We start from the raw sequence: 129010 nt of genomic DNA, 5'->3' as shown, positions 1-129010 counted from the left end.
TAGAGTGGGGGCTGAGCATAGAGAAAAAGAAGGGGCTGTAGCCAGTAGTCTCATGGCGCGCGGTATTGAACGCGTACGTGCTGAACGGCAGGACGCTGTCCCAATTCTTGTGCGTTGAATCAACATTGACAGCATGTTGGTGATCGTGCGTTTCGTGCGCTCAGTGAGTCCATTCGTCTGGGGATGGTAAGGCGAGGAATGGCGAAAATGCGATGCGTAGGAACGGAGAATTTGCTCCACGAGGTCAGCGTTGAACTGCCGACCACGGTAACTGATGATAACATTTGGAGGTCCATGACGTAGAACTATGAATCGTAGCAGAAGAGAGGACACATGATACGCTGTAGCCGAGGGTAGGGCTGCCGTTTAACGAGTAAGGTAATCGACACAAACCACTATCCAGCGGTTCCCATGATAGGATTTCGGAAACGGGCCAAGGAGATCTATGCCCACTTGCTCAAACGGTGTTGCAGACGGTGTCACAGGGTGCAGCTGCCCAGATGCAAGGCTAGTAGGTCGCTTGTATCGTTGACACTGAGTGCAGCTGGCGACGTAGCGCTCAGTCGTGGCCCGCATTTTCAGCCAATAGAAGCGTGCCTGAGTACGGTGCAGGGTCCGTGCTGAACCAGGATGTCCAGATGTAGGGTATATATATAAGCATAACAGTTTCAGCGCATCGATGTAACACAATCATTTCATCATAGCTGCATTTCATTGGAATAGCACCTTTCTGGACATTATCGCATGCCAGCGCGCACATGCATATGCATTGCCTTTTTGCGTAATAATTTTTTTTAAGTACCTCTACCTCTGCTACAAGCCCGTCTTTTCATTGCTTACTTCCATCACGTGCAACGAAGAACGTTCGCATACTGAAAAAAAAAAAATCTGCGCCAATTTATACTTCCTTTATTTTGTAATAACAGTAGTACTATCTGGGATTTAACGTGTGGAAGCGACATGGGGGGCTATCAGGCACGCCGTATTGGAGGACTCAAGATCAATATAGACCAGCTGCGGTTCTCCAACGTGCGCTCACATCGCACGGTACGTGCGTGTTCTTGCATTTCGCCGCCATCGAAACGCGGCCTCCACTACCGAGATCGAACCCGCGACCTTGGCATTAGCAGTCGGTCGCCCGAGACATCATGAGGAGTCTTATTTAGTATCTGCTGTTTGAGATAACGAATGCCTCCGAATGTAAATGTTGCACAACGTGGTTAGGTCGTTGCGCCTGTGTTTCACATATTTATGCCACATGACACAAAGAAAGGGAGGCTATTCTCACTAGGTTGTTTATGAGTTAGAGCAGTGCTAACAATTTTATTTTATTCGCAGAGATGCAAAATGGGATACAGTAAAAAACCGAAGATTTCACTTCAATCTGGAGTACAATTCTTTAGAATTGCCGAAAGCGCATTGCAGAAGCGCCAAAAGATCCATTCCTGGACACCTGACTTCCTTGTGTTTTGTTGCCGCATAGACTGGATGCCATTTTCGCTGTGGGTAACGGGAACAGATTTCGATGGCTAAATCTACGCGCGAGTACACCTCATTTTGTCTAAAAAAAAAAGAAATAAAAGCATGCCGAGTTGCAAAAAAAGTGGTGCTGAACCGGGTCCTGAACCGGTTCGGAATGGTTCCTTTGAATCGTTCCGGTTCGGGTTCAGTTCCAAGATGGCGAAAAAAATATGGGTTCGGTTCGGTTCCGGTTCCGGGTGAAAATTTTGGTTCGGTTCCGGTTTCGGGTTCAGGTTCGGTTCCGGTTCGACACCCTGGTATTGACAGAGGACGTCACGTGACACGTGCAGCATGAAATTGCGCTCATTAATCGGACTATCTGGCGCGCATAGGAGGCATGCGATTTCCTAATTGCAAGGGAAATGCTGAAAGTTCGCTCATTCACAGCGAAAAACGTATTCGCGCTTTCAAAATTTTAAAACCGAATATGGCTATTACTAACGGCCGTGCCGTTCTTTCTTTTTTCTTTTTCACCCTTTTCTTTCATCCTCATCTGGAGTAGCATGCCAGGCCTATAACCAGGCAGACCTCTCCATTATCCATTAAAGTATCTTTCCTCCTCCGCTCTCATCCCAAAGAGACGCCTCTCTGCGGCGATCAAGAAGTTAACTACAAGAATATATTTAACCAGCTCGTTCGAACAAGATTCACGTGCTTGCAGGCGTCCACCAGCAGTGGCATCACTGCGCCGTAAATTTATACTTTCTAACCCGGAAAGCGTATTTTGCATAAAATTAATTGCGCAATTCTTGACACGGCTGGTATGCATTCGCAGGTCAAATTTCTTAAGCAGGTGATATTACCGCAATGTGCTAGCGGGTTAACTGGACTTCTCTGCACTATTTAGTTCATTCTGCAATTTAGTTAATTTGCTAGGAGTGACTTGCTATGTTTCTGAGCATTGGCGTCAGGAAAATGTGTAAATTCAAAGGCGCTGATCATTTTAAATAACAGGCCACTTAAATCTTTGCGACAAGGTACCGTTTAGGTTGCTTCATTTCATCAGCCCTAAAATAAAGTGCGCGTCAATGCACAATAGATCCGGTAATGAGCATTGTGACGCGTGGAGCACGACCGAAGCCGTGGCAATGTCATCATTGCAGTATTTTTTTTTATATACAACGGGAATTTGATACAGTCTTCGGCGTTCAGGTACTCCTCAGAATCCTAGGCATCGGTGTGAGTGGAAGGCCTTGCGATACATCTTCAACTCTCTGAGGGCTAGAAAAAATTTCATGCAGACAACTGAACGGAAAAATGCACCCACACCCAGATGCAGAGACTGTCGCAGGGCAGTGTACGGACCCCTCTTCTTTTCAGCTGCATCATGGCGGATTTAACTCGAAGGCTCCTACCTGGTTTACAGTGTTCTTTCTACGCTGAGGTCTGCATTTGGACTCTGGCCCAGCTGGCAGTTTCATCCAACTACTCATAAAAAAGTGCTTAGACGGAATAGACACTTTCTGTTTATGAAAAAAAGAAGGGTGACGTTTTTGAATGCGAAAATTGCAGTGCTGACTTTCACTCGAAAACAGGTGTAAAGAGTTTCCGTCTCTGAGTGGAGGGACCACCATCCATTGCTCTTAAGGAGCACCGTTTTCTAGTAGTGGTGCTCGACCGACAGCTGTCTTCAGCCGCAATGCTCAAACTCTTGATCAAGTGAGCTCAGCGGTAAAGGTGCTTCGGAGACTTGGTGCTTCCTCTTGCGCACTGTAGGCTGAGAGCTAAACAGAAGTCGAAATGGAATAATAAATAAAGTAATAAAGTACACCTACTGAAGCCCATCATAGAAAAATGGAAGCCATGGTCTCATCAAAGTCACATTATGTCACCTCAAACTGCGTGGTCTTTATTTTTTAGAGCGACAAAGCAAAAACGCAAGTCTGCAATGATACCAAAAAGCAGGCAGCTCGAAATCTGTACTACAGTCATTGCTACACTTCGTCAAGAGACGTTGCATTTGCACACAACTTCTGCAGCACCCCGTGCTGCGGAAGCAGCACGGGGGAAGCAGCAGCGGGGGAAGCAGCAGCGGGAAGCAGCGCCGGATTTCTTTGTGTTGAAGAGCTTTACAGAGCTGCTTTTATGGCGTTTTGAAAACTGTTATGGCATCACCTCATACATGGCTTGGAGCTGCCCATCGCTACCATCCATCAGACTGTGCTAATTAAAAGGCTAACTAGTAACTTTGGCTTATTAGCTACATATTTAGAATTTTTCCAGCAACTCACAGCCGGTGCCGCTAACACGATCGCTAATAACATTTTCTTTCTGCTTGGAACTTCCTGTTTTCAGTGTAATGAGGCGACTCGCACAATTAATGTGGACGGCCACAGTCTTTGTACGAGCGGTTCTGCTCAACAAACCATCGTTCGTGAGCGCAAACCCGAACTTCGTCAGCCTCGTCTTCCTTCCTCTTTCTCTCCTTCGTCGGCGCTAGTCGCTGCGGCATCAAACCCCCACTTTCTTTCTTACAATACCCCCGCGGTGAAAAGGCGCCATCCTGGCGGCCTAAGGGCACGAGACGACAGCTGGGTCGTAGTAGGGCTTCAGGCGGTCTAAGTGCACAATTTCACGGCCGCGGCGGCGATGATCAGACGAAGGTGTGATGGGCTCGACGAGATAATTAACTGGGGATGTCTGCTGAACAACGCGATAGGGGCCTTGGTATTTGCTCAGCAGTTTTGTAGACTGCCCTGAGCTGGAGGAGGGCACCCAAAGCCAAACCAAGGATTGAGGATCATAAGACGGCGGCCGACCGGTAGAAGCGGCGCGGGCGCTTTTCTGACGGTGCTGGTCGTCAGAAGTAAAGGAACGGGCGATTTGACGGCATTGAGAGACGGTTGTAAATTCTGACATATCGGGGCAGTAAGGGAGTATGCTATCTATTATGGAGGAAGGCTCACGGCCGTAGAGAAGAAAATGCGGGGACAGACCAGTAGTGGCTTGCGTTGCAGAGTTGCAAGCGTAGGTAACGAAAAGTAGAACGCCATCCCAGTCGGAGTGATCGGTAGAAATGTACATGACCATCATGCCTCCGAGGGTCCGGTTAAAGCACTCGGTCATGCCGTTCGTCTGCGGATGGTACGAAGACGTTGTGCGGTGAACGATATGACACTGCCGAAAAAGGGCTTCCACGACGCCGGAACAGAAGACGCGACCCCTATCGCTGAGCAATTCCTGAGATGCACCGTGCTGAAGAATGATGTTCTGAAGTCAGAGGCCGTCGCAGCTGGTAACGGGGAAGTTTTCGCATAGCGCGTGAGGATCAATGGCGACAATGATCCAGTGGTGCCCTGCGGAAGTGCTGAGAAGAGGGCAATAAAGGTAGCGATGCAAAACTATCGATAGTGCTATCGATACTATCGATAGCTGAGTCACTATCGAACTATCGATAATAAAAAAGACTATCGATAGTACTATCGATGGTACTATCGATAGTTCTATTGATAGTACCGTCGATAGCCGTGTAGATACTACTTGTTATATTTAGTACTATCGATACTATAACATCAACCACGCATACCCACTGCATCCTAAACTTGGTTTTCCGGGTGTGTGGTATGGAGGTGATGGTATGAGCAACTTACAGGACTCGCCCATTTTCGCAGCCTACGCGTCACCGAGCTCTGCAGACCTTCCCTACGTAAAGTTGCTAGACAAAATGTTAGCTTGCGAATAACCTAGTTGCGAAGCATGTGTGCGAGAACCATTTCTGCAGCGGTTGCGGCAGCAAACCAGCACAACTTGTGCTATTTGTTCTTTCATCGGCCGCAGTCCCAGGTATTTTTCCTAACTGTCCCACTGCACGTTAAGAACCCCAGCTGGTCGAAATTTACCCGGAGACCTCCAATCACGTATCGTAAATGTTTTGATTATATCGCTGGCCAAAAAATGCGTAATATCAATATTGGTGCTATCAATAGTCTTACCATCGACAGTGTCACTATCGATAGCCTTGCGATTGATAGCGGTTCTATCGGTAGTAGTACTATCGATAGCAACACTATTGATAGTAATACTATCGATAGTAGAATTGATAGCATTACTATCGATAGTAGACTATCGATAATACTATAGATAGTCTATCGATAGTAGCACTATCGATAGTTTTTTACACTATCGAGAGTTTAAAAAAACTATCGATACTATCGATAGTCAATTTTCCGATAGTTTTTCAGCAATACATAAAGATCTATTCCAACACGCTTTAATGGCCGGGCTGGACACGGTAAAGGTTGCAGAGGAGCAGGCGAGTGCGGCGGTGGTTTCTTACGACAATGACATTCCAGGCAAGAGCGTATGTACTGGCGGACAAAACTGTACATGACCCGCCAATAATACCGAAGGCACAGGCGGGTAAAAGTTTCCAGCGACTGGCATGTGCGCTTTGCTGGTCCTCGTGATAACTGGCACAAATGGTGGAGCGCAGATGCCTTGGAATCACCAGCACCCATTTGCGACCATCGGGGAGGTAGTTCCGACGGTAAAGCAGCTGGTCACGCACAACAAAATGATGAGCTTGACGACGGAGCACTCTAGAAGGGAGGTGCGCTGAGCGGTTGGCTGAGAAATCCAGAAGATAAGTAATCCAAGGATCCTTGCGCTGCTCAGAAGCCATATCAGTGGTGTCAAGAGAAGGTGTGAGGCCCGAAATACATGGTTGGTCAGGATCAGAGGTTACAGGGAAGCGCGAGAGGGTGTCGGCATCGGAGTGTTTACGACCGGAACGATGAATGACCCGAATGTCGTAATCTTGTAAACTGAGAGCCCAATGAGCGAGGCGGCCAGACGGATCTTTGAGTGAAGACAGATCTGTTATGACATCGAACGCGCGCCCATATAAGTGATTACGACATTTTGTGATCGCTCAAATAATTGCCAAGCCTTCTTCTTCCGTAACTGAATAATTAGACTCTGCTTTTGTGAGTGCACGGCTGGTGTAAGCAACGACGCACTCATTGAAACCAGGTTTCTTCTGAGCAAGAATGGCACCGAGACCGATGCCGCGGGCGTCCGTGTGGATTTCTGTAGACGCGGAAGGGACGAAATGGCGCAAGATCGGAGGAGAGGTGAGCAGCTGGCGCAGCGTTGCAGTTGTGTCAGCGGTGCGATAATGGCAGTAATATTCTTGACGAACCGGCGAAAGTAGGATAAAAGTCCAAGAAAGCTACTGGGTTCTTTCAGGGATGGGGGCTTCAGAAAATCAGCAACTGCGCGGAGCTTGGCAGGGTCCGGGAGTACACCATCCTTGGACACGACGTGGCCTAAGATAGCTGTCGGGCGCCAATGCGGCACTTCTTGAAGTTCAGCGGCAGACCAGCGTCAGTGAGACAGCGAAGAACACTCTCGAGGCGGCGAAGATGAGACGGAAAATACTGCGAGAAGATGACAACATCGTCCAAGTAGCAGAGGCGTCTGCCATTTAAGCCCGCGGAGGATGCTGTCCATCATACGCTCAAAAGTGGCAGGCGCGTTGCAGAGACCGAATGGCGTCACATTAAATTCATACAGCCCATCAGGCGTGATGAAAGCTGTTTTCTGGCGATCGACGTCGGCCATCGGCACCTGCCAGTACCCAGAGCGCACATCCAATGAAGAGAAGTACTTCGCTCCCTGCAGGCAGTCAAGCCCGCTATCTATACGAGGCAGAGAGTAGACGTCCTTCGGAGTAATTTTGTTTAGACGGCGGTAGTCTACGCCGACTCTAATGGAGCTGTCCTTTTTTCTTGACGAGCACGACCAGAGAAGCCCACGGGCTGAGAGAGGGCTGGATCACTCCCCGGCGTAGCACGTCGTTCACCTGTTCATCAATGATGTGGCGCTCAGCGGAGGAGACGCGGTAGGGGCATTGGCGCAAGGGTCCATGGGTGCCAGTCTAGATATGGTGGCGAACAGCTGTTACATGACCCAACGGTGCTTGGTGAGAGTCGAAGGATGCGCGGAAGCGCTGCAGCAAAGGAATGAGCTGGACGCGTTGGTGAGGTGGTAAAGCGGCATCGACAGAATGGGAAAACATATCGGGGTAGGACGGGTCGGTGAAGTCGACGGGAGGAGTGAGGGCGTTGATGTCATGGGCGTCAGGGCCATCAAGGACAGAAGCGTCGTCGAAATCGATGACATCAACCGTGCCAAGCGATTCGCCCAGAAGTAAAGTGGTGGCGAAGGGCAACGGGTTCGCGACATACATGGATCCGCAACCACCACAAATTGTGAGCACGGCATGCGAGAGCGTGGCAGATTTGAGGTCCGCACAAAAGGGGGAGGGTGAATAAACGACAGTAGCGTCAGAGAGGGCAGCACAAGGCAGCGGCACAAGGACAGAAGAGAAAGCTGGCACGTCGATGTCGTCAGCGGCGAGAATAAGCGAGGTGCTAACAGGGGAAGCGTCCAGAAGAGCATCACTAGGGCCCGGAAATTTAGGCATTTGCCTAAACATGCCTATAAATGCCTAAACGGGGGATTTTTCCACTTGCCTGCCTTTTTGTAATTTTTTAGGAAATACTACCTATTTAACCGCACTTTTGGCCTATGAATGCCTAAATGCCTAAATCAGGCACTTCTGTCTTCGGTGCCGTTTCTCAATTTTGAGACATCTGTCTATGCATGGTGAAAGGCGCGCGCCGATGCACGCACAAAAGGCGCGGATCTCGCCGAACGTTTTTCATTGTAACTTGAACGCAGTGTAACGAAGTGTTTATCTCTAAGTGTAGCAAGAGGCGAGTTTGGAAAGAGACCTGCAGACTTTAGTGCAAACTTCTCAACATTGACGGAAAGGATGACAAAGTTGGAAATGGCTGGACTCTCAATAGATGAATCATTGAAGGCAGTGGCAGAAGTACCAGCAGCACTTCGAGGACTGGAAGGAAAGGGCGCTAATGCTTTTCCGAAGATGCAACAATTGGTAGAAAAAAATATATGCCTAGAAACAATTTCCCAAATCGGAGACTTTCTACGCGGAGACGATACGGCCACATCACCTCAAGGCTTAAGCCTTTATCAACCCTCATGTTTTAGGTTCGCGCTACTAAGTTCATGTGATGTCAAAGAAGCCTTTCAAAGTACAAAGCTATGCTTAGCGAACAGCGAAGGCGCTTCAAGTTCGAAAACCTTAGAATGCGCTTTATTGCTTCAGTTGAGGAGTGCGTACGCTCCGGGCTTGACTTACAAATCTTGTTCTTATGAATAAAGAGTATTATTCAAAGCGCCTATTTTTGCCTTATAGCGCCTATTTCAATATTTTTTTAGAGCCTAGATGCCTGCCTATTTCGGGGTTCTTTAGTGCCTAAATTTCCGGGCCCTAAGCATCACACAGCGGCGACAAATCAATTTGAGCGCGTGCACAGCCAATTATGGCTTGATGCTATGACAGAAAGTCCCACCCGAGGATGATGTCGTGAAAGGAGCGGGTGAGAATCAAGAACTCAATCGTGTCGGAGAGGCCTTGGATGACGAGGCGGCCAGTGCACGCTGCCAGATGGCGAACGGCGTCAGCGCTGGCGGTGCAAAGCGAAAGGTCAGAAAGCGGCATCTCCATTTTTTTTTAGTTTGCGGCGCAAGTTTCGACTAATGATGGACACGGCCGCACCAGTGTCAGTGTCAGTGCCTGTAGTCTTTGCAAGAGCGTCCTGTGCTCAACGCTATCCTAAGCCATAGCCACATATAAAGTAACAAGCGCTGCATATTGGTTTTGGCGACGAGCTAATTGCATGCGGCTCTCCAGATCGGTATGGGCACACCAGATAGAGCATCTCGGCCTGAAACGTATCTGGCAAGGGTTCAACAACCCAGTGTCTGAAATGACGGACATTATTCGACTATGCAACACCCTCTCAATTAACTTTATGAGGTTCGAAGTTAAAGAAATTGGCCTTACATTGTCTAACACATAACCATCACCCTCCTTTTTAAGCAAAGCGATAATCTTTGCTAGACGCCACTCATCTGGAATCCATGGCCCCTTAAGAGAGCGTTCGTGAGCGCAAACCCGAACTTCGACAGCGTTTCCTTCCTCTTTCTCTCCTTCGTCGGCGCTAGCCGCTGGGGCATCAAACCCCAACTCTCTTTCTTACAGCAGGATCATTTGGAAGGAGTCGCTAAGAGAGAAGGTGTGAAAAAAGCAGGTTACATGACACCGCCAACAGTATTACTTTGTTGACCGCCGCGGTGGCACAGTGGTTACGGCACTCGGCTACTGATCCGAAAGACGCGGGTTCGATCCCTCGCTGAGGTCGAATCTCCATGGAGGCGAAATTCTCGAGGCCCGTGTGCTGTGTGATGTCCGTGCACGTTAAATAACCCCAAGTGCTCCAGATTTCCGAAGCCCTTTGCTACGGCATTCCTCATAGCCTGAGTTGCTTTTGGGCGTTCAACCCCCATAAACCATAGACCAAGGTATTACTTTTCAGGAGGACACAGGGGCGCAATAAAAGACACGGACAGAAGTAGACAGGGACCAGCGCTCGTCCCTGTCTACTTCTGTCCGTGTCTTTTATTGCGCCCCTGTGTCCTCCTGAAAAGTTATGAACCAACACGCCCAAATACAAGTACTTCTGACCATAGTATTACTTTGTTCTTCAGCCGAAGAGTCAATAATTTCTGAAATTGCGATTCCTTCCAACAACAATGTGGTATCAATTGATCGCATTACTGTATTCGGACAACTGCACAAGCTGCCGTAATGCTGGAACAGTGATATAGGCTGCAACTTTAAGGAATCCATTCATGACACTTGAAACAGTTTCATGGGCAAATGTAAACACGACACCACCTCGTGCGCCACACCCACTCCCAAAGCAACGATCACATGAAGGGAAAAAACTAAGCATCTGATACGCCCAGATCGACTAAAGCCTAAGTGCTAAAACAATTTCAGTTTTATAGAATAAAGAAAAAAGAAACTTAGAACTTTTATTCTTACAGCTGCAACACTTCAATATCAGAATCTGAAGCGACGGTGGCATAGCCAACGCATCTCGCAGTCATTCGTGTCACCACACCAGCAGTGCTGTCCCGCTTCGATCGCTTGTCACCATTGGTGAACGCGGCAAACAGTACAAGTTTTGTTCACTTGAACGGGATTTCTTTTGCCGTAAACGCAAACTTATGCCATTTTTTCTCAGAGTAGGTGTGTTGTCCTCAGATATGCAAATAATTATTCCCTTTATGTACAGACATAATGAAAAAAAAAACGTCAAATGACTGTTGAGCATAAAAAAAGAAAGAATAGGATTTCAGTTTTGCCAGCGAATTCTCTGTGCTGCAGTGCCTGCAAGCGTAAATGCTATGAGTTGCTTGGTGGTACTCATTACTTGGCGGATAAGGCTGCTGCCGAAGACATCGAGGCATTAATGATCAGCAAGAGCGGGTCCGACATGAGCGTTAGGACGGCATCTGTGGACCTCGTCTAGAACGAGTAGAGTTTGCTCAGTACTTGATAGTACTTTCTCTTCTTGCAAGCCTCGGTTGCCTTTTACCTTCACTTATATCTTTTACCATTTTACTTCTGCTTTTAACCTTTGTATATGGCGCAGTTTCTCAGTGGTATAGGCAACTGAATCCAGTGTCTCTGCCGTACACGGCAGGCGCTACACGGCAAAAAAACCCTGCAACCTACTATCTAGCATCTAGATACCACTAGTATTTAGGAATCAGGCTCGAAGTGCAGATAGCACTTTTTACCGTTAGTCCTGAACTATTCTGCAGTGTCATGAAGGCCAACAAATACAAACCCGAAAGACTAACCCAAATCGCTCGACGTGTGAAATTGCAAACCGTACATGGTTGCATGGCCAGTTATTTTGTTTGGCTCAAAGTGACGTATTATTCACTGCCCATTTTCTATGACTCCATGCTGGATGTCCTTTGCTGGATGTCCTTCATTTTACAAATGTTCGCAATCTTCTGTTTGCCACTTTTCATTTTTTTATTAAACGGTAATGCAATAAATACTTATGCTTAAGTGGGCCGCTTCTTTCAGAGCGTCTGAGTGCATTTTCGAGTACAAAAGAGGCACTGCTAGCCAGACCTCGACGTTCAATTTGAACACTCGAGTGAATTTATCCTCTTCAAGGTCTGGCAGCTGCAACACATTTCAGGTTATCGCCGATTTTCGTGTAGCTTCTTTTGATGAATTCGTTGATCTTCTGGAGCCCTTGGAGTCTTGAATAGCCTCCTCTCACGCCTATGCCACGGCAGCCTCCCGGGAACCAGTCGCGGTCGATGTCATACGCTGCGAGGCTGAACTCCAGGGAGATGGCGCTCTTTTTGGTGACACATGTCTGCGAGTAGAACAGCAGTAAAACGGCAAGGTCAGACAGCCTTGCATAACGACGCCCTCTGGAGGCAGAGCACTTTCCTTCCTCTTTCTTTTTCTCGCCCTTTCTAATAAATCTCTCTGACGATTGGCGAGGAAATTTTTGTTTCCTTAACACCTCATCACTTTTCTTTATCTCTGAGAGGCTTCTTGGTGGTTTGAGGTTGAGGTATATAAAAGCGATAGAGAATGATATGTCTCCTTTTCATTAATTTTAGGCACCGTGCTTAAGCAAACACGGTAAGGGTATGCACATAGCGAGATAATATAGCGCAGAGTAGGACAGAACACAAGAAGACACGAACAACACGAGCGCCTGTCCTGTCCTACTCTGCGCTATATTATCTCGCTATGATCATCTACCAACAAGCCCAAAATGCTACGCTTTTGAAGGGTATGGAGTCAACCTGATGAAGTTTGATCCTTTTTGCATAAAGTAAGAAACGAAGGCAAACAAGATTGTACGATACAGACTCTCCCCAAGATGCATCCAATTTACTAGGCCTGCAGGGAAAGTTAACGCCTTCGAATAGGTGTTTGCTCAAAAGCGGAGTGTGGAGTGGAGTGGAGTGTGCGCCCGGGATGATGAAGGCTTTGTTCATTAAAGTGCACTGAAGGCAGTGTAAATCTAATGCTAAAGGCCTGCCCCCATGCATGCGACACAGGGGGAGAAAGCTCGGGAAAAGAGCTTCCGGCGTTAACCTTGAAGCTTAGTCCTATCGTGTTAAATCGTGTTTCATTTCCATGTTGCCACATTTTTGAAACTTATCTAATTATTGTGTATTATATATCTTTAATTGTATTCTACTCAGTGCCTCTTGTTAACTATTGTATTACGTTTCTCTTGAGTCGTTTTTGCGCTGTTCTCTAACATCTTGTACTGCCCCAGTCACACAATGCTCCCATGTAAAGGAGCCTGTGAGTAACTTGAATAACTAAATAAATAACAAATAAATAAAAAGTTAACGCATAGCGTCACTCCCCCGTGATCACAGCACGTGACAGAGTGCGGTGATATCACCGCGGCACGCGCGCATGCGCAAATCAACGCGGCAAACTGACTGTAGAGGCCCGCGCAGACGCGCGCACCAAAACGTACCAACACTGAAACATTAAAGAATTACTCGGAGAGCGAAAAACGGCCGAGGGAAGCGACTTCTTGAGCACCTGGCTTGGTAAGGCTGGTCGCATGGTGTCACGCTCCCTACTGAGTTTTTTTTTAGTGCGGAAGCACTACTTCGCTTCACAAGGTGGAACCCACTCAAAGAGCTTGTTTGAAGTTTGACCTTCACAGCGGCTAGCGGATCATGTAAGCCTCCACCTCACCGAAGGGAAGGTGCTCTCCGCTGCAACGCGTGCGGTTTTATCTCGTGGCAACGCACGCGTACGGTAGAAATAGGCTCCATAGATGTGAAAGGGACTACGTGAAGTTACTGAGGGTAGCCACAGACTGCAGTACTAAGTGCTGGTCACAGTCACACACCTATACATTGGCGGCGATGACGCGAGCGTGTGCCCAGTGGTGCATTTTCGTCTGCCAGCAGCCGCGCTCTAACGCATTCTATTCAAAACGACATCTGATTGAAAAATTGCATGTGTATTGGCCATAAAAGGGCGCCCTCTAACGGCCAATGTCGCGTGTTTGTAGAAGAACAAAGTATAAATTATGATCGCAGATGACACTGTTGATTGACTCTTGGTGCAGCGGTTGCGATTTATACGCGCATGAAATGTTTCTTGAGGGTTGTAAGCGGAAATGAAACAAGGTACGTTCCGCCAGATTGCAGTGTGCCGCCTCCATGCTATAGGTGTCGTCAGGGCATGAACACATAATTTTGGCGAACACACATCAGTTGGTTGAACATTTACGGCGGAAGCGTGTGTAGCGTTATACCAACTTAGCTGCGCATTGCACGTGCATGTTACAACTTCTCCGTGGAGAACAAGAACTCGAATGAACAGTAATAAATCTTGTTGGGCTAGTTGTGGTGTGTAATTTGGGTGGGAAACAGCGCACATATAACGAAGACGGGAAGAAGGTGACACAGCGCGACTCCGTGTCGCCTTCTTCACTTCCTCTATATTTATGTGCTGTTTCCACGCGAACTCGAATGAAAGGCGCTCAAACCCCGCCTGGCGTGCTGGCGCCTCACGTACTGCATGCATGATGACCCGGGCTTAGAAAACTTTTACCGCGAAAGCGTCACTTCACTAGCAAAGCAGAAGATCCTGCGGTATGTATGAAGCCTCAACTTTTGTTTGAGCGCCAGGGGCGGAGCCCTTACTCAATACACCCCCCCCCTCTCCCATGGGGCCGATGTTAGCGGCTGACGATAAGATCTTGCATGCGGTTGCCTTTGAGGCGGGGTTGCCTTAAAGGTGCACTGAAGAGGAATCTGAACTCTTCTTTTTGCCGCGGGAACTCGATCTGCACGTTCCGAGCATTCTTAGAAACTGCGACTTATTGCCCTGTGTGGCCAATTTCCCTAATTAACTCGAATTAATGTCTGGCTCCCGGCTTTTTTTTTTTTTAATTCTCCCACGTACGGTGGGCGGAGTCGACCAACGCGTGGAATGCCTTGCAGCCAGCTCCGTGGAGGCTTTGCCTTCGCTTCATTTTGTTGTTTAGGTTTCCGCGAATAAATAGTTTTATTTGCAGATAATATAACCGCAAAATAAGCCCGCAGAAATAAAAATACGCGCGGACTATTTGCTTCTACGGACTACTACGTATTACTCCGCCGATGGCAGAGCGGCAAGCCGCCAGGGGACTTGGTGAAAGGCACTCCCCGCGTTTGTCGACTCCGCCCATCGTACGAGGAAGAATTCAAAAATAAAGGCGGGAGCCGGACGTTAATTCGATTTAATTAGGGAAATCGGCCACACAGGGCATTAAGTCGACGTTTCTAAGAATGCTCGGAACGTGTAGATCGAGTTCCCGCGGCAAAAAGGCGAGTTCAGATTCCTCTTCAGTACACCTTTAACCGCTTTCGCGCGTCCTACTCTGTTTTAACTACGTTCAAACTCTACTATCTTTTTTTTTGTAATCATTCAGATGAGAGGTGACGGTGCATGCATGTGTTACTTCTCAGCACCATGCTTTGGGCTAGTTGATGCATATTGAATCTAAGAAAAATAGCAGCGCAAAGCATCCAGCCACAGAAGAAAGAACAGGACACAGGCGCTGACTGTCAACTTAACTTTGCGATGGAAGGCATCCACCTTAAATAAGGCGAGGAACAGAGGTGAAAAGGAGGAGGGTGAACAATCGGGAATGAGAAAAGGAACAGAAAAACCAGCAAAACAGGACGCTCTCACACGGCGAAGAAATACACATGGACAATGCTGCAACTGAAACTCTCTAGATGAACATTTTACCGAAGTGTCGCTGACGCAATCTGAGCCTAACTTCTTAATCTTAAATGCTTGCAAACTCTCCCGTTCTGTCTGCGTTTTCCGCGGCCGATGACTTTCACCTTATTCAACTAGGGAGTGCAGTTCTGACACTTGTTACAATGCTTTGGTAGATTAGCTGTGTTATCTGGCTGCAGTGACGTACGGTGCTGTCTTAACCGGTGATTAATGCCTTGGCCCGTCTGGCCGATATAAGCTTTTCCACATGACAGGGGGAGAGAGTACACAACAATACTAGTGCATATGGTGAACACATTTTGGTGTTTCGTATTACATAGCTTTCTTGTGCACTCCTTAGCAGAGGTTCGTTGCAAAAGAGGCAAAACAGTTCGCACCTGTCTGTGAACTCCTTTCTTGAACTTTTAAGGTGTTACCTGTCACCTACTCTGGTGGAGCATGATCACCGTAGGTATATACAGAAGCAAGGTTTCCCTACTGGCTCGAGTGTAGCTCCTGTTTTGTGCCACATATTTTTATCCGGTTTTGACAATTTGTTGTATGACAGGCTTATTGCTGCTCGGGTTAAGATTTTCCGGTATGTAGACGATTTTCTAATGCTTTTCAAACTAACCTCACATAACGCCGTCGACTTGGCCGCTAGTGACATTTTATCGTTCTTTAATGAGACTTCAACTCACTAGAGCTTCACTCATGAGCTGCCACAAGATAACAGCATCAGGTTTTTAGATTTGTTACTCAGCTTTTCTGACGACGGCCACGTTATCTGGAAATGAGAATAGCACGCGCAAGAACTCAACAAGACGTACAGAGAGTGAGACGTTAGCTGCTTCTAAAGAGTCGACCTCTGCTGCAAAGAGTGATAATGACGGAGTGTTGATGCCGCTGCTGCCATATCTGTTAACATAGTATGCTTCCAGGCTCACACAAGCAGTTTGTCGGCACTCTTACCTAGAATCCTGGCCTCACCCAACCGAGCCACGCATCCCCTGCACTTACGTGCGCAACCAGATGTGCATACTTTTCCTTTAACTGACTTAAATTTTGGGTATGTTCCACAAATTGTACACTGATGCAACGACAGATCAGGGGAATGGCATAACTCCTCTTGAACACTTCACGAATGGAGTGTCATGTAGTAATTAACATCTTCGTTTTTGGAGCCTCATATGGTGCGCATAACTTTCCCAGCTTGTTGGGCGCCGAAAAAACAACGGACGCACCATGCCTGTTGGCCACTTTCTTGATGTTGTGTGACGTATTGCGCTAGTATGGCACATCAAGAAGCATATCGGCCTTCGACGATCACCATCCATTCTTCGTGTGCGATTTTTCAGTTTCTGAAGCAGGGTTTCATCGACTGTCATCAAGACCGAAGGGGGTAACCCGCCGCCAAATGTCGGCTGATTTGATCCTGAAAGCTCCTATTCATCTGATGCGGGCACGCGTTTTTGATACAAGATTCCGTACAGTGCGACGCAGCTGCTCTCTTGACAGTGTTCGAGTGCACGGAATCATAAGGCAACAAATCGTTTTTTGCACGAAGGTAATAACCTCAGGCAACGCGTCTTTCTGAGAAGGTTAGTTTGCAGTCTAAAAACTGTAAAACAGCTGCGTCAGGTAGTTCATGGGTAATATTCAGTAATATATAAAGGCGTCTAAAACTTCACCTACTGTGACGGGTAGGTGAAGGTCTTCTACGTTTTTGAAAGCACTAAAAAACCGTCAGCATATCGAAATAATTTACCCCCTCCCCCTCAATTCGGAAACCTGCCTAACTGTCTATCTACATTTGCTAAAAAATATCACACAGAATTAGAACCCCGCAGGACTTAATACAAATACCACAACGCTGCAAAAAAGGCAAGTTGTCAGAGATGATAAAAGTATATCTCAAGCAAAGCTGCAGTGAAGAGACGGAATTATCGAATGACAAGTCTGATGAATAAAAAAGGTCGCCGCTAGCTTCAATGCATTATTTCAGGGAAGAAAAGCTCTTCTTGAGGGACCGAATAAAACAAGTCTTGTACATCTACAGAGTACACAAATCCAATATGGTCGGTGCTGACAGGAAAATGCATGACGTTCCCACATTTTTTTGTCACGAAAGGGCCATGCATAGTGAGCGCTTTAAGAAGCTTCTGCAGAAAGTGGCTAACGTTTCTCTGCCGCGATCCTTCTTCGCTAGCAACAGTGCGGATAGGGATTTCTGGCTTGTGGCTCTTCGCTTTATAATAAGCATTAGGCTATTACCCCTGCTAGTCTATGAATGCTGTTTGCTTTGCTACGCTGGCCACCCCGAATGTCTGGTTGCTCAGAAGCTAGCGTCACTGAGAAACACAGCAGCTCTCCTCACGGAGTAGCACTGGAGATGCATGTTGAACCTGCCTGTTACTGTTGTGTTTAGGCAGCAAGTAAGTTACACAATACAGGTCGAGAAGTGTAATCATCCTCGGAAATATTTTCTTGCCTGAAAAAAATGCAATCCGCCTCGTGATAAAAGGCCCAAAAGTTGGCGTCGAGCCTGGTGTTTCAGCACACAAGCTCATTGCGTAGAACAGGAAAACGGCTTTGAAAGCAAGAAATGAAGAGGACCAGAACCGTTGTCTTCTAGAAGGTTTGGACTGCTGCGGAAGTACCCTCCTAAAGATGCAGCCGCGCAGGACAATAAAAGATTCCTAAATGGTGCGGTAACTTTGTTAAAGAAAAATACCCTTATGCTTGTTAAATCAGACAACGAGATTTGTTTCGTTGTTCTGCCTAATGGAATGTGCAATGCAAAAGCGCAGTCGGCAAGCCAAAAGAATTCTGTTCCTTTCAAAAAAATTGCCTTTAGAGTAAAGACCAAGTTCATCAACTTTTTTAAAGATTTTAAGATCAGCTCACTTGCCACGGATATACTGAATGGCAGAGGTAATAGCCTAAATGCTTTCTTTAGAGCAAAAGACCCACAAGCCAGGAATCCCTCTCCGTACTTTTGTTAGCGAAGAGGGTTTGTGGCAAATAAACGCTAGCAAATTTTTTCAAAAGCACCTTAAACCGCTCACTTTGGATAACCCTTTCCTCATAAAAAAATCTGGTGATGTCGCACATTTCCTTCTCAGCACTGATGATATTAGATATGGGTTCTCTGTATATGCACAAGGCTTGTTTTATTCGATCCGTCAAGATCAGCTTTTCTTGGCAGTAAAGGAATGCACTGAAGCTAACGGCGACGTCTTTTCAGAGCTCATCAGGCTTGTCAGTAGATAATTTCATCTGTTTATTGCAGTTTTGCTTTAGATTCACTTCTATTACCTTTGACAACCTGGCTTTTTTCCAGTGCAATGGTATTTTTTCACATCGACTATAAAATGTTTGCAAGAAGGCCGGATGGTATACTACTTTTTTCCGCTCTAAACACACTCCCAAACCTTTACAGACTGCAAATCTCGAGGCCTTTCACTAGTTTTGACGCAAGAATAACAGGAATAAGTTCCTGAAATGTGCGAATCAGTCCTCTGTGGTGCATAGATTGTGGTAAGACGTATATAGATCACAGGGGAGGTATGTGAATGATCGCCTGAGTGAACGGTGCAGAAATGTGAGGGAGAGCTCCTGGTGGCACCTGTATGTGCACTGTACGAAACATGAATCTCGTGAAGTTTCAAGTGCACTGCCCAGTTCTTGCCCAGCGAATCCGCCGTGGGTAGCTCAGTCGTTATGGAGCTCGTCTGCTGACCCGAAATTCACGGGTTGGATCCCTGCCGCGGCGCTCGAATTTCGGTGGAGGCTAAATTCTACAGACCGGTGTACTGTGTGATGTCACTGCACGTTAAAGAATCCCAGGTGGTCGAAATTTCTACACAGCCTTTCACTATGGCTCCTTTCATAGCCTGAGCCGCTTTGGGATGTTGAACCGTCACAAACCAAACCAAAACAAGTGCTGGAAGAAGCTAATAACCCAGTGCGACATCGAACTGTTCACCAATTTATCAGGGTTGCAACATCATCCCGGAAGGCAACGGCCAACTGACGCATAACCGTAAAGGCAGAGTTGATGGAACGCGTTAGGAATAGCTGTTTGTCCAAGCCGTCTGTCGCGCTGTCTTCGAAGGAATTGCAATAGTTGTGTTCTTACTAATTATTTTCCTTGCCGCGCATCCCTGATGTCAGCCCACGGCTTGCCTATGTATTCCGCTCTGCGGTACATAATTAACAAGTGCAAATTAGCGCTCGTGTGCTCCTCCTCTCCTTTACTGTCTTCGCCTGGTTGTCCGCTATGTCACGCACATTTCTTAGCTCAAATAAAAGCATGCCAATGATACCGAGGGTTCCTCTTGCACATTGCAAAAGGGCCTGTTTCTTCACCTGGAGATAGCACCGCAGCTGTCATAGCAAGCGTCTAGCTGTATGTATGATACGAACAGAGTAAGTGAAGTATAAACGTGGTACTTAACCCTATTTACATCAATCGTAATTCTCTGAAATGGTAGCTAGTACATGAATGTACGTTCACAGATCCAGAGGCTCTTACGCAGCTACACTTTAGTAAACAAGGTTTTCTCTGTAAAACTAGGAAATTCGCTACTGCAACCTTTTTCAATTGGTTCTATTTCAAGGAATGAAAATAAATAAGTTCGTGAAGCACTGACACAGCAACATACTACATTTTCACAAGTGCGTTCCATTTCACATGCACGATACTATCTGTCTAGTCCAATGCATGCAGCGTGCCTCGAGCTATAGTGTGCAGATGCAGTTGGTGATGAATGCTGCACAGTGTTCCTTTCTGTACACTTGTCACATGCAGCGTTTGCCCTGATTCAAAAGCGAAGGACCGACACCATGTCTATCCCTATACCGGACACATTCCTCGAGTTTGTCGACGCTGTTACAGTACGCCAAGCCATTGCTTTGCTTTAGTCCTCTAGCCGCACATGTCTGAGGATTGAAAATGCTAAACAGTAGTGTAGCACTGACTAAGAAGTATGCTGTGCTAGTGAATAATATGTTATACAGTTCATCTTTCCTAACCGAGAAGCAGCAACCTAGCTTTCCTTTCAGGTACCAAAAACGGATTCTACACCTGGCGCCTAACGTCTAGTACCTCTCAAGCAGCAACATGCTGATAAAATAAATGCGATATTGCCATTTCCTTAGCCTTTAGTGCACACGTATCACGCCTGAGGTTTGACTATGCAGCGCATTATAAACATTCACATCGTTTATTAATTTCAGCGCATATGGGTTCCTTCCAGACGAAGCGCATACAAGAATTGTCAAAGGGATTGTCAGTATGCGCACTCTTTCGAATCTAGGAAATTAAATTTAGCGGCACTATGCTCCCCACACCTATAATTAACAAATGAAGTGCAATAAATCTGCAAACAAACCTTTTCAGCCAAAGTGTCATCATTGTCGAAAGTGGCCGTTTTCCTTGCGTTCTTGTCGTACGATTGCACAGAAAGGAGGCCGCTGTCATAGGAGAGCCTCGCTCCCAGACCATACGGGGAGAATCCGCCACAGAGCTGCAAGAAGTGGTGGAAGGGGCATGTGATATTCAGGACTGCTAAAAATGAATTCAAGCGCCTAGAGACACCGCACATCGCCCGTGGTGCTTTGATAGGTCATGCGACACTACTGACAGTTTAAAACCTCTACCCTGGCAGAACTAGAACAGTGATTCTCAAACGACATCCGATGGCCCAACGGTCTTATGCTCGGCTGTCCGAACATACGTTGAGGCTCGCTTAAAAACCAGTAATAAAACCAATCACTCGTATTCACTATGTCCTTGCATCTGTCTTGACCTTGTGTTCCGTCTATTCCCTACTTTTTGCGCTATGGAACCTCATGTACCAGCTAGCCCGAACAATCACCGCGCTAAATCATGCTAACACCATCCGTCATGTCCTCCTGTTTCCATCGGCTTGCCGTCATTTAATGATATTGACATCCCAGCTATCAATGGGATTAGTTGACGTATCACAAAAGAACTGCGCATGTATTACAGGGTTGGTACCACAAAGCGTTTGCAGTGAAACGACATTCGGGTGTCGGAGCTAGCCTTAGTGTTGTTGCGTTAAAAAGCGTTGATTATACGATATTTGCTGAGGAAACTCATACCCTGTTTTTTTTTCTCATTGCGCAAATCCTAGAGGTTGCACTTTCTAAGAAGTCAGCTATACCGGTCTTCGACTGAGTTACCTCACCTATAACATGCATATCAATTGACATTGATTTTTTTTAATATTCCAGCTTTTATAACAGTGTCAGTGCAGTTTCAGACACAGATGCGAACTAAAGATGTGAGCTCGGAAGTGAATGAACAAATCGATAAAGATACTGAGGATTACTGAATAAATGTGTCACCCTTCGAACAAAATCACATATGTATAGAGAAGTCGGTCGTAAAGAGAAGGCAGGAAGACAGGTTTCTTCACAACACAAAGTGAACAAGGGAGATGGAAGGCTCATGCTTCTTATCACCGTTTCGAGAACAGGACTTCTAATTCTTGGCGAAGTGTTCAGCAATGCCAGGGGTTAAATATGTTTTTCCCTACAAGGAGGACGTTCTGATGGGAGTGGATGGTGTGACTGAGAAGGCTGGTGGAATAAAAAGTTTGAATTTTAGATTCAAACAGACGCACACCCAGAGGCTGTTCCTCTGCACCTTTCTAGTTTACACTGTTTTCTGTATGTACAATCACCAACTCACCCAAGCTTCTCCACATGCAAACGGACTATGCGTAACGGGCCTACGCCGGCATGCTTTCTGGTAATGAGCTCTATGAGTTCTGCATTTGGTGCCCGTCTTTAAACAGTGAGCCTTCGTTTATCTGCGAAACAGATATCTGGCACCTTCCACATGAATACCTACTCTTTTGTCCTCGAAGGACTGCGATGTATAAACCCTATGCTAAAAAACAGGTGAAAAGGTAAACTGCCTGCTTTTCCAATGTAAACTTTACACCTGGTGTTATGCTGCCATTTATAGATCACTTGACAATAACAACACATATCATTTTAAAAACTATCAAAAATCTCCGAGTCAGAAACTTTCACAACCGTCGAAGCATACAAAAAAGCTGAATTTGATATTTAGCACGCTTAAGATGCAGAAAGCGAAACGAACGGCCAGGTTTTTCTTACGAATGAGACAGGCACTATCCTTGTCCTGTTGCACTGGTTGAAAAACCTGAATGTGCCGATGTTTTGGTTTCCGTCGTCCGGGCGTCTTGCCACGTATTCGCGGGCGTGTAGGCTCACGGAGAGCACAAGCGCCGGGTGGCGCGGCATGCGGCTCATGTAAAACAGCAGTTCGATGGCATTTGCCTGCAAGACAGCAGCGCAGATTAGATGCACCCCAACAGGGCAAGCCGCCGCCTTTCTAAGAGCTGCGTACTGTTTTGGGTAGTGAGGATGGGTTAGTTCGAGAAACTGCCAAAGGCATAACACCATTGAGCATGCTGTAGACTGCACAGAACTTCCTGGGTGCGTTAAGCATCATGTAGCCATTGTTTCAGCGGTAACTTCCAGGCAAGCACTTCGTTACGGTGTTTGCGCCCCACTACACAGTGAGAGATATGTAGCTGCGCTCTGCCCAGGTGGTTTGTACAGCAAGCCGGGCATTATGTACGTGAGAACTTAACTAAAATCATATAATGAACGTTTTATTTGTTAGTTTAGTAAAATTATGCTGTGTATTTCAAGGCCGGTAAAACAGAAGGTGAGCCCAGTTTCTAGATTCTAGATCGAACTCCCAAATACCCTCCCCTCGCAAGACAAACAGCTGTACGTCGCCCGCTAGCGCAGTTTCATCTGCCATACACACAAACACTACTCGTACTCAATTCATGTCCCCACAGATGAAGGCTGTCAAGTTGTCACCTCTGAAGTAGGCAGTAAAAGCTGTCATGCTAACCTATGGCCTCTGCACGAAAATTGCATGTGCATCCGGTCAAAGGACATTGAAATTCACGGCGCACCAGCGCTCTTTATAGTACTCCTAACAAAGAATATTTGAAAAAGCGGAGCTTTAGTGCAAAGCTGACGATGCGAACTTGAACGGATATAGTAGTAGCAATCGGGCCCCTTATTAATAAAACCAGCTCCATCTGCACAAATGTAGTGCTTCAGTGAGGCCGAAGGAGAGACTAGTGAGCTAGGCGCCATAACGTCTACCTTCGAATAAAATCTGTACTTCAGTGACGCGCGAAACAAAGCGAAAATCGGAAGTGATGGAGAAAAGGGGCAGAACCGAGAGCAAGAAGTATTCGTGAAGCATTATATTGCGGACGGAAGGGCTTAAAGAGAGCAGGTTGACTTTACTGGTACGATGTGAAGTTCTCGGGCATTGGTCGTCCGAACGACCGCCAAGATTGTCACCGGTTTATTTTATAATTTACGTCACACAGGTGGCGCAGCTCTTTACATGGGCAGAAATGAGGACAGAAAAGATTTTCGGAGCGAATTTAGGGCGCGGATTAAGCTCTGCACAGATCTGATCATCACTGCCGTGAATCACCACTTAATCTTGAAGACTGCTAACGCTTGATTCGATGGCGAGAAATCTTCTGGCCAGCCTCCTCATGGCGAATACTTTAATGGTATGCGGGATGGAGATATGGCATACCAAATGCAGCTTTGGAGTTTGTTCATATCAATGGGACGATGTTGACATTGGAGGCCAATTGAAAGGGTTGACAATAAACTGAAAATGCAGTCTTTTGGTTTAGTTCACAGCATCTACAGTTGCTTCTATACAATGATATCGCTCAGCCCACGGGCCTTTGGCATTTGAGGCCCATTGTAGCGCAACCGCAGGAACTACAAATTGTTGCTGCGAATTTAGTGCAGCATCCAAATGTTTAAGCGCTTCTTCAATGTACTGAGTTACTTACTCCAAGTATGCACTGACTACACGTACAGCTCCAGCGTTTTCTATTTCACTGCTCCCTTACTTCTTTGTGAGTGCTGCATGCTGCCCTCTCTGTCGTACTTAAAGGCGACAGTAGTCCTCGCTCGTCCTATGCATAAGGTCTTCCGAGAAGCCCGAGTACGGAGATAATTGCTGTTAGCCACGCGTCATAACACAAGGTGTACAAAAGTACGTTTTCAAAACCGAGACTGACATCATTATAGCTTTGATACTCAACTGAATACAAATAGCATGGCTGACATCCGAATCGAGTGCGAATCGAAGTGATAGAATGAAGTAAAATAGAAATCGTAAATTTCTAACAATATTCGGTACTTGTGCGATTATTTGTACAAAACACAGAATCGTGCAACACCGCTAAGCGCAGGCGGCGGCACCATTATACGGGACTAGAAATTGTGCAGTTTTATCGATAGCTGTCAATATAAGAACACATTGATTTCCACTAGAGTGTACTCAAAAACAGTCAGTATATTTAGTGTTGGCCGTTGTGTTATATTAATGAGAAAGTTGCTTTTTGCCCCTGGTGACGATAGCGAATAGTCGTGTGCCACACCTTATGTTGTGGAAAACCCGTTTCCCCCTTAGTCTCGACGCGATCCACCACCCTCACCACCATACGTCGAAGGAACGCAGGCTAGGCAAGGAGGAAAGCTCCCTCATAGGGGATGCGGAAGCAGCCACGGGAGTAATGTAATATCTTAACAGCGAACTATGTCCGCCCGGTTTTCTCTGGAAGAAGCTCTCATCTTAGGAACAGCAGTACAGTGCTTTCGGCCGTAAGCTGATCGTGGCGCACTTCGCCGTGAAACACTTCAGTTTCTTACTGGAAGGCCGAAATTTCGTGATCTTCAAGGACCACAGACCACCACAACCATAGCACACCATAACTGACCGTTTTACGCGACGGCCGGAAGCCACCTCCATGCCGAAAATCACTGCGTAATCGATTGCATCCGCGCTCATTTCCACGTCGATCGCCCGTTTCGGCGTGTCAGCGGAGTCATCATCGACATAGGCTGCCATTTCGAGTCCGCAATCTTCGCCCGTTTGATCCAGCTCCTCGGTATCACCCACCTCAAGACTACAGCTAACCATCCGCAAGCCAACGGCTTGGTCGAAAGGTTACACCGCCAGGTGAATGCGTCGCTCATGGCTGACGACGTTCTGAAGCACTTGGTCACTCCCTTGCGAGTCTTCCTTTTAGGCCTTCATACGGGCCATCAAGGAATACCTCAGATATGCCCCTTCTCATCTCGTCTAGTGAACATCGTTGCGTCTACCGAGTGATTTCGGTGCCGGCCTGCCAAAAGCGTCGTTTGTCCTTTTTGAACGTCTAAACACTCTCCTGTCCTGTATCTCCACCCCTCCGACACGCGCTCGCCAGTGCAAGCCGATCTTTGTCCACCACGATTTGAGAGACAGCACTTTAATTTTATTCTGTGTGCATTGTGCCCGCAGTCCGCTTCAGGCACCCTATACTGGACTCTGTCTCGTCGTAGCGCGGGACGACAAAACACACGTTCCGCGTCAACGGTCGCTACACTTTCGTCTCTCTGGACCGCCCAAAGCCTGCCCACGTCGACAACACTGCACTTCCTTCATCACCTGCCCTCTCACTTTTCTTTCCACTTTTTCCCAACAATGCACCTCGTTGCCATGTTACACCTCGCCGGAAGATTGTTCTCTGGGATGACTCCGTCTCCTGAGGGGGAGGCCCTGTGGTGACGCATTATCGCCGCGCGCTGTGAGGTGTAGAAGCGAAGAAAGAGACGCGCAGCAGCTGGAATAAACCAATTTGCAACTTCTTCGTCTACAGTACATTTGATTCTTTAAGCGAATCTCACAGGAGGATACTCGTAAGTCGTAAATTGTCACCACATCCCTAGCCATAGCGCTACTTCCCTACCACATTAGGATCAAGGACGTAGCCTTCCGAGATTATTTGTGCACTTTTTCATAATTCCGGCAGATTTAGTAAGTACAAGCTCTCACGCCATTTGTTTTCAAGCAGGAAAAACTAGTCTCTCTCCTCTCCCAAACAGATGTCTTTGAATAGGGGTAATTACTTCCGGCTTTAAACTGGCACTTAAAATACTCGATGCATTACGCTTGGCGCCCTGCCTCTTTTATTTGATTTTGATACCGTACTGTGATAATTTTGATTTCCAACAGTCGTTCGAAAACCGACAGGTCTCTTTCTTACAAGGGATTGTGAACTACCACAAAGTGGAACTGCGTTCAGAACAAACTGTGAACGCTGCTGTGATTACAGAAGTCATTGCTTTAAGGTGTAGTCGTTGACGTCGCTTCGTGATGCCCATCTCATACTTTGAGAGGTGCGTAGTGGCAAGCGGCTTTGCGTGACAAGTGGTGCAGTTCATTATGCGGCCAGTGAGGTTGGCCTCTGCGCCTTTCTTTAAAGCCACGTGAACACAATAACCACTTAAAACTACTTCAAACCACAGGGTATCAGTAAAGGAGAAACTTACCAAGGTGTGCCCATATGTGAAATTGAACCTGCTAGGGAATGCGTACACATTCGGGGGGGTGATGACGCAGTCTGGCCTGAGGTCATCAGAGTAGGAGATATGCCCAATTGCGATGAAGATCTGCGGCGAGAATACTTGCCTGAAATCCAGGATGAGTGGACAGTGAAAAAAGTGAAATGACTCGAATAGGTGATATAAGAATACGTAAGGAGTGTTACACGGCTTCGAGGAGCAACGTTTTATGTTTCGATTTTGTTTATGTATTCTGCGTCTTCCAGTGCATGATCAGTATCACTTCACTAGCGGTGTAGTTTTCATTTGATTATTTTGGCAATAACTATTGTTCCAGTCTGCTTAGTTGCCTTTTAAAACATTTAACCTCTCAGCGTATACAGGGTGTTCCGTATTTATCTGTCTGGGTTGTAAAAATTTATCCTGCGCAAACTACTGGCCTTTTTGGGTTCAAGCACAGACCGTAGGGTAGGTTATGGTAGTCTGCGTTTTTCGGTAAATAATTTAAAGCTCGGAACTTTCCTCAATTGTCTGGAAACTGCAGTCGTCTGCGCAGAGAATTTTCGTCTAGGCGAGCGGAAGAGCAGATTTGACAGGCTGCGGCATCTGGGGTGTTCGAGACGTAACCCAGCTCAGAGCAGGGATATTGGTTGTCTCGCTGTGCGCAAGATGGGGCGATCTCTCCATTCGGCTATCATAGTCACCTCGGTGAAAAATTCTAACCTCCTGCGGAGGCAAACTAGAGGAGGCTAACCAAATACACCGAAGAGAATGATGCGTGGCCGCCTGAATTGGTCTGATTCAAGCCTGGCCTCTGTACGGAAGATACCATGCTCAGAGTAAATAACGATGTTGTTAGAGACTTCAGCAAAAAAATAAGAAAGCCATTCTAGCCTTAGATCTCAAGAAATCTATCGATATAACGTCAGCCACGGCGCCATTCTCGACGGGCTCGCTGAGCTAAGAGTAGGCGAAAAACCTACAACTACATTAGATCATTCCTGCGAGACAGGACGGCGAACATCAGCTTTCAGGGCTTAACATCGGAGGAGTTCCCGCTGGGTAACAGAGGCACTCCAGAGGGGGCTGTGCTCTCACCCTTCTTTTTTAACATCGTAATGAGGAAGCTCCCCCGTAAGCTTGGGCATCTCGGTGACTTAAAGCTAAGCATCTACGCGGACGATATGACCGTTTCGATCTGCGAAGGGAACGACTGGTACATCGCATCCAGGCTCCAAGAGGCAGCAGATATAATCAGCAAACGCGCAGAGGACGTAGGTTTATGCTGTTCGCCAGAAAAATCGGAGCTCCAGGTAATGACCAGCAGTAGCAGGAAGATAACTCCAGATATCAAAATTAAAATCAACGGGAACGAAGTCCCAAACGTAGATGACATTAGAATATTAGGTATGAATATCAACCGCATGGGTAGTAACAAAAGCCTGATTAAGAAATTAAAAGACCAGGCGGAGCTCGTAGTCACAGTACTTAAGAAGACCTCCAACAGAAGGAGTGGCCTCACGGAGGCTACTAGACTGAGATTCGTACAAGCTTTTGTCACGAGCAGAATCTGCTACGCGACTCCATTCCTAAATATCGACAAGACCAAAGAACGGGAAATAAACACCATAATTAAGAGATGCACGAAGTGCGCTCTAAGACTCCCCATTACTACTTCCAACGGCATTCTAGAGAAAATGGGGTTGCATAATGAGTGGAAAGAGCCAGCTGCGGCGGTCAGGATATCCCAGAGAGAGCGACTCACAGGAACGGCGGAGACTAGACAAACCCTCGACTGGGTAAACCTACTAGCGCCCGGGGAAGGCGAAAGTGACAAAGAAAGCATAGATCGAGAAATCAGAAAGCATCTATAATACCGAAGAACATGCACCCCGTACACAACGAGGGGAGGAGGAAAAGCAGAGCTAAGCACCTAGCTAACAAATTGGACAAACTCCCGCCGGGATCGGCCACCTACACCGATGTAGCGATCGGGAAAGAAGGCGACAGAACCTCGGTCGCCCTATTAGACACCGGGACCGCCATAGGATGCGAAAGAAATCGAGATCTACCGCCGGTAGAGGCGGAGGAGATTGCAATTGTCATTGCCATTCCACGACCAGGCGTGAAACACGTCGTCAGCGATAGCAAAGCGGCGGTTAGGCATTTTAGCAAGGGTAGAGTGAGTAATCGTGCTGCCAAAATTCTGAACGAGTCGTCTCTCGCCGAAAGCGTGACTATAATCCGGACCTCAGAACACGCCGGTCTCGCCGGCAACGAGGCTGCCCACATGCTGGCCCGCTGCTCGCTATTTCGGGGTGCTGCGGACGCCTCCACAACAACACCTAATAGCAAAGAAACTATTGGTACGTTTAGGGATGTAACCGAAAATCTGAAAGAAAGACCGGAGGATATATGCGCTACCGGATAGATTCCTGAGTAAAAAGTAATCGTGCGACTGACAAAGACTAAGCTCGAAATTTCTTCTCGCCCATGTGGAGGAGTTGGACGGGTGTCAGAGGGCGGAAGAGGGACGGTGCAGAAACCGAAATTTGTAGTTTCTGCGGCCACGTGGCAACATTAGATCACATAATATAGAGATGAGTTCGTGCCCCAAGGTGCAACGCGATTAAAACTAACGATGAATGGGAGACTAAGCTATGAAGCTCTGACGAAAAAACTCAGCGCTTCGCCGTCCGCCTGGCGACCGAGGCTGATGACCTCTTCTCCTAGGCGGGGTCGGATGTCCCCCGGCCGCGGTGCGACAGGCTTCCTCCCTGGACGCCTGCATGCGGTCCCGGAGGTGCCTGCCGCGCCATATTCGGCGGAAATAAATGTTCTTCCTCCTCCTCTGCGCGCAGACCACTCCAGTTTTTCACCGCTTCCGGGCAGTCCCGGCAAGTTCCGACGTTGAATTATTACCGAAAAACTCTCACAAGCTACTCGGTGGTCTGTGTTTGAGCAGAAATAGACCATTTGTTTGCGCACGAGAATTTTTTACAACCCACACAGATAAATACAGAACACCCTGTACATGAAAGACCACGCAACATAATAGCATTTGATGTGGAAGGCTGAAATCGGCCCCCTTTGCTGAGTTGGTTGAGCACTGCGTGCCACATGCGTACGTTGTCGGTTCGGACGCCACCAGTGGCTTGTGGCGGTTGTGTCTTCTACTTTTGATGATATCTTTCTGTTAAAGAGTTAATGCAGTGTTAATTTTCTGCTGATCAACACCAAAACGAAAAGAACATTCTCGTATGCTTTCCTGGACAAGACTGTTGACTTCTTTCATATTGCCACATTCCTGAACATTCTCGTGGCGCCGTCTCCTGACCGAATTGCCTTAACCGCTATCCTGGCTAGCTTAGCCATGGTGGCGGGCAGTGTTCCTTCGTCGTCTCTTCTTCGGGTTCCGCTCGAAAGTTCGCTGCTGCCTTGTGCTGCTCTGTAAAACGTGACCTGGCTGTCCCGACTGTATAGCCGTGACATATTTGGTGGAGCCGGCTGGGTAACGTCCCATGTACACTGACTCTGAGGACACCTTTGAAGCCAGCTCTCAGTGCGTGGACACAACCCCCGTCCACAAAGCGAGCCGCCGCCTGCGAGGCCTAGAGCCAGAGTTCAGCGGCCTGACAAAACCGGCAAGAGATATGACATCAACCACTGGTAGCCAGACAACTCAACGTTTTGGAGCTGCCACTTCGTTCGTACTCCACGTGCCCCGGTCACCGCCGACGTTCCACGGACACAGGTTTGAAGACGTTGAAGATTGGTTGGCCAGTTTCGACCGTGTGGCAGCCTTCAACCAGTGGGACGGTGAGCGCAAGTTGAGGAACGTTTACTTCGCACTAGAGGACTCGGCAAAGATTTGGTTCGAGAACCACGAGACCTCTTTTGCCACCTGGGAGGTTTTTCGTCGCGAGCTGCTGGCGACATTCGGCACCAGTGAACGAAAAGAGAAGGCGGAAGTCGCTCTGCACTCGAGGTCGCAGCAGCCAAATGAGAGCGTCACCATGTTCGTTGAGGACATGATGCGCCTCTTCAGTCGAGCCGACCCTGCTATGGCCGAGGCAAAGAAAGTGCGGCACTGATGCGGGGCGTTAAGGAGCAGCTGTTTGCTGGATTTGTCCGCGACCCTCCAAGGACAGTGGTCGATTTTACGAAGGAGGCAGTGAGCATGGAACGCTCCTTGCAGGAACGCGGTAGGGCCGGCAGGCTAGTATGGCAGCCGCTCAAATCTGCACGCCTACGACGGTGCCTCCTGAAGATCTTCGAGAGCTTGTACGGAGCATCGTTCGCGAAGAACTCGGGAAACTCCGCTTCGAAGCTCCACAGGCCAGCGTCGCCGCCCTGTCGGACGTGGTACGGGATGAAATCCGTCGAGTGGTGCAGCCAGCACCAGTTGTTCCGGAGCCGCAACCCTACATCATGACTTACAGCGAGGCACTTCGATAGCCTGCGGCAGTGGCACAAGCTTTTTCACCTGTGCCGACTGTGCAGTACTCACGTCCAACTGTGCCCACCACCGTGCCGCAAGAATTCCGGCCCGCCATGCGTAAAGCGGACATGTGGCGAACGCCGAGGAACCGGCCACTCTGCTACCACTGCGGTGAGCCCGGCCACATCCTGCGCCACTGCCCCTACCGTCGGATGGGTTTAAGGGGTTTTGCTTCAGACGCTCCTCGACCACGCTACGGCGAGCGACCCCAGGAGATTGAACAGTACCTGACGTCCAACCTGCAGGCTCAGACCGTGCCGCGACGCCAGTCTCGATCCCCATCGCCAAGGAGATTCTCTTCTCCTAACCACCCGTCGACCTCTGGCGAATTCAGAGGCAGGTCCCCACGGCGGGAAAACTGAAGACGGCGTCCTCTGGGGGTAGGGCCGCCGCAGCTAGGAAGAGACAAGAGCCTCCACTCGACGATTTACAGCGACGACGAGACCAACGACCACCTGACCCGACGAGCCCACCGACGAAGAGCCAGCAGTTGGCTTCTACGGAAATACCAGTAACCGCCGATAACTGTGAAGTAACCCCACTGGTAGACACCGGCGCTGATTTCTCTGTGATAAGCAGCCGGCTAGCCACGACCCTGAGAACGGTTTTGACACCTTGGACTGGGCCGCAGATCCGCACAGCTGGCGGCCATGTTGTGACGCCGACCGGCATTTGCACCTTGCGAATTCAGATCCGCGGCGTCACTTTCCCCGGCTGCTTTGCTGTGCTTCCTGAGAGCTCTAAAGACCTGATTCTCGGTCTGGATTTCCTACAGGAATATGGGGCTGTCATAGACTTTAAGGAGCGGATCGTCTCGTTTGCCGCACACCGTACTGTTGGCGACGAACCCCAGCAACGCAGGACTAAGTTGCGAGTCTGCAATGATGACGTGGTGATTCCGTCGAGAACCACCATGTTAGTAACTGTGGAGTGCGATGACAGCGCCGGCGCTCGTGGCACCGCTGAAGCCAACATGTCACTGCTCCTGGGTCGGCAAGTGTGTGTAGCTAGCGGGCTTATAGAACTGAACAATAAGCGAGCCGAACTACTGATAACAAATTTCGGTTGCGAACCCCAACGTTTAGCGGCCAACACAACGATTGCTTATTTTGAAGAACTCAGGGAATGCGCCGGAGAGTACGCGTTGACGGGGACTACGAAGTCAGTAGAATCAATGAATGCTCCGGTTAAACTCGACGTGAACCCGAATCTTCTGCCTAGTCAAAAACTCAACCTGCAGAGTGGCATTGACTCTTTCCGGGACTGTTTTGCTGACGCCTCCAGAGTTAGACAAACGCCGATAACAAAACATCGAATTATAGTTGATGAAAGCCACAGAGGAAGAGAGAGAGAAAACTTTTATTTAAAATGAGGAAGGTTGCTCCAGCAACTTAGGTGGCACCCCTAGTCCAAGGCGCCACTGGCTTTAGCTGACTGACGGACTTGCTGAACCAACTTAAGTTGCTGATCTAGGGTCGCGCTGGTCAGGGCCACCTCCCACTGCTCATGAAAGCCAGAGACCATTACGCCAGTCGCCTTACCGGGTTTCTTCAAAGGAACGCGATGCAATTCGAAGGAAAGTTCAAGAAATGCTCCAGGACGACGTGATGCAGCCATAGAAGAGCCCGTGGGCGTCGCCTGTGGTCCTAGTTGCAAAGAAAGATGGGACCCTACGGTTTTGTGTTGATTACCGACGTCTGAACAAAGTAACTAAGACGTTTATCCTTTCCCGCGCATTGATGACTCCCTAGACCGTCTGCGCCACGCCAAATACTTTTCATCACTCGATTTACGCAGCGGCTACTGGCAAATAGAGGTGGACGAACGTGACCGGGAGAAGACCGCATTTATTACCCCGGACGGTTTGTACGAATTTAGGGTGCTCCCCTTCGGTCTATGCTCAGCTCCAGCAACTTTCCAACGGATGGTGGACACTGTGCTTTCTGACCTCAAATGGCAGTCCTGTCTCGTGTACCTGGATGATGTCATCTTCTCCGACACTTTCGAAGAACACCTCAGCCGCTTACGCGCTGTTTTCGGAGCTATCCGTTCAGCTGGTCTCTCCCGTAAGCCCGAAAAATGTCACTTCGCTTTACAGGACCTGAAGTTTTCGGGCCACATTGTGAGCGCCAAGGGCGTTAGCCAAGATCCCGACAAGACTGCCGCCGTCGCTTCTTTTTCCCGATTCCTGATGACAAGCGAAGTGTGCGCCGTTTTCTGGGTCTCTGCGCCTACTATCGACGCTTTGTGAAGAAGTTCTCCCGAATAGCTGAGCCCCTTACCCGCCTCACCAAAGATAACGAACCGTTCTTCTGGGGTCGGGAGCAGCAACATGTCTTCGAAGAGCTATGCACGCGTCTTCAAAGTACACCCATACTTGGGCACTTCGATGAGGCAGCTGACATAGAACTGCACACAGACGCGAGTAACGTTGGCCTTGGTGCGGTACCTGTACAGTGGCAGGATGGTATCGAACGCGTAATCGCTTACGCAAGCCGCACGTTATCACGGTCTGAGGTGAACTATTCCACCACCGAAAAAGAATGTCTAGCTATTGTGTGGGCGGTAACGAAATTTCGACCCCATATGTATGACCGCCCTTTCCGAATGGTGAGCGACCACCACTCGCTCCGTTGGTTGGCAAATCTCAAGGATCCCTCAGGGCGACTCGCACGCTGGAACCTCCGACTGCAAGAATTTGATGTCACCATCGTGTTAAATCAGGGCAAAAGCACAGTGATGCAGATTGTTTGTCCCGTGCCCCACTTCCAGCCAGCACCGCGGACCTCGACGACGATTCCCTTTTCCTTGGGGTCATCTCTGCGTCCGCCCTGGCTCACCGCCAACGAGACGACATTGAATTACGGTCCCTGATTGAATATCTCGAAGGAATCGCTCAGACTCCGCCCCGCATCTTTTCACGTGGCCTGTCATCATTCTGTTTACGGGAGGGCATCCTGTACAAAAAGAGCTATAGGTCGACGGAGGCTCCCTATCTGCTCGTTATCCCTAATGCCTTTCGCGATGAAGTCTTGCAGGCGTGCCACGATGATCCTTCCTCTGGTCACCTTGGTTTCTCCCGAAAGTTGGCACGCATACGGCAAAAGTATTACTGGCCCAAGCTCGCGGAGGTTGTGAAACGCTACGTCCGAACTTGCCGCGAGTGTCAACGTCGCAAGAAGTCGTCGACTAAGCCGGCCGGACTATTGCAGCCTATTGATCCACCACAAGTTCCTTTCTACCAAGTCGGCATGGATTTACTCGGCCCCTTTCCGGGGTCTTCGCTGGGTAACCGGTACATAGTGGTCGCCACCGACTACCTCAGTCGATACTGTGAGACGAAAGCTCTGCCCCGTAGAACCGCTGCGGAAATTGCCGCCTTCTTCATGCACAACATCGTGCTTCGTCATGGCGCAGCCACGGTCGTTATAACTGACAGAGGAACGGCCTTTACCTCGGCGCTGACACAGGAAGTTATGCGACTCAGCGGCACGAGTCAACGACGAACAACAGCTTATCACCCCCCAAAATAATGGACTCACTGAGCGCCTAAATAAGACGATCGCCGACATGATTTCCATGTATGTCGACGACGACCACCGCAACTGGGATGCAGTACTCCCTTACGTTACATTCGCATATAACACCGCGCTGCAAGAGACTACTCACTTCACACCGTTTCGCTTAGTCCATGGTCGCGAGGCCATGACAATGCTCGACGCAATGCTACTTCCTGGTAGTGAAACCTCCACTGTCGTGGGGGCCGACCGCTTTGTTCACGAAGCCGAGGCCGCCCGCCAACTTGCTCGGCAGCATATCCGGCATCAACAAGAAAAAGACGCTCGCCGTTACAACCATCGCCACAGAGGTGTCACTTACCAGCCCGGAGAACATGTTTGAGTGTGGAGCCCAGTCCGTCAACGAGGGCGCTCTGAAAAGCTACTTCGGCGGTACTTTGGCCCCTATAAAATGTTACGCCAACTCGGCGAAGTAAACTATGAAGTTCTGCCTCAAGGAACTGTTCGTTCCTCTAGACGACCAACGTCCGAAGTTATGCATCTCGCCCGAATGAAGCCTTACCACGCCCGCTAGACGCTCTCTCTCTCCACTAAGCTCTTCACCGTGCGCACCCGTCGAGATGGTAAATCGGCCAGCCCGCCTCATGGAATTCGGCAACGTCAACGTACATCCCACACTTGCCGTGCTGTTCAACCACAACAAGCTGCAGCTTGAATATTTCGTCGGACAGAGTACCCACGCTTCAGTGTCGGGAAGGCTGAACGACCGCGTGCTGCTCCCACTGGAAGTAGCCAATGTCCAGATGACTGAGAGCGCAAAGGTCATGGCATTCTCCATCCTGACCGCCCATATGCTCCAGCTATCCGCATCTATGATTGTCTTAGTGCCTCTCCCTCCTCGCGTACGAGATCAAGACGGCCGAGAAAGCGGATTCCGCACCCGTCGCCGATAACTACTATATGCACCAGGACCACTACGCCTCTGCATGGGCACTCCATGATCAGCGGATGTTCGTGCCTCAAAAGCCTGTGCCCGGGGAAGCGGCTGCCGGTCCACACGCCCTGCTGCGCCGAGGGCGGCGCTTTCCAGAGGGGGGGGAGCAATGCCACATTCCTGAATATTCTCGTGGCGCCGTCTCCTGGCCGAACTGCCTTAACCGCTATCCTGGCTAGCCTAAGCCATGGTGGCGGACAGTGCTTCTTCGTCGTCTCTTCTTCGGGTTCCGCTCGGGAGTTCGCTGCTGCCTGGCGCTGCTCTGTAAAACGTGACCTGGCTGTCTCGACTGTATAGCCGTGACAATATTATGTTCTAATGAGTAACTCAGTTGCATTCCTTTGCTTCCTGAGAGCTTAACGACCGCCTCGGTTCTGGCAGTCTTGATTCCATACGTAGGATAAGATCTTCTCACACAGCTGCACCCCTAGCTGTGTAATGAAGCTGCAGGTGGCACTTGCGGTATCAGGATGTGCCGCGTCAGACGCTATGGTCGCAGGCGGCGCTGGTAAAGGATACTCAAGCATAGATTACACGAAACATGAACCAAATTCTGGGCTGAAGGGCGGAAAGGTGCCGTCGTAGCTTATTTGGTGGAGCAACAACCACAAGATGAAGTGGCCGTGAATTCGGAATCCACAAGCGGCGTGTGGTTGCTTTTCTTGCACTCTGTAATCGACTAGCTTTCAGTTTATTCTAGCCGATAAAAAAATATTCCTCTATGATTTCCTTGTCTTCAGTGGCTGTTGACGTGTTCCTTATGTACCCTCTGACGCGCACCTCATTTATTTCGCTACCCTTGTTTACTAAGCCTCTCAACGAATGCTTATTTTTGGGGCTGTATGCCTAAATACGGCACCCCTACGCTGCACTCAGCGTCTACAGTTAGCGCTCGTCGCTTATGATACTACCTTGGACAACTATTTTGTAGACAGCGTTGAGTTTCTGACACGAGCATTGATAAAGAGTACTGTAGCTAAAATGCTTCTGCAAAAAGGTTGAACTGATTTTTTGAGTTCGGATCCACTGCGGTCCTCCTCATACAAATGTTGCACTTCACGCAGTTGAGGAGCTGCCGATCGAACCATTCTTTTTCTCTGACAGTTTACACTGGCGTGTATTTTTTTATAAGAAATGCACAATTTAAAGCTTCCTCTTAGATTTTCCTTACAGATAACATAAAAATTGGACCTGCGTCTCTAAATATACACCTCCTTCTTGTTAAGCCACACCATAGCCCGCTTTTAACATGACTTCCAATTTCACTTTAGAATTTCATAAGCAGGATTGCTTGTGATTGCTTCTAAGCAGAAAGCAATAAGCAGGATTGGTCTCCGATGGCTCGACTGTAGAGAAATCGGGGTGTTGGCCGCTATCAGTCGGTAGTGGTGCCGCTACGAGCCGCAGGCCTTCCCGACAGGAGTTTTGGTGGCACTATGACTCATCTCTGCAGCGCATATAAAAAACCGAACAGAGGGAGAGTAGACTCCACTGACGCTGGACTCCAACTGGATTTACTCCACAAAAATAGGCATTTATGCACAACATGTGCTGCTGGTCTCCCTTGTGCCCAAACTCCTTTCAGAAGCAGGTTGTTTTAACAGAGTAAAAACAATCAAAGTTTACGTTTCTGACAACTTACGGTCATTCATCGACATCTGCGTATATTTAATCCATTTTACGAGGCTGACGTGACGGACAAGTTTGCCTGCAGGTAAACTATATCTTTTCTCCCGAGTGCAACACAAGGGTCACCGATTTATACATACCACCTGTCGACCTTCACAAGTCGGCATGGTATACAACATGTCTATCGTCGGTGGCAAACGTTACTTCAGCCAGAATGGGCGGTGCATCAATGAATGTCTGCAAAAGCATCGCTGGCAGTTGGTTCGCTATTTAGTGGAGGTCAATTAGTGAACCACATTTGCCGTCGCTCCCGCAAGCCAGTATGTAAAGTGTTTTTGAAGCGAACATGCATGTTCGGATAGTTCGGCAGGTTGAAAAGCCGGGAAATTTTTGAAGCCCTCTTTATCCACCGAGTAAAAGATATATCTATCAGTGACCCTTCTGCTGCACTCGTTATCAAAGAAATAGGTTGTCTGAAGGCAAACTTATCCACCGGCTCAGCCACGTAAAAAGAAGGAAAAATGCGCACATGTGAAATTACTAACCTGAGATGTCGGAAACGCAACGTTGATTGTTTTTGTCCTTTGATACTATCCTCTTCCTGAAAACTATTCGCACGTTAGGGGTCACCAGCGCCTCATATTGTCTATAAATGCCTACTTTTTGTGGAATGAAATCGAGTTAAGCCTGTGGTGTCTACACTCCCCGTGTGTTTTATGGGCGCTTGTGAGATTAATCATAATGTTAAAAATCACCAACTAGCGCAGCTGTCTACCCTTAACGCTGCTTTGCTAGTAGATGTCTGTAGTAAAGCGGACACTTGGTAACTTGGTATTGATTCATCATGAGCGAAACAGCGCACAATTTGACGAAACACCACCAGCGCTGGTGGTGATGTCTTACATCCTGGTGTTCGTGTTTCGTTAAATTGTGCGCTCATTTTGTCATTATCAGTCGATAACAGCTTGCCCAAACATCTGCTCAACTACAATCAGCCCTGGTGGTGTCTTATTTCTTGTTCTTTGTGTTTCGTCAAACTGTGCGTGTTTTTTTCTTCGTGATAAATCAATACTAACATTCCCAAACCTCTGCTCAATTGCAGTCCGCGCCGGCAGTACCTTACTTCTTGTTCTCTGTGCCTCGTCAAATTGTGCGCTGTTGTTGTTATCATAGTAGATATCTCCCACGCTTACCGCTGACTGCGGCAGTGCTGATGAATGGGGCGGACAGTCAGTGAGACGTATGAAGAGGAATATTGTCTTTTAACCGAACGGAACATATTAACACGATTGATAAAGTCAGACACAAACAAAGGGATGATATGGCAGCCCAGCGCTTGAAACTAAACTTTGCTTCTTGGGAGGAACTGGGAGATATACTGAAAGAGACAGAGCCAGATTTTGATCACAAGTTTAACAAAAGAGCTTGTGTTTGCTACAAAAAAAAAAGACTCGGCATGCTTACTCCATGAGGTCGAAGAAGGTGCTGTACTGCATGGGATTAAGTGGAGCCACACCCAGGGCCATGTAGGTCTGGCGTGTGCTGATCTGCCTCGACCAAAAGTTGCTGTCGATTATCTGAAGAGCGAAAACGGAAAATAAGACAGGAGGTGAAGTGCAAACGTGTATAAGTTCTGCAATCACTATTCACAGCAGGAATCGCAACAGTTCCTTAGGCTTCGTCATAAGGTGCGTTGCTTCGCGCACCTCCGGTCTACCTGATCCGCAACCTTCAATGTGTCCGTCTTGCGCTAGTTCCGAAGCAGCAAGCGTCTACCCTTGCAACCACCTTGACGGGAACGGAAGCAGTTATTTTACAGAAAGTGGCAACACTACCTCGTATGGGCAGCTGTCTAAAACCATCTGCTTTTCAAAAACATCGTGCCCACTGCCTTACGTTCTTCATTCCAAATATATTCAGATTGAAAGGTTCTACTGAAAGTGTGCTCACTTGTTTAGGGTGCATGCGAACAGAAAACTGGATATATTCTTGTCGGCTATTCATGCAAGCCGCCAAACATATAGCTTTTCTACGGTTGCAGGCATGAGGAAAAAAAAAAACCTCTGCCAACCACTGCTACCGCGGGAAGAGCAGTTGCAACGCAGTACAGTAACAAAAACTGACTTCTTGAAAGGGGAAAAAAAAATTAACGCGCTCCCCAATGCCTCCTTTAGAGTGCGCGCAATGGCTAAGATTACAGCTGCTGAAAAGAGCGTAGTTGCATAAAGTATTCCGAAGGCCGGAGCCAGGCTTTTTATAAGAGATCGAACAGGCTCCAGCCGAAATAGCGATAATAAACGTCACTTGATTGCTTAAAATTATAAATTTAAGGTTTATGAGGGCTCTAGCAAAGCGTTCAGTTGGGCGAGTTGGTAAATATTTATGATGTAAACAGCGCGAACTACAAGGGACAAGAAAAGAAGGGACACAGGTCGAGCACTGACTCGCAACTAAAAGGTTTATTCACTGAAACCTTCTAATATGAAGAAACAATCAAAGGGAAGAAACAACACAAAAATTAAAAATTAAAAACCATGAAACGGTTCTCGGGAGCACCTGACGAATGTGCGTTTCATGGTTTTTAATTTTTAATTTTGTGTTGTTTCTTCCCTTTGATTGTTTCTTCATTAAGAAGGTTTCAGTCAATAAACATTTTAGTTGCGAGTCAGCGCTCGTCCTGTGTCCCTTCTTTTCTTGTCCCTTGTAGTTCGCGCTGTTTACATCATGATTATGAGGGCTCAACGTCCTAAATCAACTCAGGCTCTGAGGGATGCCGCTGTGAAGGGCTCTCGAAATTTCGACCACCTACGTTCACGGATATTGCCCAGTACACGGGCATCTTGTATTTCGCCTCTTTCGAAATGCGACCGCCGCGTACGGTATCGAACCCGCGTCTATCGGGTTAGCAGCCGAGCGCCATAACCATTCAGCAACCGCGGCGGCAAAGTGTGTCACGTAGTGGTGACGGCAGTTCGGGCAGTGAGTGCAGCGAAAAGTTCCTCTAAAAGGAAACAATTTATTGGGGCTTCCCTGCGCGCACAACGGAGTGAATTACTCGGCGGAGAACGCAACACGCGTGCTCGGAGGTCGTCGAACGGAGTTCCTACAGTTTTTGCAGAGCTCAATTTCAAGCGTGCAATAAGCCTTCGAATTAAGGGAACCAAAGGGAACTACAACAACCTTGAAAAATGTGAAGCAGGTGCTCGTCGCCGCCATCACTCGAGATAAGTCTGGTCACATCTCGCGTCAGAAACAAAATGACAAAGACGCCTGCCGGCGGGTTTGAGCGTGAACTAACAAATTACAAAAATCAGCTGTGTGTGTGCGCGTGCGCGCGCTTGTGTGTGTGTGGGGGGGGGGGGCGGAAAGCAGACAGGGGAGGGGGCATGAGGGGCTCGTTATACACATGAGAGAAGCCAATAGCCACAGAAACCAAGGAACACAGGGAATTTTTTTTTAATACATGTATTTATTTTGTGGTGTTGATCAAAGGAGAATATTACTGATTAAGTTATCGCTTAAAGGTAATTTATTAGAAAAGCAGAAGAAAAAGCAACCACATGCCGCCGATGGGAACGAAACCACGACCACCGAATTACGCGCCCGGTGCTCTACCGACTGAGCTACGGCGACGGCTGTTAATCTTCTGCTTTCGGGGGTACTTATGTTTGCATGTGACCTAACCTTGAGAGTGTTCATCAGCGCCACCCACGTTCATAAGCGGCGGACGTAGAACGTCCTGAGTTACCGCAGGTGTGACGTAGCACGTCATCGAACGGAAAGGGTGGAAGCTGCGTGAGAACCCTCTTATGCTTCCTATGGCGTCAAGGCTGCCAGAACCGAGGCCCTCGCTAAGCAATTAAGCAAACAAGGGAAGGGGAATGAGGGGCTCGTTATAAATATGAAAGAAGCCAACAGCCACAGAAACCAAGGGGCACAGGGGATTTTTTTTTTAATTAATTTATTTATTTTGTGGTGTTGATCAATTTAGAATATTACTGGATATGTTATCGCTTAAAGCTAATTGATTAGAAAAGCAGAAGAAAAAACAACCACTGCCGCCGGTGGGATCCGAACCCACGACCTCCGAATTACGCGTCCGGTGCTCTACCTCTGAGCTACGGCGACGGCTGTCAAATCTTCTGCTTTCGGGGGTATTTATGTTTACAGGTAACCTAACCTTGAGAGTGTTCATCAGCGCCACCCACGTTCATAAGCGGCGGACGTAGTACGTCCTGAGTTACCGCTGGAGTGATGTGGAACGTCATCGAACGGCGAGAGTGGACGCTGTGTGAGAACCCTCTTATGCTTCCTATGGCATCAAGGCCACCAGAACCGAGGCCATCTTTAAGCAATCAAGCAGACAAGGGAAGAGAATGAGGGGCTCGTTATACATATGAGAGAAGCCAACAGCCAAGGTACACAGGGATTTTTTTTTTAATGCATTTATTTATTTTGTGGTGTTGATCACTAGAGAATATTACTGAATAAGTTGTAGCTTAAATATAATTGATTAGAAAAGCAGAAGAAAAAACAACTACATGCCGGCGGTGGGAACCGATCCCTTGACCTCCGAATTACGCATCCACCATTTATATTCGATATAATCAAGCGATTATATCAAGAGCGCTACTAAATTGCGATCAGTTGAATAAAATTCGAAACCGCTTTACTTTTTTAATCTCAGACGCAACGTTAATTTCGAAATTGAAGCCGCCAGCATGAAGGCGAACCCAGTTTTGGAATTTCTGAATCAGCATTGTGGTTCTAAATATCCCCGTCAAAATACGGTTTTGTAAGCTCGTTCAGTTGGCTTTCCCGCTTAGTACATTCGTCAAATTCCGCCTCTGGCTTTTTTATTACAGTAAACAGGCACAAGTAGACGATGAAACGTTATTTCGACGATATTAAAAGTAGCGACTCAGTTTTTAAACGTGCAAGGCGGGAAAGCAAATTCAGAGAGCTTCTTAAAGCGCAGTTTCGGAATCGATATTTGTATCTGTAATGCCAGTGTACAACATTATAAAAATACGATTTCCATCGATGTTTAAGTACGACAATTCAGCTGTATAATCTTGGGCATATATGCACAAATATGAAAACTTGGAAACATTTCTTTATTTAATTAATCACCTTCTATTGAAGCTCTGTCAGGTAGATAATGTTTGCCTTGCTGTTACTATCCAACTATTCGTAAAATGAAAATCTTTAAACGCCAAAAAATATCTCCCGGTATAACCTACTACTGACGTGCTTATTGCTATTGGACCACATACTTCCGGAATATAAATAAAAACCCCTGCAATAATTTTGCTGTGATACGTCGTCATTCTTTGCCAACACAACAGCAGGAGTTTTCTTGGCTAGGAAAACAGCTGATGCATTCCGCTGGCACTCAGGCATTTTGCGTGTACCTTCATCACGTTCAGCGCTTTCCTCATGTGCGTGGTCGTGGCGTACTGGAGGTACGCGTTGAGGAACCCGAAGTGCGTTATTCCCTGCACCCAGAGGGAGTCCAGGCCCGCGATGAAAGCCGGCGTCGAGGACTCCTGCTCGATGGTGTCGTGCCTGTAGAGAATGAGGAATTTATATGCATCACTTTAATGGCAACGATGCACTTTTGATATCAGAGCTACTTGACATTTGGTCGTTTCCACTGAGTATCCATGACTATGGCGTTTTTTTTTCTAAAGATTGGCGGCGACGAAGGCGAGAAATCGTCCTTCCAGTTTGATCTCATTGCTCCGTGGAAGCACAAGTGCGGTTTTATAAATTGTTCTATTTTCGTTTCCGTGGGGTACATAGTTCTGTAAGCGGGCTGAGTGGCGCTATGGAATTCTGTGTTTCTTATGACGGTGCGTTACATCACACCCACCGTTCTTACTTGACAAATGTATCTCAGGCGAGAGGGTGTTGTAATCAGAGGGATATATACACCGCAGAAAGGGTTTTGCAAATTGGGCTTCCATATATAACGAACGCGGAGAAATATTTTTTCCACCATACGCATATCGCAGCATGTTATACAGAGCAAACCGCTATGCAGCATGTTCAGGTTTCGTGGACATTCAGCAACATGCGCCATTTGTTTGCAAGCAGTAGAGAAATTGCGTAAATTTGCAAGATTTAAAAACAGAGCGACCCGACAGATTTTGCACGATGATACTTAGGACCGGTCCTTCCTCCTCGCTGGGAAATCTTAAAAAATTCTTCCTGCGCTCACACAAGCTGTTTCCGACGGCCATAGAAAATATATTGGATTTGTCAAAAATTGGAAATTCCCGCGGCGATTTTAAGTGTTTAGCGTCACGTTGCGCTAGCCAAAGAAATTGAAACGTTTGTCTCGATTTTATCGGCTTGGCCGTCCTTGAGACAGTGGTTCCCATGAAAGCCGGACTGATATGCCTTCATACAAATTTCTTCACTTCAACGCTGTTATTATTTTAATTCTGTTACTTTGCCCTATAAGCACAGTTTTAGCTTCACTTCCTATTCCACCCTGCGCAGTGTATTAGAGTATTAGAGGACACTGTCTTGCGCACATTCACACTTGCTTCGCTTAACATTTAAATAGGCTACATCAACAGAAGGAAAAAATTCGGGGCGCCTAGTAATGCCGACTGAAGTGCTGATATACAAATGATTTGTTCAAACTGAAAGTGCTTTTCGGCTCGGTATGAATAAACAGAAGGATCTATATTTTGTACCGATTGTCTTCGCGATCCACCGTTTTATCCGCTTGAGATTGGCAGCTAGGTGTCGTCCCTCCAACGACTGCCATTGCTTGATATGTTCCAGCACTGATTTCCATGCTGCACGCTGCCAGAGATAAAGAAATCTCGCTCTTTCATTACTAATGTTGAGTCGCTTCTTGGCATCACCTTATACTTGAAATGGAGTCGCCCACCCTTAGGGAACGAAGTTTTATTCTTCGTCGAATTTTATTTGTTTTAACGTGTTAGCTTCAAAGCTAACGTGTTAGCGTTAAGGCCACTGCTCAGCGCGGAACCCGGCAGTGCCGCTGGCGCGCGAGAAAATGCAGATTGGTCCTACAGATAGCGATGTCACACGTGGAGAGGTGGATCGTATTGTGAGTGTAAGACCGGGACATGATTTACGCGAAGAAACTTGCGGCCAGATAGGAATCGAACCTGTACCCCTTTGATCCAGATTAACACACGCTGCCCGTATAGGCTCCGTGGTACTTCGTTCGAACTGGTTGAAGGGAGACCATGTTTGCATGGCCGGCAGTTTTTATTTTAGCGAGGTGATATACGAAGATGACGATAGGCCGCTGAAGGCAGCTCTTAACACTCTCTCTGCGCCACACCCTTGAGGCGGTGCTTAAGTATCCTGGAATATTTGTTTTATTCAGAGATTGATTAGTGTACTTGAATTGTAATATGTGCAGAAGATTATGGCTGCTTTATTGTTTAAGAAGCTTAACGTCCCAAAGGGACTCCAGCTGCGAGAGGCCTCGCAGTGGAAGGCTCCCACCAAAACAATGGAGATGGAAATACGTTTCGGCTCTGTTACGGGACCCATGTTCACCAAAACTTCCTTCTATCTCCAATCTTTTGGTCGGTATCGTCCAATTTTGTCCCGCACCATCCCGACCAGCCAAGATTCCACCAGACCTTTGAGGTCAAGTGGAAGGCTCTTCGTAATTTTCACCACCTGCGGCTAATTAACGTGCAATGACATCGCACAGCAGATGGGTCTCTATCATATAGCCTCTACCGGGATCACACCCGCGGCTTTCGAGTCAGCAGCCGAGCACCGTAAGCACTGATCCACCACGGCGGCCAAGCTGACGGTATTTGAAGAATACATACAGTTGTGTTCCTGTAGGTTCCTTTATCTTACTGGTTTATTTTAGGCCGAAATGTTTCTTTTATCCTTGTGATTATTAACATTTTCCGAGATGCATTAAAACTGAGGGCATTAAAATCGTCTCTTACTCACCTCTTGGACGCGAACGAACAGGCGACGGTCTCGAAAGAAAACATCCCTAATATGTTATGTCGTGCAAGTTACTCATACATTGTCGTCAGCACGGCCTTCTCGAAAGGCTTACACGCCGTTTGTTACTTTGGTAGTGTTACACATCTCTTCGTGCTGGCTTCTTCTGCGCCGGAAATTCAGTAAAGCTCATATACCGGGACTGGAAACGTCCTCCACTTCGTTTTCCGTGTTACTACGTCGTTATCCTGTCACGCACCCCCGAGACCTTTAAGAATGCGATATGGGATGAGTGGCATGCGGTGCAGTGGTACACGGTCCACACGCCTATTCGCTTTTACTATATTGCGCGAAAGTAGTTCGTCATCAGTGGCAATAAAAACCAGATGATTCAATAACTTAGCACCCGCCGGCCTTGTCCCTTATTTACAATGCCAAGTATGCTATGTGTACCCATCGGTATTTTAGAGATAATCTTCGAGAAGTACGAGTGATTCGCGGCGGAGCGGTATCATTTTGCTGGACCAATACTTGCGTAGCTTCCATAAAGTTACATGCTAATTGTGAAACGGGGTACAGAAAGGCACTATCGGCATTAAATGAAATGCGAACAACGGTGCGCGTGGCCAAGAGTACAGTTTGCGCCGTCTACCCATCGCCATCAAAGATAGGAGCGCTCATCCGATTTGCGATGGTCTGGCTTCTGTCTTAGCGGACGTTCGCATTCTATCTTTGCCACTGGAGCGCCACATGCATTCTTTCCACCGATCGCAAATTCCACAGCGCGGTATCGCAGCCGACTGCAGATGTGTCCCTTGTGAGTGAAGCAAGCGCTCTTAACCACGGTGTAAGAATACTCTTAACTTATCCTTGGCCTACGACCAGCGCTACCACAACCTACCAGCGCTCACACAACCACTTCGTCTCTCTCCACCTTTCTGGCTCTCCCATTCCTGTCGTCACACAGTGCACAGTTCTTGGCTTCCCTTTGCATGCGGCTAAGAATGTGCAATCCCTTCACCGCGCTGTCACCACCTGCCACTCTGTAACTCACCTCCTGCGGCGCGTGGTCACTCGACGCTCAGGTCTCCACGAGGCTCACGCGTGCCGAGTTGCCCACGCGCTGGCCCTCAACAAGGTCTTGTACTTTGCACCCTACGCTTCCTTCACTCAGACTCAACTTAACGCTCTCGAGACTGCTCTTGTGGGCCTCTACAAGGCAGCTCTCAACCTTCCTATCACTACCTCTACTACTAAGCTCTTTGCCACAGGCCTCTTCCATCCTCTTCGTTCTCTTCTCAGTCTCCATCGTGACTCGCAGCTTGCCCGGCTTTCCCTTACCCGTCAGGGTCAGTGGTTATTGACTCAAGCGGGTATCTCGCCCATTCCAATCTCCCCGTTTACCTCTCCTATTCCCACCCCCGCCCCCAATCTTCGTATCCTTCCCCTCCCGACCAACATGTCCCCCGTCCTGCACGCCGGACGTCGCCATGCGGCCGCACAGCACCATTCCCCTCTCTTTGATACCCAGGGTGTAGCTTACACGGATGCCTCCTTCGTGGCTCCTCGAGGTTCCTGCGGCTACGCCCTGTACCATCCACACCTCCCTGCTCCTGAAACCCACACCAGCAGGCCGTATCTACACCCTCCAGACGCATTGTCCCTCGAGGTCCTCGCCATTGCGCATGCCCTCCAGTCATTTTCCCTCCTTCCCTCTCTCCAAGAGTACACAGTCTATTCGGACTCACAAGCCGCTATACACCACATACAGAAACGCACCCTGACCCCTTCTCTCCAACAGGAGGTCGAACGAGCGGTCTCCGCACTGCAGCCTTCCATCGTTTTCCTCCGCTGGGTCCCTGGGCATTCAGGGATTGACGGCAATGAGCTGGCCCATCAGCTCGCCCGCGACACACTTTTCCGGGCACCGTTGATCCCCTGGCCCAAGCCCTCGGAGGACGGTGGGAGACTCACCCTTCGCCGCACCATAAAAGAGGTCTACCTTGAGCTCCGCCTCGACAAACGCCTTTACCCTCCCCCTCATCCATCACTCACGGTGCCGGAGTCTCGCCTTCTTCGGCACATTCAGATGAATGCAGTTATCACCCCGTCCCGCCTCTTCCTCTATCGCTATCGATCGGACCCTTCCTGTCCCAACTGCCCCTGTATCTATGCGGACCTGGCCCATTGCCTATTCTATTGCCCGGCTGCTCAGCAGTCGGGTTCCTTCCCCCCACCCTCTCTATCCATCACCACCTGGCTCGACTGGCTTGGCGCTGAAGGGGAAGAAGAACAGCGGCTTCTGGTCGCCCAGGCGGTCGAAATGCTCGGCCTGTAAATTATGGTTGATTAAAAGTCTTTTACTACTACTATTTTGCTAAGACGATTGCCGTGTTATCAGCGTCTTGTTGTGATGTGAAGAGAAAGACTAATCGTATTGCGGTCCTTGTCTAATGTGGCCTTTCCTGAAACGCTTGTTTCTGGCAGCGGCAGTTCTCAGTGCACGGGCCGAAAGAGAGCACGCCTTTTTTTTTCATTACCGCCACGCTGCTGCCCATCCTGGCGATCATGAGGCAATGAGGATGCGGGAAGGCTTAGAAACTTAACCACGGGCACATGCAGCGGCTGACAGGCATGGATCAAGACCTACCTATCATGGCAGCTGCAGCAGACACAGCCAGCATTGAACGGCTCGTGAAGGAAAGGACACTTTTCAGCTGTAGGGAAGGACGTCTATATTAGACGTCGTCTGCAGGAGCATACTCTGCGTAGCTGGGTGCGCTGTCGCTGAAGCAGGCTGACGCAGAAGCAGGTAGGAACGAAAGACCAGCGTTTGCGCGACACCCCGCATCATGGACTAGGGAGGACTGCCTCTGCGCGATGTTTTCTGCCTATGGCCCAGAAACGTGGATGCTAACAAAGAGAGCTCAGCTTATGTTAAGGACAACGCAGCGAGCTATGGAAAAACGATAGGTTTAACGTTAAAGGTGCACTGAAGAGGAAGTTGGACTCATATTTTTACCTCTGGAACACGATCTACACGTTCCGAGCGCTCTTAGAAACGTCGAAGCATTGCCCTGTACGGCCGATTTAACCAATTTAAATGGGATTAACGTCCGGCTCCAGGCCTTTCTATTTTTTTTTTTTGATTTTCCCGCATGCGATGGGAGGAGTCGACCAGCCTCTCAGCCAGTCCCGTGGCGGCTTACCTGTCTGGCATCGGCGGAGTGATGCGTAGTGATCGGCGAAAGCAAATTCCACGTGTATTTTTATTCCTGTGGGCGCAATTTGCAGCTATGTAGTCTCTGACCGGATCTATTTATTCACGGAAACCTAAAAAAAACAACTAAAAGCAAAAGCAAAGCCGCCACGCGACTGTCTGAAAGGCACTCCATGTGTTGGTCGACTCCTCCCACCGTATGTGGGGAATTAAAAAAAAAAGCGGGAGCCGGACGTTAATTCGATTTAATTAGGGAAATCGGCCGCACAGGGAAATAAATTGCACCTTCTAAGAATGCTCGGAACATGCAGATCGAGTTCCCGCGGCAAAAAGCCGAGTTCAGATTCCTCTTCAGTGCACCTTTAAGAGATCGGAAGCGGGCGGATTGGGTGAGGGAACTAACGCGGGTTAATGACATGATAGCTGAAATTAAGAGGAAGAAATGGGCTTGGGCAGGACATGTAATGCGAAGGCAAAATAACCGGTAGTCCTTAAGGGTAACGGAGTGGATTCTAAGAGAAGGCAAACGTAGCAGGGGGCGGCAAAAAGTTAGGTGGGGGGATGAGATTACGAAGTTTGCGAGGATACGGTGGCCACAACTGGTAAATGACAGGGTTAATTGGAGAAACATGGGAGAGACCTTTTCACGCAGTGGGAGTAGTCAGGCTAATGATGATGATGTTTTCCAAGGAGTCAACGTTTTGATTTGTTGGGAACGGCGTCAGCGGATTTGTAGAGCCGAGAACATAAGCTGCGTCTTCCCTGCCATGTGCCCATCTCGACCCTGCTACATTGAAGGCAGGGCTTTGAGGGCCGCTATACAATCAGGGTAGGAACGCCTACGCGGTTGTTTCGCTTTACGACCGAATTCTTCGACCAGTGGCAGCTGTTGTGGCCCCTGCAGTCGATTTCACCACGTACTGAAGACTCAAGCAAGACGCCGAGCTGTACGTCTGGTGGGTGTCTGGATTGCCCTTTCCTTCTGAGATCACGTACTGATGCTTTGTCAGGCAGCTGCACATTTCGGCCCCATCGACGCCTCGGCAGTGCCTCCCAGAGTGTGGATCGGAAGTCCGGTGCTGAGGTTTCGCAATTTCTTGCCGTTACCCTTTGTAGTGTTTCTTTTTAATTTCCCCTCACGGAGAAAGTACGGTCTTCGGCGCACTTTTGCTTTCAAGTACAAATTATGCGCACGGCAACGCCATAACGCGGTCGCTAGCCTCCTAACTTATGCAGTCAGGTTCAGCTTTCTTTGTTCACATTGCAACCAGACGCTGGTAACAGGGCGATGATAGAACCAAAAACAAAGCGGTACAGGCCAGCTAGCTGCGAGCGCTCGCTTGGTCCACGGGGGCCACAGCTGATGCGCCAATTGCGATCGGTCTAATGGATGCATGTGGCCCTCCAGTGGCAAAGCGAGAAACGCAACGCCAAAGTAAACAAAAGCAAGACTATCGTAAAACGGCTGAGCGCCCCAATCTCTGATCACGATTGGTAGATGACGCAAACTGTACTTTTGGCCGCGTGCACCACTGTTCGCATTTTATTTGACGCCGATAGTACTCGCAGCAAGCAACGATATTAAACGCGTGTAGCGTTTGTTATAGATTTTCCTTTAAATATGAGGACTTAGTCGCAACACTCAAACACAGCGTATAATTTCTTGCCGCATAACAAGAGCGCGAATCCCTGTTGCGCTTCAGCTAATTTGAGATATTTTTACATTGATCAGCTGACGCTTACAGATGATGGAGCAGGCAATTAAACCGGAACAAGAGACTTGCTGGTGAACACCATCATCGCACCTTTTTTGTTCCTTAAGCCTACATCGGAACTAAAGCCGGTTAAGCAGGGAAGTATTCTATGATATGTTATCAATCTACCAAGAAATAAAAGTTTTATTGTACAAAGACAGCCTGTTCATCCACTGCTATGAACTGTTTTAAGCTTAATATATGAGACGTGCCAAAGATGTACCCTTTTCCGTTATCATACTCCTTTTACAGCTGGCTGCTTATGGAGTTTTTCTACCTTTACTCTGCACTCCAAAACAGAAAGAAAATTAACCACTTTTTGTAGCGACGTCTCACCTTTTGTGCTATAAAATACTGCGACAGCCTGCACATTTCAGAATACCGTTAACCTATCTTCAGCTCAACACCTCAGGAGCATCACTTTCTTAGCGTGGAATGTGTGCTCGAGAAGGTGGAATCGGAAGGACTACTTGTTTGCGTGCTTTGAATGCGAAAGCATTGTCTCATCTGTCGCGAGGTTCATTAAAGATTCCTTCCTTTCTACTGACAAACCTGCTCATCACCTTTCCGTCGCAAGGAACCGAATATACTAGGTTCACCTTTATTTCCAAACAGGAAATGTGGTTTTGTGGCCTATGGGTTGCGCGTTCGCCTCCCAATCTCATGGTCCTTGATTCAATTTCCCGCAAGCTTAAAGAAAATTCACTTTTCTTTGCTGTAGAGGTAACTGCTTTACGGTCTACTGCTTACTTCATGCGAGAGCATGGTGGCGTCTACGAGGAAGTTCGTGCCATGGACGGCGACGGACGGCGGCTTTTGTGTTAATGGAAGATCTAATGCTTTCGCATACAAAAAAAAAAACGAATATTTTTGGGCAGCAAATGATACTCGCAAAAGGTGTTGTTAAACTAGTTGCGCTAAGACAAAAGCCTGGCGTCAGGGCAACCATTCCAGAATATTTGGCAAGCCAGAATTCGAAAAGACACGCTGTTCAAGGCCCCTAGTTATGATTGTTACTCTTTGCATACAGACTATCCTCTGCTCTTCCATGCAGTCAGTTCATGGTGCGCATATCGGGAAACGAGGCTATCATTCCTCATCACGAGGACGCTCACTCGATGGCGAAGGACATGCCGAATTGGGTGACGGCGCCGCTGCTCGCCCAGTTCAGGAAGCCTCTGGCGTTGACCTCCAAGCTGCCGATCCCCGATGTGAGCCGGTTTTTGCCTTCCGCGTAGAGGGAGTCGAAGAAGACAATGGTGCACAAACCGTCGGGGGGAAGCCGAGTGTTGAAGTCCAGTGATAATCCTATGGTACACACCAGAGGGTGCACTGGCACAGGACGCTTCGCTGTGAAGGAAACGTGGTCTTGATTGCGGCAAGAACTTGCAGCGTACTCAGGAATATGTATAAACTCAGGTCTCTTTACTCGCCGCACTTCTCAGAGTTCTGCTGCCTGATGACAGCTACTGATGCAATAAGCTGGCACCAAGCACAGATTATATTATCGAAAGGCTGATCTGAGACGTGACTGATGGGCTGAGGGCGCGAGGCACTGGGTACATCCACAAATGCTAGAGTTGCTATCGCGTAGCCGAAGAATACTTTCTAGTTCTCCGGCCAACCGGGAAGGTATTATGTCGCTGCAACGGCACCATACCACCGCAAGAATATAGCACTACCTTTGGTTACTTCCTGTCATCTATGACCGGGTAATTTCCGATTACACATGTTGAACACATTTTATAGGCACATGGACTCGCGCTAGCGATAAGGTCAGTACGAGCGCGTTCTGTTCGGCTCTATTTCTCGCACCTCTCGTAGCGCAACTTTTGTGAAAGTCTTTAATACTCTCACCGATGACGGGAAACAGTCGAATGGCCTGGTTTCTTTGGCATGTACAGAAACAGTTGCGAGTAATCGTATCGGTTTCACTTGGAGGCGTACGTCGACTCTACGAGACCATAGCAGCCCAAGATAAATATAGGCTATTTGCTACGCAGCCCCCCGCTTGAGCATCTGAGGTGCGCTTTGATATCAGTAATTACCGAATTACAGGTATCCTGCAAATATACGTTTTGATTGCCGCAAGTGATCACATGATACGAAAACGTAGAGTAAACACCAGACGAAAGAACAGGCTGAACAAAAAACAGGGCGCTGTTTCGCCTTAGTTTACTACCGTGTGCACACAGTGTTTTCTCATCGTAATATCCGCCTACCACCAAATTGACCTCCCTATACACTGTAGCCACGCGCACAAATTTGTACAGTAGACGAAATAGTTTCGATGTTAAAGATAAAGGCAGTGGTGCCTATTATTTGTAAATAACGCAGGTTACGATAGAGAAAGTAAAGAAAGGCTTGGAAAAAGTTAAAAAAAAAACTCCAAGAATGCAAAAAGTACGTACATTCCGAAAGATACCGAAAGAAGCATTTGAGAAATTGAACAGAGCAGTGAGAAAAGATAGAAAGCAGAAGAGGTGATCGAATATAAGTAACGAAAATATTGAAAAAAATACAAGAATGCGCAATAAGCATAAAACACTGCGAGAGGCAGCTTACATAATTAACACAACCAATATATAAAACCAACATGCAGAAGAGGTCAACATAGTAAAGTCTGGAGAAAAAGTACACCATGCTTCAACTTTTTAAAAGATCTGGAAATCTTGTGTTAAGTTCAGTTGCAATATCAGAGTGCCGCAGGTTCCACGCGGTACTAATTCTAGGCATGAATTATTCGGTGTTATAAAAAGTGATGGATGTGGTGGGTTTCTCCTTAAAAGGAAGATCACGGCGTGAGATTATTACAGAGTGCGAGTGAAAGAAGTCGTCATGACGCAACGGATGAAGAAAAAATTTTGTGAGAGACTGTAAAGTGGGCATGTTTCATGCCGATCATGTAGCCCGAACTTTTAAAGCCATGACGCTAGGGGAACGTGATTAGCCCGGAAATATGAAGCGAACGGCATGGTGTGGATTGTAGTGGTGTGATGGCATCTGTGATGTAAGCATGATTCAGGTGCCATATGGCGGAAGTGTTTAAATCTGAGGCCAAATTAGTTTCTAAGAAAGTTTTCATAAAGTTTTAGGAGCCCCAGAAAGCGGTTATCAGGTGCTCTCAACACGTTAATGTATATGTACTAGGCAAAGTCGGACTGAAGATGAACATTTATGTACTTGTCTGTAGTAGGTGCCTCCACTCTTTTATAATGAAGAAAGAAAGCAGCGAGCACACGGCAAGTTCTGCAAGTAAAGGATTTGTCTTAGAGTTCTTTGAAGTCATTAGCCAAGACGAAACTTAAGTGTTGATCGAATCTAGTTAATAAATACTCACGGTCAGAGTCGCTGTATTGTTGTGGTGTACTACACAGTCGTAATCAAATAGCCTAATTTGGGACGGAGTGGAATTGTGTAAATTAATAATAAATATCAGATATAAAGGTAATCTCAACGTTGAATGACAGGAAGTATTTTACCGTTTATAAGGCACAAGCTGTATGCCTGTCTCACATGCACACAATTCTAAAATTGGACCCAGAATGCATATGAAAAGTAAATAACATCAGTTTCAAGCCGTTTTTGATTTTGTAGAAAAAAAAGGTTCAGTCTGTGCCAATGATTCAAAAAAAGACCGTAGATGTCTCAAGTATCGATACCTCAGTGTAATTGGCGTATTATAAAACTTGCAATAAAACTACAGATTAATTTAGGCAGTATTATGTGGCAGGTAACAGATGCAAAGGCTGAAACGCTAAGCAATTTTTCAAATTCAATTCTTTCCGACAGTCTTGGCCGCAAACATACCCGCGCTCTTCGGAACATAAAGAACACGAAAGACACTTATCCGCGAAAGAGCAAACAAGATAAATGGCTCATTTGATTGAACGGTAGCACCCAGCACGCAAAAATTAAAACGTAGGTGCACTGTTGCCGTTTTGCGACCACTTGAAGTGAGATATTTTATCCCGTTGTACTACAAAAGGGTTAACTGATGTCAGAACCTGGGGGTGAATACTGAAGAACGTTAAGTAGGACCCTATGGTGTAGGAAACCAGTCAAAAGCATTCAAAAATAAAAAACCAAGCGTCAACTTGCAGTCCAGCGTCTGTTTTAGTAAGTATGTCGTTGGTGTACACAGAGAGCTATTTGTCGAAATTCCCTCGTAGGAACAAAGCTAACACTGATATAATCCGTTGTCCGGCTGCAGGGGCTGAAAAAGCAGAGCTCGAGGCAGTAACACCGATACTTTCCCGGCTTGAACACAAAGTCCAATCGTCGCCACTTCGACAGTCTCCAACCCGTACGATTCCGTGTCTCCTTTACTCTACTTCTCCGCCTCCGTCCTTTATTGAAGAACACTTCCGCGACATCGAGCTTCATGCGGATATCTCGAGGTGCCATTCGCCCCCTCAAAAAAGTCGTCAACTCCATCGATTGCCAACTCGATGCTCTCGAGGCTCGCATGGAACCCCTCCTCACCACAATTGATTACAAATTCTCTCACTGCCATTGCAGATTACCTCACCCACCAATCCGAACTTCACTGTCGCCTTCAAAAACGCGAGGAGGCTGTCATCCAGCTCGACACCAAGTTCAACCACCTCAAAGCTCACGTGGAAGTGCATCTAGAACGCATCCTCGCGGTGATATCCACCCTTCAGTCCTCCGTACAAACTATCACAGACTCTCTTTCTCCACCTGACAAGAAACATGATGGCTCATCCAATCGCGCGCTCTTAGCTAAAGCTCACTATCGAGGACCTCCATATCATTTAAAGGAACTGTCGCAACCTCAGTACTAACGGCGCTTCACTACGCCAACATCTCCTCAGCCTCTTCTTTCTGCCCCACTTTCTCCACCTCCGGGAAACTCGCACTTCTAGCAATGTTCCTGGCTACTGGAGATTCCACTCGAGAACTTCTACCCTCAGTCTTCTATCTACGATAACCATGACCCCTATGTTGCGCCCATAGACATTCCCTTCTCTCTTCAGTTGTATCTGGGGGGCGGGGGGAGGGGCGGGATTCCATTTTATCTCCCTCAAGCTCACGTCATCCTGGCCCTCTTGTCAGTCTACAATCCTCACAGGCACAACGCACATTTAGCGGGCTTGGGTAAATTTCTTGCCACCTTTCCCTCTCATACGGCTCTAATTCTCTGCGGTAATTTTAAAGCACCTGACTTTGTGGGCTTTCCCACAGACCCTTCATGGCGGCCGCCTACTCCACGTCATGCCTCAGCAGGCTCACCTCATTCTCCTCCACACCCCCGGCGTCCTTGCTAGGACGGGTACTTGCTTCCAGCGCTCAAAAACCCCTGGCCTTTCTCACTGCTCTGGTTCCATTTGTCCTAACTCGTCGGCTACTGCAGATACCCTTCTCAGTGACCACTACATGATTTCCATCTCTGCCCCTCTTGGATCCCCACCCGCAAGCAGCACATTTGGCATATTGACTGGCATGTCTTTCGCTCTATCCTTTCCTCCGATTTTTTCAAGTCCTATGGGAGCCGAGCACCTTCATTACCTACTCGCACGGGGTATGCTGCGTATCCAACTTCTGACCATGACCTCAATCTCATCCGACGTGGAAGCGCCGAGAAAAACTCCGGACAGCCAGACCACAACCTCGCAACCTCCAACTCCACAGCTCCCTTTCCCAGCTCCGAGACGATATCATTGGCGTATTGTGCCTCCGTCAAGTATTCTCGATGGGCTGCCCTATGCAACAGTCTTCACTAGGCGCTGCGTCAGACATCGACATAGAGCCTTTGTCAAGCCCTGTTTGGTACCATCCCCGCTCCTGTTTCAACCCTCGCTAAAGGTCTGGCTACTCAGTTCTCTGACCAGGTCTTCGCTATCCTTGCAGATCTTTACCTCTCTCCCCTCTTGCCCTGCATAAGCCTTTTGCAAAAACTAAGACCTCCACGGCCCTTTTACACTCTGGCAGCTTGAGATTCCGCTCCTCGCTAACGCCGCTCGATATTCTCCCGGTAAAGACGGTATCACTTATTCCTTTCACCGCAACCTTCCTCGCAAAGCCAAGAAGCGCCTAGTTTTCCTCTATAACACCACATAGGAAGAAGGTTCTCTAACCTTGTCCTGGACTTCCTCACTCATCTCACCCATTCCTGAACCAGGCAAGCCACCCGCCCTTATGATGGTTTGGTTTGGTTTATGGGGTTTAACGTCCCAAAGCGACTAAGGCTATGAGAGACGCCGTAGTGAAGGGCTCCAGAAATTTCGACCACCTGGGGTTCTTTAACGTGCACTGACATCGCACAGTACACGGGCCTCCAGAATTACCCGCCCTTATGAATCTCCGCCCCGCCGCCGCGGTGACTGAATGGTTAAGGCTCTGGGCTCCTAACCCGAAAGACGCGGGTTTGATCCCGGCCGCGGCAATCCAGTTTTGATGGAAGCGAAATTCGAGAGGCTCGTGTAGTGTGCGATGTCCGTGCAAATGAAGGAACCCCAGTGGTCAAAATTTCCGGAGTCCTTCACTACGGCGTCCCTCAAAGCCTTAGTAGCTTTGGCACGCTAAACCCACATAAACCCAATCTCCGGCTCATTTCCCTGATTTTTGGTGTCGGCAAGACAATGGAACACATGGCGCTCACTGAGCTTGGGCGGCATTTAGAAGCTTCTAACTGCCTTCCTCACACCCTCAACCGCTTTCGTCCCAACGTGTCTACTCAGGACTTCTACCTCGTCATTAAGCACACTTTCTGCACCTGCTGCAGCTCTCAACTTCGAGCCTTTGTCACTATCGATGTACGCAAGGCAATTCGACTGTGTCTCTAATGGCCACATCCTTCCTGTATCTCTAACACCCACTGTGGCTCACTAATTTGTAACTATCTTCGTGCTTTCCTCTCTAACGACGAATCATGGTTCCGGGCAGATCCGGGTATCTAACTTCACTTCAACGCCTTATAGACTCTTTATCAAGAAAGGTGCCAATCTTTCACCCACGCTTCTTAATATTTGCATGGCTCCCGTCGATGTTCAGCTGTCATCTCTTTCCGATTTGCACTACTTTTTATGTCAATTACGTCACGCTGTGGTGCTGGCGCGGATCTCGTGCTCATGCGCACCACACCTTTCAGCAGGGCCTCCATATCATCTTCCTTGACCAGGCAGACCTTTCTCTCCCGCCGGACAACACCGAACTACTACTTTTAAGCCATTCTGCCTATCAACAGGCTGACGACTCACTGATCTCCTTACCTTGGCGGTTCCTCAAAGTTTCTTAGTGGCGCTTTCTTGGTAAGCCTCTGTATTCCGCCAAGTACGTCCATGCTCTCCATTCGGCTGTTTCTACCTGTATGTCTGTCGTACAACTGCTTCGCAGAGTCGTGAGGCGCTCTTCTGGCCTGCGGGAACCGCACACCTATCGAAAGGCTCATGCGCTAGCTCTTAAAAATATTCTTTACTTCGTACTTTGTGTCTTCTTTAAGCGGACCCAGAAGAACACCCTCGCCAGCGCTCTCCACAGCCTCTATAAGGCTGCTCTCCACCCCCCTTTGCTACCTCCACCGATGAACATTATGCCACTGGTCTCTTCCATTCTCTTCACCCTCTCCTTTTTCTTCACTGCGGTCGAGAAGTGGCTCACCTCCCCAGAACAGCTCATAGCCGCTGGTGTCTCAACCAGGCTACTATACTCCATATTCAGGCAGCCCCTCTTCATATTTTCTCCCCTCGGGAGGCTTCTAACCTCCGTATGCTTCCTCTTCCCTCCTTTACATCACCAGTCCTGAATTTTAGCCGACGACATGCCGATTCCTCTAATTATAGTTCCGCCTTCAAAGCTCAATGAGTGGCGCACACGGATGTATCGTGAGCGGCTCCTCGTGGCTGCACGGAACTAGAGGCTGCACTTGCGTCGCTGTGGCTTTGCCCCGTCTTCCTTCGTTGGATCCCCGGGCACTCGGGGATTGATGGCAATGAGCTGGCTAACCAGCTGGCTCGTGAAACTGTTATCCGGGTCCTGTAGAAGCCCTGGCCCGGGTCCTCGGAGCGCGGGTCGTGACTGTACCTTCGCGCCAACATCAAAGAGGATTATAACACTCTCCGCCATGATCGTAAACTCGGCCCCGACTCAGACCCAAGACTTTTCGTGGGAGGCTCACATCGTTCGAAAGATAAAACGTAACATTATTATCACACGTGCAGGGCTATATCTATACAAATTACGTCGCAGTAGTTCATGCTCAAACTGCCCTGCACCTTACGCCACCCCTTCCCACTGTTTTTCTCCTGCCCGGTGGATCTGCAATCGGGTTTCTTTCCAGCCCCCTGCAACAATGTCGGGATCTGGCTGGACTTGTTTGGAGCTGACGGTCAAGACGAACAATGCCTGCTCGTGCACCAGGCCATGGATGTCTTAGGCGCCTAAGTGTTGTGCCCGAACAAAGTATCAGACTGCTACTACTACTTTAAAATTTATATTCTTTTGAACTTGTAGATAATAACTTGAGTTTAAGCGCATGAAATGGTTTGGCAGTTGAGGAGATCGCAGCGGTTGCCAGAGTTTAATATGGGTATTACTTTGGCCAAATGTCATTATAATTGACTTAATCAAACGATAAGGAATCCAGAAAACGCGCGGGTAACACTTCATAAATACTCCCAGCTGCGTTTTTTAGTATCTTGTTACTCAAACAAAAATTATCTGTGCTAACACTAAGCTTAAGGTTAGAAAAGAAAGAATACCTGCGTCACTAACGACTATTAACGGTATATAGAAATCGTGAAATGATGAAAACGTAGTAGAAAAGCGGTATTCAAGAGTTTTTTCACAGGTATTTTCACAATGGGAAGCATAAAGCTTGGCGCCATTAGCATCTGTCACGAATATGTCGGTTCTTAAATGCGAACAATTAAGGGCCGGAATAAGCCTGGGTTAATTGTTAGCGTCATCGGGAAGGCTTCACTGTAAAGTGTACCACGAGTTGTTTCAAGCATTCGTTTATTCTTTGTCACTATTTCGGACCTTGCAGGGAAGCTGGAAGGTTGGTGGCAACTGCCTGCTTATACAAACATTTTTCTTGGTGTTTTTCTTCGCAGGCGCCGTTGAGCCAAGGTGCGCTTTTACTGCACTTAATTGTATTTGAACGTAAGAATCCCGGTGGAAGAAAGAGAGATGATCCGACGGTCGGACTAGGTGCAGCCAGTTAACGTGACATTTCCGCACGGCGAGGCCAGAAGGGGCGGCACCAGTACTGGGGGCCTTCTCTGCCGCTCGTTTTGCTGGTGCATCTATGGCGCAAGTGGCACGGACGCCTCATTTCGACGCACGTATGACGTTCGCCAGCTTGAAACGACTATTCTTCGTTAAAGGTGCGCCCCTTTTTATCTCTGCCAACATTCTGGGCTATACTGCCACTCGAGACCGCATCAATTGCTTCCTTGCATTGTAACTGTGACTTCGAATTTTACATTCGCAGTAAAAAGGAACTCACGAGATGCTTCTGCACAATGCACCTGTAAGCTGAGCTGCCGGTCACCCGTTCAGAGATTGCTATCGGCGGCACAATGTGATGAAGAAATTGGCGAGGCGAAGCAACAAACCACTCTATAAGCCTTTGGTGCCCACCACGAGGCGCCGTCTCTCTGGTCAGAAACAGAAGTATTTCGACAGTAACCAGTATGAAAACTTCTACCTGCTCACACGTAGGCAGTTAAATAAAAAAACAGGTATATAAAGTTTTAGGTTTTTGACCGCTGGATGAGTTCGCAAATGTTCGGCGCGTCTGCCGCTGCTCTATGGGAAGGCCCGCAGTATCGGCGTAAAGGATAGCCCCCTGAACAAGTATTGCTCCTAGCGGCGGCGCTCGCTACCGCTCACAATAAGTGGCCACTCTCTCGCCACAGCGCGACGCCTCTTTCTTCCAGGGCGGTGTGGATCTCTGAGCAATGATATTGAAGCGGGTAGACGACGACAAGGCGTAAATAATTTCCAAATTTTCTAGGAGGACCGAAAAAAAATAATCGGCTAAAGAATCCCTAAACGAAGTGGTTAATTCGATTTCATTTGGGCGATGTTAGTGCTGTTAGGTCAAGTTATCCATTCGTTAATTCGTTGAAAACGTGTGTGATACGTTCACACACGTAAAATTAAAGCTGAGTAACCAAAGCTAGTAAAATTATCATTAAATGCGCGATAAAATTCAGTTGCGAACTCTTAATATATGTAAGGGCGTCAGTAGAAGGAACCAATATTTTTACTAATAGCGTTATATTTCAAATCAATGAATGTACTGTTAACGGAAGTGGAAATAACAGTCGGTACCCCAATAAGTGCTTTCTTTATTCCAGTTAGAATGCCACCCCTTCTGCCACTTGTTGTCACACAGAAACAATTTGAAGCAGGGTACACATGTGAGAATAGTATCGCCAGAGATGAGTTTTTGAGCATGTTTCAATTGAAGCATACATTGACGCTGCAGATGCGTCGATAGGTTAGAAAAGTGTGAAACTTTTCGAAGTAGCACTTGTTACCTTAATGTGCAGAAAATGCATTTATCCTCCACTACGGCGTCCCTCATACCTGAGGCGCTTTGGGACGTTAAGAACTAAAAAAAATACATTGACGAAAGTGCTTCTCTAATGATGATGACGCTCAACCAGCGTGAGCAAAATTAGAACTCAAGGACTGTCGTTCGGTAGAATGGGATACGAGGGAAGCATGATTGGCTGCACCGACCTATAGGCAAATGTCGTTGTTCTCATTAAGTTTAATAAAATCCAGGCGAATTTGGTCCCCATCCTTGCTTATCGACCTACAAAACTGCTACAGCTTGGAGTGTTTACCACGAAGTTCTTCGTAGTGACTACGTTGTACACTTAGGTTGGAGTTGTTTTGTTTGTAGGCAGGACTAAGCACATGTCCGACTTATTTTTTCTTGTTAATTTTTGCAGTGATCGATTTTCAGCCTTCAGACGAAGACGACTCAGTCGATGAGCTCTGGCATAACAAAAAAGGCGGTGCTTTTCAGACATAACGAAGTAATCAATAAATTAATAGTCAGACTGTTCCCCCTAATATTGCTTACGACTGCACAAGAATCGATCGTGAATGCAGATGCATAGCAGTAATGCCATGCCCCACTGCGCTGCAAGAAATAACGCACTTTTCAAGGAGGGGTGGCAAAGTGACGTGGCCCTAGGTTTTCCCGAAGGAAAAACACAGGCCTCCAGTTGCCCGTTCAGAGCGGCATAGGGCATGCGATGAGACTGCGAAGACAGCGCTAAACGGCGAAGCTAGGCTACCTACAGAGAACGCCTTACAATGAATAGGAACATAGATAGAGTATTCTTCAAAACACTGCGCGAGGAGCAACAGATTGCTGTTGGCACTGAAGCATTGTGATTGGTACAGCACAGATATACTCAGGTGAGGTACAGACAGTAAACGCAGACCACGAGAGTGACATACCTGGGTTAATAAGAACGGGTGGAGTAAATCTGGGTGACCAGTCGTTGTGGTGTGTACACTCTTCTTGTCCGTCGTCTTGTGTGACTGGTTTTTTCTCCGTTTACAATGTACCAACTGGCCCGCATTTCAACCCTTCTTCAAGACCTTCTCAGGTGTTGAATAAAAGCGTACCAGCATTCCTCAAGCAGAAAGCATGCAAGACCTGTACCTTGCCTTCACTCGCCTATGGCTTTGAAGCTTAGAAGCTAATCAAATAGATTGAACTTAAATTCGGGACAGCCCAGGGAGCTATTGATTGCAAAATGGTAGGTGCAACGTTATCTGACAGAAGCGCACACAGTGGATAAGGGAACAGATGCGAATTAAAGAGGCGCTGGCCGTAATCAAGAAGAAATCGGCATAGGAAGTGCTAGTAAAATAAAGGGACGAAAGTGACGGTCTCTTATGGCGATGGAATGACCTACACGGCAAAAGTACCTTACGGTGGCAAAATGCGAGTAGCGTGCGGAAATTAGAAATTTTGTTTTGCCTCTAACTTCCTCCGCACAGGGTTATCGGAATGTCCATGCAAGAGGCCTTTTTCTAGAGTGTAAGTGGCTCATAGTGGTAACGTTTATCGATGCAGTATTGCCGCAACTGATTCCCAGACGCATGACCCCAGTAGTCGGCGAGGACGCAATTGAAGCAACAAGCTTCGTTAATATATTGCCCACTGACAACTGTGTCAAGAGTCCTGAGGGGAATCACTATCATGAGCAGATGCGTTTACTTCATTTTGTGGTGTCAGGGACAACAGCAGCTATTGCGCTAGTATGGTGCAAAGACAAGCTTTTTTTTTTCAGCTGTTCACAATGCATGAACGTTTCACAATTTTGAATAAAATATAAATTGAAATCATAGAGACTTAGCATCCGCACGAAAAAATGACGTTGTATCGTCCACAAGCCCAACTGATTTTGAATTCATGGCGAACTGCTCGAAACACCTGTCCGCTTTATTAAAATCAACATCGTGGGTGCAGATTGAACTTACTTGTAGTGGTCGGCGTTTCTGTCGTTGTCGTATCGCCTCCCGTCGTGGACGAACCCCCCCTCCTCGGTGGCAATGTTTCCCCACCGTCGTTATCATCGGCGGAGCTCGGGTGGATGAATTCCAATAGCGGGTTGGTGGTCATCTCGTCGAGGTTCACTGCCACCATGAGAGTGTGAGTTCATGAGCGAGCAAAAAACAAGTGGCAGGAAGCATGCTTCCAAGCAGAAACTTTGCATTAGAACTAGTGAAGGATTCCTGTTTAGCTGTAGGATTGCTGCCAATAAGGATGCACACTAATTCCTCAGCATTTACAAACGGATGCCAGTTATCGTAATTAAGATGAGCACCAGGTTGAAGCTTTCGAGGTCTACGCATAGGTATAATATTGTACGCAAGAAGTCCATTCCGAGGATCAGGTCTTTGCAGCAGTGCGGCAGAACAACAAAAGTGCCAACAAAAGCAGAATTGGCAATGGTGACTCGAGCAGTGCATCTTCCGACAGGCGTCATGAGGTGACCCCCAGCAGTACGAATTTGAGGTCCATCCCAGGCTGTCTTTACCTTGCTGAGGCGATCCGCGAGGTGCTTGCTTATGATCGAAAAGTCCGCGCCTGTATCGACTAAAGCAGTCACTGGGTGCCCGTCAACGTGAATGCGGAGGTCGGCGCTAACTGCATCGGTGTCAGGGAAACTCGGGTTCACAGAATCGTGCTGCGGCGGCATCGGGATCTCGGCATCGCGCTCCGGCGGCGTTCGGGGGTCTTCGTTATATCCGCTGTCAGCAACCTTCCCCCCTGAGGTCGCCGCTTTCAGTTTCCCCGGCGCGGGCTTGGAGACCGGCCCCGCAGTCCATCTGAGAAAGCCTGGCGGCTGGGCGACGTGACGCGTGCGGGAGACGGAGATCGGGGTCGGCGGTTAGAGGTGGTGTCATGGGCAGCAAGGTACTCCTCTATTTCGTGGGGTCGCTCACCGAAACGGGGACAAGGAGCGTCACGTGGGAAACCCCGGAGGCCGATTTCACGGTATGGGCAACGGCGATACAGGTGGCCGGCTTCCCCGCAATGGTAACAGAGCGGCTGCTGATCAGAAGTGCGCCAAACAGCCGCCTTCCGGGCCGGTGGACGCATGGCAGGTCCTCGCTGAGGCCGCTGGTAGAATGACGGTGGCGGAGCGGTTGGCGGCGGCGGGTGGTACGGCAAGCGTTGCACAGGTGGCAACTCGGAACGGAGAGCCGCGGCGTAGCTCATGGGGCGTGGCTCCGGAATGACTGGAGGAGGCGGTGAAAATGCTTGACGAATCTCGTCGCGCACAACCTCGGTAAGAGCCGCAGCCGTCGGGTCAGACGAGGCAAGGGTCAGTTTCTGCAGCTCTTCACGGACCACAGCGCGTATGAGCTCACGCAGCGACGCATTGTCGCTGGACACGCTGAAAGAAGCCGCACTGGCGCTTGGCTCTCCGCACAAGGAGTCATTTCGGCGGCAGCGTTGATGCAAGGCCCGCTCAATGGCGGTCGCCTCTTTGATGAAGTCGGCTACCGTCTGCGGGGGATTCCGGACCAAACCAGCGAAGAGTTGGTCCTTCACACCTTGCATCAGGTGGCGGAGCTTCGCGGATTCCGCCATATCTGGGTCAGCGCGCCGACAAAGACGGGTCACGTCCTCGGCGAACATGGCAACGGTCTCATTAGGCTTTTGGACGCGAGCGTCCAGGAGGCGCCGCGCACGATCCCGGCGGTCCGTGCTAGCAAAGGTGTCCCGGACCTGCTGGCGGAAGGTATCCCAGCTTTGGAGATCGGCCTCCCTGTTCTCGAACCAAATCTTGGCTCCGTCTTCGAGGGCGAAATACACGTTCCGCAGCTTCTGCGCAGGGCTCCATTGGTTGAAATCGGCAACCCGCTCAAACTGGTCAAGCCAGTCTTCAACGTCCTCGAAAGTGACGCCATGGAAGCTGGCTGGCACGCGGGGTTGCTGGAGCGTCAGATGTGAAGCGCTAGCCTGAGCCATGGTGGTATGCTCACCAGGTCGATGAGTGCGTGCCTCTTTTGGGAGGAGACCAAACTCTGGGACCAGTCCCAGGAGGCGGCGGCTGCTGCGGTGAACGGGCGTGCAGACAAGGGGTAGCTGGTCGGGACTCGATGAGCGGCTGCCTGAAGAGGTGTTGGACATGGGACGTCGAGCCCGCACCTCCACCAGTGTCACGTAGCAGTTAGTACAGGTAGCGCCGCGTCCAGACGGCAGAGGAACGCCAACACCGAGATGATGCCAGCGCACACCGAGACGGCCACGATCGAACGTCGAGCTTCGTCTTCTTCAGCAGCGAACCGCGTGGCGCACGAGCTGCGTGCCGAACAGCCGCCGAGCGGCTATTGTTGTAGACGCGGCAATATGCATAAGCTATGCATATAAGTTATAAGTTTTACAAAAACATGATGAGTAAAATGTCGCACCAAGTTATTGCATTACCATAGAGCACATTTCTTAAGGGCAAAAAGTACATATGATTGTGATAGAGAATGCGCAAAAGGCATCTGCATACCTATATGGCACGGTACTTTACACAGAAAAACTGTGCTCTATTATGATGCCTAAAGGAATGCTGAACAAGGATCCGAAAATATTTAGAACGCACCACATTTTCATTCGTAAGATACGATTACCCTATTATGGAGTAACATTCCGATTATTGTCCAACGGGTGACTATTTTAATGTTTCGTGAACGGACGATGGGAAACATTCAGCGCGCTCCTAGCTACCAGCTGGAGCACATAACATCAAGCCGACCCTCAGTAGCGCTTTAGGTCAGCTAACTGGCAGTGCTATGTTGAAAAATCCCCACCTCGTATCGTGCTTACGAGCGTTTATGCCAAACCATGCAAGGACGCGCGTTGACTAAGAAAGATCAGATGCTGGTTTATGTTGGGCATCATACGTGGAAGCCAGATTTAAATAATACTTCTACGGGTCAGCAGAAACGTCGCAAGCTTGTTCCTGCTCTGAACAGCGTAGAGGTCTTCCCTCTGGCGGACGCCAGGTGGCACTAGCGGTATCATCTCTGCGATGTGCTGTTTTTTGGTGCGACGTCGCTGCAGGAGGCGATGATTTTCCATTATTTATGACCAAATCAGGCAAGCAGTCACCCAAAGCATACAGCCATTAGTTTTAGGCAGAGAAAGTTGAATCGTTGACACAGGAAACCGCACAGAATTGACTGTGCAACGTAGCAAAACCACGTCAATCGCATCCACTTTTCCGTGGTGGCATTGGTTTGCGACGGGTAAGGTTGACGTCGCATGGTCGGAGCTCTCACACGTGCACGCCAGGTGCGGTGGTTGTAGAAATATTCATCACAATATTTTCCGTGGATTTCTGTTTCAAAACAGCGTTGTTCTGGTCGCGATCAGTACCACAGCTATCATTTCGGGAAAAAATCTTGGCGCCAATATTTTTTTCTCACTATCCCTTAACAAAATAAGCTTAACGCTATCTGGGAGCACAGCACTATGCATAGATCCTATGAATACTAGGGGTAGCTAATAGCGCAGTTCGCAGACTAATATCGGCAGTGCCTAACGTCTGGCTACATCGGAGAGGGGGTCTCTAGACTCACTCTGTATTCCGTTGTCCACCTGTGCTCCAATCAGTAAAGAAGGAGAACTAGAAAGCAGATGGTAGCCTCTTTTTTTTCCAAACCGCTTTATAAACAGGGTGAAGATTATGTTTATACTTCGAGGGTCGCTCAGTTTTGACACTTATTACACGTAAAAAAAAACACTTTGCGTGTTCTTAAGACTCATGGAAGCTTTCTGGACGCTTGTCTACACGCGCTCCACTCTTCACTTTTGCCTGTGCACTAGGAAAAAAGGGGGCTTAAAGGGTGCGAGAGGTTGTCTTTTGGGGCACTAACTGTTTTGCCACAGCCATTAGTCCTTTTAGGGACTAACTGTAAATGGTCTAACTGTAGGTCTTTTAGGTAATTGGTTAAATAGGTTGTCACCGGATTCCTCCCTTGAACAAGCAGGCGAAACGGGAAGTCTAAAATTGAAATGGTATTCATAATGTACGCCTATCTGCGTCCTACATGGTATAGAGGAGCTAGGCAAGGTGAGATGTAGAGAACTGAATGGTGACATCTAGGCTTACCCTTTAACTTAATTGGAAAAGGAGAAAACTTGTGATAAATGAGAGTACAAATAAGAAAGATGTCCGCGCAAAAGCAAACATTGGGATCTCGCTGGAAAATAGGCGTTCCCGTCTAACTGAGGAAGGAACCTAAACGTACTAGGAATGAATGGAAACACTGCCAGTATAATTATGGAGTGTGCCATATGAATAGAGGCTAGTGTCGCAGGACAGGATGCGAGAAATTCCACCTGTGAAACAAAAGATCGCAAGAAGAAACGCCAAAACATGAAAGCTCCAAATCCCTTTAACAAAACTGAGCGACATAACTTTTAAATATCTATATGCGTAAGAGAAGCGACATGAGGAGGTGAAACATGACACCAATCCGGTGAAGGTATGATTAGGTCGAAATAAATCAGCGCACTAGACTCATGCTGTTCCTGTCTTTTAATCTGCCATTTGCATTTCATTGCGCTGGCTTCTTCGATAGTAATCCACTAACGAGGCCAAGAAGGCACGCTAGTTTTGTATATCAGGCATGTAAAAAAATCAGATGACCGCACGCAAAAGGCGAGGAGGGCAATGCCGATACCAATATAGATAAGACCGCCGAAGTGGCTGAGAAGTTCAACGCAGATAGGTAGTGTGGCAAAAATATTTGACACCGGTCACTATAGCGGTGCTGCCGAGGAAATGAATTACCGGCTGGTGATAGCTGAAAGAGCAAAAGCTTCACAAACAATGTTGAGAAGAAGTAGCCAGTGATAATTAACTGCTGAGCTCTTACAGGACGAAAGGAGCATTGAGCACAGGAAGTACAGAAGGACACTTTACAAGCAGACTGGAGGAAGTATGCGGCAGTTGACACCACACTAGAGCTTTACAGGCGAAATTCGAGAGGCCCATGCACTGTGCGGTGTCACTTCACGTTACGAACCTCAAATGGTAGAAATTTCCGGCGTCCCTCATAGCCTGAGTCGCTCTGAGAAGTTAAACACCATAAACCAAACGTTTACAAGCAAATAAGACGCAAGGAAAAAATCAGGCGCCGCATAAAACCTTAAATGTTCCTCAGTTCCGGAATAAACAAACTCTCTCTCATTTTTATTTCCTCATTGGCTTTCACATATTCCTCGTACAAGATTCTTTAGACCTTGATTCTGCGTTCTCGGTAGGCTGAAAGTGGCTGATGCAACCAATTATGTAGCTGCATGAAGCATTAAATTTAAGTAGTGATGCGAAATTTTTCGTCACCCGTGACAGGAAGATTGCCGTGCCAGGACACGTAGAAATCCCTCCAAAAGGAACCGCGACAGCAGTTGTCTTTGTAAGCTATTATCCATTCACATTGTCAAGTGCAGCCGTGATGGCTCAGTAGTTTTGAAAGTCGGCTGCTGACCTGAAATATGAGAATTTCCGACAGCTCAGGTCGCATTCCGGTAGATACGAATTGCTAGAGGCCCGCATAGTGTGAGATGTCAGTGCGCGCTAAAGATTAAAAAAAGCAGTTTAACTTGTGACCAATAATTGAAGGAGGCACTTAGGAGAAGTAATGAGAAAGCATTTGCGCTTTGCATTATGGCCTCATCTGCTGGGCCAACGTCATATATTGCGAGGGAGTTTTTCAGTGGGTGCCGCATGATGGCATTACGACAGCCACGCAAGAAGTAAATTTACCGGAAACGTGTGTTTTTACTGGGTAAATTGCGGCATCTCTAATTTATACGCTCAGAATTACTCATGTACGCTTCAAACACAACGCTGCATTGACTAGACACGCCTTTAATCACTGCTAGCTTCGAACCGTCGTGGCGCCGTGCAATCGTCCTCGTCTCAAATGCCGAAAGCCCGGAATTGATTCCCCCAGAGACCAAATTTTTTTTTCTTCATTGACAGTTCGTGCAATTTGGACTATGGATTGGATTGTGGATTATCGTTTGGCTTCGTGAGTTATGAACTGGAATATGGATTGCCTTGTTCGAACTCTATGGATTGGATTGGGGATTGGCTATGGATTGGTGAAAGCGTGACACATCCTATCCACGCCACTCATGAGCCCTAAAAGGCTTTAGCCTTAAAAACTCCAGGTTGTCCAGGTGGAGACCTCCACTTCGGCGTCTCTCATAGTCTCAGTCGCCTTTTAAAGGGTACACCAGATTAAACCAAAACTATCGGCAAGTCTACCAGAACGAAGGCTCAAGCAATGTACTTCTGTCTTTGAGCGCTAGTCCAAATTTGCACGGCTTTGAGCGACGCAAAGCTCACCTGCATGCAGGTACAGCATGGCCAGTCCGATGGAGACGAGACACAGCAGGACGCAGAAGGCGGCGATCATGAAGGTGGCGAACTTCCCTTCCGTTTGACCTTTCGTTAGCCTGTGGAAGACGAGGTAACGAATACCCAGCCAATGAGCGTAGTGCAATGGACCGATATCACGTACGTGTAGGATTTAATCCTCCTGAGTTGCATGTCCCCTTGAGACACAGCGTGCTGTGTCTCAAAAATTACTTTGAGACCACTGGGCTCCATGGTAGTTTTTGTACTCTGGCTCCATCGAATCGCGTCTGGTCGCTTTAGCTTCACGACCGAACGTCATTGTCACTGAGTCATAGTTAGTTTCAGAGCTGTGGTAAACTAGCGTTTCATATTCAGCGGCATAGACAGCGTGCTATATGCGATCAATAAAGGCAGGTTTAATGAGAGGGTGAAGCTGAATGCCTTCGGGGTTTCTCCAAAAGGTTGCAAAAAGCGAAAATAACACCAGCGCTAACGAATGTACTGTAAGTTTCTGAGATCGGCGAATAAGCTTCTTCCTACACTTTCCACGATATAGGGCCAGAGGCCAACGCAGATGTCATAGGGAATATAAAGGCGAAAGGCTTTAATGCCTCATCGTTGTGGACATATGGCAGCCAGCAGAAGCTTGTCAGCAGTGGTGTCACGCTTTTGACAGGTGTCCACAGAGATATGTGAGACAGTTACTGCGTAATTTCAGCAAAGCAGAAAGCTGGGCGAGTTGGTAAGTATTCATGATATTGTTCACAGCGCAACAAGAACGGGAAAAACGAAAGACGATAGAGTAACACAAACAAGTTTTTCCCGTTCTTGTTGCGCTGTGAACAATATCATGAATACTGCGTAATTTCCTTTCCTGAAATACAATTTTCATTTTCTTCATCACAGCCCCTCTTTCTTCTTTCACTTCCACTTCCTCCCTTCCTGTACAAACGGATCACGGGTGTCCAACGAGATGTGTGGGTGGTGGTGGTGAAAACATTTATTAAGAAGGGACAGGAGGTATGTTTGGATCAGCCCATAAGGGACCGATCCTTACAAACACAAGGTGGAGGTACCTGGTACGGGACCCCAGTGGCGGTGGCCGCCACCCGGGCGCGCCCGACTAAGGCTTGGTGGGCCTGTAAGTCGGGGCAGCTGAGCAGGGTCGCCTCCCAGTCCTCCCGGGTTTGGTTGGGGATGGGGGGAATAGCTGGGTTGCAGGGGCAGGCTCACACCATGTGATAGGTGACAGAAGATACCGCACTACAGTGAGGGCAGCTGTCGTTAAAGGAGGGAGCAAAATGTTTTAGTGCTGCTGGGCACTGAAATGTATTGGTGAGAAGGTGGAGAAGGAGCCGCTCATCCGCCTTCTTCAGGCCTTTACACGGGCTAAGGTAAAGGCGATGACTGTCTTGATAGTAGGTTGTAACATCTTTGAAGCCATAGATCGGATTAAGATCGGGTTCCTGATCAGGTGGGGAGGAGAAAACAGCCCGGTGAGAGAGCTCGCGGGGGCGGCTGCGTCTGCTGCATCGTTTCCTGCCAACCCCTGATGAGCAGGGGCCCATATGAGGTAGCGGTGTGCGGGGTCCGTATCCCGTACGCAATTTTGGTAGATTCGAAAGGATAGGAAGGGAGTCCAGCCCTGTTCGACGTTCCGACAGGCCCCTCGCGAGTCGGTGATTATGTATTTTTAATCGGAATGTGAGGCTGCGAGAGCAATCGCGACCTCTTCTGCTTGTGTTGAACTGCGGGCTCTGAAGGTGAGGCCGTTAACTGTATTGCTGTCGTGAACTACCGCGACCCTGTGCCATCCCCCATGGTCAGGACCAGAGGCGTCCACGTAGTACACACCAGTCTGCTGCCATAATGTCGGGCTAGGGCTTCCGCTCGTGCCAGGCGCCGACCATTATGGTCTACGTGTGGCATGTTGGCTGGAAGAGGCCGCACGTGGAGAGTACGCCTCCAAAGTTCTGGGATGTGAAACCTGTCTTCCATGGGAGTGGAGTGTTGGATATGGAGTCGAGCAATAAGGCGGCGACCCGACTCCGTTACCGACAAGCGCGTGTACTTGTTTGTAAGGTGCGCCTCTCGGAGCTCCCGGAAAGTATTCACCACCCCAAGGGCCTCCGAAGGTGTACTTGCCTGACCGGTAGCTTTCCTATCCTTCTGGGCTCTGCGCTCCACTAATTCCTTCATCACTCCACCTGGGGCTGCGAAAAAAGCCATTTACTACCAAAGGTAAATAGCCCTAGTCTAGAGCAGTGGGAGGCCCTCCTGGCTGACTCCGACCCGAGCACTCAGCTTATGCTGGTGACGAGGGCCAAGGCAGCGGCGGTGGCCAACGGTATCCTGGACTAGGGAAGACCGACCACTGTAGCTCCACATCTATCTATCCCCATCCCCCTACTCCCTAACTCTTCCTTTTGAAAAAAAATAAATAAATAAATGTTTTTACTACTACTACCCCAAGGGCCATTAGCCGGCTGTTTGAAGTAGTGATGAGGAGGTCAAGGGCACGCTTAATAATTTTGCGAAAGATGACCTCAAGCGCTGCCTTCTCTTGTTTCCGTAGGTGGAGATAAGGTGTCGAACAGAAAATTGGACTGGTTACAAAGGCGTTTGACAGCCGCAAGGCATGCTTACTTCGTAACCCCCCGCATTTGTTGGAAACCCGGCGGACCATGCGGCCCGCTTGGTCTCTCACCTTACAGAGTTTGGCCAATGTAGTGTCTGGCCGTCTGTCTTTGTGTATGTAGCGTCCAAGCAACCGTATCTCGTTAGTTTCGCGTATGGGACCACTCTCAAGAGAAAGAGAGATTTTAGTTGTGCACTTTTGTTAGGGGCGGAGGTGCACAAATTTCGATTTTTGAGGGGAGCATTGAAGACCGCAGCGGCGGGAGTAGTGGTCTACTATTGTCGCCGCTGTTTGGAGGCTGGCTTCAGTGTCTCCTGTGCTGCCCTGCGTGGCCCATAGGGTGATGTCGTCGGCGTACAGGGCGTGCTGCACGCCGGCGACACCACCCAGCTGGGCCCGCAGGTGCATCATAGCCAGATTGAAGAGTAGCGGGGAAAGTACCGCACCTTAGGGGGTTCCCCGTGTGCCGAGTAGGTAAGGACCATGCTCTCTATCTTGGACGCGGATGTATGATTGACGATCCATTAGAAATTGGCATATGTAGCGGAATCTGTTGAAGCCACAGTCGGTCTGGCTTAGGTTAATGAGCGTGATCTGGTGAGTTACATTGTCAACTGTAACTTCCGAAATCACGCCCGGAGATCATGCAGCTGGAAAGGTTGACCCAGCTCTATGTTCTCTTTGCCTGCATAAGAGTACGCAGATCCACGGTGGTCTTGGGCTGTACACAGATACTGGTCCCGAGGTTTCTGTGCCAGTTGACTTGTGTTGCCAGGGAAAGCATGCATGGCTCGCTGAAAACGTTTTTGTCTTTCGGTTCGTGTTTGGGTTGGGTCGATAAGGGCTCTAAAGAGACGCCACGTGTTGCGGCTGGGCATTTGTCGCGCGGCCGCACTGCATCTATCCACCCAGTTGGTGTCGGCCGCTTTCTGGGTAAGCTGGGCAATTCAAGCTTTAAGCTTTCTGTTGTGTTTTTGTCGTCGCCAACAGCCGACGAGGCTGGGACGAGATTCCCACAGGTGCAGAGGGTGATTATCCACGTCCGTGACCGCCTCTGAGAGCTGGATCTGAGTTTCATGCGAGCAAAGGTATGCCAGCAGCTGTTGGCACCATGCTGAGTATCCTTGCTCCGAAATGGGTGCACTATCAAGTGAGTGGAAATTTTGCCTGAATTTCGTCCAATCTGGGATACGGTCTAAGTGTTCTGGGGCGCGATTACGAGTTTTCGTCTCAATTTTGAGACTCTGACGTCAAAATGACGACACCGAAAGTTGTTGACCGCGGAATCAACCAATTAGCAGCGAGGTTGTGGTGTCTAATAGTAGGGTTCCACCCAGGAAGCATTTAGTTGCGCAATAAGGGACCGTATGCTAAAGTTTTTCTGTAAACACGCCGTTAATAATTTGAAGAATGTTTTATTTCGCTAACAAACTACGTTTCAAACTGAACGACATGAAGCAAAAGAAGAAGCGTCCTCAATTTTGCAATTAAGTTTGCTCTTCAGTCACTTTTGCTGCCGCGAGGGTGCGCTGACGCTGAAAAAGCGTCGGTAGCGTCGGCTAGGTGGCGTGAGCTGCCGCCTGATTCAAAGGATTCAGCCATGAATTCAGCCTTATCCCTCCACGCACATACTCAGCCATCGTAGCCATCGTAAACATGGCAGCCAGAAAAAAAATCAGCTGATTGACGGCTGTCCTTTTTTTTTTTACGCACTACATAGAATCAAGGTGCTGTGTGGACGTCTTAAGTGCGCGGAAAAATCTACCTAAAGGCAGTGATTGCTACGGGTCTGCCGAGATCAATTTGCAAAGAGCGCTTGGCTCGAAAACCGGCGAAGCAGCTTTAAGGCAAGTTCACACTGGCGAGTTGCAAACGTCGCGCTAGTATTCTAGGCGACCGATTTCGGTCAATTAGTTACGGTTTGCGAAGCACATGTAAAGCGGGGAGGGAGCGTAACAAATCGATTTAAGCCTGTCGCGCGATCTCCGCGACTCGCCAGTGTGAACTCACCTAGCCTGATCGATGGCAAATGTGCTCCAAAGACGATGCGTGATTCTATTTATTTTTGTTCAGAAAATACCCGGCGACCATGAATAATCACACTGCAGCAACTGCCGACATACGGAAGCAGACCGGTGCAGCTGCTGGGAGCTTGCAATCTCACTGCGGGAATTAAGAGCTGGCACGCGCACGGTCACTGCGCCAACAATCACTCACGACGCCTCGTAACCAACTCATGCCGCCCGCTTCGGGTTAAGCACTTGATATTCGTGTTGGTGTTGTTGCCGTTCCGTTCGTATGATGCTCGGATGACGCCGCCGGGGATACTGCGGTGGCGAAAGTTTATGCGAAGGAAGTCCACCTTCGCCGCCGCCTTGTCTTGAGGGGTCTCGCCGGAAAGCGCGCACCTTCTGCGACTTAACTTTGACAGTGGTCTCCGCAACTCACCGCAAACACTTGCACAGTCGGTTGGGCTACGCCGACGTTTACTTCATTTCCTACGGTGTCTTGAAACCCACCGGCGGCGAAGGCGCGCACAGGCACTTGCCGCTCCACTGACCGCGCACTCACCCGCACACCTCCAAGTTCAACGGCGAGTTCGTCGCACAGCCATTATGCTCCTTCCTATGTCAAAACGTCGAAACAACTCGTCCGGCACGTCAAAACCGTCTTCATGCACCCTCTTACACCGCTGCTCGCGCGGCCACCGGCCATGTAAACAACCGCCATTTTCTGTCTCGAGCGGTTTGAGATCGCCCGTTCTAGTCTCAAAAAATCGTCTCAATCGGCTCGCATAATTAGGCAAGCAACGTCACCACTTCTGGCGCACTTCTGACGTCGGCCGGTGACGCAAAAAACCAATATGGCCGCTGGTCACAACCGACCAATAGGAACGGGGCAAATGAGACACTTTTTGAGACACTTTCCGATTGAGACGATTTTGCGCAACTCGTAATCGCGCCCCTGGGACGCTTGAGGGGGCGTGTGCGTATTGTAGTGTTAAGGATGCAGTGGTCGCTACCGGGGGTCTCCTTGGTGTTGAGCCAGTCTGCGTGTCGTGTGTTGCGAGTGAAGGTTAATTCCGGACACGTATCCCGTGTCACGGAATTCCTTAGCCGTGTTGGGTGGATGAGCTCCGTGTGGAGGGTGAGGACCAACGTGGACGCAAGTTCCGCCAGCTTACGTCTGAGGGACTCCTCCTCGCGATACCCCCACAGCTGACTGGGAGCGTTAATGTCGCCCACAATCAGCAGGGCATTGCGACCCGCTACTCCTTGCGCGCGGCTACAGAGGTCCGCAAAAGTCACTCGCTTGTGTTTGAGAGAGCAGTACACGTTGAGTATATGCAACGGCGAGTCCCTGCGGCGGAGTTGTAAGATAGTCACCATTAGATAGGAATACTCGAGCTGGAGGTCGAGATCCACTAAGGTGACTGTGTAGGCTTTGTGAACGAGAAGCCAAGACGCGGGATCCTGTTGGAACGTCGTGTAATTTGGAAGTGTGGCCCCCAGGCCTGGTTCCTGGAGGGCAACCACGGCTGGTAGCGACTCGAAGGTTTCAAGGTAGAGGCGGAAATTGTCACTCCCACTTCCTCCCTTCCTGTACGGTGTGGGTCAGGTGTCCACCAAGAAGACAGAATTACTGCGCCATTTCCTTCGCTCAAAAACTGTTGCGTTCAAAGGGCAAGGCATCGCGCTGAACAGGTGGTGGCGTTCCGTGGACTCCCTGACAGCGCTGCAACACGTTGTCCCGTTCCACTCCTAAAGGCGAAACTTAAGCGTCATTAAGCAGCACTTAATTAGTATTTAGTCATTAATCAGCAATTAGCAATTAAATAGTAATTAGCCATTAAGAAGTAATTAGTCATCAACTATGTGTGACGTCATCTAGTGGTGACGTCACCACAGCCACAGAGACAAAGTCGTGCGGAAAACGCTTTCGCCTCTGCGCACTTTAGACGGTCAAAGTGCCCCCTGAATTTTTTCCTTTCCAAGGTAACAAAAATTCCACTATAACACAAACGTACTCTGCATGCAAGACCATGGGAAAGTTCAAAAGCTAAATGTCCAATCTGGGGAAAACTTCTGTGAGAAAGTATCTAACGCTGCATTGTTCCGGGAAGTGTACTTCTCAACGTGCTTCGAGTCTCTTGGAGGTACTGCTTCACAGTAATCTCCTCTAGCGTGCTCTTTGAAGAGCGAGCGCCACACTATCTGTAAGAGAAATTCCAAGTAAAATTGACGCCGTGAACGTCTAAGGCTAGAAAAATATTTACATAGGATAATTTGACGGGACATAAAATATTTATCAATATTTTTGTGAACTTGGTGCTGCTGTGACGAGAATAAACTTCAGTTGAGAGAATTCTTACCAAACAATTTGAACTGTTCATTGACAGAATAAGCCCGATCAGCTAGCGAAATTATATAATAACGGTGATGTAGACACTCATAAGAGGGTTTTTACTGTCAGCGCGTTGTCACGCCCTCCAAGGCTGTCCTTGGAACTGGACAATGCAAAACCTTTTCACGCCAAACCTTTTTTAATTCTCTCCTCAGACCGTTGTCTCAGCTGCGTTTTAGAGAACACGGACAGCTTCAGCGGCTTCCGCGCTCGGAGCACCGAAGACTTTGGAAAGACTGCCTTCATTCATTCCCACGCACACGTAATCGGCTTTAGTCGGAGGCTTTTCCAAAGCTTCTGTTCATTACCTGAAGATGGCTTTCACAGATAGCGGCCAGGCGAGTGGCCGGAGTCAGCGTCTTTTAGCCTACCTTTCGCCCACTGAAGCTATGCCCAGTCTTATGGCGACAGTAGCTTATGATGGCATTTCTGGTACTGGAAGCTGACATTCCGCGTCCGACACCTTTCAATGGCCAGACTCGTGAGGACGAAATTGCGTATTCGACTTTGTCTCGCATGTGTCATCTCCAAAAGTCATGAGTTCAAAGAACATGCTTTTCTGCTGGGGCAGGTCAGGTCGCCTCATGCGGCATGCAGGCCAAAATGGCCTCTTTCACCTTAATGCTTTGTGCCACGAATTCTTCATTAGTCAGAAAATCAATGCGCACACAAGCACACGGCTAGCAAAAGCGGTTCGTCGAGCAAGGCGTTTTGTGCCTTCTTTGCAAGATATCCGAGCAAATCAAAAGATCAGAGAGCTGAGGCGCAACGCGGAAACCAGTGCTCACACCTCTTTTCGGAAAAAAATATTCGTCCTTATGGGGAGGCACGGTTCCCATAAATTATACGCCTACAGGTACAGAAAGGTGCTCGCGCACATTCTGATGGCGTTTTGGTAGCCAGTGGTTTCTGTTCACGCAATTGCCAGCCGAAAAAGGACGATATTAGGTGTCCGCCGAAGTGGCTCAGTGGTTATGGTGCGCGGATACTGGCCCGAAAGACGCGGGTTCGATCCTGGCCGCGGCGGTCGAATTTCAATGGAGGCGAAATTCTAGAGGCCCGTGTTCTGTGCGATATCAGATCACGTTAAAGAACCACAGGTGGTCGAGATTTCCGGAGCTCCTCACTGCGACGTATCTCATAGGCTGAGTCGCTTTGGGGCGTTAAACCCGATGAACTAACCAGCGTTATTAGGTTAGCATTTGGAATAATATACTACATGCCCCCCGTGATAATTAAGAAGAGAGAAAGTGCTTTTCTAAATGGTTTAAAATCAATTGACTCTACGGAATTCCTCTATTTGAAATCATGTTCGCTTCGAAACTGAAAGTTGTGACTGACATGCAATATAGTAAAGGTGTGCTTGACTTTCTTGGAAATTCCTCCGGAGTTCTGAAAGGACACTCAGGGCATGTATGTACAGTCTAGCGTGATTTGAAGGTTATCGCGCGAGCGTCGACCGGCCTAGCGTTCCGGGCGCGTAGTGGCCGGTTTTGGAACAATGAAAATCACGATTTCATATTCTTCTTTCCCTCTTTCGCTATTCCATGATACAATCATCATGCCTGCGAAGAAATCACCACCCCTTCTCTTTATTCTAAGCTCTCCATTCTTTGCAGTTAAGTGTGGACTTGGTTACCTCTTTGCGGACGATGACCAAATTAGTTGGAAAAATCTGGCAAAGCTGATTTGGCACTGCTTCGTTTGAACAATTTTCTGAGTTGCAAAATATGTACCATCCCAACATCGCCTCTTCATTCTGTCTTTGTCCACAAATAAAATTTCGCAAAAGATTGTTGCAGAAGGGCATAACTGTTCATACACACGCCTGATGCAGCTTCGTAGCGTCCAGTTCAAGTTAATACCGAAGCAGTGGTCGTGGGAAATACTATCACTGCCTGTGCGATGAAGAAAAAAAATCAGAAATCAACATGGAATTAAATAACCAGGAATAATTCAGATAATGTACCTTTTTCATCCCAAAACTTCACTTGGAGGTCACACACTCTAAAAGCAAGATTTATTTTTACAAGAAGACAGGAAAATACAATTATAAAATGTTTCGGAAAAGCTGGGAACCGATTGCAAAGCAGGTGGGACCTTCAAGGTTCTTAGAGCTTCAAATAAGCTTCGAAAGGTGAGGGTTTCTATTCAGCACCTTCGAATTCATGACAAATATATCTCTAAAAGCAACCTAGTCTTGAAATATGATATGACTATTCTGTCAGCCGGGAATACGTCCTGCTAGCAGAAAGCTCCGAATGAACACAGGACAGCATATACAACAAATGTGTTAAATGTTGGGCTGGTTTGTGGGCAGACCTCATATTCATTTAATTTAAGCTCGAAAGACAAAACAATAGAAAGAACACAAAAACAATCGCCCGTGTTCGTGCTCTTTCCATCGTCCTGACCAGTGCATTAAATAAATTTGATGCTGCATACAACAGCACCGTAAACGTCTTTACGGTCTGAGTAGTGGTTTGAGCAATAAGCTAACCGTAAACATTTTCGTGCAACGCAAGGCAGCCGCTGCAGGCACCGCCTATAAGAATTACGGCAGGTTTTCTTTATCAAAGTCGATAAATTTAGATTTACAGCTCTATGGAAAGCGCACCACGAAAGGTAGAGAAAACGAGCACTACTCAAATTCTAATTAAAGCCACAATACACCAGGCGAAGAGGTGGGCTATATAAATTGAGCACATTTGCCGCTGTTGTTATTGAAAAGCAGCGACGACCGTTGTTAAGAGTAATGTTTGGTGTTAAATTTAGCGCTTCGTCCAAGAGCCAGGAGCAGGCGGGAAATGCCTGTGTTTCATTTCGTCGCCGTGAGACAAAAGCGCTGCAACACCTAGAATAATGAACTCTCCCTACCAGGCGAGGACAGTAAAGGATAAAAACACTGAAAAGAGATGAGCGCCTATGCCGTACACTAACACATCCGAAGAACCGCGATGCCTGAGACAGGCTACGATAACGATCAATAGCCTTCCGAAAAAACATTCTGCTCAGTATTTTACGGGTTGTGTCAGAGAATGAACCTTCCTTATTGACTGTATACGCGAGCAATTATTTGTGCGAATCTTTCTCATTCCCACTAATAAACGCATTCTACACCCATATCTACTGACGCAATGGCCCGAGGCGCTTTGTTACGTTAAACCCAATAAAAATACCTAGACGTCATGGCAATACACACAACACAGGGACAGAGGAAAATGGAACACCTTGGAAATACTGCCTCTACTCCTGCGTCTCTCATCGTTTCTAATTTTTGCGCGCCGTTTTGAAATCAACAAGTGCCATCATTGCTTTAGCGCTGTTGTCGAGTCAGTGCTACAGCATCTGCAGTGAAGTGTGCCGAGAAAACACACATACTGGTATTCATAATATTGCAGTAAGAATGCCTTAAGGGAAAGCTACCTCTGATGATTTATGAATGGGCTGGACAAGTTTCGGTTAACCGTTACAGGCGCCATTTTTCATTTCATTTCAAAGCAAAATTTCATCTGCTTAAACAGTATGTGCAGGCCAAAAGAAAGCCAGCCTGAAAGTTTTCGAATGAAACACACTAACGGTTATTTTTAACACGCTTGCATAATTTTTTTTTGTACAAGCTGTCAAAATAGCTACAAATGCTAGTATTAAAATTCCATGATTTTTTAAACTAGCAGCGGCCGCATTGTCGAACCATTTTTTTTATTTCCACACGAAGCTAGAAAAAAAAAGTTGACATTAGTATTAGTGGTAAAATTTGTCGGCAAGAAAATGGCGGAGGACGGGCTTCCACGCTTACTGTTCTTAGAAATGTTTGCTCCGTTTGCTAGTAAGCAAAACAACGCCCCTTTGAAATGTGAAAGAGTGCAAATGCGCCAGAAACAAGAAAAATTGTGGCAGGTAGAAAACCCTTACAAAAAGCAGTGAGATCGCAGTCTAAGGTATTCTCAGAAAGGGCCTTGAAGGTTAAGGAAAGTAGAGCGATTAAAATTCCGATAAATAACTGGAAGCTCTCAATTATCTCGTCCACACGGACGTCAATGATCTGCACAAAAATAGAGCAACGGTCGCTGCGTTGCTTCTGAAAGACATGAACACGCCGTCATTCATGAGACTGTTTTTCCAATTCTCGGAACAATGTGTAACCCATCAGTGCCGTAAAAGCATTCTGCACTGGATACAATACATTTTATGTCCTAACTGCCACATTTAGCTCTGTACTGAGCTGTTTGCAAGAACAAATGTACAATCTTTTTCTGCAGAGTGGTATTCAAAATTGATGGAAGCACAGTTTGTCATGCGCCAACTTCCTTGGGATCTTTCAAGACAGAATAAGAGAAATGTCAACCGATTTGAGTTTGAGCTATGAGATTCAGGTTCGCTTAGCTGCTTCAACCTTGACTGCAGTCGTTACATTCAGCTTGTTTTGCGGCCGCTGCATTAAAAAAAATTCATGTAAAGCATGCCACAGCAAAATACTTACAGTCCCTCAGTGCTTTCTGCGCAGTCGAAACAAACGCATAAATGCTGTTGGAGACAACCGAGACAGAAAACAGCCATAGTGCTACCGATATTATTAAACCTGCTTACCTAGTTGGGACCGTCCCGGGTCAACTATATTCGGAGAAAAACGTTTAAAGAAACCCATTATTATAGTGAATAACCGATATTTTATACACATTCACAAAACTTATGCAGCAAAAATTCGGTTAAAGTGCCCGTAAGACTGCGAAAAGATAACTTCTTGGCAATGCCTATATTTAATAATCCACGAATGGCAAGGTTATTACAGGAAAAAATTGTTCACAGAATTTTTTGGCTTAGGGGCGCGAAATATTAGTTGGTATTAGAATATTTTTTCACCACAAGAGGTTTCTTATACTACACGTTGCGTGCGAGGTTTGAGGAGATGATAGACTTCGCAAAGAATTGACGCGAGAAACTGAGCTTGGCTAATTTCATGTAGTGTTAAAAAATCAATGCACCGCGACTTCGCCCTGCAGAGATGAGTTCTCATGCAGCATAAACTAACCTTAAAAAGGAAGCAACCAGTGCACGCAGCCTTTCTCAACATGTGTTAAATTCATGTTTTACGACGGGGTTTTTACGTAGCCTTGTAACTGCCACGAGCAAGAATATGACCTCTACTTGAGCCAACCATGTCTGGCGCAAATAGTACAGCTCGAGGAAAGTACCACGCAAAGAAATTCTGATCAATACGATTTTTTGAAGAAAGGAACGAAGAGAGCACAAAACTGCGCAAAATGACGAGAACGAAAGGCAAAGGAACGAACACAACACCACGGGCGCAGTTATTTTTTTATGTCATAAGAGCATAGGCGTCATGGCACAAGGATTTTCATCTCCTGAAGGCGTGGACAGAGACCGATTTCCCAAGATTTCGCCACAAAAAAGCCGAGCACCAGGCCAGGGCAAAGCATGCAGCCATTTTATCACCGGTGTGTACAGGCGGTACTGCCCGTGCGAATGTATGCTCAAACGTTTGTGCCACCTCATCGATGCGTTAAGAAATGCGTTGTGTTTCCTCTGCCCCTTCAGAAGTATCTTCTAACTAGGTCTGTTAAGAGCCTTAGTATATTCAAAATGTCGTAAAAAGAGACAGCATACTCCTCACGTGTTATGCTTTCACCGAGAGAATTTATTGTGAGGCATTTAAAATTAAATTAGAAAAGTAGAGTCTCGCCCATACCGCAGAGGTGTAACGGAATTAGAGTCAATCCTGACAAGAAATGAAGACGTATTAGAACGTAACATGTAGGTTTTAGGCACAAGTTGAAGAGGAGAATAAAAGGAGTAGGACAGGAGATCATGGCATGTGATGCGACAAATAGGCGTCCGCAGTACTGGTTGTAGTGCACATTGCACGTTGCATTTTGGTGGCATTCCCACTGCGTCCTTTGGTATCATTTCGCCGTCGATTTTTAGCTCTGCTGCTGCGTGGAATTCTAGAGGGCAGAGGTAGGTGGTGGGTGGAGGATGGTAGTGGAGGGGGCCGTGGGTCGAATTTCTCGAAGGTGGACGTTGGTGCATGGTTGCCGACTCCAACGAGATAGACAGGTGAATTCCTGCCTTTAAAATAAAAAAAAAATGTAGGGGACACAATATCCACCTTAAGTTAAAAGCAGAAAGCAAAGTTAAAATTAAATTTTGTTTTTAACCGTTCATCTAAAACGAGTTTACAACGCAATAAAATCAGTTGATTGTTTCCACCCTGCCTATGCGTTGGTTTTTGCGTCCACTATTATACACCTTTAGCATACCGTGTACCATGTTACCTTTTACCTTTACCGGAGTACCGTGAGACCGCGCGCAGCCAATGCGCATGCGCAAATCGCCTTGACGGCGCCAGATGGCGCCACGTACCTGGCAGCTGCGCGCGCGCGGGGAGCGTCGGGACCAGTCAGCGCGGGCTCAGCGGTGGTGGGCGGGCACCCGGTACTCCGGTAACGGTAACACGGTACGCGGTATGCTAAAGGTGTATATTGTTCGTTCCCTTGACTAGGCGCACTAACGAAGTTGAATATGAACCAACTAGGCCCATTTGCAGATTTACTTGCGGAGATTAAGACCGACTTGACTGATCTTTGTCTGAAGCCTGCCTCGCGTTGAAAAATGAGCCTCGAACGGAAATCGAAGTTCTAGTGCACCTACATGGTCTGTTCTGAAAGTAGTAGGACTCATTTTTTTAAACAAAATTTATTCAAAAGAATACTACAAACGATTACAATTTTCCAAGGTAGCACCCTTCCGCACCTACTCGCTGCTGCCAAGGAGTTTTACAGTTTTCGTACGCCTCCAGGAACGCCTGGACCGGAATGCTGTTTAGCTCCCTCGTCACGGCCTGTTGAACCACCTCTACCGATCCGTGATGTTTCCCCTCGAGCGTCGATTTTATTCTCGGGAATAGAAAAAAGTCTTGCGGGGCCAAGTCGAGGCTGTAGGGGGGCTGAAGCAGCGTTGCCGCCTTGTGCTGGGCAAAAAATCGGGATCCTCATTCAGATGATGAAGACGATTCTACCGGTTGGCCTTTTCCTCCTCTGACAACACTGCCGGCACCAACTCGCGCACGCTTTCCTCATGGATAAGTTTTTTGTCACGACCTCAAAAACTTGGGTTTGAGGAATGCTCAAGTCATCAGCAATCATTCTGATACTCGTTCTACAATCTCTGTTAAGTAAATGTTTCCCTCTCTACACATTTTCGTTGGTCTTGCTGTTCGAAGGGCGTTCGGAGCGGTCGTCGTCTTCCACTCTTTCCTTACCTTCTCGGAACAGCTTGTGCCACTCAAAAAACATCTGATCTACCCATGCCAGTTTCACCGTAGGCCTCATTAATCATGTCGTGAGTCTCTTTGCCCGTTTTACTAAGATTTACACAAAATTTGATCGTGTGTCATTGATCCAGTATAAACGCTTTATGATTCTGCGTGACGAGACGTTTCGACAGGGGTTCACAGTGCAAGCGACCTCCTCTCTTCAACGGCCGAGAGCCGACTGCCGATCTTCCCCAGCATTCCCAATATTCCCCTTCAACGATCCTGCACGCGCAGACCACCTCTCATCCGCCCCTTCGCCCAGGAAAAAACCAGTCCTACTACTTTCAGAACAGACCCTGTAATTCGCATTTCGCTTAACCAGGCTATATCGTCTGCCATTGATTTCGTCCCTCTCAGCTGTGAAGCATGGCAAACTTTAGCCTTCAATAGCTTCAGCCTGCTTGGTCCCCTCTCACACGATTCATCTGGTCGTCGGTGCCTACATGCGCTGCTGTGACAACGTGGCCATCACTCTGGACGAGCTTCCTCAACGCCTTGTGATAAACCATGAACGAGGAGCGGTAGTTCCGGCACACAAGACATACTTACAAGGTTGCGTGCCAAAGACGCTGATTTCCGCTAAAACAAGAGAAAGAGAAAAAGGCTGAGTCTGTTGCCGGAAAGCACACGAGTACTTTGCTGAAGAGAGATAAAAAGCAAAGGACGTGCGAATGATCCCAAGATATGAGCACGTTTGTGAAACACGGAGGAAAGGAGATTAGTTCGGGTGGTACTAATTACAGATGTCTGATGCTCTTGTTCCTATATGTGCATGTAGGAAAGAGTGAGTTTTTGATAAGGAGAACTAAATTATACGTACTACGACAGCGGAGCAAGATGGGCCTATGTGTTAAAGGATCAGTAATGAGCTAAACATCATCGGGGGCATTAGGGAAGGTGGCTCCAGACTGTGTGGTCGAATGGCACTTCACTGCAGACATTGTATCTCACACTACATCTTCTTCAGTCATTTTTCCTCACCAATGATTGTGCGCTTACTGAGTTATGGAGAAGTGGGGCAAGTCATGCACCAGTGACAAGCGTTAAAAGATAACGCGCGTAGAGGCAGCTTTCCCCGCTAGAATGCCCCTGGAAATGGCGTGACGTTGTGGCCTTATCTCGAACACAGAGCCAGCATCTAAAAGCGCAAGTGAATTTTACTTTGTGGGGAATCACCGTTCCCAGTTTATCTTACACAATTGTGCCGAAGTGTACCGCCGCCTTTATTGTGAGCACGGATGCATTTATTCTACCGGTGAACAACAGTTACAAACAAAGGGCTTGAAATACAGACGGCGGCGTCTCCGCTCGCGGCTGAAGGCTCTCTCCCCGCCTCGGCACTCCGAGAGGGAACGCACGGAGACAGTCAGGGTTGCCAGGCCACTTATGAGTTTGGCTGTTCCAGGCGGCGAGTGGCTTGCACCTCACATCCCACCCCGCCTGCAAGTCCAAGTCCTCTTGGACAGGAACATTAGTCTACTTTGGCAAAGTCGTAGTCAAGCAGTCGCCTGGGTGGTGCACGGTGACGCTGAGGTCGCTGACTCGCTGAACCAGTTGGCTGATCCGGCTCATTGGTCATAGGTGGCATTTGCTCGGCATTGTCTTCATCAGGACTCGGGATAGGTTGCACGGCTTCGCATGTGGGCTCCACTAGCACTGGGTCAAAGTACGGAGGGTGGTACAGTTTCATTTGACTTATGTGCACTGTACGCGCATCTGGTGAGGGTGTGGCGGAGTTCGTTATGCGCCGAACGTCGTAGGTGACGGGCGTCCTTTTCCGTGTCACCTGGTAGAGTCCCTTGAACTTTGGCGCGAGCTTTTCAGTTCCGCCAAGTACTGGCTCTTGTCTTCGCACCCAGACAAAGTCTCCGATGTCAAATGAGGCGCTGCGGTGGGTGCGGTCGTAGATTCTCTTGCGGTTCCTTTGAGCTTCCTGGGAGTTACTCGCAGCCTCGCTGCGAAGGTCTGGCAAGTTCATAAGCCTGTCAAGAATGTCGGCGGCTTGCGTTGTGCGGACTTTCTGATATGGGAGTTTCGGCAAAAATCCAAACAGAAGCTCGAATGGCGAAAATCCTGTACTTCTGTGGCGGGTTACATTGACAGCGAAAGCTGCTTCATCGAGTTTGGAGACCCACAGTGCCTGATCATTGTTGCACAGTTTTCCGAGGACGGTCACAAGTGTGGCATTGGCACGTTCCACCAGTCCGTTGCTAGCTGCCCTGTAAGCTACTGCGAAGTGTATGTTCACACCATGCATATGCATGAAGTTCTTGAACAGGTGTGATTCAAATGACTTGGCATGGTCACACAAACAATGGTCAGGAGCACCGAACCTGTAAAACACTGAGTGAAGATGTTTCAAGGCATCTTTTGTAGAGGTTGTAGGCACAGCAATTTCATTGTGGAAGTGTCCCAGTATAGGTGCTGTTGTAAGTGCGGCACGAAGGGCTTCAAAGGCTTGTTGACACTCAACTGTCCACTCGAAGTCAGCCTTTCGGATGACAGCTTGCAGAGGTGCGGCAACTTTCGAGAAGTTCGGGATGAAGCGGCTCTTTTTGTCTTTCTGCGTCACGACAATGGCAGGAAATCCCCAAGGTCTAGATGAAGAACGGATGATGTCATTTTGAAGAAGAGATGCTGTTTGGGCTTCGAGGAACTTCCAATCACTGGCTGTGTAGCGGTACGGTTGCCGTCCATAAGGCTTTGCATCCGGCAGTAAGTTGATCTCGTGCTCGATGCCTTCATACAGGCCAATGTCATCAGGGCTGGTAGCAAGGAGACGTGAGTGGCGGTGCACTATTTTCTTCACTGCTTGCTGCTCTTCGGGCTTGAGTTGGGTCCCGATGATGATATCAGGGAAACTGTTGGGCGTGGATGAACATGGCTCAGAAGGAAATACGCTGCATGAGGCTGGCTGGGCTGGGCTCTTGTAGTCTGCTGGCTGAGTTTGAGACTGGGCTGCCTTGTTGAGCTTGCTCCACACGGGCTCGTGTTCGTCTGGTTCAAAATCCACTTGTAGGGGTTCGCTGGTGGTATGCGGTGGGTCAAAGCGAGACAAAGTTGATGTTTTAAGTATCACTGCATTGGACATACGCGGTAACAGTTCCTCTTTGCACAGCACGACAGTGTTTGTAGAGGGCTGGCAGATAACAGGAAGGTGTGGTGGTCTGAAATGAAGTTCCGCTTGAGCAGCATAAAGCCAGTCCTCTCCCAGGATAAGGGGAAGGGCATTTCTCTGAAGGACTGCGGCTTCTACAATTGCAGAGAGGGGGCCTACGCTTATTTGCAAGAAGACAGATCCCTGAGGCGCTACGGAGGCTCCTCCTACGACGAGAAGGGGTGGCTTTGTCCACGGCTCTATGCTGAGGTTTTCAGCTAGGCTGGCAGCGAGGATAGTGATGTTCGAACCACTGTCTGGGAAGGCATTGATTTCTCCAAGGCCCTTGACGTGAGCAGTGATAACCGCACACCTGAGCATGGATCCAAGCAAAGGGTCCTCAGTGCGGCCAACACATGCTGTTGGCGCTTTAGGGATTGTTTGCGTCTTGTCTCGGGAGGGCTGTCCTTTCTCAGTGCAGTTGCTAGCCAGATGGCCCTTTTTCTTGCAGCTATAACATACTGCTTCACTTAGGTCTTGCCCTCGTCTGTAGGCAGGTGCACCATACTTGGAAGAGATTGCCTCGTACCGATGTTCTTGGTCAGCAGGTGACAGGTTGGATATTCTTGAGGGCGGCAGCCTTGCACGGTTTGGTTGCTGGTAGGTGCTATTTTTATGTCCGGAAGGCTGGCGGATGTCTGCAGTGCTCTCGGTCGTAGCTGTAGCACTGAAGGTGATAGGATGCGGCTGTCGACTTGAAATTGGCGCGGATGGCTTTGTCAGTCTAGTCATGCGGGAGTGGTCCATGGCACGATCAACTTCTGAAGCGATGCTGACGAAATCCTGGACAGTCTTCGGGCGTTGAACGACGATCGCTGTAGCCACTTGCTCATCACGGATGCCCTGAATTAAATACTCGATGCGCTCTTTGTCAGTGAATGAAAGCGGGCACCTTCCAATTATCTTGAGCTTGGCGAGAGTATAGGTAACCAGGCTCTCACCGGGGCTTTGCTCACGCGCACCGACAAGTTCCTGCCACTGTATAAGCGACAGTCGCTCGCCGAACTGCGCTATAAGCGCTTCCTTCCACTCTGACCAAGTTTTTAGCTGGTGGCCAGTGATTTCCTTCCAGTCAGCGGCTGGGCCACGAAATTTTGAGAGGGCGATGGCTAGCAGGGTAGCGGGTTCCGAAGAGGCAAGCTGTTGGGTGCGCTCGAGATCGTCTATCCATCGGGTTACGGATAACCCTCCGTCGCCACTGAACGTCGGAAGCGTTGATGACAAGTCCGGCAAAGTTGTTACGTGCACTGTTCTCGTAGAGGCTTGTGACAGTGACAAAGCTAGTTGATTTTGAAGGTAGGCGGTCAAAATCTGCATATTCTGTACGGGGTCGGCGCTGAACACTGGCATAGGTTGGAAAAACTGGTCACCTTGAGTTGGAGCGGGCTGCGTCTCGGTGACTGATACAGTTGTTTCCGGTAGCAGGACTCGTTTTGCGGCAGTGTCAGCAAGGATGCGAGAAATAAGTTCGTCCTTGGAACCAGTATTGTCCAAATTGCGTTGCGATAGCTCATCTCGCAAGAAGTCCACTCAAAAACCAGCGAGGTCCGAGGCGGTGGCTCCCTCCCAGTGTATGAGCGGCATGGCGGCGGCGGCGGCGGCGGCGGTGAGACGGGCGTTGGGCTTCGGCTGCTGGTGCTCGACACACGTTGACTCTGGCTTTCGGTGAAGTGGTTTGCGGCTTCGAATGGGCGGGCTACACCGAGGTTCGGGACGTCGACTGCGCCATATGTGAGCACGGATGCATTTATTCTACCGTTGAACAACAGTTACAAACAAAGGGCTTGAAATACAGACGGCGGCGTCTCCGCTCGCGGCTGAAGGCTCTCTCCCCGCCTCGGCACTCCGAGAGGGAACGCACGGAGACAGTCAGGGTTGCCAGGCCACTTATGAGTTTGGCTGTTCCAGGCGGCGAGTGGCTTGCACCTCACATTATAAAGGCGACACGATTTTCAGGGGTAGTGCGGCGACTCGCGAAAGTCTAAATTTCTGAGAATAGCACACGCATGCATGATAAAATATGCCTGCAAGAGCTAAGAATAAGACGCTTATTAGAGATCCACACCAGTGATCCAGAAGATTTATGCTAGAGGACCTATTACCACACACATCGCGTCTAATTCCTGGAAGATAAACACTGGTTCTCACGCCTTCGAGCGCTGCGCCAAAACAGGACCAGAATGCTTACTCATGATGAGCGGAAGAGTGAAGCGTTTCCTGGGTCGTCTCGGCGGGCTGAGCAAAGAAGCGGTTAGCCTTCGATGGCCACGCGAATTCTTCTTCTTTCACTCCCCTTCCTCGAGCACATCTCGCCGGGTGGTAACGTTCGCGATGGAGCCGGCAGCAACCACAGTCGTACACGTTATAGATAATAAACCACTGATCTCGACTAAGGGGGGAGACCGTAGAATAAACCGATTGAAACTGCCAGACTTCATCGCAAATTTTAGGTGATTTCAGCGGTAAATTACAACCCCAAAAAAGGAAGCAACAAATATGCGGAAGTAACCAATTACTTTTGCGTTATTTTCCTTGCAAAGTTTAGTTAACAAAGAAAAGGCACTGACAATAGACGGTAGAAAGCAAAGCCGAAAGTTGGGCAAGTTGGATAACGTTCATGATGTAACAAAAGCGCACAAGGAATACGGTTGTTGCGACGCGCGTCTTTGCTCTCTGTTTTTCTCTTTCCTCTTATTTTTTAACTGCCTTCTATCTGCACGTGGCAGCGCTGGTGGCTCTGCTTGTTGTTGCCTTGGTGGCATGGCGAGCCAGTTGGCAGGCATGTGCACTTTCCTTTTCATTCTTCTCTCAGTCGCAACCAAAACCAAAAAGGAAACGACGCAGAGAAGCGTTAACTCGCTTTATTGCTGAAACATGCAATTTATAGAAGTCACTTTAAAAAACAAAAAACAAGCAGCCCCTCCTCGGAAGCCCAAGTCAATAGACAAAATGGAATTGAAGCATCAGGCGCCACTCATCGCTGTGGAAGAATCAGTTTAAAAAATTCGTTATCAAAAAGGATGTCGATGCAATGCTGAGGCTAAGAAATCGATTCCACAGTCTGCCATGGTAACAGAGGGCTCGCTGATACACAGATTCTGACATTTCCTAATATGATATGCCTCCATTATCTAGCGTACACGCTGATCGCGATGTCTGAAAAGTATGACGGTACAAGAAAAAACCCGTGTGCAATTTTCCCCCTCTTGCTCTTCTTTTTTTCTGCATTCTGGATTTCACCGTTCAAGCACCCACAGAAGGGATTCTACAGTTCTTGCACTTGTCGTTGTACATGTGCCAAGATCACATCTGCTGGACTTACAGCCCCCGTTCTGCCAAGGCTCTTCCTAATTTTGCCTCGGGACACTCAAAAATTGTCAAGAATGGTATCGCGACGTCCTTCATTAAGGCAGCCATCACAAAATCTTGCATTCAATCCTTCCAAAAGAGCGGCTCTGCACAGGTGAACAGGCTCAAGGAATCGGGGTTTCCCATGCATGTCATCTTCATGACTTGCGTCAAACTGGTGCGATGGATTAAAGGGGGACACAAATCCCAAGATCTTGAACGGAAGCGCCAGAAGGTCGGCGTAGTGCCCTAAATGCATAGAATGGCACATGGGCTAAAGAAGGAAGGCGCCGCTATGGCGTCCACGTGGTTTTTTTTTTCCGGGCTAAATAAGTTGAGCAGCTTATGCTCTCAGATTCGGAACAGGCAAGATGGTGTTGGCAATAAGCGAAAGAAAGAGCCGCCGCGGTGGCTCAGTGGCTATGGTGCTCGGCTGCTGACCCAAAAGACATGGGTTCGATCACGGCCGCGGCGGCTAGAATTTCTTTGGAGGAGAAATTCTAGAGGCCCTGTACTGTGCGATGTCAGTGCACGTTAAAGAACCCCAGGTGGTGGAAATTTCCAGAGCCCTTCACTACGGCGTCTCTCATAGCCTTAGTCGCTTTGGGACGTTAAACCCCACAAAACCAAACCAATAAGCGAAAGAGGCGTGGGTGCGCCGTTAAGCACCGCGCCCCGTTTGTAGCCTGCAGCTTGGGTGTAGTGTACAAACTACCGTTGTCTTGCGAAGCTGTCTATGTAGGGCAAACGGGGCGATGCCTAACCGTTAGGCTGGGTGAACACCGTAATTCCCTAAAAGATCATTACGGGAATCTTCCTGAGCATTGCCGAGAATGCAGAAAAAAAGAAGAGCGAAACGGGAAAAATTCCATACTGGTTTTTGTCTAGTACCGTCATACTTTTCAGACATCGCGATCAGCGCGTACGCGAGATAATGGAGGCGTATCATATTAGGAAACGCCTGAATCTGTCTACCAGCGAGCCTTCTGTTGCCGTGGCAGACTGTGAAATCGGTTTCTTAGCCTCAGCATTGCATTGACATCCTTTTTGATAACGGATTTTTTAACTTATTCTTCCACAGCGATGAGTGGCGGCTGATGCTTCCATTCCGTTTTTTCTTTTGACTTGGGCTTCCGAGGAGGGGCTGCTTGTTTTTTGTTTTTGTTTGGTTTGGTTTGGTTTGGTTTATGAGGGTTTAACGTCCCAAAGCGACTCAGACTATGAGGGACGCCATAGTGAAGGGCTCCGGAAATTTCGGCCACCTGGGGTTCTTTAACGTGCACTGATATCGCACAGCCCACGGGCTTCTAGACTTTCGCCTCCATTGAAGTTCGACCGCCGCGGCTGGGATCGAACCCACGTCTTTCGAGCCAGCAACCGAGCACCGTAACCACTGAGCCACCGCGGCGGCTTTTGGTTTTGTGTTTTTAAAGTGACTGCTATAAATTGCGTGTTTCAGCAATAAACCCCAGTTGCGAGTTAGCGCTTGTCTGCATTGTTTCCTCTCCGTGCCTCGTGTTCATTGTGCGCTGTTGTTACATCAGGGATGAGACAAAGCCCATGCTCAATAAACGTGACACCCTGTGAAACGGGCTTCGGCATTCGTCGTCCACGTTTTTACTATGCGCTTATTGCCGCTTTACAAAAGACAGTGAAAAAGTCATGAATTCCCGAGGATGTGAGTAAATTTTGCAGTGTTCATTTCAAAGAGAACTACGGGCGTGTGCCCAAGCACAAGAGGTAAGTGGCGTTCGACGTGCCCTCAAGATTTCTGAGCAACCAAACATACTCAATTCAATGTTACTTCATCATATATGGTTGGAACTCTTCAACAAAAAGCGGCTCCAGGCAGCTTGGCGAGGCCCAGGACACCACAAGAAGGTGCAGCAGTGAAAATTCCTTGATTAAAGACAATGTGAGATAAAGAAATCAACTATTCTGACTCGTTCCAACACTAGTACATGCAATAGAACATATAAATACCAGCGCAAACCAGCAAGACACACGACGAAGAACGACGGCACACAAGCGCTGCTTGTGTGTCCTCGTTCTTCGTTGTGTGTCTTGCTGGTTTGCGCTGGTATTTATATGTTATGGATCACCAACTAGCCCGCACTTTTACCCTACTGAATGCAATAGAAAACATATGGTTCTTTATGGAAGCAATACAGAGACAATGTTACGGGCAAGATGTTTACTACTCAGCCTTGTTACATGAAAACAAGCAATATTATAAGTTTCAGTAGCAAGTTATAGCTTTTAACAAGCAGCACGTCAACGAATCATCTCACACGTACACAGTGAAAGAAAAATATAAAGTGGGCCAGCTAACCTAAGAAAAGCGCACAATAGACCACAATTATTCAACAAAAAAATTAACCACACTGCAATCAAGAACCGCTTTTTAAGCAGTGACGCTTAGTCTAGTGTTGATTTTTGCCTTTTCTCTGCCCCCTTTTTTTCCTAAAATTTACCACGTGTCAAGAAAATGTCGCCTCAAATGTGGGCTTGGAATGAAATTTGTACTTTTTTAGAATTGAACGAAGATTATGTTTCAATGACGAATGCCTGCAATTAGTTATAAAACGAGCAACATACCAGTTTTCCGAGTTTACTGCAAAGAAGACGCGTTCGCGGCATTTTAGGGATGAGGCGCCAATTAAAAAGTCATGAAAAGTCCTCCCCCCTTGTTCAGGCAAAGGGGGATTTGCAAAATTCTGGAAGTGCGCTTTCTCACATACATATATTGCCCTATACACGCTGGCCAACAATGCGTTTCCAGCTGAAACAAAGCAAGAAGGACTAGTCTTTGCGCCCTTGCGCCTTTCCTGTGCCCTCACAGTTTCTTTACACAGAAGTCGGCCATCTTGTCCTTGGAAACAAAGTTGTGTGGGAAAGCACACTACGAGCTCTGAGCATTGCAAACGGGTCAACCCCATTCTGCCGCAATGCATTTTTCCAACAGCCTTCGCACGCAAACGAAGCCTGCGGCAAAGCCGCAGCCTAGCTTCCCGGTCGTCGGGCAGAATACCTCGTCTCCGCCTTCGACCCAGCAACGCAGACACTTCTCCGCGAGCTTTCCGAAGATTGCAAGGCAATCTTTCACAGGTGCGTAAGGTGTGTTCACTGCTGTGTTCCCCTTCGGCAGACAAATGTTCCCCCAAGAGTTCACGAAGCCCCTCACCTACCAAAAAAAGGACTTCTTTTTCGTGACAATCTATTGCGAGCTCTAAGAGCCATCATCAAAGGGTGAAGATTTTATAACCTTTGTCGAGGGCTATAAAACCTTCACCGGTTGCAGTACCGCAAGGAATTGGAAGACATGCTTAAAAAAGAGCTGTTCATAGAAGCATTGTGAGGAAAACTTCTTGCAAGGTATTTTAATTGGAGAGCCGAAAAAGAGCCTAACCACAATTACATTTCAGGGCCTTAACGTCCTACGATCGACACAAAATTCTCTTGGAAGATCATGGTGAATTTCTCAGAAAACACTGCCAAAGTCTTGTCAATGAACTCTACGGCTCCGCCAGTCTTGCTTCTATCAGAGACGACAGTCGGAGTCACTGGGGTTGGGCTGACAGCCTACAGTTGCGGCGCCTACAGTTGCGTCCTCTACAGTCGGCCTGCCCAATGTGGACAAGGAATCAGCATATTAGCTTTTTGCCACAAGGATTAAATTTCTGTCCCAACGATAATGGGTATGACGAATTCCAACTTTTGAAATATTTGAATGATTTTTCTAGAAATATGCGACTTCGCAAATAATTTACGACCGACCCAGTTCGAATAACACGAGCAGCCGTTCGAATTTGCAAAAACGGCAACCCCCTACTCAATGCAAATGCCTGGGTGCTTACGTAAAGGCAGTTATACTCGACATACTGAACGGGTAGGATAGACCACGCCGATTTAAGCACAGTATCGGAGTTCATGAGAGCAGTGCAATTCAGAAACTGGCGAGCAGTAGCGATATAACCATCAAGACGGCCGATAAAGTGTCCCGATCGTCCTCATGAATAAAAACGACTACGTCACGCAGACTTACAAGCGACTGGTTAATCCTATGTTCTAAAAAAGTCTTGCAGACGATCGAACTGTCAAGTTCAGTTCCATATCCAGAAAAGTTATTAAAAAACTGTTGCAAGGAAAAAAGAACACCGATAACAACACGCATTATCTCCTTATATTGTTCTCATTCACATTGACTGGTTTATTGCCAAAGAGTTTGATCCCTGCCACAATGCATGGTGTTTGTTGGGTCACGAAACACTAAAAACATGCGGTGCCGAGCAGAAAATGCCTGTGGTGATTGTTTCCTTTCGATTTTCAACTTACACTTTCGCGTCTTTAACAACGTGGACAGCGTTTAATGTGATCAGTAAATCGTACTAACCACCACCCTTTTCCAGAGACCATCTGATTTCTCTATGTACAATAACACGCCTGCTGATTGCGGAAAGCATTGTTCACCGCGCCTATCTGGACCACCTGATGGTATACGGTATTTATAATAATTCTGATATGGGTTAGAATATCAACCAAACAAGCGCCTTTTTTTTTCTTACGTGATATGCTTCTTACTAAATATACACTCTTATTTGACTTGACGTCTGTACTCTCGGCGTTCAGCTTCTGATTGATTTTTCGGAAAGCTGGGCACATTTACTTTGCAACACTCTTCATTACGGTCACAAGCATATGGTTTATGGTTTATGGGGTTTAACGTCCCAAAGTGAGTAAGGCGATGAGGGACGCCATAGTGAAGGGCTCCGGAAATTTGGACCACCTGCGGTTTCTTAACGTGCACTGACATCGCGCAGCACATTGCCTCTAGAATTTCGCCTTCATCGAAATTCAGCCGCCGCAGCCGGGATCGAACCGGCGTCTGTCGGGTCAGCAGCCGAGTGCCATAACCACTGAGCCAGCGTGGCGACAGTTCCAAGCATAGCCTTCATAGATAAACTGAGGATGAAATTTAACGGAAGAGCGATACGGGCAAGCTGACGATACATAATAAATTTCCAGTGCGAATGACAGAGGCCAATTGAAGCAAAAGATGAAAGGTACAGACTCACAGCGATTTTTTATTCATGTGACGTAGAAAATTTAAGGCACCATAGGCGCGCAATAGAAAGAAAAATACGGGAACAGAAGGTTAAGTATGCAGAGAATGAAAATGTCAGTAAGAGAGAAAACATGACGACGACTAAGAACCAAAGTCACTACTGAAAAAGAGAAACAGTTATGTTGCTGACGAATGAATACGCCAACATTTAAGTCATTCGCCTGTTTATCCAATTGCGAAGTTTTCCATTGTTTTGTTACTTCCTAAGTGGCGTCAACAACAGAGCTCCTTATTTTGCAACTCCTCTCCACTAAAAAAGCATCGTTCTTGCAATATGTCTATGTGACCTTCTCATTAAATATAGTGTGACCCAGCCCGTGGTCTAACTTCCGTCCCATCGTTTCAGCCTTTAGCCTATTTAGCTCACAACTACTAAAAATCATTTGAATATCAAGATCAATTTCTCCTACGACTAGGTGTCTTCTATTATGACCATCGCGTATATCTCCAGTTGCCGCTCCCGCAGATCACTCACAGCTATCGTGACGTAGCGTATCTCATAAAAAACAAGCCTAAAACCCATAGACAATGCAGCTAAAGGGGTCAAGAAATGCAGATCAATAACAGTGCATAGAAGTCGAAAAGAAATAATATATTCGGTGTGTCGAGAAGTTTGGAGCTTATTTTGTATAAAGCTAAATACTCAAGTCGAAACTACGCCAAAGCGTTGCATTAGAAATGAGAAGAAAGGGGATATGACCAACACCGCCGTTACACCAAAATCCCGCTACCTGGGTAAGCCCGCGGTTAGAAAAAGAAACAAGGGCGCTTTCAGTCGATATGAGCAAGCAAGTTCCAGGGAGTCAATAGGAGCGTACTCAAGATATCACGCGAGTCAACAAATCACACTATGCGCTTAACAATGCCCGTCTCAATGCTGTTTTCTTAGCGGGTTATTTAGGGCTTTGCGGGAAAATGGCTGCGAGGAAAGGGATGGCCTGAAGAAGTCCGAGCACGCGCCATGGAAACACCAACCAGCGCGCATAACAAACGAATAAACCAATGGTCTTCAAACTAGGTTCGGATGAAAATGGATTTTAGCCAAAATAAAGGGTTCGATATAGAGTGAAAGAATGGTTCGAGCGAGCTGATCTTGTATGCCAAGATGCATTAAGCAATGGCGACATTATTTTTCACTTGCGGGCTGGCAGGCGTGTTGCTCCAAATCAGCTGTTGCTGCAGGTAACGGGTCCGAGGCAGGAACCGACTTTCGCAGCATAACTTACTGCGTGCAATCTGGAAACAGGCAATTTCTGGGTGGTGAGCTTTAAAGCACTTAACCACTTGTAAATGCAAATGTTTTTATTGCGAAAGCAATACTGCTTGCACTTTTCTACCATCGATGAAGGCTCATCCTTCGCTCCGGCGAAGCTGCGGCGCGCTACTACGTGACCGCGTGACGTCACAACAAGAGGAGAGCTGGGGGCCCAACTCGTCTCATCGATGGAGTCTCATTAATTTAATTCATTAAATACTTAAATTAATTAATTAATTTCATTAATTGAATTCATTTTGCTTAATGCCGAAGAAGAATCTATGAGCAGTGCGGAGCGATATAATCGCAAGAGAAGAAAACGCCGTGCAGAAGAAACGCCGGAACAGAAAGAAGAGCGGCTTGCTAAAAGAAGAGTGCAGTATGCAGCCAAGAAGAAAGAGCAGAGCATTGTGGTGATTCCAGAACCAAGCGCAGCCAGGTGTTATTGCTCTCGCAATCAGCCAGGCTTAATCAAGTAAGCCTTCAGCGAACTTTTTTTAACAGCGGTGCTGTTTTACGCCGGAGGTTGTTCCATAAGTCGTCCGCAGCGGTGGCTGTGTTTGCAGTAATGTTGAGGTCACCCACGGACGCCTGACGCCCCTGTCGGTTTTCATCCGCTCCGACAGGTAGCGTCAAGCGTCCGTGGGTCGATGAAGCAAAAGTAGCGAAAAGCTTTGAACTTTCCGACACTCCTCCTCTCTTAGCCCACCGCCTGATGATCGAGCATCTCATTGGCTGAGGCGCCATGGTCACGTGTTAGCGCGCGCTTTTTGGCTCCGCAGCAGACGCCGGCGCCTTCGTCGGGATAGAAATAGTGCTTCGCTTTCTTTTCGTGGAACACAGTTTTGGCGGGAGCGTTTTCTCGGCCTTGATGGTGTCTTCGCGCTGCGGCGACGCCGAGCTTTTGTTGCGCTTGCGAGTGCAACAACCTAGGAGGCAGTGGGAAAGGTTTTTTGTCTTTCCGTCCGCAGAAGCAATACGGCTCGCCGAAAGGAGTGTACGATGGGGGGATAGTTGGTACTGCATGAACTTAGATCGAAAACCATGTGTATCGTCCTTTGAGTGGTTTTCGTTCTAAGCTCGCCGAAAGGTTTGGCTGCATAGGATCGGCCGGAAAAGCATTGATAATGAGCTGGATCCCCGTCTTTACGATGCGAGCGCCGCTCTTCATTTGTCAGTCACGTTTCTTTTTTTTCTGAGGATTTGGTGCGAAAAGCGAGCGACTGCAGTCTTTCGTCGCAGTTAATGCTGTTTGGCATGGTTGTATATGGATTCGTTCTCTCGCGGGCTACGAAAGCCTTGCTTTTCGTTGTCTTAGCCCTGCCGTTCACGCTGGTGGCTCTGCTAGGCTCTGCAGGCGTAGCTTTGATGTAGCGCGCGTCACGCGGCGTATTCATGGTTGAAGTCGGACTCGTTCACGGGCTCTATTCAAAACTTTCTCTTCATGATGTTCGAACTCTGATGTTTACGCTGGTCGCGGTGGAGGGCTAGCTTTCATGTTGCGCGCATCGCTGGACGTATTTGTTTTGTTGCAGTTGGACTCCTTCGCTGACGAAATCGATACCAAAGGGGCTGTTCTCGCTTTTGAAGCCCCCGCTCTTCATGCTGCTCGTGGTGCAGGACTAGCATTCATGCTGCGCGCACTGCTGACTGTATTTGTTCTGGCAGCCCCAGTAGCACAAGGTGGCGGGCCCATGCGGGTCCGACATGGGCAATGAGGGCTGGTGGCTGCCCGCAATAAATACACATGGGTCCCCCGTGGGTGCAGTGCTGGCACAAAACGCTGGGGCTGCCCACTTCGTGCCCGGATGGGACCTTCGTCCGCTAGGCATGGGCTTAAACAGACTGGGCAGCCCACCTAGGTCCCACCGCAGATACACGCGGGCTAGGATGAGGGCTCTATTATGGTGAAGCGCGGGCAACCCAAAAAGGGGCTGCCCGTACCCCACTGTGAGGGAGCCGCAGTGTTTTTGTGTGGGCAAAGAGCTAGAATTCCCGCCTTCAGCCTACATGGGTCCTACGTAGGAAATACAGGGGCTAAACTATGGGCTTCACAGTGGCCAAGTGTTTCAGGCATGCAGTTTGGGCTGTCTTAGCAAAACCGGAGGAGGTCCCGCGTGGGCTGGGCATGGGCACATTTGCCATTCCGACGTCTTCACCGCCTGTATTCTAAATCGGGTATGAAAGGGGTAAGCATGGGCTGCGCGCAGTTCGAGTGCATAAAAGATGGGGCTACATGACGGTGAAGTGCGGGCACACCCAACAGGGGCTGCCCGTGCAGCGCCCTACCGGAGTCAATTGGGCTGTGTGTGGGCTGACAACAGTATTCCCGCCTGTAGCCTAAATTGGTCCTGCATAGAAAATATATGGGCTAGGCATGGGCACAATTGCGATTCCAACATCTCCGCCTGTATCGTACATATCTGGTAGAAAAGGCCTAAGCGTGAGCTGCGCAGTAGCAAAACATACAGTGTGTGCGGGCAAACGGCTAGTATATATGCGCCAGCAGCCATCTTAAATCCTGCGCAGATTACTCTGGGCTTCACAGCGCAGAAACATTATGCACCATTAGCGAGTTGCCGGGCAAAACCTATCGACAGTCCCACGTACACTAGTTGTACACGGGAAGAGTTGACATTCTGGCATTTAGTCTGCCTGCATATCCTACATCAGAGGTAAAAGGGTCAAGCGTGCCCAAATAGCAAGACCTTGCACGTTTCACTCTGACGAAGAGCTGCTGTTTGAACGACGTAATAACAAAAGAACCCGCTTCTGAGATTTGTTGGTGCTTCTTTTGCCTTTATCGCATTGTATTTTTTTCTGGTGTGCTACGGTCGCCGCGGAGAAAGCTGCCAGCATAAGGTTTCTTGCTTGTTTCAATGCACTTGAATTACGCCAGCACTGCAAGCGCTTTCGTCGTCTCCATGCAACATGAGGCGCATAGAATTCATGACTGGTTGATGAACATAGCGAGTCTCCGGCGACTGCGCCAGAGGCTGCAAAAGGTTTGTTACTGTCGCGTTCATTGCAGCAGCTTTCTTAATGTCGGCTAGCAGCAGTCTGTAGTGACGCAACGATCAAGACACACAATTCTTGGTTTTTGCGCAGGCATTCTTAGCGCGTCGTCTTCGTCACGTGATCGCACATTGATAACGCAACTTCGCCAAGTGCCATCGCGAGCGGCGCCACCCTTCACCCTATCAGGAAGAGATACAAATCACAAATCGCCGAGATCATTTCTATCGACTAACAAGAAATGGTTAACTCAACGGAGCCGGCAGTTTGGGGTGTTCCTTGAAGGGCGACAATTCGGGCTAGCGAAAAGGTACAGTGCTGGAGAGAACAAAATAAAAACAAACTCCTGTAGAAACGTCACACGAGTAACCTGTCTTTGCGCAAACTTTTTTTTTTCAAGTTTTTTTCTTTCCTCTCACCACCGCCTTCCCTGCTTTTCCTGCGTCCGCTCTCAAAAAAAAAAAAACCTGCTCAACCCTGGTTTTTCTGTCTGCCTTTGTTCCTTCCCCGAGGACTCCTCTGTGTCTGTCCTGTCCCTCCCAGCCCCCTTCCCCGAAATGGCGAGGAGGCACTCACTCTACAGCCCACTACCGAACATTTTAAGCCGCCCTCCCGACCACACTCCCCGCGACGCTGCCATGAAGTGGAGAAGGGGCTCCGATGCTACTTGTTCCCTGTGTCCGGTCGCTGCGCGGTGGCGTTATGCAGAAGTGCTCCCCCGCCTTTCCTGCGTTTGTTTGGAACAGGTTTTTCTTTCCTGCGGTTGGGTTGAGTGTCAAGGAATGAAGGTAGCTGCGAAAACACGCTGGCACTCGCTAGTCTTCGTTGAATTTGTGTTATACAGTTTTTTTGTCTTTGCTCGTGTTGCTTGATCAATCCACGATCGAAGATGACATCGCCTTCCATGCGTACGTCCAGTCCAAGTATGGTGGAACCCTATCGTCCATGTCTTAGTGTTGAATAACTTCGGTCCGAAAGACGTGAGTGGTGAACAGTAACATTTACTGACATTTGAGCGGTGGAGACCACGGCGGTGAAGGCGGATTTTATGACGGCGACGTCGTGCTGCTAGGACGTAAGTACGCATTTGAAATCACTCTGTTTTCTGAGTACTCCCACCGTCTCAGTTATATGCTCGGCGTCAACAGAAACTTTCTAGTTGCTCAGCGTCTTTTTTGAACCAGCCAGTTGTAGATTGCACGGCGTAGAGAGACAAAATACCGAAACATTTTCTCTCAGTTACATACCGAAATTTCTTGTCCTTCATGGTAACAAGACTAAAATTAGTTTTGTGGTGTGTATTCTTTCTTTACACAGGCATATGGTGCATACGTGCGAGCGCAATCAGCGACGAGCGTCCTGAGGGGGAGCGGCTCAAGGCCCTGAACAAACATCACGCATCGCATCGATGCTGCGGAATGTGCCGTAAATAAAGGAGGATGACCAAGCAAGCATTGGAATCGTCCGAGCAACCTGTTTACACACCAACAATATTACGACACACATTTGGAACACAATATTGATTCAAATACGAAAGGCGTGAGGTGCATTCAAGATAGTGAGCATTGCCAATTCTCAGGGCCAGGCGTCATGAGATGCCTGGCTTGTCCGTGCCTTCTCTTTCGTTCTGTCTTATTTTGCACGCATTATCTCTTTTTATGTAATGTGACGTGCAACTTCCGCTGCATGAGATTCTCGGTGGCTTCTTTTCCTCTATTTTTCTTTTTCTGTTTCTTAGCGATTACCAATCCACAATCACTTTACCGATAACGATCGTCGATTACAATCCCAATTACCCATTACCTATCATCAATCATTATCTAGCTTACAGAGCACGGCATACTACGCCACTTCTACACATACACACCATTTGTTCCAGTACACTCAAGCACCATAACACCCCTTTTCATTCCGTCCAGTTTCTGACGCGTAATTTGCATATTAATATTTGTCTGGCTCCGCCGTGGCTCAGTGGTTACGGCTCTCGGCTGCTGACCCGGAAGACGCGGGTTCGATCCCGGCCGCGGCGGCCGAATTTCTATGAAGGCGAAATTCTAGAGGCCCGTGTACTGTGCGATGTCTTTGCACGTTAAAGAACCCTAGGTGGTCGAAATTCCCGAAGCCCTTCACTACATCGTCCCTCATAGCCTGAGTCGCTTTGGGACGTTAAGCCCCCATACACCACACCAATATTTGTTTCTTTTTTTCACTACTGTCAGACCAGAACACATCCCAAACACAGGTTACTAAGCCATACACCTGACCACGCGTTCAATGGGTGTCGCTCAAACATGCCTGAAGCAATTACCCTTCGTGGCTTACAGGAATAAATAACAAACAAAAAACCCTCGTGGCATACGCGTTACTTGCCCAACTGGCGCAGTGGGGCTATTTTCTTTTTCTATTTACAGGAATTGGGGTTTTTTTCCGACGGGCGGAGCCGGGATTTCACCTGAACGAGCTCCTTACGCTGTTGTCTAATACCTGCGACTGTCCAATAGACCTTTCCCGGAATGCATCACAGCTCGTGTTTCTTGTTCAATAGGAAAAAGATAGCGCGCACCGAGGCGTCTCTAAGAAGGAGAAGAAATTTGCTTTGAGAAGCCCATTATTGCCCCTATGGGTCCCACAAAGGACCGAGGAAAGCCACCTTTATCGTTTTTATGCATGCAGACCATAGGGGTCCCCTGCTGGTCCTATGTAGCAAGCCCACTGGGCTGCCCCTGTGGGTCCCGCGCGATGCCGAGTTGCAAATCCCGCACATATCCCACATCGGGCCCCCATGGGCTGCCCGTGTGGGGCCCACGAGGGCCCGCAATTCCGAGCCCCGTTAGTGCTACTGGGGAGGGTTCATAGCAAAATCGGTCGTTACTGTGCCTTGGCATAGTAACCGAACTATATCTTGAATGTTCGATATCTGCGTGGATAATGCTTGAGAATGCATGCGAGTACCTCTGTCTAACGTACTTAATAATAATAATAATGGTTTATTTCGTCCAACTGCTTACAAAGCGTACATTCCGCACCGCTTAAGCACTGTTGTGCTTGTCTGCGGTGCCGGCAGCCTGCGAAATACACGGTTTCTTGGTATCTTCCATAGAACTAACTCACTGGCTTGACAATCTTATCAAAGCACAACGTAAAAACAAGCGCACATGTTACCGTCGTCGCTATCTGGACAGCGCAAATTTCTTAAGTAAAGCACAAGATCATTTACAGTTTTCGTACACAGGCGCGACATGTCACCATCGTTAATCTGTGGACAGATTGAATTTTGTTAGTAATTAAGGAATTGGGCAAGCATACACAGATACACTGCATCTTCTCTACGACACAGGGAAATTCCATAAACAAACAAAGTAAAAAGGCCATTATATATATTTACATTTCTAGACACTTGAATTAAAGAAAATGAAATAGTGAATGTGGAAATATACAACGTAACACATATACAGCATTTCATGTTAAGGTGCAAACCTTTTATAGATTTTTAAGAAAAACATTCTTTAGTACTCGTTTTACCTTTTTTATCGATGTATGGTTGATCTCGACATCGGATAGTTTATTGAATAATGCAGGCACATAGTAAGTTCTGCACCGTTTGCCATACTTCGTATAAATTCTGGGGACACTGAATCGTTCTGTGTTTCTTAAGGTGAACTTGCTTTGAGGCTTCTCTTACTTAAACATATTGTCGTAATAGAGCCTGGTATAGATAGTGTAGTTCTGTAATTCTTCAAATGGTAGTAGGTCTCCTGCTCTGTACAGGTCTTTTTTCTCTTTAACCTCTAATAGCACACCATACAAGACATTTTGAACACATTTATAAATTATGCTGGTATTTTTCTTTTTTAGTCTTTCTGAGCAAAACCCGTACAGTGTAATACCATACCGTAACTGTGCTTCCCCCAAGGACTGGTATACCATTCTTCTTATGTGTACAGTTGTGCAGCTTTTTATATGATACATCTGTGCTGCAACAGTTCGTAGCTTTTTGCAGATAATATTAACATGGTTACTCCACAACAAGGTAGGATAAAATTCAATGCCTAACTACCGGACATGCTATATTCAAGTGGGGCACATAGACAGTTGTGGCATTTTTCAGCATGTAGAAATATTGGCTGCAGCACATCCAGTTTTTTGGGGGGATTATGAAAACAAATGAGCTTTGTTTTTGAGCTATTTGGAAAAATATAATTATTCTTGTACCAGTTGATAAATTTATGAACATTCGATTGAAGAGCGAATGAGGCTTCTTCCAAACTGGAATGCGCCATTACCAGTGCGGTGTCGTCAGCAAGTTGGTACAACTTGGAGTTTAAATTTAGGAATCCGAGGTCGTTTACGTATAAGTTGAATAATAACGGTCCTAGAGAAGAACCTTGAGGTACACCAAATTTAGTGACTATTAATTCACTGTATTCGTTATGAATTTTCACCGTCTGTTTACGGTTCGTGAAATAATTTTGAAACCATGCGGCAAACGGCCCTCGGAAACCCAAATTTTTTAGCTTATCTTGTAAAATATTGCGATCGATTGTATCAAATGCTCTGCTCAGGTCCAGAAATAAGCTCGGCACAATTTCATTTTGGTCAATTTCTGAGTGCACAAGGTCGCTAAAATCTTCTAACAGCATAATCGTACTTCGACCTGTTCGAAAACCATACTGACTTGTTGTAAACACTGAGTTCTTCTCGCAAAATACAGTCATTATCTTCGCTATATATTTTCCACTACGTATGCAAGGACAGGTAATATCGATATGGGTCTGTAATTGATGCAATCATTTTTTTACCCTTCTTGTATAAAGGTCTGACAACTGAAATTTTAAGTTTTTCAGGAATTACTCCTGAGTTTAAGGCTAAATTTATGATTGCTAGAATAACGTTCTTAAGTTCTTTAAAGTTCCTGTGAATGTCCCTTGGTGTAATGCCATCTATTCCTGCTGGCTTATTTACCGGTATTGAATTTATTATGTTCCACAAGTCATTTTCTGTTAGTGGGGGGTAAGTAGGCCGAGTTCTGGAGCGAGTCTATCTCCTTTGTTTTTGGCCGTGCCTCCCGCACAGTATCTCTCAAGTTTTCAATTGATTTTACGAACTGGTTATTAAATCTGTCGGCAAGTTTCTTAACATATGAATCTTCTCTAAAGTTTGCTTTAATGGCCTCGTCGATACCTTGCTTTGGTTTTTTACACAAAACCTGGTTCACTAAAATCCATGTGCCTTTTGTATTTCCTTTGCTGCTTGAAAATTTGTTTAGAAAGTATCTCTTTTTAGCCAACCTTAGCTTTGCTGTTACCTTATTTCTCATCCTTCTATATTCTTCTTTGAGCACCATGTTGTCTGGTTCTTGTTTGCACCGTTCCCATATGTCGTCCTTCTCCTTGCAGAGTTCTAATATTTCGCGGTCAATCCATGTGTTCTTTGGATTTCTTTGCTTTAAAACCTTTTGTTTAGTTGCTTTCAAATAGATAACCGACATCTCTTTAACGAACTTCTCATACATTTCCTCGTGCTTCTGGCACATCAGCGCATTCCAGTCAAATTCTTTAATTTATCCGCAGTAACGGTATTTATGTGCTTTAGAAGTGGCACGTCGATTTCGTTCGATACGTCTTTCCCTTTTAAATAGGCTAGAGCTACAAAATAGAGGTCAGCTACCTTTTGTCGAATCACCGCAGCAATTGATCGTCTGCTCGTTGATGCGACAATGTGGTCTATGCTTGTCTGTGTGAAGCTGGCCCCCTTCCATTCCTCTCTAGTGAAGTCCTCAATCATATTTTTTAATTCATATCCTGCAAGTAAATCTAGGTAGTCCAAAACGTTCTTGTTACCTTGCTTTGCCACATCCATATTGATGTCACCTATTATTAACAGATTATTACTGTGAACTTTCTTCAGCCACACATGCAATTCTTTTAAACAGCCATTTATATTGTTTCCAGGAGGCCTGTAAATAGCACTTATGACGTAGTGCACTGTTTTAGTATTGACCGATACCATGACAGCTTCGGCTGAAACTAGGCTGTACTCAATAATTTCCGATCTATGTTCAGATTTGACGAACACCATTATGCCACCCCCTTTGCGTTCCTTCCTGCAATAATTGTACTGGTTGTAGCCGTTCAAGTTGTATAGGGAGCATTCAGCATATTGTAAGTTGGTTTCACATAAAACAATAATATCAGGAGACTCAGATGCCTGCGATAAATATGAGCGGAGTAGGTTCCAGTGTTTCTTTACGCTTCTTGCGTTGATCTGAAGAACAGTAATGTCCACTTCATGTTTAGGGTTTGCTTCTATTGTTTGTTGGACATATGCCTGCCATTCCGGAAAAGACAAAAAAGTCTGAGACATCTTAACGAATCTTGTCAAGGTCACTCTCGTGCTCCACTTGAATCACTGCAGCGCCAGGCGCTTTCCTGGCCAGGATTTTGCCATTTCTGGTCCACACGAACTGAAGGCTGTTCGCTTTTGCAGCTGATTTGGTTTTCCAAACAAGGTTTTTGATTCTTGGTGTCAGGTTTTCGTTTATATAAATATTATCCAATCTCAATGCCATCCTTTTCTCAATCCATTGATACCTTGTCTTCCAGCTAGTAAACCGAACCATGATCGCCGGTGTTTTCTTCTTTTGCTCGCAATCTGTGTACGGATTCAATTTCCTCTTCTTCAGCGACGGGCAGCTGTAGCTTTTCCGCTAAATCTTGAACTGACACTAGATTTTCAGTATCCTGTTTTGGAATGCCGTGTATTTCAATGTTGTTTCGTCTGGAATACTGTTCTGTTCGATCGACTGCCAGCTGTAGTTCCTTGATCACGAACTAAGAACGAAAACCACGCAAAGGACGATACACAGGGAAGAAGTAGACAGGACGGGCGCGGACTTGCAACTGTTTATTGAAACACATCTTACTTCCATCACCAACCCTACGCATGCGCAACAAGCAATCTCTATCTAATCGAGTTCAGGAACTTCAGTTCCTTCTTGTACAGATGGACCGAAGCCTCGCTTACACACTTTTCGGGCCCATATCTATCAATCTGCCAGGCTTCGATGACCTCACGGGTTTTCTGGTCTTTGGCCCTTCCGATTACCTTTGTGCGCTCAAAGAGTGGCGTGCATTTATTGTCACACGAAAGACAGTGTTTTGGCAAATGCATGCCGCTGTGAGAGCCCAACGAATTTTTATGTTCTTGTAGGCGCTTATTAATGCAGCGTCCCGTTTGCCCAACGTAAACTGAGCCGCAACTAAGCGGGATTTCGTACACTACTCCCATTCTACAGGACACAAACTTGATTTTGTGGTTAACACCACAGCCTGCTTTTGTTCTTGATTCATTGTTAGTTAGCGCGCACAAACGGGACAGCTTACAAGGCGCCGAAAAGAAGATTTCCACACCGAATTTCCCTGCCACTCTCTTCAGGCCATGCGAGGTCTTATGTACATAGGGCACATAGGGCTTCGGTTCACAGGATCGCTGACAAGGTAGAAGGGGAAGAGAAAGGATGCTGCCTTTCGGAAGGAGTTGATTCAGTGAGCAACACCTTTCAGAAAAAGACGGACTGCACTTCCCTGCTGAGAAGAGTGGCTGGCTCAATATGTGATTCTGGGCTACGGGTTCTTTTGTCCGACAAAGAAGGCGGCTTCGTGGTCCTACCGCGGAAACTATTCGGGGAGAAGGCACTAACAGCGATCAACAAGAACTTCCGAGTTGCGGATGTGAAGCCGACGAAGGCGAAGGCCAAAGCGGTTGCGCTTTTAGATGATTTGAAGCTTGAGCGGATGAAGAATCAAGTGATGAGTAACAAGGTGCATGTGCTCACTGTCTTTTTTAGTGCAAAGAGTCATAAGCTGGAATGCCCCTTTAGAGCAATCGTAACGGAGAGAGGAACCTGGCAAGCAGTTGTTAGCCGATACCTTCAAAGACACCTGAAGAGTCTGTCGCCTGAAGTCCCCTACAAGATCACCAGCTCGGACGGAATGGTGAAAATTTTCAAAGAAGGCATGCCAGGTGTCAATTACGGCTTCTCGGTTGACATTGAGGAGCTGTTTTACTCGGTTCCTCACAATGAACTGCTCAAGGCGGTCAGCAACTGTATAGAGCGTTTGGGGGTTGTGGGGTTCCAAAATGCCTGCGGCATTTCGATAGAAGGTTTCATGGAACTGTTGAATGTGTACCTCTCTTCAACGCTAGTGAGTTTTGAGGATAAATTCTATGTGCAAAAACGAGGCATTTGTATAGGGTCGAGTGTGGCACCAGTACTCACTGAAATATATTTAGCGGAAGTTGACTATTCACTCTCACGGGCGCTAACTGACGACCGCATCGCGCGAGTTTTCCGATACGTAGACGATTTTTTAATACTCTTAAAAATGAATCCCAATGACAACCCACAAGAGGTCACTAATGAAGTTTTATCGTCTTTTAAATCCAAGGCTTCCAGTTTGAATTTTACTGTAGAATTGCCTGAGAACTCTTGCTTACAGTTCTTGGAATTGAGATTGTTTTTCAGTGAACCGGACCACTTGTGTTGGATGTACATGCCTAGAACAAAAAAGGCCCTTTTACCCTATGACTCCTGTCACTCCAAGCTTATTAAGAGAGGAATTGCTTCATCCTGCTTGAGGTCATCGTTATTTAAGTCTTGTTTTCACAAGATTTCACTCAGCTTTTCCGCTCAAGTTGCACGCCTAAGTTCTGCTGGGTTTCCCTCGTCGCTTCTGCAGGCCGCTGCCGGGTCTCTGTTGAAAACCCTCGTCCCAACTTCTAGTGCTCGAGAACCTGTCATTCGTGAGAGGCGGAAGTTTGAAGTACTGCCCTATGTACATAAGACCTCGCATGGCCTGAAGAGAGTGGCAGGGAAATTCGGTGTGGAAATCTTCTTTTCGGCGCCTTGTAAGCTGTCCCGTTTGTGCGCGCTAACTAACAATGAATCAAGAACAAAAGCAGGCTGTGGTGTTAACCACAAAATCAAGTTTGTGTCCTGTAGTATGGGAGTAGTGTACGAAATCCCGCTTAGTTGCGGCTCAGTTTACGTTGGGCAAACGGGACGCTGCATTAATAAGCGCCTACAAGAACATAAAAATTCGTTGGGCTCTCACAGCGGCATGCATTTGCCAAAACACTGTCTTTCGTGTGACAATAAATGCACGCCACTCTTTGAGCGCACAAAGATAATCGGAAGGGCCAAAGACCAGAAAACCCGTGAGGTTATCGAAGCCTGGCAGATTGATAGATATGGGCCCGAAAAGTGTGTAAGCGAGGCTTCGGTCCATCTGTACAAGAAGGAACTGAAGTTCCTGAACTCGATTAGATAGAGATTGCTTGTTGCGCATGCGTAGGGTTGGTGATGGAAGTAAGATGTGTTTCAATAAACAGTTGCAAGTCCGCGCCCGTCCTGTCTACTTCTTCCCTGTGTATCGTCCTTTGCGTGGTTTTCGTTCTTAGTTCATGGATTACCAACTAGCCCCCCATCGTACACTCCTTGATCACGGTCTCTCGCTCCGATATCATGGTTTCCAGGCCCCTAATCTTGTCTTGCATTCCTTCGGTTGTCTTGCTCTGATCGTCTACTTTCTGCAGCATTTCGTCGTACTTCTTTGAAATGTAATCTACAGACCTCTCAATTTCTTTAGTCGTTTCTACTGCGGTATCTAGTTTAGTTTCCAGTGTGTCTGCCTTTAGTGCCTGCATTTCTAGAACCTTCTCTATCGCATTCACTTTATCAGTTATCACTGACTGCTTCGGCAAGTTTTCGTATTTCATCAAGAACCTCAGATCTGATATGCTGTCCCTTTTCAGCACTCTTGTCTGTATTTTCCGATGAATACTGTCTATCGCTGTGCACTCGGCACGTAGAACAAATCTAGTCTGCTATTTCGTCGGATTTCATAACCGTGAATGCGGTTTTTGTGACGCCTGAGCATTTCCCTACATGGTATTTGTTTGTACACTCGGAACATTGCATTCTTCCTTGCTCAGGAGATAAAGGTTTCATGCACGCCAAACAGTCAACTTTCGACATGTTTTCACAGACCTAAAGAGGCAGTCCAGCGGTATGGAAAATACAACTGAGGAAAAATGCACCGTTTGAAAATGTCCGGGTTCTTACCTAGTGAAAAAGAACCAGATGCATGTTACACGTATGTCGTGCACCGCTGGACTGCATCGGTCACTGCTTATAACTTTTCCATGGGTGTGACGTATCCAGAATCGCCGCTGCTGATTGGTTGACAGGATGATGAACTCGTCGTGCGCTTCCGTAGTCCGTCTTTACACTCCTTCCGAGATACGTTCTTCAGCCTAGTGAAAAAGAACCAGGTGCATGTTACACGTATGTCGTGCACCGCTGGACTTGCATACTTTTTTTTGTGTTTTCGATTTTCCCGTGAAGCAGCTTCCTAAACGAATAACGTTTTGCTTCGAACAGGTCTCAGTGAATTAGAGTTTTTTGTTTTTCAGCTCGAGGAGGAGGAAGGCAGCCACCTCCGGGTCCGCACGCAGGCGTCCGGGGAGGCAGTCTGTCGAACCGCGGCCGGAGGACATCCGATCCTGTCTAGGAGAAGAGGTCTTCAGCCTCGGCCGCCAGGCGGACGGCGAAGCGCTGTTTTTTTTTCGTCGGAGCTTCTCAGCGTGGTCTCCCATTCATCGCTGGTTTTAATCGCGTTGTCCCCTGGGGCACGAACGCATCTCCAAACTGATCTAATGTTGCCACGTGGCCGCAAAATTTACAAATCTCGGTTTCTGCACCGTCCCTCTTCCCTTCTCTGGCACCCGTCCAACTCCCCCACAGGGGCGAGAAGAAATTTCGAGCTTGGAGTCTTCTCCAGTCGTACGACTCCTTTTTACTCAGGGATCTGTCCGGCGGCGGATATATCCTGCGGTCTTTCTTTAGATTTTCGGTTACATCCCTAAACGTACCAATCCTTTCTTTGCTTTTAGATGATGTTGTGGAGGCGTCCGCAGCACCCCGAGGTAATGAGGAGGGGGCGAGCATGTGGGCAGCCTCGTTGCCGGCGAGACCGGCGTGTGCTGGGGTCCAGATTATAGTTACTCTTTCGGCGAGAGACGACTCGTTCAGAATTTTGGCAGCACGATTGCTGACTCTACCCTTGCTAAAATTCCTAACCGCCGCTTTAATATCGCTGACGACGTGCTTCACGCCTGTTCGTGCAATGGCAATGGCTATTGCAGTCTCCTCCGCCTCTACCGGCGGTAGATCTCGGTTTCTTTCGATTCCTATGGCGATCCCGGTGTCTAATAGGGCGACTGAGGTTACGTCGCCTTCTTTCCCGATCGCTGCATCGGTGTAGGCGAAAGATCCCGGCGGGAGTTTGTCCAATTTGTTAGCGAGGTGCTTAGCTCTGCTTTTCCTCCTCCCCTTTTCGTGTACGGGGTGCATGCTCTTCGGTATGGGGCAGACGTCTAGATGCTTTCTGATTTCTCGATCTATGCTTTCCCTGACACTTTCGCCTTCCCCGGCCGCTAGTAGGTTTGCCCAGTCGAGGATTTGTCTACCTGCCGTCGTTCCTGCGAGTCGCTCCCTCTGGGATGTCCTGACCGCCTCAGCCAGCTCTTTCCACTCATTATGCAACCCCATTTTCTCTAGACTGTCGTTAGAAGCAGTTATGGGGAGCCGTAGAGCGCACTTCGTGCATCTCTTAATTATGGTGTTTATTTCTCGTTCTTCGCTATTCTTGATATTTAGGAATGGAGTCCCGTAGTAGATTCTGCTCGTGACAAAAGCTTGTCTGAGTCTACTAGTGTCCGTGAGGCCACTCCTTCTGTTGGACGTCTTCTTAAAAACTCTGACTACGAGCTCCGCCTGGTCCTTTAATTTCTTAATCAGGCTTTTGTTACTACCCTGCGGTTGATAATCATACCTAAATTCTAATTTCATCTACATTCGGGACCTCATTCCCGTTGACTTTAATTTTGATATCTGGAGTTATCTTCCCGCTACTGCTGGTCATCACCAGGAGCTCAGATTTTTCTGGCGAACAGCATAGACCTACGTTCTCTGCGTGTTTGCTGATTATATCTGCTGCCTCTTGGAGCCTGGATGTGATGCACGAGTCGTTCCCTTTGCAGATCCAGACGGCCACATCGTCCGCGTAGATGCTTAGTTTTAAGTCATCGAGATGCCCAAGCTTACGGGGGAGCTTCCTCATTACGATGTTAAAAAGGAAGGGTGAGAGTACAGCCCCCTACGGAGTGCCTCCATTGCCCAGCGGTAACTCCTCCGATGTTAAGCCATGAAAGCTGATGATCGCCGTCCTGTCTCGCAGGAATGATCTAATATAGTTGTAGGTTCTTTCGCCTACTCCTAGCTCAGCGAGCCCGTCGAGAATGGCGTCGTGGCTGACGTTGTCGACAGCTTTCTTGAGATCTAAGCCTAGAATGGCTTTCGTATTTTTTTTCCTGAAGTCGCTGACTACATCTCGATTTTTTTTTCCCGCTGCTTCGACCGAAAGCGATTAACGAACTGGGGCAGTCCAGACTGCTGCGTATTATGTTTGGCAATTAAACGAGCCAAGACAAGGTCTCCTTGTTAGCCATTATTGAGCATGCTGACCCAAGAAGACAATCACTTAAAGAAACAACATTCTAGTGAAGCCTGCAGCGCTGTAGATGCGCGCGATACAGCGATTGAAAGCCTTTTTTGATTGCTGTTGCTCTACCCAAACAATTAACCCTACATCAAAATTGTTCTGGTCACAACCGTGTTACAGTGCGCAACTAGGGCATCGTATTCACCTATGTATTTACTAAAAAACAGTAAGGGACTACTACCAGTCCTTTCCTTTTAACGTTAACCTGCGAGATATCCGAGATATATAGTAACTCCGAAATTATCGCTAAGCTTTCCTACACTAAAAAAAATTAAAACTGAGATGAGTTGGCACCTACTCAGAACCGATTGCAGGAGCAAACGCGCTTTTGAGAGAAGAATGCATTATGGCAGCATTACACCCCCATATCCATTCATATAAAGGCTATGTCGTAGCACTTCATATTGCCGGAGTTAATTTTTGATTAAGGTTGGGCAAAACAAACCGGTCGAAAAACAACTTTCCCAGGATGTTCACTGCTGTGCCGCGAGCTCGCTCGTTCATGCTATTTCCACCGCGTGCATCGCAATCAAAGCGATCGCAGTACAAAAAGTTCCGATCAAGCAGTGCAACATAGGTCGGAGCAGTTGTAATCTCCCATACCATGATCGCATTGCGGCTGAATCGAAGGCAGCAAATCTAATAATCTTATCGAAGGCAGCGTTATCTAATACACAATGGCATTGTTAATGGCAGTGCTATTATTATACTTGCGTTTGATCCCTCGACAAATTCTGTCCCACCGCGGTGGCTCAGTGGTTACGGCGCTCGGCTGCTGACCAGAAAGACACGGGTTCGACCCCGGCCGCGGTGGCCGAATTTCGATGAACGCGAAATTCTGGAGGTCCGTGTACTGTGCGATCTCAGTGCTCGTTAAAATACCCCAAGTGGTCGAAATTTCCGGAGCCCTTCACTACGGTGTCCCTCATAGCCTGAGTAGCTTTGGGACGTTAAACCCAAAGAAACCAAACCAAATCTCCACAAATTCTATCGGGAGGCCGCGCTGCAACATGAGTCCCCCAAACAAAATGTCCGGCTACGTCACTAGAGGGTGCAATAGACAACAGATATAAATGACGAGAATAATCACGGTTAACTTAGTCGAATCTCTAACCGGATCGCTGTGTCATGAGTCTTCCACGAGAGTGTAATCTGCCCTACAATTTTGTTTTATATTCACAAATAACAGGTTAGCTACTTGAGCACTTTTTAATCAACATGACATAAAAAAAGTACGAAGAAAAATGTAGTGGTATATGTAGGATATGTAGCGCTCACGAGGGAATAAGGTTTTTGCTGGCTTAATTTGAGACGGCGAGAAAAATAATAAATGTATTTTAGACTACAGAGTTATGTGTGGTGCTCTGTCACAAACTAGCATGCAGATACCCAGAGCTCGTCAGATTAAAGTTTCCGATCAGCAAAGAGAACAACCGCTCACGCGAAGTGCGTTGGACTATTCTGCTGTGCGATGCCACAGTCAACACCGGGCCGTCGTGCAGAATACTCGATCCGCTTCACTGGTGATGGCACAACATCGTTCATAAGGTTCCTGGTACGTTTAGATAGGCTTCGAAAGAAGTGAACCTCATCGCCATCGATTAAGACGAAAGTTGTAGACGGCCACCTGTAGATCGCCAAGAGGGGAACAGCCTTCTCAATGCCAACCAAAACAGACGAATGGACGTCATCTTTTCGCACAATGTGGACGCTTGAATCTGCAAAATAAAGTGGCAATACTGCGAAAAAATTCAGGGGGCACTTTGTTGATCTAAAGTGCGGTGAGGCGTAAGCCTTAAGCGCGATGTTGCTGCTTGTGTTACTGGTGTGTGGTTAAGATGTTAAGCTTCACCTGGAACGCGAATGCGCCTTGCAACGCTGCCAGGGAGTCCACAGAACACCTTCTCCCGTTCGGCTCTACGCCTTGCTCATCGGTAAATTGGTTTTTGAGGAAAGGAAATGTATCTGGGTGGACACCACAACCTCGCCGTAACGGGAAGGGAGGAAGATGGGAGTGAACGAAGACACCGTATTCACTAGACGCGCCTTTGTTCATTCCAAACCATTCAGCTGACGTGGCGGAGTCGGTTTGCCCGCCTGCCGTGAGTCGGCCGGCACGTTTGGCCGCCGCTTTAAAGTCGAACGCCTCGTACCTGGCGCTTTGGGCGGAGGCTCGGCGCTACCGCTGGCGTCCAGTTGAGACGCACTACAACCGGTTTCATCATGCGTGCGTTACCCGGTTGAGGCCGAGAGAGCGTCCATGGGCTCCTCCGAAGGTTGGGTGCCACCCTCCAAAGAGTCCACGTATGTTTCTGTCCCACCCTTCGGCGTGGCGGGGACTGGTGCAGGAGATACGGGAGCTCCTAGCAGCTTTCCAGGTGCTGCAGCGACGTTGGGTAGCACCTCTGGTTGATCCGTCTGGGGAGGTGTCAACGTGGATTCTTGCGCCGCTGGCTCACTTGCCGCTTTCGATGCCTCATCCGCGTCGGCTTCGTCCAATAGCAGCTCCGAGCTGTCCTCGTTGCTCACCCGCCCGGTGACGTTGGCGTAAGTACGAGCGCACTGCTCCTCCTCATGCCCGTACCGACGGCAGGAACCGCACCGCGGGATCCGGCACTCCCGGCGGATATGTCCTGTGCCACGGCATCGAAGGCAGAGCGGACCTCTGCCTGGGACGACCACGAGCGCCAGCTCGCCAGAGACGCTCACTTGATGGGGCAGGTCGTCCAGCTTCACGCCGGCGTTCAACTTCAAAGTCACGAGCCTCGTCGTTGAGCCCTTGTCAGACACTCCGTGTACGCGCCACCGCTGCCTCTACACGTCCGTCACCTTTGCAAATGGTGCGAAGGCAAGCCGCAAATCTGCGTCCGGAACACTGTGAAGCAGCCAGTGCAGCTTCAATCGTACGTCCTGGTTAGCGGGGTCGATTACAAGACAGCGGGCACTTTTCACTTTACTTCCCGGCGCTGACAATCTTCTTCAGCGTTTCATCGTCTTTGAAAGTGACTGCCCAGACATGATTCATGCGATACGCCCCTAGAGCGACCACTTCCGGCAAGAGCGATAGCTGAGCGAGCGCGTCTCGAAAATCTTCCACCCGGTATGGGCGGGCCCTGACATCAGCGTGCAAAAATACGGTGTTCACAACGAAACGCCCGGTGGGCAGACTCGGCAGTACAACCTGGTGCTCGGATCCTGAAGACAAAGCAGAAGCAAAAGACCTGTTTCCGCGGCCGGGCATGGCCGCTGTAGCCGCTCCAACGGAGCTCGTCATCGTACGTTTGTCACGCTCGGTGGCCATTAAAAGTCCCACTTGCAGAATCACTATACGATCCGTTTAATTGGTTGCATGGTTATTAGCCAAAGTACAATTGGCCCCGTTTGAAATTCGCGCACTGTGACGTCACGACCATTTCGACCAATTGAAAAGCGTGACATCTCTGTAGACAACTCCTGCTTACAACGATGAGGAATAAAAGGCTTCCGCCTTAATAGCTAGAATACGACCTTTCCTGAGCAATGTGGGCCCGTTTCGAGGATGCCACATTAGACGCCATGATAGTCGTGACCGCTGCGCGTCCACTGGTTTCGCGAGAAGTTAAGAAATACTTCCGTATACGGCAGACGATAAAATTAGGCAGTAGCTTAGCTCTGGTTAAGCCTGGATATACGAGCGAAAATCTTCAGTTAGGCTTGGTTTGACGTCATGGCTGTCGCAGTTCGCGCACAATGCACTGGGAGTGAGTGAGTGAGTAGAAACTTTATTGATTTCTTAATTTCGCTTGCGGTGGAGGTCGTCTTCAGGTCCTGAGGTCGCCTCCTTAGCCTTGGGTGGGCCCCTAGTCCAGGGCTCCACTGAGTCTGGCCACCTCGCTTGCGTATGCTATAAGTGCCCTTTGGGCCTCTAGCTCGCAGCTGGTGAGCCGGCTCTCCAATTGCTCCGCACTTGGTGTGTCTTGTTTGTGAAACGATATGTTTCTATCGCATTCCCATGCTATGTGGTATAGTGTTGGCCTCGCTTCGCACCAAGGGCATGTGGCGCGCGGTATTGCGTTGGGAACATCTTGCTTAGTATGTATAAATTTGGGAAGGAGCCTGTTTGTAATTTCCGCCATTTTGCGGCTTCTTCCTTGCTTAGCTCTTTGTGTTGTGGGGGATATTTGTATCTCAGACCCCTGTATAGACTTAGTGTTTCAGAATACCCAGCCCCTCGGTCGGTCCAGAGCTCCTCCGGGGCTTGTGACTCCCCTGCTCGGATGGTAAATCCTCGAGCTAGTTCGTCCACCCTTTCGTTCCCCCAGACCCCCGCCTGGCCCGGTATCCAAATTATATTGTGTTTTTCTCTCCTCCCCGAGGGTAGCCCCTCGTTGAGGATCCTGAGCGCCGTTTTGCCTATCCTACCCTTTGTGTAGTTTCGGCAAGCTTCCTGTGAGTCTGTTAGGATATTCAGAGATCTTCCCCTCCTATCCACTTCCTTCACTGCTAGGGCTATCGCTATCTTCTCCGCCTCTGTTACGCTTGATGCCCTGGCTTTGAGGCTCGTTATGGTTGACGACTACTGCCGCCATCCTGTTTCTATGTTCGCCGTAGTACGGGGAGGCATCGGTATATACCGTGCTGTCTCGATGTCCTATCGTGTTCTCGTAGTGCTCTGCCCTAGCTTTCCTTCTGCTGGCATGGAGATTTGGGTCCATGTTGCGGGGTATGGGTTGTATGCTTATGTTACTTATTAATGTATCTGGTATGTCTGCCCTGTTACTCTGGTGGTTCTCCGTCTCCCGACCCAACCTCGTCAGAAGTGCTCTTCCGGTTTTTGTGTCGCTGAGTCTTCGGACTTGCGCTTGAACTTGGCATTCACTCAGCTCCTCGAATGTGTTGCTGAGCCCCAACTGCATTAGTTTCTCGTTGGGCGTGTTCCTTGGTAGATGTAGTGCTGTCTTGTATGCTTTGCGGAGAATTGTTTCTGCTTGCTCCCTTTCGGCTTTGGTTGTTGCGTGGTATGGTAGTGAGTATGTCACCTGGCTGACTATCAGGCTGTTCACTAGTCTGATTGTGTCTTCCTCCTTCATGCCGTGTCATTTGGTGGTGGCGGTGGAAAGCATTTATTTACAGATAAACTTCAGGAGGTGAGGTATGAGCTGACCCAAAGGAGGCCAGCCCTCACAAGTACTAGGTGGAGGTCCCTAGTTCGGGACCCCAGTGGCGTCGGCCGCTGCCCGGGCTCGCGCGACCAGGGCCCGTTGGGCCTGCAGGTCAGAGCAGCCGAGCAGGGTCGCCTCCCAGTCCTCCCGGGTTGGGTTGGGGTGAGGGGGGATAGCAGGGTTGGAGGGGCAGGCCCACACCATGTGGTAGATGTCCGAAGACTTCTCCGCACAGTGCGGTCAGCTGCCAGAGAAAGAAGGGTCAAAGTGTTTTGGAGCTGCCGGGCACAGCAAAGTATTTGTATATAGGCGAAGCAGAAGCCGCTCCTCCGCCTTTGAGAGACCTTTACACGGGCGGGGATAAAGACTATGGCCAGATTGATAAAGTAAAGAAATGTCTTTAAACGAGTAAGCTGGAGTGAATTCGAGTTCCTGATCGTCGGGGTCGGAGGGGAATGTCCGTTGAGAGAGCGCGCGGGCGGCGGCGTCAGCTGCCTCATTTCCCTCAAGGCCCATGTGAGCAGGAGCCCAAACAATACGCCGGTGAGCGGGGTCCCCGGTATAGACGCTGTTTTGGAGAATGCGGTAGGCTAGATACGGTACCCAGCCCTGCTCGACGTTCCGACATGCCCCTCGCGAGTCGGAAAATAATTGTTTTTGAATTAGAATGAGATGCAGCCAACGCAATGGCGACCTCCTCCGCGTGTGTTATGTCACGGGCTCGGAAAGTAAGGCCGTTCACTGTTTTGGATTCGTGGACGACTGCGGCCGTGAACCATCCCCCATGGTGGGGGCCGGAGGCATCCACGTAGAATACGCCGGGTTTCGATCCATAGTGGCGGGCCAGGGCTTCCGCCCGCGCCAGGCGCCGGCCATTATGGTCCTCACGGTTCATGTTCCCGGGAAGAGGGCGCACATGGAGGGCGCATCTCCACTGGGATGGAATACGTACGCACTCTTCCATGAGAGTGGTGTGTTGGATGTGTAGACGGGCAAGAAGGCGGCGACCCGACGATGTCTTCGAGAGACGTGTGTATTGGTTGGTCAAGTGAGCTTCCCGGAGCTCCCGAAATGTGTTCACCATGCCCAGCCCCAGGAGGCGCTTGTTGGAGGTGGTCATGGGGAGGTCCAGAGCCCGCTTAATAATTTTGCGGAGGATGACTTCGAGTGAATCCTTGTCTTGTTTCCGCAGGTGGAGGTATGGAGTCGAATATAGAATTCGACTTGTTACAAATGCATGCGCAAGCCGCAAGGCGTCCTTACATCGTAACCCCCCGCGCTTGTTAGAAACCCGGCGGACTAAGCGGCCCGCCTGGTCCCCCACCTGACAGAGTTTGGCCGATGTTGTTTGTGACCGTCTGTCTTGATGTATAAAGAGCCCCAGTACCCGGACTTCGATTTTTTCAGGGATTGGACCTGTCTCAAGAGACAATGAAATTTTGGCTGTGCACTTTGGTGAGGGGCGTATGTGCACAAATTCAGACTTTTGGGTGGAGCATTGGAGGCCGCAGCGGCGAGCATAACGGTCCACTATGGTCGCCGCCTCCTGCAGGTTGGCCTCAGTGTCTCCAAGGGAACCCTGTGTGGCCCACAGGGTGATGTCATCGGCGTACAGCGCATGCTGTACACCGGTGACAGCGCCCAGCTGGGCCGGTAGGCGCGTCATAGCCAGATTGAATAAAAGTGGAGAGAGCACCGAGCCCTGTGGTGTACCCCTTGTTCCTAAATGAAAAGGGCCATGTTCCTTATCCTGGATTCGAATGTAAGATTGTCTGTCTGTCAAAAATTGCCGAATGTATTGAAAGGCGTTTCTGGCGCAGTTAGTTTGAGAGAGGTGGGTGAGAATGATCTCGTGGGTAACGTTGTCGAATGCTCCCTTCAAATACAAGGCGAGTACGACCTTGTCATTGTGAGCGCATTCGACGGGGTCGAGGACAGCCCGATTGAGTTGTAGCAGGACATCCTGTGCAGATCTGTGTGGGCGAAACCCGAACATGGTGTCTGCGAAAAGATGTTTGGATTGCATGAACTCGAACAGCCTGTCGCGTACCATCGTCTCCATGAGTTTGCCCACACAAGAAGTCAGAGAGATGGGGCGGAGGTTGTCCGTGTTGATGGCCTTTCCAGGTTTAGGAATGAAGGTAACCAGGGCGGTCTTCCAGTCGATGGGGAGTGGTACTTCCCCAAGCCAGATTGAGTTAATGTAATTCAGTAAAGACAAGTATGTCGGGTCGGGGAGGTTGGCTAACAATTTCACTGTAATTTTGTCCCGACCCGGAGCGGTGCCACGTTTCATTTTTGCCAGGGCCGCCGTCAGGTCATGGAGCTGGAACGGTTGATCCAGCTCAACGTTCTCAGAACCTGCATAAGAGTACGCCGGCCCGCGGGGGTCCTGGGTGGTGCACAAGTACTGGTCCCGGAGCTTGTGCGCCAACTGAGTTGTGTTGCCCTCAAAGCTGTGTATGGCTCTTTGAAGGTGTTTTTGAGTTTCCGTGCGTGTTTTCGTGGGGTCAATTAGGGCGCGAAAAAGTCGCCACGTGTTCCGGCTTGACATTTGCCGCGCGGCCGTATTGCATCGTGCCACCCAGTTGGAGTCGGCGAGTTGGGCCGCATACCCAGGCGCTCGTTGAGTGAGCTCGGCGATGCGAGCTTTAAGTTTCCGGTTGTGCTTCTGCCGGCGCCACCGATGGACGAGGCAATGCCGGGCCTCCCAGAGGTGGAGCAGGTGGTTGCCCACATCAGAAACCGCCTCTGAGAGCTGAATTTGAGTTTCGGAGGAGCGAACGCTAGAGACCAATTGTTCTGACCAAGACTGGTAGCCTTGTTCATGTATTGGTGTGGCAGTGTTATAATTTTGCCTGAACTTGGTCCAATCTGGGAGTCGGGCTTGTGTTGTTGGTCGCGCGAAAGGATAGGTCCTAATCGTAATGTTCGGGAGGCCGTGGTCGCTGCCGAGGGTTTCCTCAGTGTTGACCCAGTCTGCATACTGAATGTTGTGGGTGAAGGTCAAGTCCGGACACGTATCCCTTGTCACGGAGTTGCCTATACGAGTTGGATGGATGGGGTCAGTGTGAAGAGTGAGGCCCAGCGTTGACGCAAGCTCCGCCAACTTGCGTCCCCGCTTCTCTTCACGGCAGTAACCCCACATCCGAGAGGGAGCGTTGAAATCGCCCACAATCAGGAGGAGGTCCCGACCCGCAACTCTCAGCGCGCGGCTAAAGAGGTCCGCGAATGGTACATTCGGCAATTTCGGATTGCAGTATATATTGAGTATGTGTAACAGTGGGTCCTGCTTGCGGAGTGGGAGGGGGGTCACCATTACATAGGAGTATTCAAGTTGTATGTCTAAGTCGACCTGGTTGGCTGTATAATTTCTATGAACGCACAGACAAGACGAGGGGTCCTGCTGGAACGTCATATAATTTGTTAGTGTGGCGCCTTTCCCTGGCTCTTGCAGGGCAACCACCGTTGGCAAATGCTCAAAGGTTGATAGGAAAAGCCGGAGGTCGGCGCGCTTGGAACGGGACCGGAGCCCCCGACAGTTCCATTGAGTAATCGTAATGGGGGAAGCCGATTTGGAAAGGGGGGAGCGCCTACACCGAGGGTGTCCCGCCATGCTCAGATTTTGACGTGGTAGGTGGTAGTGAGGCTGCCCCCGAGCCAGATACCAGGGGCTGAAGCTCAGCACCTGGAAGGGGGCAGCCGTCTTCGTCATCGTGGAGGTCATTGACTCGCCGGGATAATCTAGAGGGCCGACCAGATACGTCCATAAGGGGACCGGCTCTGCGAGAAAGGCGGGGATTAGTCGCGACGTGTTGAGGGATCATAGAGGGGATAGCCTCCGTGACTCGAGCTATGAGGCCTTCCATCACTGTCTCCAACAAGGTGTCAAATTTGGCATTGAGACGGGCTTCGAGTTCGGCAAGGGAAGGTTCGAGAGCCGGTGTCGCCGCCGTCTCGCTCTCCATAGCCTCTGTGTCGGGGTTACTAGGGGGAGGGGGACTTGTTCTAGCCTCTAAGGCTTCAATTTTGACAAGTAGCATCTCGTTTTGAGCCCGGAGAGAAGCTACAAGGTTGTGGAGCTCAGCGTCAGCCGCCAAGCGAGGGGCAGGGGAGAGGGGGTGGGAGGAGGAGGCAACCCTGCCTGAACCGCTCACCTGTTTGCCATTTTTGACAGCCTTGGCCCTGGAACCGACCGCGCCATTCCTGTCTCAGGAGCGGGCTTGCTTCTCCTGGCCGCCGTGTGGGGGCGGTGGTGGCACCTGACAGCCCTTGACGTCCTTCCCGCTGGTAGGCGTCTGTCGTTTTGAAGCATCGCTGCCGACGCTACCAGGGCGATGTGGCTGCCTGCCCGTCACGCTGGATTTCCCGCCCTTAGGGGCGGCTGGCTTGTTGGGACGGTATTTTGCAGTGTAGTCCCGCGAGTTCGTGGCATGGCCACCACCACAAACTGCACACTTGGCCATAAACTGGTGAGGGGCCCGCACCCCCTCTTTTATGGGTGCCTGCTGTCCACACAGGCCACACTTATCTGGTGCTGGGTTGGGGCAAGCGTCTGCCCGATGGCCGACAGTTCCACACAAACTGCAGGCCGGAATAGTGCGCAAATACGGCTGCACTGAGACGATTTCAGAGTTGTAGTGGACGTATTTTGGCTTAACCGTGCCGGCAAAGGTGAGCCGGGCCTTGTTTGAGTGGCCGAACTTGCGGATATCCAGTAGAGTGCCGCTCCTCCGCTGCACGCTAGGTTGAAGAGATTCGGACGTCTCATGGTTGGCCACCGTAATGACTCCAAAACAGACGTCCTCTTCATGTTCTTTGAGATGGCCGGCGAGAGGCACATCTCCTTTGGTCGATTTGATGGAAAAATCTCCCAGCAGACGGTCTGCGACGTGGGCGTTCCGGGTGCTGGCGAGGATCAAATTTTGGTCCTTGCATAAAAGGAGGCTCAACTCGGACGCCTTAGGCGCCCCGAGGAAACCGCCGAACGCGGCACTGAGCTCGCCATATTGAAAGACGTCCCGGATGGCCAATGACTTCCGGGGCTTTATGACGATGACAAAGTAGTCTAGGCGAAATTTTGTTGAAGGCTTGGGCCTCCACTTGGTAACTGGGTTGCGGCCCTTTGGGCTGGCTGTTGTGTTCGTCGACCAAGCGACGCCAGGCCGCTCCGGCAACCCTTGCCTCCTCCGCGCATACTCGCCGCCCGCTTCCCAGAAACAAGCGCGGGCCGGCCGCTCCAACAAAAGCTAGCACCCACAAAAGCTAGCAGGCGTCTCCCCCGACGGCATCTGATCCCCACAGCCCCGTCGACTGACGCATTCCCAATTCCCTTACCGTGACCGTCTGCATTCCTACAGCAGCGAAAGTGCATTCTTGCACACTCTCTCTCTCTCTCTGCCTCTAAAGGAATAAACCCCCAGTCTCCACCCAGCAACGGCCTTGAGAGGTTCCTCGCATGCGGGGCTCCGACGCCCCGAACCAACTCTACCATTAACACTGGCGACGAGGATGGGATGTAGAGCGTACGCAGTTCGAGGTGTCGCCGATGGCTACTGGAGGACTGCACGGTGTCATCGAGCCTTTTCGTGGATCGTGGATTCAGCGCCTCACATTCTACCTCGTGGCAAACGATGTCTCCGACGAGGCAAAGAAGCACGCGCTCCTCCTGACGCTATGCGGACCGACACCTTCGAGACTGCTCGCGTGCTGGTCACACCGAAGACTCCCGGAGAAGTCAGCTATGGATACCTATAGTCACACTTCTCCTGAAGCACGTCGATGGCAGACCATCCGAGCTGTACAGCCGGTACGCTTGACCATCCGAGCTGTACAGCCGTAACGTTTCCAGCGACGTGACCAACTGCCGTATGTCGATCAGCAGCTACGTCGCAGCCTCAAAAGTTTGACAGCCGACTGCAACCCTCGAGTGCTGACGACAACGCCTGCAACATCGACGACGCCGGCAGAAAGCAAGTCGATCAGCAGCTACGTCGCAGCCTCAAAAGTTTGACAGCCGACTGCAACCCTGGAGTGCTGACGACAACGCCTGCAACATCGACGACGCCGACAGAAAGCAAATCGATCAGCAGCTACGTCGCAGCCCTCAGAAGTTTGACAGCCGACTGCAACCCTGGAGTGCTGACGACAACGTCTGCAACATCGACGCAGCCGACATAAAGCCACTCGATCAGCAGCTACTTCGCAGCCTCAAAAGTTTGACAGCCGACTGCAACCCTGGAGTGCTGACGACAACGTCTGCAACATCGACGACGCCGACATAAAGCAGTCGATCAGCAGCTACGTCGCAGCCCTCAGAAGTTTGACAGCGGACTGCAACTCTGTAGTGCTGACGACAACGCCTGCAACATCGACGACGCCGACAGGAAGCCACTCGATCAGCAGCTACGTCGCAGCCTCAGAAGTTTGACAGCCGACTGCAACTCTGGAGTGCTGACGACAACGTCTGCAACATCGACGCCACCAGAAGCGTGCTTTGGACCTGGCCCTGCCATCAAAAAGTGCGTCAAGGCAGCAGCGAGGACTCAAGGGAGTGACGAGCTCCGCAGAAGTCCACGAGACTTCTCAACACAGAAACGGAACGGTTCGTAGGCACCTTGGTCACATTAAACCAGGTGCAGCAGCCTACCCGACGGAAGATCCGCCGCCGCACGATCGGACGAACGGACCAGCAGCAAGTGAACAATACACTGTGCCAGCTACGTACGTGATCACGCTGCCAGCGGAAACTTCGCCTGTGCTCGACCTGTCTACAGCGCCCCCCTCCGTACATGGAGAACCGGCGGCCAGTCTGGACGACCGTGCGACACAACCTTGCGGAGACCAACCCAACGGGTCCACGCAACAGCAAGTGCTAAGACCCCAGCGTGAAAGGCGCCCGCCCGACCGATACGGTGACCACAACTAAGGAGGAAGGGATGTTGTGTTCGTCGACCAAGCGACGCCAGGCCGCTCCGGCAACCCTTGCCTCCTCCGCGCATACTCGCCGCCCGCTTCCCAGAAACAAGCGCGGGCCGGCCGCTCCAACAAAAGCTAGCACCCACAAAAGCTAGCAGGCGTCTCCCCCGACGGCATCTGATCCCCACAGCCCCGTCGACTGACGCATTCCCAATTCCCTTACCGTGACCGTCTGCATTCCTACAGCAGCGAAAGTGCATTCTTGCACACTCTCTCTCTCTCTCTCTCCCTCTAAAGGAATAAACCCCCAGTCTCCACCGAGCAACGGCCTTGAGAGGTTCCTCGCATGCGGGGCTCCCACGCCCCGAACCAACTCTACCATTAACACTGGCGTCCTTCGCCTTTTGCGAGGCGGGAGCTTTGCGGGGAGCAGCAGCCTTGTCGGTGGTTGGCGTGGCGTTCGCCGCTATCTTGGCCTCGCGTCTGGACCGGCGCTCAAGCAGACGCAGAGGACTTGCATTGCAGATCGAGTCCGCGGGTGCCGATTTGGGTTCCACAGTGACGGGAACGGTCGACCAAGACATGGCGTCCGGGTCATAGCCGCGTTGCAGAAGTGTTTTTTCCATCTTGCCGAAAGAAGCGGCTCCCTCACAGCCGAACGCCGGCGCAGCCGTTAGGCTTAGCGTCGGCGCCGGAGGCGGGAAGGAAAAACCGCGTTAAAATTTGTAAAAGGGGGCCCACCTATATGAATTTGGTGTCCACGGGTGCCGATGAACTTGCCGAAACCAAAGGGAGCGAAATTGATGGGATCCAATGACTTGAGTCGTGGCTCCTGTCAAAAAATGACGGAGTCGAAGCGCCACACGTCTTGAAGACGCCCGCCACCAGCTGGCCTCCGTGTCTTTTGCTGGCTACTCTGCTTATCATTCGGCCTGCTTGCTCCGCCGCTTTGCTTAGCAGGCTGAGTGTGTGGCTGCATTTCCTGCTGCTTTGTAGCCACATGCCGAGTATTCTTATCAATTTTTGTTCCGGTATATTCTGCCCTTCCAGTCTCACCTCGAGGCTGGCGTCCGTGGGGTGCCTTCCCACTCTGAAGAGTTCGGACTTCTCCGTAGAGCATTTTAGCCCCTTTTCTTCGTGTATTCTTCGATGCAGGTGGCTGCCGCTTGTAGCGCCTACTGCTTACTTCCCAGCTAGCCTTCGTTGGTCAATATGGTTATGTCGTCCGCATACATTGCGTGTCTAATCCCTTGTATCTGGCTAAGTTCGCTGGCTAGGATGATCATTGCTATATTGAAGAGCACTGGTGATATCACCGAGCCTTGCGGGGTTCATTTGCATGGTGTTTGGAAGACTTCGCTTCGCAGGTCTCCCAAGCCCACCGTTGCCGTTCTGTTCATGAGGAAGCTTCTCACGTAGTTGTGCGTTTTCTCTCCGCAGTCGGTGGTGTTGATGCCTTCCATGATTGTCGCGTGGGATACGTTGTCGGTAGCCGCTTTGATGTCGACGGCCATGACTACGTTTTCCTCTTTGCTCGGCATTGTTTCTAGGACTTCTTCCTTCAGTTGTAGTAACACGTCTTGTGTCAATAGGTATTCCCTGAAGCCGAACATGGTGTTGGGGTACCATCCTCCGTCTTCTAGGTGTCTTTGTATTCTTTTGGTTATTATCCTTTCGAACAGCTTGCCTAGGCACGATGTTAGCGAGATTGGTCTGAGTTTTTCTATATGCAGTTTCTTGCCTGGTTTGGGTATCATGACGACCTCCGCATCCTTCCATTCTTCCGGAACCGTCCCTTCTTCCCAGTGTTTGTTCAGATATTTCGTAAGCTGCTCTATCGCTTCGTCGCTGAGGTTTCTTATCAACGCGTTCTGGATCTTGTCCGCCCCCGCCGCCGTGTTCTTTGTTGTTGCCCTTATGGCTTCGATGACCTCTTCCTTCGTTATCGGTCTGTCCATCTCCTGGTTTTCTTTCCCTTGGTATTCTCCCCAGTAGGCCTCCACGTGTTCCTTTCCGTAGCATTTCTCTTTTACTGCCTGGATTAGCTGTTCCTCTGTCCCCTCGTATTGATGGATTAGTCTTTGTATGGACTTGCTGCTTTCCGCTTTGCTCTTTGATGGGTCCATGAGTTTTCTCAGGATTTGCCACGTCCTGGCTGTCCCTAGGGTGCCGTTCAGTGCTGTACTGAACTGCTGCCACCCTTGTATAGCCAGTTGTGTTGCATATTCTTCCGCTCGCTTGGTGATTTCTGCTATCTTCTTTTTCAGTTTCCTGTTCAGCTTCTGTTTTTTTCTAGCGTTTGGTTAGGCTTCTTCTTGCCTCCCATAGGCCGAGGAGTCTTCTGTCTATACCTTTGGTGCCTGTTCCGTGCGGATCACTTCTTTGGTGTGTATGTCTCTAATTTGTTTGAGTTGCTGACTCCATTCTTCTAAAGATGTGATGTCGCCTTTAATTCTTCTGCAGTGGGTACGGAAGGCATCCCAGTCTGTGAATTTTGCTTTGCCGATTTTACCCCTGATGCTTTGAGCTTCTATGGCCACTCTGATTATATAGTGGTCGCTCCCTAGGTTTTCTTGCGTGTTTTCCCATTCTGCTTGTTTTGTTCCTCTGACGAAGGTTAGGTCGGGACACGTGTCCACGCTTACGCTATTGCCTTGCCTTGTGGGCTGGCTCTCATCCGTGCGTAGCTCGCAGCCTGTGCTTTCTGCTGCTGCGCATAAGTTCCGCCCTTTTATGTCTTCTCTTTTGCTGCCCCATTGTGGGCTCTTCGCGTTAAAGTCTCCCGCTATAATCAGGGTATTCTGCCCTGCAAGCTTTTTTGCCTCCGCGAAAAGCTTAATAAAGGCATCCCTGTTTACTGGGAGCGCCACGATAACGGTGGAGGCGTTCGGCCGTCCACAGACTGCCTGTACAGAACTATGAGTTGGGCTGGGCTCCCCCGCTTGGCTGGCGCATATTGGAATATAGCTGCCGATGCGAAGATCCAACTCCACGCAACCTGATTTGGGCCCCCGGTCACCAGGGCCTCCAGGGAAACGGACAGGCCGATCAGGCCGCCCGCGCACTCTCTCCCCGGGCTATCTCCCTGTCCTTGGACGCGTACTCCCAATCAGACAATGTGGCCCTTACATTCAAACACATCACCGATTACTAGAAGGAGGAGCACCGGCGCTACCCGGCCCCTTGTAAGGGACTGGATCGCGCTGACGAGCGCCTCCTCATCAAAATTCTTACTAACACTATAGTGTGCCCGTCGATACTTAAACATTTCAACGCATCCTTTGATGGCACGTGCCAGTTCTGTGGGGAGGTGGCGGACACCTTCCACATGGTTTTGGCGTGTCAATCAAACCCATCTATCCCCCCCAACCCCAACCCCATCAGAGAGGACTGGGAGGCGGCCCTGCTCGGCTGTCAGGACCTAAAGACCCAAAAGGCCTTAGTTCACCGGACGCGGGCGGCGTTGCTTGCAATGGGGCCCCGGAATAGGGGCTCCACCTAGTATTGTTAGGGGAAAGGGCCAATAGGGCCTTCCCCAATCACCTCTCTGTAAATATTTATTGCACTATAAATGTTTTTCACCACCACCACCTGTACGGAGGCGGAAGAGGAGACGGAAATCGGCGCGGTTAAAAAGGCGCGTCTAGTGAAATACGGTGCTGTCTTAGAAGGGTGCTTTAGAGACGTACTGTGGTATCCAAGCCGATTATGCGAGGACATGCAGAAACTAGGTCTTAATCTACAAACGGACTCTTGCTGTCCTAGATTAACACGCTTTATGGAGCAAAACGACTTGTGGCCGCACGAAATGGTTGGGTTTCGGCCCGGCCTGTGCACACAGGACGTGATGCTCCGTCTAAAACACGGCATCATAGACATGGGCGTCCGGAAGGGGTAATTACGGATATTATTTATGCACTACTTCCTTCTTGTGCTAACCTACCGCCGCCCCCATCCCCGGACACTACTAAGCAAGACGAGGCGCGAATAGACGCCATCATCCGCAAGGCAACTAAGCGAGCCCTGGGTCTCCCGGTGGCTACCTCTAATGCCAAGCTCAAGGCATTGGGGGTGCTAAACTCCTACCAGGAGCTGCGAGAGGCCCACCTCGTGAACCAATACACGCGGCTCATGCAGACGGCCCCTGGGCGCCGCCTGCTAAACCGCTCACACATCCAACACGAATGCACTCCAGAGGAGGCGGAGCATACCCCAGTACTGTGGCACCATATGTTCTGGGTCTCCCCGCTCCCCCGTAACATGGACACCGACATGCACGAAAACAGGCGACAAGCGCGGGCTCGGGCTCTTGAGAGACAACACGGCTCCCGACCCGGTGTATATTACGTAGACGTAGCAGGGCCATCGCCCACGGAATTTTACACGGCCGCTGTCGTTCACCAGGAAATGCACTTTGATGGACTCCCTTTTCGAGCCCCGAATTCAATGCGAGCCGAGGAAGTAGCGATAGCGCTTGCTGCCGCCCACGCCAATTCGATAATCATCATTACGGACTCCCGAAAAGCATGTGATCATTACTTGGCAGTGGAGATCTCCCCCTTAGCTGCTTGTATTCTAAGACGGACTGCCACTGATCCAACACCCAAAAGAATCATTTGGGCTCCTGGCCACCAGGGCTTACGAGGTAATGAGGCCGCTGACGCAGCTGCCCGAGCGCTTACTCACCGTGCTCCTCATGGAGCCCGGTGAGTAAACATGGAGTCCCGTACTGAGGTTCAGTTCTTCTGAAACATGCTGAATGGCGGTACTTCTGCAGAACCGGCCTTAGTCGTTCAGAAATGGCCATTTTGCATCATCAATCAAATTGAACAATTTCAATAGACGTGGTACGGAGACAGTTAAAGAGGGCAACCTCGTCCGGACGTTGTTTGCCGGCGAAGCGAGTCACGGTGGCGTTCCCACTGCGCGAGCAGCCCAGGACGGGCGGCGGACTATCGA

The 129010-nt window shown here is 48.7% G+C and overlaps 2 protein-coding genes and 2 pseudogenes across 2 annotated transcripts; 1 reads left to right on the top strand and 3 right to left on the bottom strand.

Moving 5' to 3' along the window:
• Window positions 1-11588: 11588 nt before the first annotated feature.
• Window positions 11589-54844, bottom strand: LOC149369810 (uncharacterized). Its single transcript, XM_089576504.1, has 8 exons — window positions 54745-54844; window positions 51329-51563; window positions 42692-42845; window positions 38742-38854; window positions 26624-26762; window positions 22343-22525; window positions 20584-20718; window positions 11589-11801 (listed from the first exon to the last, which is right to left on the bottom strand). Exons 1-8 carry the CDS (start codon window positions 54842-54844, stop codon window positions 11589-11591), a joined length of 1272 nt encoding a protein of 423 aa, XP_089432630.1.
• Window positions 54845-55428: 584 nt separating this feature from the next.
• LOC149369809 (uncharacterized) lies at window positions 55429-108151 on the top strand. The gene is made up of 4 exons (XM_089576489.1): window positions 55429-55509; window positions 59291-59306; window positions 106804-107910; window positions 108108-108151. The coding sequence occupies exons 1-4, from the start codon at window positions 55429-55431 to the stop codon at window positions 108149-108151; spliced, it is 1248 nt and encodes a 415-aa protein (XP_089432615.1).
• Window positions 108152-114224: 6073 nt separating this feature from the next.
• On the bottom strand, window positions 114225-115233 carry LOC149369808 (uncharacterized; annotated as a pseudogene).
• An 827-nt stretch (window positions 115234-116060) lies between these two features.
• On the bottom strand, window positions 116061-117061 carry LOC149369807 (uncharacterized; annotated as a pseudogene).
• Between the last annotated feature and the right edge of the window lie 11949 nt (window positions 117062-129010).

The sequence above is a fragment of the Amblyomma mixtum genome, chromosome 1 (genome assembly GCF_055824585.1).
Source record: "Amblyomma mixtum isolate Tamu chromosome 1, ASM5582458v1, whole genome shotgun sequence".
Lineage (NCBI taxonomy): Eukaryota > Metazoa > Arthropoda > Arachnida > Ixodida > Ixodidae > Amblyomma > Amblyomma mixtum.
The sequence above is the reverse complement of the archived record's forward strand: the minus strand, read 5'-3'. Positions and strand labels throughout refer to the sequence as shown.

Coding starts and splice junctions, on each gene's coding strand:
- LOC149369810 (XM_089576504.1), bottom strand. CDS start 54,844: ATGCACTTCCACGTGAGCTTTGAGGTGGTTGAACTTGGTGTCGAGCTG. Junction 42,846..51,328: donor GGCATGTCCTTCGCCATCGA/GTGAGCGTCCTC, acceptor CATTCTCTACAG/GCACGACACCATCGAGCAGG. Junction 11,802..20,583: donor ATGACACTTTGGCTGAAAAG/GTTTGTTTGCAG, acceptor TTCTACTCGCAG/ACATGTGTCACCAAAAAGAG.
- LOC149369809 (XM_089576489.1), top strand. CDS start 55,429: ATGGCGGCCGCCTACTCCACGTCATGCCTCAGCAGGCTCACCTCATTC. Junction 107,911..108,107: donor CAGTGAACCGGACCACTTGT/GTTGGATGTACA, acceptor TCGCTTCTGCAG/GCCGCTGCCGGGTCTCTGTT.